This window comes from Giraffa tippelskirchi, chromosome 7, assembly GCF_054371585.1.
Source record: "Giraffa tippelskirchi isolate mGirTip1 chromosome 7, T2T-mGirTip1v1.2.pri, whole genome shotgun sequence".
In the NCBI taxonomy this organism is placed as follows: Eukaryota; Metazoa; Chordata; class Mammalia; order Artiodactyla; family Giraffidae; genus Giraffa; species Giraffa tippelskirchi.
The window spans coordinates 4292290-4436468 of NC_137281.1; the positions used below are offsets into that span (position 1 = coordinate 4292290).

At 41.7% G+C, this 144179-nt stretch overlaps 5 protein-coding genes, 1 long non-coding RNA gene and 1 pseudogene across 7 annotated transcripts in view; 6 read left to right on the forward strand and 1 right to left on the reverse strand.

Annotated features, from left to right (window-relative positions):
* Nucleotides 1-3385, forward strand: part of LOC145515095 (uncharacterized) — a 21438-nt gene extending 18053 nt beyond the window's left edge. The window contains exon 7 of the mRNA XM_081514627.1: nucleotides 145-3385. Within this exon, the coding sequence (XP_081370753.1) occupies nucleotides 145-2363 (2219 nt within the window). The 3' untranslated portion in view covers nucleotides 2364-3385. The remainder of the gene's footprint in view (nucleotides 1-144) is intronic.
* Nucleotides 3386-9082: 5697 nt separating this feature from the next.
* On the reverse strand, nucleotides 9083-10953 carry LOC145515203 (uncharacterized). The gene is made up of 2 exons (XR_014060749.1): nucleotides 10870-10953; nucleotides 9083-10364 (listed from the first exon to the last, which is right to left on the reverse strand). It is a non-coding gene; the product is annotated as an uncharacterized LOC145515203 (long non-coding RNA).
* Nucleotides 10954-10979: 26 nt separating this feature from the next.
* LOC145515086 (uncharacterized) lies at nucleotides 10980-37744 on the forward strand. The gene is given in 9 exon segments (XM_081514601.1): nucleotides 10980-11026; nucleotides 11638-11721; nucleotides 15127-15908; nucleotides 16455-16620; nucleotides 21277-21407; nucleotides 29403-29529; nucleotides 30023-30115; nucleotides 34842-37654; nucleotides 37657-37744. Coding segments are annotated over 5 exon segments (3075 nt in total). The 5' UTR covers nucleotides 10980-11026; nucleotides 11638-11721; nucleotides 15127-15908; nucleotides 16455-16620; nucleotides 21277-21392; the 3' UTR covers nucleotides 37684-37744.
* A 10968-nt stretch (nucleotides 37745-48712) lies between these two features.
* LOC145515091 (uncharacterized) lies at nucleotides 48713-70059 on the forward strand. The gene is given in 8 exon segments (XM_081514615.1): nucleotides 48713-48770; nucleotides 49245-49460; nucleotides 52085-52211; nucleotides 54460-54593; nucleotides 61418-61544; nucleotides 62037-62129; nucleotides 66970-69008; nucleotides 69011-70059. Coding segments are annotated over 7 exon segments (2652 nt in total). The 5' UTR covers nucleotides 48713-48770; nucleotides 49245-49445; the 3' UTR covers nucleotides 69128-70059.
* Nucleotides 70060-75701: 5642 nt separating this feature from the next.
* Nucleotides 75702-77141, forward strand: LOC145515170 (phosphatidylethanolamine-binding protein 1 pseudogene; annotated as a pseudogene). The gene has a single exon (XR_014060718.1). The product of XR_014060718.1 is annotated as a phosphatidylethanolamine-binding protein 1 pseudogene (transcript).
* A 1199-nt stretch (nucleotides 77142-78340) lies between these two features.
* On the forward strand, nucleotides 78341-118856 carry LOC145515106 (uncharacterized). The gene is made up of 7 exons (XM_081514694.1): nucleotides 78341-78382; nucleotides 78994-79077; nucleotides 81915-82041; nucleotides 82833-82958; nucleotides 83149-86369; nucleotides 116676-117595; nucleotides 117681-118856. The coding sequence occupies exons 5-7, from the start codon at nucleotides 85441-85443 to the stop codon at nucleotides 117860-117862; spliced, it is 2031 nt and encodes a 676-aa protein (XP_081370820.1). The 5' UTR covers nucleotides 78341-78382; nucleotides 78994-79077; nucleotides 81915-82041; nucleotides 82833-82958; nucleotides 83149-85440; the 3' UTR covers nucleotides 117863-118856.
* LOC145515176 (KRAB domain-containing protein 5-like) lies at nucleotides 97635-112202 on the forward strand. The gene is made up of 4 exons (XM_081514944.1): nucleotides 97635-97676; nucleotides 98140-98355; nucleotides 110945-111071; nucleotides 111576-112202. The coding sequence occupies exons 2-4, from the start codon at nucleotides 98341-98343 to the stop codon at nucleotides 111683-111685; spliced, it is 252 nt and encodes an 83-aa protein (XP_081371070.1). The 5' UTR covers nucleotides 97635-97676; nucleotides 98140-98340; the 3' UTR covers nucleotides 111686-112202.
* Nucleotides 118857-144179: the final 25323 nt, after the last annotated feature.

Genomic DNA, 144179 nt, shown 5'->3' on the forward strand with positions numbered 1-144179 from the left:
ACATCTGCCTAATCCTCTACTATCTTGATCCTTCTGTCTCTATTTTATTTTTAAACTAGCCAATGGGCATCAATTTTCTCTAAATCTTTAAAGATATTCACTGAGAAAAGCAGGTAAAATTACTTGCTCTTTGGTATCTTTCAGCTTTGTCTCCACAAGACACCCAGGATTTGATGCCGAACAATCCAGCATTAGAAGATGTATTCTCAAAATCAAACCTAGGAACATATCACACATTTCACCTCAGAAACTTAAATTTAATGAAAGACTGGGAATATACTGGAGTATATGAAAGACGGAGAGGATGTTTATATGGACATAAGGAAATGGAGACAGTTACAGATAATGGTAACATTACTGCAAAAAGAAATGAACACCATGAGTCAAATTGGGAAAAACACCAATTTCAGTCTTCAACATCTGCTGAGAAGTGTAAGTGTTTAAGGAAAGATGTCCATCCTTTTTTGAAACGTACATGTTCTCTGAAAGGAAATGTGGAAAATCTGGAAGGTAATCTAGTCTCTACTGCAAATACTCATTCAGACAATTCTGAACGTAGGTTTCGACGAAACATACATTCAAGCATGTCTGAACACGTACAATTTAATAGTGAGGGGGAAAACTCACAATCTAATCAATTTGAGGGATCCATGAGTAGGGGGTCATTATTCTTCCCCCAACAGGTATATTCTCTCCATTCCAAGATGTATGTTAATGATAATGGAAGAGATGTAATCCAACCATCATTGTTCAATAGATATTGTGATATGGTTAATACACAAGAGCTTTCCATGTGTAATAAAATGAGTCAGATCTTAAATAACAGCTCCAGCTCCAATAATTACAAGACTATTTATGGTGGAGTGAGAAGGTATTCAGACAATGAAACTAGGTATACTGTTGTGGGAGACTCAAACCTTATGAAACATCAGGGACCCGAATCTTCAAACAAGGAATCTAAAAGTAATAAATGTAGAAATAGCTTTTATCAAATGTCAGTTTTTTCTTTAGATAAGAGTACTTGTACTGAATATGGTAAAGTTTCTAATCAGTCTTCAAAACTTATTCAACAACAGACTGTTCAGAATCCACAGAAAGAAAACAAGTGTAAGATATGTGGGAAAGTCTTTAGTAAGTCATCCAATCTAAGTAAACATAGAAAATTTCATACAGGAAGGAAACCTTTCAAATGTACAGAATGTTCCAAAGCGTTTAACCTTCACGCACTTCTTACTAAACATCAGAGAATTCACACTGGAGAGAAACCTTATAAATGTACAGAATGTAGCAAAGCCTTTATCGGTTATGCACAGCTAACCTATCATCAGCGAATTCATACTGGAGAGAAACCTTATAAATGTACAGAATGTAGCAAAGCCGTTGTCGGTTACTCACAGCTATCCTATCATCAGCGAATTCATACTGGAGAGAAACCTTATAAATGTACAGAATGTAGCAAAGCCTTTATCACTTACTCACAGCTAACCTATCATCAGCGAATTCATACTGGAGAGAAGCCTTATAAATGTAAAGAATGTAACAAAGCCTTTATTCGGTGCTCATATCTTACCAAACATCAGCGAATTCATTCTGGGGAGAGACCTTATAAATGTAAAGAATGTAACAAAGCCTTTATTTGTTGCACACATCTTGCTCAACATCAGCGAATTCATACTGGAGAGAAGCCTTATAAATGCAAAGAATGTAACAAAGCCTTTATTCAATACTCAACTCTTATCCAGCATCAGGTAATTCATACTGGAGAGAGACCTTATAAATGTCAGGAATGTGGCAAAGCCTTCCTCCGTTGCTCACTTCTTACTCAACATCAGCGAATTCATTCTGGAGAGAAACTTTATTATTGTACAGAGTGTGGCCGAACCTTTCTTTATCATTCAGAGTTAATTGTACATCATCGAATCCATACTGGGGAGAAACCATACAAGTGTAAAGAATGTGGGAAAGCATATATTACGAGTTCAGCCCTTACTCAACATCACCAAATTCATACCGGGGATAGATGTTATAAATGTACAGAATGTGGCAAGGCCTTTATATACAATTCTATTCTTACTAAACATCGGCGAATCCATACTGGGGAGAGACCGTATAAATGTACAGAATGTGGCAAAGCGTTTAATAGAAACTCAATTCTTACTGCACATTTGCGAATTCATACTGGAGAGAAACCTTATAAATGTACAGAATGCGGCAAAGCCTTTGGTTGCAACTCAACGCTTACTCAACATTGGCGAATTCATACTGGAGAGAGACCTTATAAATGCACAGAATGTGGCAAAGCCTTTAGTCGTAGTGGCCATCTCACTAGACATCTGAGAACACACACTGGAGGGAAACCCTAGTAATGGAACAAGTGATGGAAGAGGTTTTCCCTAAACATACATCAGAAAACAAGAGTTTATACAAGAAGCCTATGGAAATGATGTAACAAATATGTAGAAAGGTATTTAATCAAAAGTTAAATCGAAATAAATATCAGAGATTTCATGCTAAAAGGCATTTCATCAATTTTGTTTTCAGAAGTTTCTCTGAAGGAGAATGAGTGTAGGGAGTACTCCATAGTTAAAACACATAGAAAATGGATGTATTAGCATGAATCGTGAGATAAAGGTTGATGGTTAGAAAGTTGTAATTCTTAGCAATGTATGTATGCTTGTTTATAATGACATGATTTGAGATTCTTTGAAGGGAATGTAATTCAGCACTCAAGTAATCCATACTATGCTTTCTTTCTAGTGTGTTTGCAAACATACGTTTTTGATGCTTTATTAAAGATTAGCCTTTTTATATTGTGCTGCAACCATTTCTATCTATTGTCCATTAGAAGATGAAGGATACCATAATGTAAAATGTACAATGAACATCTAAATAGAGGTGTTTGGCATTGATGTGAACTATCTGGAGGTTGCCATGATGTAAGTGATCATTTAATCTTTCCATGTATTAAAGTAAGACAGAAGTTGGTTGTCAGGTTCCAATAGTAATATCCTTGATTTGTAAGAGGAACACAATGACAGTTCACTGCAATATTGATGTATATCTTTAGAATATCAAAACAAGTCATGATTATTACTTGACAATGGTGAAATAAAAACAGTGATAACCTAGAAATGTATTAGAAACTCTTCCTGCAAAGGCATGGAATTAGTGTATATCATTCCTGCTAAGTGTTTCCTAGGCTTTGTTTGGTAAGCCGTATAAATTACAAATCTCACATCATTATATCAAAAAATGAGTATCTTTCTCTGTACTTTTGATCTGTATTTACTCATGGTATATACCGTGGATTGTAAAAGGTTTTATCTCAACTATGTGTGAAATTAATATATGGTTATTAATAAACATGAATGGTTTTAGTGTCTCAGTTGATTGTAATGAATTAAATGTTAACCCACCACCAACAGCAATCTCGCCCACCTCATTTAATGTTGTAGTGAAGAGACCACAATGAACTATTCCTAGCAAAGAGAGATGGCATATGTGGAAATTAGTTTACTCACTGGCTTTAAATTTCTCATAACTTCAGATATAGTCCATCATTTCTATGTTGTATCTCCTCTCTCATTTTGTAACTGCTTGGACATTGTGAAGGTTCTAATAAGAAGGATCATACAGAGTACTGTTGACAGTTTCCCTAAACTGCTCCATGCTGTTGCTGCCTCAGCATCTGTCTGGGGAGCAGGCGGCCTGCAGGTCCCTGAACTCACACCAGCCAGTCCTGTGAGCACCTGCCCTAGATGACCATCCACCTTGAGATCAGCAGTCTCGCTGAACCCCAGGGTCTACTGCACAGGCCCCCCTTCAATCACACTGAGAGAGTCAATGTCTAGGCAGGTTGATAAGTCCGGGGGTCCCCAAGGAGAGAGGGGTCTGGAATTCTCAAGGAAGAAGGAAGGACAAACGGTTTTTTTCCTCTTTATTCCTTATGATTATATAACAAATTATCCTGCTTGAGGACACTCTCTGGGAAAAACCTTCTGGCTAATCCTATTATCTTAAAATGTAAATTATGGGAGTGGGTCTAGTGATGTCTTTGCAACCTCCAGACATTCTTTTGATTCAGTGTAATAACTAATTGAAAGTATATAACTCCAACACTAGCATCGAGGGCACTCTTCCCGCCCCTTTCTGATATCTATGTGAGAAGCTTTCCTGATCTCTTTTATGCTTTAATAAAACTTCATTACACAAAAGCTCTGAGCAATCAAGCCTCATTTCTGGCCACAGATTGAATTCTTCTCCTCCGGAGGCCGAGAATCCCGGCGTCTCTCCTGGTTGAGCAGCAATGTTTAACACCCTCACAGAGCTCACCAGAATCCTTGTCGTGGTTTGAATTCAGCAATCCACACTCTGCCTTCGGAGCCCAGACACTTCACCCAGGGTAACTTCTAAAGCCTGAACTGCAAGTACTGGTGTTTTCTCGACCTGATTCTAGCTTTGACCTCTCTCAGAAATTCCTGCCTTAAATCCTCCCCTACAGAGAGGTCTTAGGTGTGGTGAGTGTGAGGCTTTGAGCTCAGAAACAAATTGTTAACAAATTTGTTAACAAATTCTAGATTATATAAAGAAATCAGTTTAAAAATTTCTAATTAGAATATAGGTGTTTTACAATTTTGTACTACTGTACCGCAAAGAGAATCAATTATACCTATCAATCGGTTTACTTCAGTCGCTCAGTCATGCCCAACTCTTTGGGACCCCATGGACTAAAGCACACCATGCTTCCCTGTCGATCACCAACTCCTAGAGCCTGCTCAAACTCATGTCCATCCAGTCAGTGATGCCATCCAACCATCTAATCCTCTGTCATCCCCTTCTCCTCCTGCTCTCAGTCTTACCCAGCATCAGAATGTTTTCCAATGCATCAGCTCTTCACATCAGATGCTCAAAGTATTGGAGCTTCAGGTTCAACATCAGTCCTTCCAAGGAATACTCAGGATTGATTTCCTTTAGAATGGAGTGGTGTGATCTCCTTGCAGTCTAAGAGACTCTCAACAGTCTTCTCCAACACCACAGTTCAAAAGCATCAATTCTTTGACACTCAGCCTTTTTTATGGTTCAACACTCACATCCATACATGACTACTGGAAAAACCTTAGCTTGGACATTAGCAGACAGACATTTGTCTGCAAAGTAATGTCTCTATTTTTTACTATGCTGTCTACATTGCTCATAGCTTTCCTTCCAAGGAGTAAGCGTTTTCTACTTACATGGTTGAAGTCAACATCTGCAGTGATTTTGGAGCCCAAGAAAATAAAGTCTGTCACTGTTTTGATTGTTTTCCCATCTATTTCGCTTGAAGTGATGGGACCAGATGCCATGATCTTAGTTTTCTAAATGCTGAGTTTCCAGCCAACTTTTTCACTCCTCTCTTTCAGTTTCATCAACAGACTCTTCAGTTCCTCTTTGCTTTCTGCCATTAGGGTGGTGTCATCTGTGTACCTGAGGTTATTGATATTTCTCCCTGCAGTCTTGATTCCAGTTTGGCTTCCTCAAGCCCGGCGTTTCCCATGATGAAAAGTGAAAGTGAAAGTCACTCAGTTCTGACCAACTTTGTGACTCTATGGACTATACAATCCAATGAATTCTTTAGGCCAGAATACTGGACTGGGTAGCCATTCCCTTCTCCAGGGGATCTTCCCAACCCAGGGACCGAACCAAGGTCTCCTGCATGATGCACTGTGCATATAAGTTAAATAAGCAGGGTGACAATAGGCAGTCTTGATATATTCCTTTCCCAGTTTGGAACAAATCTGTTGTAAAATGTAAAGTACTGTTTCTTCTTGACTTGCATACAGATTTCTCAGGAGCCGTGTAAGGTAGTCTGGTATTCCCATCTTGTTAAGAATTTTCCACACTTTGTTTTGATCCACACTGTCAAAGGCTGTGGCTTAGTTAATAAAGCATAAGTAGTTGTTTTTCTGGAACTCTCTTGCTTTTTCTATGATTCAATGGATGTTGGCAATTTAATCTCTGGTTGATCTGACTTTTCTAAATTCAACTTGAACATCTGGAAGTTCTCGGTTCACATACGGTTGAAGCCACGCTTGCAGAATTTTGACCCTTACTTTGGTAGTATGTGAAATGAGTGCAATTGTGCAGTAGTTTGCTCATTCTTTGGCATTGCCTTTCTTTGGGATTGGAATGAAAACTGACCTTTCCCAGTCCTGTGGCCACTGCTGAGTTTTCCAAATTAGCTGGCATATTGAGTGCACCACTATAGCAACATCATCTTTTAGGACTTGAAACAGCTCAGTGAAATTCTATCACCTCCACTAGCGTTATTCATAGTGATCCTTCCTATGGCCCACTTGAGTTCAGACTGCAGGATGTCTGTCTCTAGGTGAGTGAGCACACCATCCTGGTTATACTGGTCATTATGATCTTTTTAATATATATCTCTGTGTATTCTTCCCCCTTTTTCTTAATATTTTCCACTTCTGTTAGGTCCATACCATTTCTGTCCTTTATTGTGCCCATTTTTGTATGAAAAATTCCCTTGGTTTATCAATTTTCTTGAAGAGATCTCCAGTCTTCCCCATTCTATTGATTTCCGTCCCACGTTGGTCTCCACAGAGGTATGAGTAGACTTCCCTGTGTTTCAACCATATTTTTTAAAGGCGCTCTTCTTATTTAATTTCTTAAGAATTAGCACTTTATTAGGTTTATCTTATTTGTAATCCACTTCCTTGGACACTGTCTTATGTGTCCTCACTTTCTGATTACTTTTCTGTCACTATCAATTATGATTTTTAGATTGAAACATCTAATAGAACATTCTCAGAAACATGTATGAAAAGAAGTCGATTAAAGGATTATCAGGCACCTAGGATTTGTGAAACACATCTGGTGTCTCCACTTAAGGCAACTAAAAGCAAGAAGTAATCATTAGACTGCCTATCTCCTCTTCATTTAGCGCTTCTTGTAGGGTTTGATGTTGCTTCTCTCTGTATAACCTATTTCTTTGCCATCTCATTTTGTCCAGTTTTCTGTCTGTGATCTCTGTTTTGAAGGCTACAGATACCTAGTTAGTCTTCCTTCTGGTTTTAGGAACTTGGTGGGTGAGGTTGGTCCACAGGTTTGTGCCCTTATCCCCTTGATCTGGGCGTTGATTGCGTTCCTATGACCAGAGCCGGCCCTGCATATTGAGGGGAACTTCCACATTGCTCTGTGGTTTTCACTGCCCTCTCTGTGGGGATGCCTGCTCCCTGGTTGGTGGAATAGAGCCCCAGCTCTGTTTCGTAGCTGTGTTTCTGATCTGTGGTGCGGGGCTGGTGGGACTGGAGCACACCCCCGGGGAGAGACGCCGCCGAGTGTGGCTCCTCTCAGCATGTTCCCCTCGGGGTGTGCTCTGTGTGTCCCTTTCAGGCTCCAGCAAGCTCTTGTGAGGTCCTATTATTGGCACTGCTCTGGGTCCCAACTTAAGCCTGGCTCACCCTGCTTATTTAACTCGTATGCAGAGCTCCTCATGAGAAATGCTGGACAGGATGAAGCACAAGGTAGAATCAGGATTGCTGGGAGAAATACCAATAATGTCAGATATGCAGATGACACGACCCTTAGGGCAGAAAGCGAAGAAGAGCTAAAGAGCCTCTTGATGAAACTGAAAGAGGAGAGTGAAAAAGTTGGCTTAAAACTCAATATTCAGAAAACTAAGATCGTGGCATCTGGTCCCAACACTTCATGGCAAATAGATGGGAAACAATGGAAACAGTGACAGACTTTATTTTTTGGGGTTCCAAAATCACTGTAGATGGTGACTGCAGCCATATAATTTAAGGACGTTTATTCATTGGAAGAAAAGTTATGACCATCCTAGACAGCATATTAAAAAGTAGAGATATTACTTTACCACAAACGTCCATGTAGTCAAAGGTATGGTTTTTCCACTAGTCATGTATGGATGTTAGAGTTGGAGTACAAAGAAAGCTGAGCCACAACAAATTGATACTTTTTAACTGTGTTGTTGGAGAAGACTCTTAGAGTCCCTTGGCCAGCAAGGAGATCCAACCAGTCCATCCTAAAGGAAATCAGTCCTGAATATTCATTGGAAGGACTGAGGCTGAAGTTGAAACTCCAATATTTTGGCCACCTGATGCAAAGAAGTGACATTGTAAAAGACCCTGATACTGGGAAAGGTTGAAGACAGGAGCAGAAAGGGACAACAGAGGATGAGATGGTTGGATGGCATCACTGACTCAATGGAGATGAGTTTGAGTCAAGTCCGGGAGTTGGCGATGGACAGGGAGGCCTGGAATGCTGCAGTCCGTGGGGTCCCAAAGAGTCGGACACGAAGTGGGAGTGAACTGAACTGAACTGAATCACTCAGATGATCTGTTGGGAGGAAACCTAGTAATTGTAACCAGAGACCTGCTTACAACAGGGCAGCTGGCTTTTCTCTTAGGAAGTCGGTGCAGAAAGAAAGAGGGAGACCAGAACCCACATTGTCATTTATAACATAACCACAGAAATGATATACTGTTACTCCTACCAGAATCTGTTGATACACAGATTCATTTCAGTTCAGTTCAGTCGCTCAGTCGTGTATGACTATTTGCGAACCCATGAACAGCAGCAAACGAGGCCTCTCTGTCCATCACAACTCCCGGAGTCCACCCAAACCCATGTCCATTGAGTCGGTGATGCCATCCAACCATGTCATCCTACATCGTTCCCTTCTCTTCCTGCCCTCAATCTTCCCGAGCATCAGGGTCTTTTCAAATGAGTCAGCTCTTCGCACCAGGTGCCCAAAGTATTGGAGTTTCAGCTTCAACATCAGTCCTTCCAATGAATATTCAGGACTGATTTCCTTTAGGATGGACTGGTTGGATTCCTTGAAAAACTGGAAGTGGAACTGCCATATGAGCCACAATTCCACTGCTGGGCATACACACTGAGGAAGCCACAATTCAAAGAGACATGTGTACCCCAATGTTCATCGCAGCACTGTTTCTAATAGCCAGGACATGGAAGCAACCTAGATGTCCATCAGCAGATGAATGGATAAGAAAGGTGTGGTACATATACACAATGGAATATTACTCAGCCATTGAAAAGAATACATTTGAATCAATTCTAATGAGGTGGATTAAACTGGACCCTCTTATACAGAGTGAAGTAAGCCAGAAAGAAAAGCACCAATATAGTATACTAACACATATATATGGAACTTAGAAAGACCATATCGATAACACTGTATACGAGATAGGAAAAGAGACACAGATGTATAGAACAGTCTTTTGACTCTGTGGGAGAGGGTGAGGGCAGGGTGATATGTGAGAATGGCATTGAAACATGTAAATTATCACATGTGAAAAGAATCGCCAGTCCAGGTTTGATTCATGATACAGGGTGCTCGGAGCTGGTGCAGTGGGATGACCCAGAGGGATGGGATGGGGAGGGAGGTGGGAGGGGGGTTCAGGATGGGGAACACATGTACTCCCATGGTGGATTCATGTCAATGTATGATAAAACCATACAATCAGTCAGTTCAGTTCAGTCGCTCAGTCGTGTCCAACTCTTTCCGACCCCATGAATTGAAGCACGCCAGGCCTCTCTGTCCATCACCAACTCCCAGAGTCTACCCAAACCCATGTCCATCGAGTCAGTGATGCCATCTAACCATCTCATCCTCTGTCATCCCCTTCTCCTCCTGCCCCCAATCCTACCCAGCATTAGGGTCTTTTCCAATGAGTCAACCCTTCGCATGAGGTGGCCAAAGTATTGGAGTTGCAGCTTCAACATCAGACCTTCCAATGAACACCTAGGATTGATCTCTTTTAGGATGGATTAATTGGATCTCCATGCAGTCCAAGGGACTCTCAAGAGTCTTCTCCTACATCACAGTTCAAAAGCATCAATTCTGCTGCGCTCAGCTTTCTTCACCGTCCAACTTTCACATCCACACATGACCACTGGAAAAACCATAGCCTTGACTAGACGGACCTTTGTTGGCAAGGTAATGTCTCTGCTTTTAAATATGCTATCTAGGTTGGCCATAACCTTCCTTCCAAGGAGTAAGCGTCTTTTAATTTCATGGCTGGAATCACCATCAGCAGTGATTCTGGAGCCCAAAAAAATAAAGTCTGACACTGTTTCCACTGTTTTCCCATCTATTTCCCATGAAGTGATGGGAGCAGATGCCATGATCTTAGTTTTTTGAATGTTGAGCTTTAAGCCAACTTTTTCACTCCCCTCTTTCACCTTCATCAAGAGGCTGTATAGTTCTTCACTTTCTGCCATAAGGGTGTTGTCATCCGCATATCTGAGGTTATTGATATTTCTCCCGGCAATTTTGATTCCAGCTTGTGTTTCTTCCAGCCCAGCGTTTCTCATGATGTACTCTGCATATAAGTTAAATAAGCAGGGTGACAATATACAGCCTTGACCAATACAATATTGTAAAGTAAAAAATAAAAATAAATCATCAACAACAAAAAATAAAAAATAAACTGCTAAAAAAACCAAAACCAAAACAAACAAAAAAAAACTTGAGGACACAATGAATAGCAGGTTCATTGTTAACAAGGCTAAAATAATGTTAATTGGTAATAGTGATGCTGTGAGTCCTAATTAATCTATGTGTTAAGGTACAGATTTATATATAATGAATGGATACATTACAGAAATTTAAAACAGCAATTTGAAAGCAATAAAAACAGTTAAAGGGACTTGAAATTTTTGTGTTTAACAGTATTTTTTCAAAAATAAAGCAATTTTTTGCATTAACAAAAAAAATGACAGAGAAAGGAAGGACAGCCCAACATAAGGACCAACAGACCCCAAACTGACAGGGGCGGGGTTGAGGGGAAGCAAGGCTCTGTCCCCACTGGCCCCGCCCCTTCGTACCTGCGTTTCTGGCCTCGTCCGACCCTCTGCCCTGACGTCTCCTCTCGTTGGACGCGGCGTAGTGCGCTCACCTTCCTCTGTACCGGATCTTCCGCCAGCGCCTGCGCAGTATCCTGCAGACCCGGAATTGAGTTTAAACGAGCGCGAGAGAGCGCTGGTGAGTTTGTTTGTATGTTTTTTTGTTTACAACCTGGATTTCGTAGTCCCACAGCCTGTTGTCCTTCACACGTGGGTTTCGGGGTCTCTGTGGACGTTCAGACTACCGTCCCCATTTCCCCGTCCCCACTGTGTCCTCGCATCGCCGTGAGAAGTTCTGAAGTCCGTTAGCTTAGCTGCCGTGTCCCTGGGGCCCACGTCCGCCTCTTGTTAACATCGTTCTAGAGTCCATGTCCTTCTCTGGCAGTTCTGCCTTCTAACTTGTAGAGACCGCTCCTTAAAGTCCTGCATTGCCCAACCGCTAGGTCCCTGATCCACGAAGAGGTGAAGGAGGCTCTATTGTGTATGGAGTTTGGTCAGGATCTCGCCTATGGTTTGAACGGGAGGGTCAGCCTAGAACGTGTGATTTTCAGAGGAAGGGCCGCGAGTTCTGAAGAGAAGAATAAAACTGAAAACACCTCGTTTGAATCTGTGTTCTAGAATCCCTGCTGTGTCGGTGGTCCTGGAGGATTGTGTTTTGTACCTGTTGAGATCCTCCCTCTGTGTGGGGCTGTGTTACAGGGTCCTCGGTGTGTTTCTCTAAGTATTGAACAGCCTATTTTCAACATTCAGGGGTCACCCCCCAAGACTGATCTTACCTGCTAAGGAAGCCCAGAGGAAGGGGAAAGCAAGGAGTCAGAAATGACTCGTTCCGAGGTAAGAGGCATAGTCCTTTTGTTTGTTTGTTCTGTCTCTTTCCTGAAATGCTCTTTTTTTTGGACTTGATAAGCTCCTTAACTTCTGAACGGGTTTGTTTGAACTGACCCATAGTCATCATCCCAAGGGACCCATTTCCCTCCTGGCCTATCGGTGTGACAGAAAACAGTATTGGCAGCCAAAGAAGCTCACTGAAGCTTTTAAGTCCCGAGTTTTTATTGAGGTTTAGCTACATAGGCGTGGTGGATAACAGCTCCAGCATTCTCCCCTCCTAAGAGGTTGGGCTAATAAGCCCACCTGGCTCAAAGCCCCATACCTCTAGTCACTTCGTTGTTCTGTGAAATGAGCAGCCTCACAACCTGAGTCATTCCCTTATTAAACTAGGGGCTCACATAAGTCATCTTGTTATAAATTATGAGGGCCCACGGGGAGTAATAAAGCCACTGCAGTCACTAAGGAAATTCCAACAGTGAAAAAACTTAGATTCCAAGAGTAAAAGCAAACTTCCAGAACCTTTGGACCAAAGCCTGCTAAATTCTGTTTTGCTTTTTAAATTCTAATATTTATTTAGTTTTGGCTCTGCTGGGATTTTGCTGATGCACTTGGGCTTTCTCTGTTGTGATGAGGAGGGTTACTATCTTGTTGTGGAACTCTGGCTCTAAGGCAGGGGTTCAGTCGTTTTCTTAGTGACTAGCAGGCTCTGGAGCAGGTGGGCTTCAGTAGTTGTGGCACACTTGCTTAGTTGCTTCAAGGCATTGGGATCTACCCCTACCGGGGATGGAACCCGTGTCCCCTGCATTGACAGGCAGATTTCTCACCACTGGACCATCAGGCAGCTCCCTAAATTCTTTATTACACAACGCTGAAACCTAAATCTTTCCTTTATGCCCTGTGATATTTTTTGCCCCTCTGATTTTTGATGTTGCTTTGGAATACCTCACCTGTCGCATGCTTACAAAATATTATGTTGCGTTTCATCCTATTCTTTTATTGTTCAATACAATATCCAAGTCTTTTTAGGTGAGCTTCTTTGGCTACCTTGTAGCTATTTTGCTTCATTTATTTTAAAATTTCAACTAATCTATACAGTGATAGCTTCATCTGTCATTTGGCAGGTTCCCTCTATTTAGGCTTTTCTGTTTTATATTCAAAATTATGTTAGCTTTCCTAGATACAGCTGAGGCTTACATTTCATGTATCCATGTTTGTTTTGAGTTTGAATTGTTCTGAATTTGCAGTCACTGAAGTCTTTATGTCACTACATCTTCCAAGTAAAACTTGTGATTTTCAGACTTAAATGTGCTTCTGCAAAGTTTTACAGTTTCTTCACATAGGTTTGGAAATGTGTTCTAAATAGGTGTCATGGTATATTTGCTAATAAAATGTAGACTGTTCCTCATATTGTGTTTTTAATTACTGTTACTAAAGAGGAAAAATTGTTTTCAGTGTACCCAGTTGACTCAGCGGTGAACAACGTGCCTGCCAGTGCAGGAGCCTAGGTTTGATCCCTGGGTTGGGAAGGTCCCCTCGAGAAGGAAATGGCAACCGATTCCAGCATTCTTGCCTGGGAAATCCCATGGACGGAGGAGCCTGGAGGGCTACAGCCCATGGGGTCACAAAGAGTTGGACGTGATTGATGTGACTTAGAACACATTCATGCACAATTAGAAATAGTTGTTTCACCATAAACGCTAATATACACGAGTTAAAAAAAAGGTAGATTAAAAATGTTTCTTCCAAAAACTGTGTTATTCACAGAAGATCGCTTTTACCTGAAGTGTGTTATGTGCATGTGTGTATGCAAGGAAAACCTAGGGTATATATTAAAGACATCATCATTTCAGGAATATTTTTATTTATTCTCACCTTTGAAAATTGTTCTTACATATTTTCCATGGTTGCTTTTCTCCATCACAGTGTGAACTAAGAGTCTCCTCTTGGCTTCTGACAAACTGCATTCATTCGTTGCTCTTCAATTTCTTAGGGGCCCTAGGAAAACTCTGCCCATTTCTTGTAGCTCTATGACAGTCCTTTTAACGTTTCCTTCCATCTCTAGACAGAAATGTGTCAGTGGAGGGGTAGACAAACTGCCAAACTTCTAGGAATACTGGGGACAAGTTTTTGTTCTCTGATTTATAATTTCCTATCCACTGGGAGCAACACATAGGACCTTCTTAAGAAATTTCAAATTCAAGTAATTTTTCACTGCAGAAAGCAAAACCTCGTGGAAATGAAAGAATGCACATCTCAGGTTGACTTCAAAGTTTCTCTTTTCCTTATATGATCTCATATTACATATCTTGAGTGTATTTGCCCAATTCTAACATGCTAAAATACTTTATTGTATTCTGTTACCCGGAGAAGGCAATGGCACCCCACTCCAGTATTCTTGCCTGGAGAATCCCAGGGATGACGTAGCCTGGTGGGCTGCCGTCTATGGGGTCGCACAGAGTCGGACACAACTGAAGCGACTTAGCAGCAGCAGCAGCATTCTATTACCTCACAGAATTTTAAAATACATTGACATAAAATCTTAGTACGTTTTCCAGTATGTTATTAATGGTTGATTCAAATTATGACAATTTTTACATTATATAAAGAAATCTTTATTAAAAGTTCTAATTGGAATATAGCTGTTTTACAATTTTGTACTCCTATACAACAAAGAGAATCAATTATACATATCAGTCAGTTCAGTTCAGTCACTCAGTCGAGTCTCAGTCTTCAATCCATGGTCTGCAGCAAGCCAGGCTTCCCTGTCCATCACCCAACTCCCAGAGCATGCTAAAACTCATGTCCATCGAGTCAGTAATGGCATCCAACCATCTCATCCTCTGTCGTCCCCTTCTCCTCCCATCTTCAGTCTTTCCCAGCATCAGGGTCTTTCTCAGTGGGTCAGTTCTTTGCATCAGGTGGCGAAAGTATCTGAGCTTCAGCTTCAGCATGTCCTTCCAATGAATATTCAGGACTGACTTCCTTTAGGATGAAGTGATGTGATCTTCTTACAGTCCAAGGAACTCTCAAGAGTCTTCTCCAACACCACAGTTCAAAAGCATCAATTCTTCGGCACTCAGCTTTCTTCATGGTCCAACTCTCACATCCATACATGACTACTGGAAAATCCATAGCTTTGACTAGACGGACCTTTGTCAGCAAAGTAATGTTTCTGCTTTTTAATATGCTACCTAGGTTGGTCAGTGATAGCTTTTCTTCCAAGGAGCAAGGGTCTTTTACTTTCATGGCTGTAGTCACCATCTGCAGTGATCTTGGAACCCAAAAAAATAAAATCTCTCACTGTTTCCACTGTTTCTCCCGCCGTTTGCCATGAAACAATCTGACCGGTGCCATGATGTTCGTTTTTTGAATGTTGAGTTTGAAGCCAGCTTTTTCTCCCTCTTCTTTCAGTTTCATCGACTCCTCAGTTCCTCTTCACTTTCTGCTCTAAAGATGGTGTCATCTGTATATCTGAGATTATGGATATTTCTCCCTGAAATCTTGTTTCCAATTTGTGCTTCATCCAACCCAGTATGTCACATGATGTACTGTGCATATAAGGTATATAGCAAGGTGACAATATATAGCCTTGACGTACTCCTTTCCCTATTTGGAATCAGTCTGTTGTAACACGTCCAATTCTAACTGTTGCTTCTTGACATGTATACAGATTTCTCAGGAAGCAGGTAAGGTAGTCTGCCTACGGGCAGTTCCTGTTGTTGCCTTACTGGTTCCAGAGGCAACAAAGCTGACTTTGGGCTTAGATTTGATCGTAAAATTCCCGCATGAGGTCAACACTCTTCTACAAGGGGACCCCCATAAACAGCTGTTGACATCCCGGATAGCTCAGTACCAGAAACTGTTATGTGAGAACCCCCATGTTACTACTGAGCCCTGTCAGGCCCTGAATCCGGCCACTCGCCTTCCCGTGGGAGACGGTGGGCCCTCACATGATTGCAAGGAAAGCCTAGAAGAAGTTTATGCCAGCAGACCTGACTTGAGAGACCAGCCAATCCTGGAGCCATACTGGGTCCTGCACAGGAATGTCACCAGCCTGGTGAAACAAGGACGACTGTCGGGATATGCAGCAGTCATGGAAGAAACCGTCGTTGAAGCTAGCTCTCTGCCATCACACTGGTCTGCTCAATGGGTCAAACTATGTGCTCTAATCCGGACCCTCCAGCTGTCAAAAGGTAAGAAGACAGACATTTACACAGACTCCAGGTATGCTTTTGCCACTTTACATGTACTTGGGGCTTTATATAAAGAGAGAGGTCTTCTGACAGCCAACAGAAAGGACATTAAAAATAAAGAAGAAATCCTGACCCTATTAGGTGCTGTTTGGGAACCAGAAGGCGTTGCAGTCATACACGGCCGAGAATATCAAAAAGAGGATACCCCCCAGGCTTGGGGAAGCAGACTGGCAGATAAGACCGCTAAACAAGAAGCCAAGGGTTTGCGGGTGACAGCTGAAGCCCCTATTAAAGCTCTCGTACTGGTGGAGCTGCCTGAGCTAACATGGGAGTCCACTGAAGCCTAAAACCAACAGCCAAAGTGGAAGGGGGCCATCAGGACTGAAAAGGGGTGGTGGGAATTGCCAAGTGGCAAATTATGGTGCCGGAGGAGCTGGCACCCACACTGGTAAGCCAAACACACCAAGCATCCCACCTAGGACATGATAAACTGGAAGAGCTAATTCAAAAATATTTCTTGATTCCCCACCTCTCTTCCCTATGCAGGACAGAACCTCAGAACTGCTCGGCATGCTCACAGGTTAATGCTGCTTCGCGGCACAGACGAAAACCTCCGGGGATTCAGCTGAAAGGCACGCTGCCCTTTGAACACCTGGAAGCGGACTTCACTGAAATCAGATCTCACCGACACTGCCCTTACCTGCTGATCGTGGTATGTACGTTCTCGGGATGGATAGAAGTGTTTCCTACCCGGACTGAAAGAGCATCAGAAGTAGCCCCTTGCCTGCTTAGGGAAATAGTTCCCAGATTTGGATTTCCTACCAGCATTGGATCAGACAATGGCCCAGCTTTCATAGCTGACAACTTTAAACATTAAATGGAAACTGCACACTGCATATAGGCCCCAGAGTTCTGGGATGGTGGAACGAACCAACCAGACACTTAAAGAGACACTCTCCAAATGGATCATAGAGACTGACTGCTCCTCGGTGTACTTGCTTCCGATGGCTCTGCCCAGATTCAGGATGACCGCATGGTCCTATGGCTATTCTCTGTACGAAATTGTGTACGGGAGTCCCCCTCCCATAATAAAACAGGTGTCAACAAATTTGCCTCAGGTAGAGGGGATGAGATTTCACAGCAGATGAAACAACTGGGTAAGGTGATAAATCAGATAACTAGGTTTGTACAAGAAAGGGTGCTGTTCTCCCTGGGGGAACAGATTCATGAGTTTACACTTGGCGACCAAGTATGGGTCAAAGATTGGAAACATGATTTACTAGCCCCTCAGTGGAAGGGCCTTTATACTGTTATTCTAACTACCCCTACTGCAGTTATAGTTGCAGGTATTGCCCCTTAGATACATCATAGGAGGGTGAAGAGAGCATACTACCAAGACCCAAAAGTGCTGTGTGGACTGTGCAGAGGGACCCCACTGACCCTCAAGAGACTAAGATCATCCTTAAGAAGAAAAAAAAATTCCCGGAGAAGCCCCTTGAGGATGAAGCCGCGTGATCAATTCCTGCTGCTTGGCCTCATCAACATGTACCTTCTTCCTTCGGGGACTTTCACAACACCTCCAGCTCTTGGGTATGTGGGGCTGTGCCTCTGTCTGTGATCGATGGACTTTCCTGGAGGGTGTCATCGCTCCGCCAAGGAGATTTTTAAACCACTCTGCTCTTTCCTGGGACAACAAAAAGAGACTTTCCTTTTTCTTGTCAATCATAATCTCTCCCTGCGCTCTTGGTCTAAGCCAGACCTACAGTCAATAGACTCAGGTCATGGAGTTACATATTACGTAAACACCAGTTTCATAGAAGTAACTAAAGCGGTAATCCAAAAGAGAATTGTTTTGGACATGGTCACAGCTGCCCAAGGAGGGACCTGTGCTATCATTAAGGTTGAATGTTGTATATATATTCCTGCTTTAGATGTCATGAAAAACCATGTAAAAGCAATGTGAAATGAAAACATTCCTTTCTGGACCTTGGTACTATCTTGGGTGAAGGGTGATTGGTGGAAAACTATATTTACCATTGTTATGGTTACCATTGTTATAGCTGCTTTGTGGACCGTGCATTTTACAATGTAGTATGGACTTTGTAACCCAGAGGTTGGTGTCGTTCTCCCAAATTGGCAGTTGGAGAGCCAGGGTGCAATATATCCCTGTGAATGATGCTGATACTATCAGTTAAGAGAGCCAAGAGTGGGGAAGGAAGGAGGATACAGCAGGCTCTGACTGGAAAGCAGGGCTGCATCCTGGGCCGGACTGCGGCCTTTGAGCTGTCTGAGCAGTATCTATGGAAACCACATACCTCCTGGAAAGCCAGGACCCCAGAAGGAAGAGCCCCAGGGCTCTCCGAAGCCTAAAAGAATGCCCTAATTATCTGTGTAACTGAATAGAATCATACACTCTATTATGCTTATTGGGGTATGACCACAGGCCTATTGATAACTGTTAACTGTTATCTCCCTAGGCTTAAGGCATATGATCGCAGGTTAACTTCGATTGCATCTGTCTTTTTCCTTTATTCAGACTAGTTTCAGGGAACCTTTATACACTTAGGGTATATAAGGCTTTCACAAAAACTGGTCGGGGTCCTTGGCTAAGAGGAGATTCTGCCTTGGGCCCGCTGGTGTAATAAGCTGCACTCCACTATCTGAGTTGTTTTCTGGGTGGTTTTGTTTCCCAGAACGCGTGGCTACAACACACAGACGACATTGAGAGAGTAGCCACATCTAGTGGCCTTACAGGACCAACTAGATTCCTTGGCTTAGGTGGTTTTAAGGAATAGGAGAGGGCTAGACCTACTGACAGCTGAAAAGGCAGGCCTCTGCCTCTTCTTGAATGAAGAATTCTGCTTTTATGTAAACCAATTAAAAATAGTTAAAGACATGGCCCAACAGCTAAGGGAATGAATCATGAAAAGGAGAGAGGAAGTAGCAAATTCCTGGGGTAATTGGAACAATATGTGGAGCTGGGCATCATGGCTTCTCCCTTTAACCAGTCCTCTCTTCGTGTTCTTTGTGGTGCTTTTGTTTGGCCGTTGTATTCTCAAGGTATTACCCCGTTCATCACCTCTTGAATTGAATCCATAAAGTTATAAATGTTAATAGATCAATATATTCCCATATCTGGTCCTATCACTTCATGGGAAATAGATGGGGAAACAGTGGAAACAGTGTCAGACTTTATCTTTTGGGCTCCAGAATCACTGCTGATGGTGATTGCAGCCATGAAATTAAAAGACACTTACTCCTTGGAAGGAAGGTTATGGCCAACCTAGATAGCATATTTAAAAGCAGAGACATTTCTTTGCCAACAAAAGTCCGTCTAGTCAAGGCTATGGTTTTTCCAGTGGTCATGTATGGATGTGAGAGTTGGATGGTGAAGAAAGCTGAGCGCCGCAGAAGTGATGCTTTTGAACTGTGGTGTTGGAGAAGATTCTTGAGAGTCCCTTGGACAGCAAGGAGATCCAATCAATCCATCCTAAAAGAGATCAATCCTAGGTGTTCATTGGAGGGTCTGATGTTGAAGTTGCAACTCCAATACTTTGGCCACCTCATGCGAAGGGTTGACTCATTGGAAAAGACCCTAATGCTGGGTAGAATTGGGGGCAGGAGTTGAAGGGGACGACAGAGGATGAGATGGTTGGATGGCATCACCAACTCGATGGACATGGGTTTGGGTAGACTCCATGGAGTTGGTGATGGACAGAGAGGCCTGGCATGCTGCAATTCATGGGGTCGCAAAGAGTCAGACATGACTCAGCTGAACTGAACTGAACTGAACTGAAACGTCGGGGAGCTCTGAATGTCGTATCAAGCATGAGATGATGCTTTCTACACTGAGTGGTAGAAGCATCCAGAGGGAGCAATGAAGAGGAAAATGTCACATTTTTCCATAACCTCCTGCTCCTTCTGCCTCTGTAGCTCAGCTTGCTCTTTGCAAAGTCTTGATCACGTAGGTCTGAAAAAGTGGGGACTCCCAATACTAGGAACTGGAATTTATCTCACTCACCCTTGTCCTGCTCTTTGCAATTGCCCTAGCCCCTGCAAACCTGAAAACTCTCTTAATCATGCCTGTCTGTGTATAAAAACTCTGTAACCCCTTTGTTTGGGGCTCAGAGCTTGGAGTGTGAAGTCCTCTGGGCCCGCCGGCATCATAAACCTGAGTTCTCCACCTCTCCGAGTGTAATGCTTGTTCTCTGCAACAATGGAAAGGCCTTCAGACTCCTGGTCTCTGAAGTTTGACCTCCCTCGCCTGCAGACAGGTGGTCACAGTGCAAATCATTTTGTGCAAACCTGTGTCCCCAGGCTGCAGAGGGTAGTGAAGAAAACCTAAGTACTCAGGGTAGCCTGTTCCAAAGTGGTACTAGTGGTAAAGAACCGCTTGGCAATGCAGGAGACACCGAGAGATGTGAGTTCAATTTCTGGGTCAGGTAGATCCCCTGGAGGAGGGCATGGCGACCCAGTTTCGTGTTCTTCCCTGGAGACTCCCCTTTGACAGAGGAACCAGGCGGGCTACAATCCATGTGGTGGCAAAGAGTCGGACACTACTGAGCGACTTAGCACGCTAAATGCAAGGCATCTTTGGGCTTTTGTTCTTGGGGTGCTTTCCTGGTGGCTCAGAAGGTAAAACGTCTGCCTGCAATGCAGGAGACCTGAGTCCGATCCCTGGGTCAGGAAGATCCCCTGGAGAGGGAAATGACAATCCACTGCAGTATGCTTGCCTGGAAAATTCCAAGGAGAGAGGAGCCTGGTAGGGTACAGTCCGTGGGGTCGCAAAGAGTCGGACAGGACTGAGCGACTTCACTTCTTTTCTTTCTTTATGAGAGCAAAGCTTTGCAGTAATCCTAGGCCCCCAGGTGATTCCCACCAAGCAAGCATTCCCCAACACCCCTCCCCCAAGGGCACAGGCAGAGCCAGTGTAGGGCTACACCCATCCTAGAAAGGGCCCCTCCCCAGGCAATCAGCCCACCATCCTTTGTTTCTAGAATTTTCTGCCCTAATCATCAGCTCCAGAGAGGTCTAAAGTGTGCAGAGTGTGAGGCTGCACCTCAGGGTTCCTAAATGCGGGTCTTCCTCTTGTGATGTTTCAAAAAGCCTCAAAATGTGTGTCAGCTAGGTCAGTAGTCCGTCCATTATCTCCTGAGAATTGTACTGTGACCTGTAATGCAAAAAGAAAGGAGAACTCTCAGGGGTGGTCTGCAAAGAGAATGCACAAAAGGTAAGCACCAAACACAGAATGTGATTAGCATGTCAGATTATGCTTGATTGCCGCCTGCCGATCAGGAACGGAGGAAGCCAGAAAAGGCTCAGAAAAGGGCTGGAGAAACAAGAACCTTTTTTCTTCTTTTCTCTGCAGCAGTTGGAGGTTAAAGGGCTGTGTGGATGCCTTTGAAGGTATTTTCTCAACCTGTAGATGCGAGTTTGTGACATAACATCCCGCGAGAAGACCCAGAGCAGCAGGAAGAAGAGGAAATGGCAGCTTCTCGGGTAAATCTCCTGTCCTGGGTTGGGAATGTGTCTGCTTTTCCTCCTTAAATGCCGGGACTGAGAACCTGCCAACCTTTACTTCTCTGATTCTAAGTTTTCTCCCTGGGGGGTTTGTTGTCTACTTCTTATTGTTTCCTTTTGTTCTTATAATAGCAAAGAGCAGCTCTTTAGACTAACTTCTCTGTTAAATCCCAGAGCCTGTTATCCATTGTCTGTATCCCGGCTTTCTCTAGAGCATGATGAATTCTCAGCATGAATTAGTGACGTTCAGTTGTTGACTATATGCCCTTTGTGCGAGATCAACATGGGGAGGCACTGTTACCAGAGATTCCCACTGGGATGTGGTCTGGTGTCAGGATCATAGGGAAGGAGGGGAAATGGCGTGATGAGTTTACATATGGAAGCAGCTTCAGCTCCTTAGAACAGGAATTACAGATTGTCCTTCTAAATAGAGTGAACTCAGTGGTTCACAGTTCTTCAGAAAAGTTTCAGAAATAAAAACGTTGCAAAGACTGCTATATATCGATAAGTGAGACTAACTACTTAAATGTAGTATTAGGTTGCAAATCAGGAAAGACATATATGCAGTGAAATTTGCATACAACACAGTTTAAAAATATTTATTTAGTTGGCTGCACCGGGTCTTCTTGTGGCAGGTAGGATCTTCAGTCATCCTTGTAGTTTTCAGGTTCTTTGGTTGTGACATGTAAACCCTTAGCTACAGCATGTGGGATTTAATTTGCTGATCAGGGAAAGAACTAGAGCTCCATGCATTGGGAGCTCAGGGTCTTAGTCACTGGATCATCACGAAATCCCCAAACTAACATTTTTTAATGATAGATTCAGATCATAGTTTCCATAATAGTGCCAAAATACCCATGCAGTGATAATGCTTTCTTCCAGGTACGTCTTACCCCATGACTCCTGTTCACTGGTTTAGGTGTTTCTGTGAGATTCCCATGCTCTGAATTTGTTTTTTTCGATTGGACTTGAACAAGTGTCTTGGAAAGAAAAAGTGAGGGATGTACCTAAACTATCACAATTAATGGAGTATATTCACATCTTCTTACTTTCTTTCTGCTCTGGAAAATGAACACTCACTTGTGTTCAGCAGAGATACTGGGTGTGGGGAGTAGGCATTTTCATCCCAAGCTCAGGTCTGAATCTTTCCAGTACACTCCATGCTCACATCACAGAGTCTCCTCACATTTTGTATTTTCCAAAATGTTTACAAGAATCTTATTGGTCCTAATCTATGCTGGAGTGTATTAAAATTTAAAATACAGCTCAGTACAAATAAAGAATATCATCCTCAAACATTATGCACATTTTTAATCCATTCAAAATTACCTGAGTTTAGTGACGTGAAACTTTTTCCCTCTTACCCTTGAAGAGTATAGAGCCCCATTTGAGTGTGTGTCTGTACTCAATGGAGATGAGTTTGAGTAGGCTCTGGGAGTTGGTGATGGACAGGGAGTCCTGGCGTGCTGTAGTCCTGTTTCTCAGGAGTGGGAAGGACCAAGCTTCCCCGACTCCTGCAAATTCATTGGATGACTGCCACTTAGAAAGGCTTCCAGACTATCCTATTAGACCTGTTAAAATCTGTAAAACAGTTCAAGTTCCAACTTAAGTATGAATACTTACCTTACTATTCTATTTCATTGCTGTTCAAAATCGTCATTCATCGAGCAGAATTTTCAACATTACTAACTCAAATAACCTTGCTAAAAAAGTGGCACTGTTATAGCCATGCGTTCCAGAAAACAAGCTCACTCAGAAGGATGATGCAGATAGTGAAGTGCAGTTTATTACACCGGCGGGCCCAAGGCAGAGTCTCCTCTTAGCCAAGGACCCCGAGCAGCATTTGTGAAAATATTTTATACCCCATGTGTATGTGTCTGAACCCACCACCCCATTTCCTTGTGACTTATATAAACAAAGGCAAGATAAATACAATCACAATAACCCCATCATTCATGTGTTATGTGTTCAAACAGTCAATAATCAAGAAGCCTGAGGTTACATTCCAAACAGTCAATAATCAATAAGCCCGAGATTACAGATAAAAATTTATGAATCAGTGTATGTTTTCTCTTAGGTGATGAGTAACCTTGATACAACCTTCAAGATTCCCCTGTCCAGAGGGGGTCTTATCCTTCTATTGTCGTTTCCACAGGCACTGAGCACAGAGTTCAGAGTCCGTTAGAGAGGTGGCCAAGCATGATCAGCACGAACAGGCCTAAGATGGAGTCCAGGCCCCATGAATTCCTTCTTCATTCCCCCCTCTTGATGCTCCTAGTTTTCGTAATGAGCATCATTCATTGAGATATAGTGTACTTTAGCCCTCTGGCCACCCACATGAGAGAACGCTATCAACCACTGGGTTACAAAGTTCACAAGACATTGTAAGAAGCAGGGCCCACAAAGCAGTATGATTAGAACTATTATGACAACAGTAACAATAGTTTTCCACCAATCTCCCTTTACCCAGGACAGGATCGAAGTCCAAAAGGAAATATTTTCATCAGACATGACTTTCATTTGATTTTGCATATCGTCCAAGGCAATAGATACATTTTTAGACAGGTCAGGAATGTATACACAACATTCGACTTTAATTATGGCGCAAGTCCCTCCCTGGGCTGCTGTGAGTATGTCTAATGCCATCCCATTTTGAATTACTGCCCTCCTCATCTGAATTTGTTCTTCTTTCAAGGCTTGAATGGCTTTTGTACTGTCTAAGAGGGCCTGTTTAGTGAAATTAGTTAAGGCCTCCACCTTAATCATGGTATCCGTTGTCCCTGCAGAGGGTACAAACAAGGCAGCAAGATAGTCATACCATTGGAACACAGATCTTGTCCATCTTGCATGCAGATAGGGCAGGTTTACTGGAGGTTGGTGTAGGCTAGGCTTAATACTGCCATGGGCAAAAGCAAATCTCAGTGTGCAACGCCCTACCCAGTTAACTGGTAACCATTGCCATAAGTTAAGCCCACAGAGCCACTGGGTCCCATTGGGGGCTACCCAACGGATTCCAGGATTATATTTCCAGTCAGAACTGGGCCACTGAACCTACTGATTGGAGTGATAGGTAACTTCTATGATTTGTTTACATTGTTCAGGAGACAAATAACCCATATATTTTAATTCTTTTGGGTCTAGGTGGCGGTCTCCAAATCCAACTTTGTGTTCTTTTTGTTCCCAGCAAATAGGAGTGGGAACAATCAACTGTCCTTTCTCAGGAGTCATCCAGAAATATTCATCCCAGACCTGGTAGTATTGCTCAAGTTACCGGGAGGCCTGTCCCCCTTTTGTAAAGGAGCCCTTCTCTTTTTTATTTTTCACATATGAGGTATAAGCTCTTGTTACCTCCATAAGACTAGTGTTCATATTAAATGTAACCCCATGTCCCTGGCCCATTGATGGCCTTTTCTTACACCAGGAGAGCAAAGAAAGGTTATGATTGGTGAGAGAAAGGAAAGTTCCCTTTTGTTGTTCCAAGAAGGAGCACAGTGGTATAAAGTCTCCATAACGAAGTGGTGACACCCACCAGGGCAGTCCATCCATAACTGACAGTGGCATAGCCCCACATACCCAACAGTCGGAGGAGTTGTGGAAGTCCGCATAGGAAAGTGCCCATGAGATGAAGACGTTGTCCTGTGCAGGAACAGTGGTCAGGTTCAGAACTGCGTTGGTGAGGCCGAGTAGCAGGAGTCGTTTACCCAGCTCCATCCTAGAGAGGGCTCGTCCTGGACCTCGTTTCTTTTTTTTTTTTTTTTTTAGAATGATCTTGGTTTCCCATGGGTCGGTGGGGTCCTTCTGGGTGGTCCACTCGGCATCTTCCGGGTCAGCGTGGTATGCCTTCTCTCTGGTGTGATGGATCCAAGGGGCAATGCCTGCAACTTTAACTGCGGTAGGGGTTGTTAAAACAACAGTGTAAGGACCTTTCCACTGGGGGGCCAGTGAGTCATGTTTCCAGTCTTTCACCCATACCTGGTCCCCTGGTATAAACTCATGCATCTGCTCCCCCAAGGGGAATGGTATTCTTTCTTGCACAAACTTAGTTACTTGATTAATTACCTTACCTAGTTGTTCCATCTGCTGTGATATCCCGTCTCCCCTTAGTTGAAGTATATCAGTTGTTACCTGTCTTATTATGGGAGGAGGCCTCCCATACACAATTTCATAGGGAGAGTAGCCGTGGGACCGTGGGGTCATCCTGAGCTTGAGCAAGGCCATGGGAAGTAAATCTACCCAGGAACAGTCAGTTTCTATAATCCATTTAGAAAGTGTCTCCTTTAGTGTCTGGTTAGTTCGTTCTACCATTCTGGAGCTCTGAGGCCGGTAGGCGGTGTGTAACTTCCATTTTATATTCATGGCTTTACTTATTTGTTGTATCAGATCTGATATGAAGGCTGGGCCGTTATCTGATCCTATGCTAGTGGGGATCCAAATCGGGGAACTATTTTCCTAAGCAGGCTCCAAGCTACTTTTGATGCTCTCTCAGTTCAGGTGGGGAAGGCCTCCACCCATCCCGAGAATGTACATACCAGGACCAACAGGTAGCGAAAATGGCGATATGGTTTCATCTCAGTGAAGTCCACTTCCAGATATTCAAAAGGAAGAGTACCTTTTAATTGGATACCTGGAGGTTTTGGTCTGCACCCTGGAGCAGCGTTAATCTGAGAGCAGGCGTTGCAATTTTGGGATTCCGTTCTACATAGAGAGGAGAGGCGAGGAACCAGAAAATACCTTCGGATCAATTCCTCTAATTTGTCATGTCCCAGGTGAGTCATGCGATGAGCTTGGCTCACCAGAGAGGGAGCCATCTTTTCAGGCACTAGTAGCTTACCATCCGGTAGTTCCCACCATCCTTTTTCTGTCTTGGTGGCTCCCTCTGCTTCAGCTAGTTGGTTTTGAGCCTCAGTGTATGTTGGGGACTCTAGGGCCAGCTCGGGTAGGTCAGCTAGGACAAAAGTTCTCATGGGGATTTCCCCGGATTCCTTTTTGTCCTCAGCTGCTCGTCTTTATACCTTTTTTTGTATTTCTTCTCTATTTTTGTGTCCCTACTCCGGAACACCTTATCTGCTATTTCAATCAGCTGAGAGCTAGACATGGGTATAACCCCCTCCGTCTTTTGAAGCTTTCGTTTTATGTCAGAACATGCTTGCGAGATAAATGCCGAATTGATAACAATCTGGGAGCCCGTAGCTTCTGGGTCTATGGGTGTATAGAGTCTACAGGCCTCACAAAGTCTCTCGTAAAATTCAGAAGGTGACTCGTTTCCCTTCTGAACTACTCCGGCCGGTATAGACATGTCCATCGGCTTTCGGGCTCCCCTTCTAAGTCCTTGTACAATCGCCGTTTGGCATCTGTCTAAATGAATTTTTCCCTCCTCTGTATTGTAGTCCCAATTAGGTCTGTCAGTGGGGAAGGCTTGCTCTATCCACCTTTCTGGGTTAGCAGTGCCCTCAGGGATCATCTCCTGTAACCATTTTCTTGCCTCAGTGTTGATCCTGTATCTCTCTTCTGTACTGAAGAGAGATGCTAGTAATTGCATTATATCGTCCCCGGTTGGTCGATGAGTGTGGAAAATAGTCTCCATCAGTCTAGTCATGCCCTGGGGTTCCACCGAGTAAGAAGGGGTGTGTTTTTGCCAGTTCAGTATATCTGTTGATGAAAAGGGTTGATAGTAATAGGTTACAGGAGCTTGGTGATAATTACCGTCCTCCCCTATCATTGGGGGTTGCTGAACTTCTCTCAGGGGCATCTGCAAGGGTATTCTTCCCCCTGGCTCTTTGGCAGAATGGAGCCTTTGTTTAATCCCAGTGGTTCCTCCCCCTTGTCCGGGAGTACTTACCGGGAGTGGAGGGTAGAGTTTAGGGAATGTAGAGGCGGCATCCGGGGTGGTAGAGTCTGGTGGGCTCATTGTCCCTCCACCTGAGGCTGGAGCCTGCCGAGTGGGCGGCTCTACAACCTGTGGAGCTGTTGGGACTGCTGAGGAGTCCAGGAGGCTTACCTGTCTTGGGCTGGTTCCTCCGGTTGGGCCTCCAGTGGCCGTGGTGATACTAGTTGGCGGGACCATCATCCAATACGTCTGTGGGGGAAGTTCATCTCTTTCAGGGTCCTGTAAAATTTCCTCCTCGTCCTTGGTTACCTTTTGGGCCATCAAGATTTTTCCTTCCCTGCCATGAGCATAAAAACGGGCCCATTTGGGGGGGTCTTGGGCTATTCCCAGCCAAGAGTCTATGTACGGGAACTGATCGAGGTGTCCGGGCTTTCCCGTAACTATAGCATAGACTGCCTTTATGAGATTTAAGTCCAGAGTTCCCTCTGGTGGCCAGCCAACTCCCATGGAAGGCCATTCGACTTCACAAAGGGTACGGAGCCGGCCGGGTGTCATTTTCTTCCCATAGTCTCCATCAAACCCTTTCTTAAAATTCTTAATCATATTCTCCAGTACAGTGGCCTTGGATCCACTTCCTCCCATTTTCTTACCTCTGGATTTCCCTGTCCCAGGGCCTTCCCGAGAAGCCAATCTACGTGTTTCCACTGGTAGGGGAGATGATGGGTCACACAGAAGGTGGGTACCTCCTGGGGGAGGGCAGAATACGAGCACACGGAATTCAATATCTCCTTTCTACAACCCTGTGGCGACCATTCGGCACGTTCCCTAAGACGACGTGGACACACCTCCTAACTAGCTTTCTTAAACCCTAAGTTCCCTTTCTTTATCCCTGGCACGGCCGTCGACCCGAGTGCTGAGTAGCTATTGTCACCAACCTAAACCAGTTTCCTATGTGTCTCCCTTCTGGGCCCTCCCAGGGGGGTGATCAGGCCCCCTCTTCCACCCTACTGGGTGGGTTCCTCCGCACTTGAGCGCTCAGTTCCCTTGCTGCCGTTCACTACCTGCCAAAGTGAAGAAACCAGGCGTTGAAAGGCCGAGTTCTTCCAGAGGGGCGAGGTGCCTTCCCCCCTCTAGGAGATTCAAGCTACAAAGCCTCGGGGTGGCCTCAAACGAGACCTGTCTCCTCAAAGTGAGGAGCTTCCCAGCCAGTGCACCAAATGTTATAGCCACGCGTTCCGGGAAACAAGCTCACTCAGAAGGACGATGCAGATAGTGAAGTGCAGTTTATTACACCGGCGGGCCCAAGGCAGAGTCTCCTCTTAGCCAAGGACCCCGAGCAGCATTTGTGAAAATCTTTTATACCCCATGTGTACGTGTCTGAACCCACCACCCGATTTCCTTGTGACTTACATAAACAAAGGCAAGATAAATACAATCACAATAACCCCATCATTCATGTGTTATGTGTTCAAACAGTCAATAATCAATAAGCCCGAGGTTACATTCCAAACAGTCAATAATCAATAAGCCCGAGATTACAGATAAAAATTTATGACCTGTCCGGAGGTAGGGGAATCAGTGTATGTTTTCTCTTAGGTGATGAGTAACCTGGATACAACCTTCCAGATTCCCCTGTCCGGAGGGGGTCTTATCCTTCTACTGTCGTTTCCACAGGCACTAAGCACAGAGTTCAGAGTCCATTAGAGAGGTGGCGGAACATGATCAGCACGAACAGGCCTAAGATGGAGTCCAGGCCCCATGAATTCCTTCTTCAGCACTTTGGCCCCACTTCAGAACTCTTGGCTCAGAATACACTTAAAAAATTTTTTTTCCTATTTCGTTGATAAACAATTTATCCTATGTCACATGAGTAGAACACTGAAAAATAAATATGCTAATGTCGCTCTGATGATTTTATACTTTCTCTTTCAGATGAGAATAGTTTCTCTAATGACTTGTGGATCATAACTCATCCTCTTTTCTTCTCGTTAGAAATTGAGTAGAAAGTATTGCTGTGTAAAAAATATATCCTGTAATACCAGCCAAGCTGCTAAATCATGACCAGGTCTCTGAACTTGCTGTTTTCATCTTGGGTCACATTAGGAAGTCTTCCCACGGCCACATGGCATCTGTACTTTGTATTTCAGGGACGGCTGACATTCCAGGATGTGGCCATAGACTTCACTCAAGAGGAGTGGGAATGCCTGGACCTCGGTCAGCGGGAATTGTACAGGGACGTGATGTTAGAGAACTACAGGAACCTGGCCTCCTTGGGTGAGGATAAGTGCCTTCCAGAATCCCTTATCTACCCACTGGGTTTTGGTTCCATCATTTAAAGAATGTCTTCTGAAATTTTCTGCTTCCCACAGTAGTTTCAGATCTCTGCTTTCTAGGGGAAATGGGTATTTGTGAGTTTAGAAAGAAAGGCTTCATGATGATTCGTTATGCTGGTAAGCTTTTTCTTCCTGTATGTACTCCGCCTCCTTCATTCTAGGTTACTGATAATTGCGTAAGTGTTGTGGTATTAAATAGTTGCACCCTCTCTTAATTTCACATTGACACAACTTACTTTTGCCTTAGTACTACTTGACCAGAATCTCAGGATCTGATTTTTAGGTGTTTGTTAGTATTCTGTAGTGGCTTTCAATAAAGTATTTCGGGAAATCATTTCCTAGAACAAAATATGTTCTCGTCTAAACTGAATACATTTTGGATTCGATACTGATGGATCTCTAACAACACAGATATTCCTTTCTCTGATCAACAGGGCTTGTATCTAAGCTGGACCTGGTCTCCTTTCTGGAGCAACTGAAGGATCCCACGAATATAAGGAGAATGGAGACAACAGCCATTTACCCAGGTAGGTATGAATGGATGGAGATGATGACTCAGATGAGAGGTCCATCCTTCTCACTCAGATGAGAGGAACTCATCCTTCGTAACATGGTTTCGGAAGATTTGCTTCCATGGAAATTGTTTTCGAAAACCTGGGTTTGTGTCTGCTACTGTCACAGAAATGTATCACCTGCCCCATTCTGTCCCTTAAATCATTCATGAATTCATCTCCAGTGATCACTTTTCTCCATCACAGTGTCAACTAAAAGTCTCCTCTTGGCTTGTGACAAACTGCATTCATTCGTTGCTCTTCAATTTCTTGGGGGCCCTAGGAAAACTGCCCATTTCTGAGTAACTATATGACACTCCTTGTAAAGTTTCTTTCTACTTCTAGACAGAAATGTGTGAGAGGAGTGGTAGACAAACTGCCAAACTTCTAGGAATACTGGGGACAGGTTTTTGTTCTCTGGTTTATAATTTCCTATCCACTGGGAGCAACACATAGGACCTTCTAAAGAAATTTCAAATTCAAGTAATTTTTCACCACAGAAAGCAAAACCTCGTGGAAATGAAAGAATGCACATCTCAGGTTGACTTCAAAGTTTTTCTTTTAATTATATGACCTCATATTAAATATCTTAAGTGTATTTGCCCGAATTCTAACTTGCTAAAATACTTTATTATATTCTATTACCTCAAAGAATTTTAAAATAAATTGACATGAAAGTTTAGCACATTTTCTACTATATTATTAATGGCTGATTCAAACTATGACAATTTTTAGGTTATATAAAGAAATCTTTTTTAAAAGTTCTAATTGGAATATAGCTGTTTTCCAATTTTGAACTCCAGTACAGCAAAGAGAATCAATTATACCTAGCAGTCAGTTCAGTTCAGTTGCTCAGTTGAGTCTGACTCTGTGATCCATGGTCTGCAGCAAGCCAGGCTTCCCTTTCCATCACCAACTCCCAGAGCCTGCTCAAACTCATGTCTATCCAGTCAGTGATGCCATCCAACCATCTCATCCTCTGTCGTCCCCTTCTCCTCCCATCTTCAGTCTTTCCCAGCATCAGGGTCTTTTTCAGTTAGTCAGTTCTTCATACCGGGTGGCCAAAGTCTCAGAGCTTCAGCATCAGTCCTTCCAATGAATATTCAGGACGACTGATTTCCTTTAGGATGAAGTGGTGTGATCTTGCAGTCCAAGGGACTCTCAAGAGTCTTCTCCAACACCACAGTTCAAAAGCATGAATTCTTCGACGCTCAGATTTCTTCATGGTCCTACTCTCACATCCATACACGACTACTGGAAAAACCAAGCTTTGACTAGATGGACCCTTGACAGCAAAGTAATGTTTCTGCTTTTCAGTATGCTGCCTAGGTTTGTCATAGCTTTTCTTCCAAGGAGCAAGCATCTTTTACTTTCATGGCTCTAGTCACCATCTGCACTGATTTTGGAGCCCCAAAAAACTTAGTCTCTCACTGTTTCCACTGTTTCTCCCGCCGTTTGCCATGAATCGATGTGACTGGTGCCATGATCTTTATTTTTTGAATGTTGAGTTTGAAGCCAGCTTTTTCGACCTCTTCGTTCAGTTTCATCAAGAGACTCCTCAGTTCCTCTTTACTTTCTGCTATAAGGGTGGTATCATCTGTATATCTGAGATTACAGATATTTCTCCCTGAAATCTTGATTCCAATTTGTGCTTCATCTAACCTGGTATGTCACATGATGTAATGTGCATATAAGTTAAATAACCAAGGTGACAATATACAGCCTTGACGTACTCCTTTCCCAATTTGGAATCAGTCTGTTGTCACATGTCCAGTTCTAACTGTTGCTTCTTGACATGCATACAGATTGCTCAGGAGGCAGGTAAGGTAGTCTGGTGTTCCCATCTCTTTAAGAATTTTCCACAGTTTCTTGTGATCCACGCAATCAAAGGTTGTGGTGTAGTCAATAAAGCAGATGTAGTTGTTTTTCCAGAACTCTCTTGCTTTTTACATGATCCAAGGGATGTTGGCAATTTGATCTCTGGTTCCTGTGCCATGTATAAGTCCAACTTGAACACCTGGAAGCTCTCGGCTCAGGTACTGTTAAACACTCGCTAGGAAAAAATTTTGAGCCTTTGCTATTGTTTGAAATGAGGGAAATTGTGTAGTAGTTTGAGCATTTTTTGGCATTGCCTTTCTTTTTGATTGGAATGAAAACTGACCTTTTCCGGTCCTGTGGCCACTGCTGAGTTTTCCAAATTTGCTGGCTTATCGAGTGCAGAACTTCAGCATTATCATCTTTTAGGACTTGAAATAGGTCAGCTGGAGTTCCATCACCTGCACTAGCTTTGTTGGTAGTCATGCCTTCTAAGGCTAACTTGATTTTGGACGCCAGGACGTCCAAACCTAGTAACTTCTGTTACTAGGTGAGTGATCACACCATCGTGGTTATCTCGGTCATTAAGGGTTTTTTTGTATAGTTCTTCCATGTATTCTTGCCAACTTTTCTTGATATCTTCTGTTTTTTTTAGGTCCATTCAATTTCTCTCCTTTATTGTTCTCATCTTTGCATGAAATATTCCCGGTACCTCTCATTTTCTTCAAGAGATCTCTAGCCTTTACCACTTTATTGATTTCCTTCCCATGTAGGTCACCACAGAGCAAGGAGTAGAGTTCCCTCTTTCAATCATAGTTTTAAAGACTCTCTTCTTATTTAATTTCTTAAATCAAGTACTTTATTATGTTTATCTTATTTGTATTCAGCTTCCTCTGACACTGTCCTATGTGTCCTCAGTTTCTGATTCATCCTTGTCACTATCATTTGTAATTTTTAGATTGAAACATCTAATAGACCATTCTCAGAAACATGTGTGGCAAGAAGAGGATTAAAGAATTATTAGGCACCTAGAATTTTTGAAAATGTTTAGTGTCTTCACTTAAGATGACTAGAAGCAAGAAGTAATCATTAGATTGCCTAACTCCTCTTCATTTAGTGGTCCTTGTAGGTTTTATCTTGCTTCTTCCTGTAGAACCTATTTCTTTGCCATCTCATTTTGTCCAGCTTTCTGTTTGTGGTCTCTGTTTTGAAGGCTACAGGAAACTAGTTAGACTTCCTTCTGGTGTCTGCCCCTTGGTGGGTGAGGTTGATCCAGAGGTTTCTGCCCTTATCCTCTTGATCTGTGCTTTGATTGCTGTTAACTGTGATCAGAGCCTGCCGTAGATATTCAGGGCTGTTTTCCCATTATTCTGTGGTTGTTACTGCCCTCTCTCTGGTGGTGCCTGCTCCCTGCATGGTGCAATAGAGCCCCCAGATCTGATTCTTAGCTGTGATTCTGTTCTGTGGTGCGAGGCTGGTGGGACTGGAGGACACCCACTGGGAGAGAAGTCTCTGAGTATTACTCCTCTGGGGATGTTCACCTCGGGACCTGCTCTGGTGCCCCCCTCATGCGTTCTGCGCACTCTCATGTGATGTAGTGTTGTCACTGCTCTTGGCCCACCTTCACCATGGGCCTGATGGCACATGGCCTTGGTGTCTCTCAGATGTTGTTTTCACAAGGTCACCAGCATAGATTCAGAGAAGTCAGGTCCTGGGATTGCATTCAACGTGGAGCTGGACCCACTGTGGTGCTCCGGGGCAGCTCAGGCTCTGTCCTGGCCCCGGCCGCTTGTGTAGGAGCCCACAAAGTGTACAGCTGCTAAAGCTACACCTGCCATGACTGGGAGAGCCCTGGTCGTTGATTCACATGCTCTGTAGGGTCTGAGGTTACAAAGATGGTCGTGGGTGTAAGACATGGCTTGTGTTGCTGCAAGGAGAGGTTTCCGTTTTTCTTCCTTATCCCTGGGGTTCAGCTGTGCTTTCAGCTCTATCTGTGCTTGTGGCCAGCTCACAGGTGTCTGCTCCTGAGACTGCCCCAGAGCCCAGGGGTCTGCTGATTGTGGAGGAGGCCGATGGGGGAGGCCGTGGCTGGGGATCAAAAGACCTACGTGGGTGGAGTTCTTCGTAGTCCTGCTGAGGAGGGGCTGGCATAAGGGACAAGCGATGCAATGGGCTCCTTCTTTGGCCATCACTCACCAAGGGCACTGTGCTCTATGGTGGTTCAGGCTTCACCTCAAGCATTCCCGTTTGCAGAGCTCTTCCCACACTCCCATCCGTTCAGGATGTTTCCTCATAGCCAAAAGCAGTCCTCTGCCTTGGTCTGCTCTCCAGACCCCACATTCCAGCACCCAGCCCTTGCCTGCATTGGTGGACATGCCTCTCAGGCTGAATGTGGCGGGCTGGGGTCAGCAGCCTGTGTGCAGCTCTCACTCTGTCCTGCTGCCACACGCTGGTTGCCGTGTTCTCTTCCCACAGAGAATGAGGCTCTCCTTCTCCACACTGAGCTCCCCCAGTGAGGGGCTTCCCCGGATATGGAGACCTCTCCTCACTTTCATCTCCCCGCAGGGGTGCAGGCCCCAACCCACTTCCTCTCCTCTTCCTGTTCCTTCTTTCATTTGTCCTACCTGGCTCAGCAGGAATCTTTCTTGTCCTTTCAGATTTCCAAGGGCCTCTGCTAGTGTTCAGCCGGGCTCTGTGAGAATTGTTCCATTTCTCATTCATTTGTGGAGAAGAGATGATCTCCACATCCGCCTAAGCCTCTGGCATCTTGATTCTTCTGTCCCTATCTTATTTTTAAACTAGCCAATGGTCATCAATTTTCTCTAAATCTTTAAAGATATTCAGTGAGAAAAGCAGGTAAAATTACTTGCTATTTGGTATCTTTCAGCTTTGTCTCCAAAAGACACCCAGGATTTGATGCCAAAGAATCCAGCATTAGAAGATGTATTCCCAAAAGTAAACCTAGGAATATATCAAACATTTCACCTGAGAAACTTAAGTTTAATGAAAGACTGGGAATATACGAGAATATATGAAAGACAGAGAGGATGTTTTTATGGACATAAAGAAATGGAGACAGTTACACATAATGCTAACATTAGTGCAAAAAGAAATGAAAAGCATGAGTCAAACTGGGAAAAACACCAACTTCAGTCTTCAATATCTGCCGAGAAGTGTAAGTGTTTAAGAAAAGATTTCCATCCTTCTATGGAACATACATGTTCTCTGAAAGGAAATGTGGAAATCCTGGAAGGTAATCTAGTTTCTACTGCAAATACTCATTCAGACAATTCTGAATGTAGGCTTGGACTAAACATACATTCAAGCATATCTGAACACCTACAATTTAACAATGAGTGGGAAAACTCACAATCTAATCAATTTGAGGGGGTAATCAATCTAAGCATGAGCAGGGGGTCATTATTGTTCCCCCAACAGATATTTTCGCTCCATCCCAAGATGCATAATGTTGATGATAATGGAAGAGACGTAATTCAGCCATCATTGTTGAAAACATATTATGATGTGGTCAGTACACAACAGCGCTCCATGTGTGATAAAATGAGTCAGACCTTAAGTAAGAGCTCCAGCTTCAATAATTACAAGAGTATTTATGGTGAAGTAAGAGGGTGTTCAGGCAATGAAACTGGGTGTATGGTTGAAGGAGACTCAAACCTTTTGAAACATCAGGGACCCGAGTCTTCAAACAAGGAATCTAAAAGTAATAAATGTAGAAATACCTTTTATCAAATGTCAGGTTTTTCTCTAGATAAGAGTACTTGTACTGAAGAGAGGACTGGTACTGAATATGGTAAGACTTCTAATCAGTCTTCAGAACTTTTACAACAGCACACTGTTCAGAATCCACAGAAAGAAAGCAAGTGTAAGATATGTGGGAAAGCCTTTAGTAAGTCATCCAATCTAAGTAAACATAGGAAAATTCATAAAGGAAGGAAACTTTTCAAATGTACAGAATGTAGCAAAGCGTTTAACCGTTGCTCAGTTCTCACTCAACATCAGCGAATTCACACTGAAGAGAAACATTATAAATGTACAGAATGTGGCAAAGCCTTTACTTACAACTCAAATCATATTCAATATCGGCGAATTCATACTGGAGAGAAACATTATAAATGTATGGAATGTAGCGAAGCCTTTATCGGTTACTCACATCTAACCTATCATCAGCAAATCCGTACTGGAGAGAAGCCTTATAAATGTAAAGTATGTAACAAAGCCTTTATTTGGTGCTCACATCTTACCCAACGTCAGCGAATTCATTCTGGAGAGAAACCTTATTATTGTACAGACTGTGGCCAAACCTTTATTTGTCATTCAGAGTTAATTGTACATCATCGAATCCATACTGGAGAGAAAGCATACAAATGTAAAGAATGTGGCAAAGCCTTTATTACGAGTTCGGCCCTTACTCAACATCACCGAATTCATACCGGTGATAGACGTTATAAATGTACAGAATGTGGCAAGGCCTTTATTAAGGCTTCTAGTCTTACGGAACATCAGCGAGTGCATACTGGAGAGAGACCGTATAAATGTACAGAATGTAGCAAAGCCTTTCGTCTTCGCTCCTTTCTTACCCGACATCAGCGAATTCATTCTGGGGAGAGACCTTATAAATGTAAAGAATGTAACAAGGCCTTTATTCAGTGGTCACATCTTACTAAACATCAGCGAATTCATACTGGGGAGAAACCATATAAATGTAAAGAATGTAACAAAACCTTTATCCAATGCTCACATCTTACCCAACATCAGCGAATTCATACTGGGGCGAGACCTTATACATGTAAAGAATGTGGCAAAGCCTTTATCCGTTGCTCACTTCTTACTCAACATCAGCGAATTCATTCTGGAGGCAAAGCTTATCATTGTACAGAGTGTGGCCAAACCTTTATTTTTCATTCAGAGTTAATTGTACATCATCGAATCCACACTGGGGAGAAACCATACAAATGTAAAGAATGTGGCAAAGCCTTTATTACGAGTTCGGCCCTTACTCAACATCACCGAATTCATACCGGTGATAGACATTATAAATGTACAGAATGTGGCAAGGCCTTTATTAAGGGTTCTAGTCTTATTGAACATCAGCGAACGCATACTGGAGACAGACCGTATAAATGTACTCAATGTGGCAAAGCCTTTGGTGACACCTCAACACTTAGTAAACATCGGCGAATTCATACTGGAGAGAGACCTTATGAATGTAAAGAATGTAACAAAGCCTTTCATCTTCGCTCAATTCTTACTCGACATCAGCGAATTCATTCTGGGGAGAGACCTTATAAATGTAAAGAATGTAACAAAGCCTTTATTCAGTGGTCACATCTTACTCAACATCAGCGAATTCATACTGGGGAGAAGCCTTATAAATGTAAAGAATGTAACAAAACCTTTATCCAATGTTCACATCTTACCCACCATCAGCAAATTCATACTGGAGAGAGACCTTATAAATGTAAAGAATGTGGCAAAGCCTTTATTACAAGTTCGGACCTTTCTTACCATCACCGAATTCATACCGGGGATAGACGTTATAAATGTACAGAATGTGGCAAGGCCTTTATTAAGGGTTCTACTCTTACTAAACATCAGAGAATGCATACTGGGGAGAGACCATATAAATGTACTGAATGTGGCAAAGCTTTTGGTAGCAATTCAACGCTTACCCAACATCGGCGAATTCATACTGGAGAGAGACCGTATAAATGTACAGAATGTGGCAATGCCTTTCGTCATAGTAGTAATCTCACTAAACATCTGAGAACACACACTAGAGAGAAACCCTAGTAATGGAAGAACTGATGGAAGAGGTTTGCCCTAAGCATGCATCAGAAAAGACAAGAGTTTACACAAAAAATCTATAGAAATATTATAACAAATATATAGAAAGGTATTTAATCCAAAGTTAAGTTGAAATATCAGAGATTGCATACTAGAAAGCATTTCATAAATTTTGTTTTCAGAAGTTTCTCTGAAGCAGAATGACTGTAGGGAATACTCCATAGTTAAAACCATAGAAAATGGATATATTACTATGAATTGTGAGATGAAGGTTGATGGTTAGAAAGTTACAATTCTTAGCAATGTATGTATGCTTGTTAATAATGACGTGATTTGAGATTCTCTGAAGGAAATGTAATTCGGCACTCAAGTAACCCATACTATGCTTTGTTTCTAGTGTGTTTGCAAACATAGGTTTTTGATGGTTTATTAAAGATTAGCCTTTTTATATTGTGTTGCAACCATTTCTATCTATTCTCCACTAGAAGGTGAAGGATACCATAATGTAAAATGTACAATAAACATGTAAATGGAGGTGTTTGGCATGGATGTGAACTATCTGGAGGTTGCCATGATGTAAGTGATCATTTAATCTTTCCATGTATTAAAGTAAGACAGAAGTTGGTTGTCAGGTTTCAATAATAATATCCTTAATTTGTAAGAAGAACCCAATGACAGTTCACTGCAATATTGATGTATCTTTATAATAATCAACACTGGTCATGATTATTACTTCACAATGTTGAAATAAAGACAATGATAACCTAGAAACATATTAGAAACCCTTCCTGGAAAAGGCATGGAATTAGTGTATATCGTGCTTGCTAAGTGCTTCCTAGGCTTTGTTTGGTAAGCCGTAAAAGTCACAAATCTGACATCATTATATCAAAAAATGAATATCTTTCTCCGTGCTTTTCATCTGTATTTAATCATGGATCATACCGTGGATTATAAAAGGTTCTATTTCAGCTATGTGTGAAATTCATACATGCTTATTAATAAAAGTGAATGGCTTTCCGTGTTTCCATTGATTGTGATGAATGAAATGTTAACCCACCACCAACAGCAACCTCACGCACCTTATTTAAGGTTGTAGTGAAGAGACCACAATGACGTATTGGTAGCACAGAGAGATGGCATATGTAGAAGTTACTCTACTCACTGGCTTTAAATTTCTCATAGCTTCAGATACATCCCACTATTTCTACGTTTTATCTCCTCTTCCATTTTGTAACTCCTTGGACACTGTGATGGTTGTAATGAGAAAGATTATACAGAGTATTGTTTCAGAGCTTACCTGAACTGCTCCATGCTGTTGCTGCCTCAGCATCTGTCTGGGGAGCAGGCGGCCTGCAGGTCCCTGAACTCACACCAGCCAGTCCTGTGAGCACCTGCCCTAGATGATCATCCACCTTGAGATCAGCAGTCTTGCTGAACCCCAGGGTCTACTGCACAGGCCCCCCTTCAGTCACACTGAGAGAGTCAATTTCTAGGCAGGTTGATAAGTCCGGGTGTCCCCAAGGACAGATGAGTCTGGAATTCTCAAGGAGGAAGACGAAGAAACTTTTTTTATTTTCCTCTACATTCCTTAGGATTATGAAACAAATTATCCTGCTTTTCAGACAGTCTGGAAAAAAAACCTGGCTAATCCTGTTGTCTTAAAATGAAAATTATGCGAGTGGGTCCAGTGAGGTCTTTACACCCTCCAGACATTCTTTTGATTCACTGTAATAACTAATTAAAAGTATATAACTCTTCTGCTAACACAAGCGAGGGGGCACTCTTTCTGCCTCCTTCTGCTGACTATGTCAGAAGAATTCTGTATCTCTTTTATGCTTTAATAAAACTTAATTACACAAAAGCTCAGTGATCAAGCCTCATTTCTGGCCCCAGGTCGAATTCTTCTCCTCAGGAGGCCAATAACCCAGGCATCTTTTGTGCTTGAGCAGCAACCTTTCAACATCCTCACAGTGCTCACCAGAATCCTTGTCTTGGTTTGAATGGATTAATATACACTCAGCCTAGGGAGCCCGAGGTACTTCACTCAGGGTAACTTATAAAAGCTGAACTGCAAGTACTCCTGTTTTCTCTGCCTGATTTCAGCTTTGACCTCTCTCAGAAATTCCTGCCCTAAATCCTCCCCTACAGAGAGGTCTTAGGTGTGGTGAGTGTGAGGCTTTGAGCTCAGGACTCCTGAACATTGGTTTTGGGGGAAGAAACATCAGAAAAAAATGGGATTTGCTAATGACTCCTTTCATGGCCCCACTGAAGACCTGCAGATTCATAACTTTTTGGAATAGGGACCTGACCACCAGGGATTTGTATTGATTGAAATGGTTGAGAAAGAATCTTTAGCCAAGTGGTTTCCATCTGGTTTCCCATCTGGATCATGGGACCAGTGTCAGGAAATGACCTCACTGATGCCCTCCCAACAGAGTTCTATGTTGGTCCTGTGGGAGCACCAGTGTGATGTGTAGGAAGCTCTCCAGGGGATTCTAAGGAGAGGCCCAGGTTAAGGATGTGGCTCCTGGTCCTTGTGTGAGAGCTGAGTCCCCGCATCAGTCCAGCAGAGGCCGCAGGATTGGTCTAGCTGGATTTTGACCAGGGAAGTCAGTCAGCTCACATCGTCTGTGTGAGCAGAGTGTTAGGAGCTCTCTATGGGGAGAGAACAATCAAGAAATTAGTTCACAGGCTGGTATCCAGGTAGGAATTGATTGTTCCTGAATCTCTCTTGAGACAGAGGACAGGAGAGGTCGGTTTTCTCAGCTTTTCCAGGTCCTTCTCTCTGTAGGAGCGGTGGTTGCAGGTTAAAGAGCTGTGTTGATGCCCTCAAAGGTATTTTCTCAAAACTCAGAAGTGCGTTTGCAGCGTAGCATCCCCAGAGAAGACAGAGCAGGAGGAAGAAGAGGAGAGAATGGCAGCTTCTCAGGTAAATGTTCTGTCCTGGGTCTGGGGCTGTGTCTGCTTTTCTTACTGAAGTGCCCGAAGAAGAATCTGCAAGCCTTTAGCTCTCCGCTCCTAATTTTTCTTCCTGGGCGTTTGTTATCTTAGTTTTTCCCATTTCTTCTTATAATAGTGAAGACCTGCCTTTAGACCACTTCCTTGTGTCCCAGAGCCTTTTCTCCGTTGTCTGCACCCTCACTTTCTATGGAGCATGATGAATTCTCAACATGAATCGCCAATTTCAACTGTTGAAAAAAAATTTTTTGTGTGAGAGATCAGCATGGGGTGTCACTCCTATCCTAAATCCCACTGGGATGTGGTTTGGTGTTGGGATTTTAGGGACGTTGGGAAATGCAGTGATGAGCTAGCACCTGGAAACAATTTAGATATTTAGAACAGTTTGAAAATGCCATTATACATAGAATCAATTCTCTTTTCTCCATGGGATTTTCCAGGCAAGAATTCTGCAGTGGGTTGCCATTTCCTCGTCCCGGGGTCTCTATTCACCCCGAGACTGTAGTTGCATCTTCAGCATTGGCAGGCAGATTCTTTACCACTGAGCCAGCTGGGAAGCCCACTGAATCAACTCAGTGGTCCAGAGTTTTTCAGAAAACTTTCAATGGGCATTGTACAGGGACGTAATATTAGAGAACTATAGGAACCTGGCCTGCTTGGGTGAGGACAGCTTCCTTCCAGAATCCCATATCCATCATTTCTAGAATGTTTCTGAAAATTTCTGCTTCCCACAATAGTTTGAAATCTCTCCTTTCTAGGGGAAATGGGTAGGTATGAGTTTAGAAAGAAAGGCCTCAGGATAATTCATTATGCCGGTGACCTTTTCCTTCCTTGATGTGCTCTGCCTCCTGTGAGAGTCAGTTCCTAGGCAGGTTAATAAGAAGTCTGGAGTCCCCAAGGAGGAGGGGGGTCTGGGACTCTTGAATAGGAGATAGGGGTCTGGAATTCTCGAGGAGGAAAGGACAAATACCTTTTTTTCCCTCTACAATCCTTGGTCTTAGACACATAAAATGACTTTTTTCTGTGCCTTAGACATATGACTTTTTCTTTAAGCCCAGAACTGATGATTAAACAACAAACAACTCGGTTTAAACTCTGTACTAGGGATTATATAACAACAACGTATCCTGCTTGAGGACAGTTTCTCCTTCCTGAAAACCTTCTGACTAATCCTGATATCTTAGAATTTATACTATTGGAGTGGGTCTGCGTCGGTTCAGGTCAGTCACTCAGTCCTGTGTGACTATTTGCGACCCCATGGACCGCAGCACACCAGGCCTCCCTGTCCATCACCAACACCCGGAGTTTACTCAAACTCATGTGCATTGAGTCAGTGATGCCACCCAACCGTCTCATCCTCTGTCGTCCCCTTCTCCTCCCGCCTTCAATCTTTCCCAGCATCAGGGTCTTTTCACATGAGTCAGCTCTTCGCAACACCTGCCCAAAGTATTGGAGTTTTATTTTCAGCATCAGTCCTTCCAGTGAATATTCAGAACTGATTTCCTGTAGGATGAACTGGTTGGATCTCCTTACATTTCAAGGGACTTCCAAACGTCTTCTCCAACACCACAGTTCAAAAGCATCAATTCTTCGGCGCTCAGCTTTCTTTCTAGTCCAACTCTCACATCCATACAGGACTACTGCAAAAACCGTATCTTTGACTAGATGAACCTTTGTTAGCAAAGTAATGTCTCTGCTTTTTAATACGGTATCTAGTTTGTTCTTAACTTTTCTTCCAAGGAGCAAGCGTCTTTTAATTTCATGGCTACAGTCACCATCTGCAGTGATTTTGAAGCCCCGCAAAAATAAACTGTATCACTGCTTAGATTGTTTCCTCGTCTATTTGCCAAGAAGTGATGGGACCAGATGCCATGATCTTAGTTTCTGAATGTTGAGTTTTAAGCCAACTTTTTCACTCTCCTCTTTCCATTTCTTTTTGTTATTTTCTAGAAAGAAGAACTTTTATTTATATTGAGTTGAGCTCTTCTTCCAAGAAAAAAAAGAGCAACTCTTATCTGTATTATTTCCTGATTTGTTTTGTTAATTGAAGTATACTTGATGTACAATGTTATATTAGTTTCAGGTATATACCATAGTGAGTCAGTATTTTTAAAGATTATACTCCATTAAAAGTAATCACAAGATAATGTGTGCAATTACCTATGCTATACAATATATACTTGTTACTTATCTATTTTATACATAGTAGTTTTTAAATTTATTTATTTTAATTGGAGGCTAATTAGTTTACAATATTGTAGTGGTTTCCACTTCCAGTTTCATCAAGAGGGTCTTTAGTCCTTCTTCGCTTTCTGCCATAAGGATTGTGTCATCTGCATATCTGAGGTTATGGATATTTCTCCTGGCAATCTTGAGTCCAGCTTGTTCTTCATCCAGCCCAGCATTTTTCATGATGTACTGTGCATAAAAGTTAAATAAGCAGGGTGAAAATATACAGCCTTGAGTACTCCCTTCCCGATTTGGAAACAGTCTGTTGTCCCATGTCCAGTTCTTACTGTTGCTTCTTGACCTGTATACAGATTTCTCAGGAGGCAGATGAAATGGTCTGATGTTCCCATCTCCTGAAGAATTTTCCACAGTTTGTTGTGATCCACATGGTCAAAGGCTTTGGCATAGTCAATAAAGGGGTCTGGGTGTGCTAGGATCTTTCTATTGTTAAGTTCAAATCCTGTTATCCTCAAGCATAAATTGTGGGAGTGGGTCTGCTAACATTTTTACAACCTTGAGTCATTCTTTTTATTTATTGTAATTACTGATTTAAAAAGTATATAGCTCGATTGCTTAGAGTAGCAAGGGGGGCACTCTCTGCTCCCTTCTGATGTCTATGTCAGAAGCTTCTCTATCCCTTTTTCACTTTAATAAAACTCTGCTACACAAAAGCTCTTGAGTGATCAAGCCTGGTGCCTGGTCCCTGGTCCTGAAGTTAAATCTTCTTGTTTGAAGATAATGAATCTGACCCCCTTCACTGTAAGCTATCACTTCATTCTAGGTTAGTGGTAATTGTATAAGCTCTGTAGTTCAATAGTTGCACCTTTTCTTAATTTCACAGTTTCACACTTATTTTCCATCATAGTACTTTACCAGTATCTCAGGATCTGATGTTATGTGTTTGTTAGTGTTATATAGGTGATTTGAATGAAGAATTTGGGGAAATCATTTCCCAGGCTGTATTAACATTCTCCCATGTGTTCTTGTCTCAACTGAATACATATTGGATCGGACACTGATGAAACTCTGACAACACAAATATTCCTTTCTCTGATGAACAGGTCTTGTGGTCACTAAGCTGGACCTGATCACCTTTCTGGAGCAATTGAAGGATCCCAGGAGTATAAGGAGAATGGAGACAACCGCCATATATCCAGGTATGAATGGATGGATGGAGATGATGACTCATGACAGGTCCAAGGGGCAGTGAGGAAGTCATGCTTCGTCAGGTGGTTTTGGAAGATCATCTTCAGTGGAAATCATTTTGGAAAACCTGGTTTTGTGTCCACTGCTGTGATAGAAATGTATCACCTGCCCCATTCTGTCTCTTAAATCATTCATGAATTCATCTCCAGTGATTACTTTTCTTCATCACAGCGTGAACTAAAAGTCTCCTCTTGGCTTGTGACAAACTGCATTCATTGGTTGCTCTTCCATTGCTTGGGAGTCCTAGGAAAACTGTGCCCATTTTGAGTAACTGTATGACAGTGCCTTTAAAGTTTCTTGTTGTTCCATGTCCAGTACTGTTTCTTCTTGACTTGCATACACATTTCTCAGGAGATGGGTGAGGTGGTCTGGTATTCCCATCTTGTTATGAATTTTCCACACTTTGCTTTGATCCACACCGTCAAAGGTGGTGGCGTAGTCAATAATGCATAAGTAGATGTTTTTCTGGAACTCTCTTGCTTTTTCTATGATGCAACGGATGTTGTCAATTTAAACTCTGGTTCCTCTGACTTTTCTAAATCCAGCTTGAACATCTAGAAGTTCTTGGTTCACATACAGTTGAAGCCACGCTTGGAGAATTTAGAACCTTACTTTGGTAGTATGTGAAATGAGTGCAATTGTGTGGTAGTTTGATCTTGCTTTGGCATTGGTTTTCTTTGGGATTGGAATGAAAACTGACCTTTTCCCGTCCTGTGGCTACTGCTGAGTTTTCCAAATTAGCTGTCATATTGTGTGCAGACTTTAGCAACATCATGTTTTAGGACTTGAAACAGCTCAACTGGAATTCTATCACCTCCACTAACTTTATTCATAGTGATCCTTCCTATGGCCCACTTGACTTCAGACTTCAAGATGTCTGTCTCTAGGTGAGTTATCACACCATCCTGGTTATATTGGTCATTAAGATCTTTTTTATATATATCTTCTGTGTATTCTTCTCCCTTTTTATTAATATTTTCCACTTCTGTTAGGTCCATACCATTTCTGTCTTTTATTGTGCTAATCTTTCTATGAAAATTTTACTTGGTATATCAATTTTCTTGAAGAAATCGCCAGTCTTCCCCATTCTATTGATTTCCGTCCCACTTTGGTCTCCACATAGCTATGAGTAGACTTCCCTGTGTTTCAGCCATATTTTTTAAAGGCTCTCTTCTTATTTAATTTCTTAAGAACTGGCATTTTATTAAGTTTATCTTATTTGTAATCCACTTCCTTGGACATGGTCTTATGTGTCCTCAATTTCTGATTAATTTTCTGTCACTATCATTTATGATTTTTAGATGGAAACATCTAATTGAACATTTTCAGAAACATATGTTAAAAGAAGTGAATTAAAGAATTATCAGGCCCCTAGGATTTGAAAAACGTCTGGTGTCTCCACTTAAGACGACTAAAAGCAAAAAGTAATCATTAGACTGTCTATCTCCTCTTCATTTAGTGCTTCTTGTAGGGTTTGATGTTGCTTTTCTCTATGTAACCTATTTCTTGGTCATCTCATTCTGTCCAGTTTTCTGTCTGTGATCTCGGTTTTGAAGGCTACATGTACCTAGTTAGTCTTCCTTCTGGTTTTAGGAACTTGGTGGGGAAGGTTTGTCCAGAGGTTCGTGCCCTTATCCCCTTGATCTGGGCGTTGATTGCGTTCCTATGACCAGAGCCGGCCCTGGATATTGAGGGGAACTTCCACATTGCTCTGTGGTTTTCACTGCCCTCTCTGTGGGGATGCCTGCTCCCTGGTTGGTGGAATAGAGCCCCAGCTCTGTTTCATAGCTGTGTTTCTGATCTGTGGTGCGGGGCTGGTGGGACTGGAGCACACCCCCGGGGAGAGACGCCGCCGAGTGTGGCTCCTCTCAGAATGTTCCCCTCGGGGTGTGCTCTGTGTGTCCCTTTCAGGCTCCAGCAAGCTCTTGTGAGGTCCTGTTATTGGCACTGCTCTTGGCCCCACCTTAAGCCTGGGTCACCCTGCTTATTTAACTCCTATGCAGAGTACCTCATGAGAAATGCTGGACAGGATGAAGCACAAGCTGGAATCAGGATTGCTGGGAGAAATACCAATAATCTCAGATATGCAGATGACACGACCCTTAGGGCAGAAAGCGAAGAAGAGCTAAAGAGCCTCTTGATGAAACTGAAAGAGGAGAGTGAAAAAGTTGGCTTAAAACTCAATATTCAGAAAACTAAGATCATGGCATCTGGTCCCAACACTTCATGGCAAATAGATGGGAAACAATGGAAACAGTGACAGACTTTATTTTGGGGGGTTCCAAAATCACTGTAGATGGTGACCTCAGCCATGTAATTTGACGACATTTATTCCTTGGAAGAAAATTTATGACCAACCTAGACAGCACATTAAAAAGCAGAGATATTACTTGGCCAACTAAGGTCCATGTAGACAAAGGTATGGTTTTCCAGTAATTATGTATCAATGTGCGAGTTGGACTATAAAGAAAGGTGAGTGCCGAAGAATTGATGCTTTTTAACTGTGTTGTTGGAGAAGACTCTTAGAGTCCCTTGGCCAGCAAGGAGATCCAACCAGTCCATCCTAAAGGAAATCAGTCCTGAATATTCATTGGAAGGACTGATGCTGAAGCTGAAACTGCAATATTTTGGCCACCTGATGCGAAGAAGTGACATTGGGAAAGACCCTGATACTCGGAAAGGTTGAAGAGAGGAGCAAAAGAGGACATCAGAGGAAGAGATGGTTGGATGGCATCACCACCTCAATGGAGGTAAGTTGGAGTCAACTCTGGTAGTTGGCGATGGACAGGGAGTCCTGGAGTGCTGCAGTCTGTGGGATCCCAAAGAGTTGGACACGACTGAGCGACTGAACTGAACTGAACTGAATCACTCAGATGATACGTTGGGAGGAAACCTCAGTAATTGTAACCAGAGACCTGCTTACAACAGGGCAGCTGGCTTTTCTCTTAGGAAGTCGGTCCAGAAAGAAAGCGGGAGACCGGAACCCACACTGTCGTTTACAACATAACCACAGAAATAACATACTGTTACTTCTGGCAGAATCTGTTGATACACAGTTTCAGTTCAGTTCAGTCGCTCAGGTGACCCCATGAATAGCAGCACGTGAGGCCTCCCTGTCCATCACCAACTCCCGGAGTCTACCCAAACCCATATCCATCGAGTCGTTGATGCTATCCAACCATCTCATCCTCCACTCTTCCCTTCTCCTCCTGCCCTCAATCTTTCCCAGCATCAGGGTCTTTTCAAATGAGTCAGCTCTTCCCATCAGGTGCCCAAAGTATTGGAGTTTCAGCTTCAACATCACTCCTTCCACGGAATATTCAGGACTGATTTCCTTTAGAATGGACTGTTTGGATTCCTTAAATAACTGGAAATCAATCTGCCATATGACCCAGCAATTCCACTGCTGGGCATACACACTGAGGAAACCAGAATTCAAGGAGACATGTGTACCCCAATGTTCATCACAGCACTGTTTCTCAGAGCCAGGACATGGAAGCAACCTAGGTGTCCAGCAGCAGACGAATGGATAAGAAAGGTGAGGTACATATACACAATGGAATATTACTCAGCCTTTGAAAAGAATACATTTGAATCAATTCTAATGAGGTGGATGAAACTGGAGCCTATTATACAGAGTGAAGTAAGGCAGAAAGAAAAACACCAATACAGTATACTAACGCATATATGTGGAATTGAGAAAGACGGTAACAATAACCCTGTATGCGAGACAGCAAAAGAGACACAGATGTATAGAACAGTCTTTTGGACTCTGTGGGAGAAGGCGAGAGCGGGATGATATGTGAGAATGGCACTGAAATATGTAAATTATCATATGTGAAAAGAATCGCCAGTCCAGGTTCGATGCATGATACAGGGTGCTCGGGGCTCGTTCAGTGGGATGACCCAGAGGGATGGGATGGGGAGGGAGGTGGTAGGGGGTTCAGGATGGGGAAGACATGTACACCCATGGCGGATTCATGTCAATGTATGTCGAAACAAATACAATATTGTAAAGTAAAAAATTTTAAAAAATCAAAAACAATAAAAGATAAAAAATAAACTGCTAAAAAAAACCAAGTCGAAAACAAACAAAAAAAACCCTTGAGGACAGAATGAACAGCAGGTTCATTCTTAACAGGGTCAAAATTATGTTAATTAGTAATAGTGATGCTGTGAGTCCTAATTAATATATGTGTTAAGGTATAGATATATATATGTATTGAATGGATATATTCCACAAATTTAAGACAGTCATTTGAAACCAGTAAAAACAGTTAAAGGGACTTGAAATTTTTCTCTTTAATACTATTTTTTCAACAATAAAGGAATTTTTTGTCTTTAAAAAAAAAAAAGGCAGAGAAAAGAAGTTGGATAGAAGAACCAACGGATGCAAAAGTGACAGGGGGTGGCCGTGAGGGGAGGCCAGGCGTCGTTCCTCCTGGCCCCGCCCCTTGGTACCTGCGTTTCCGGCCTGGTCCCACCCTCTGCCCTGACGTCGCCTGTCGACGAACGCGGCGTAGCGCGCTCAAGTTCCTCTGTACCGGATCTTCCGCCCGCGCGTGCGCAGTATCATGAAGACCCGGAATTGAGTTTAAATGAGCGGCAGAGAGTTCTTGTGAGTTTGTTTGTAGGTTTGTTTGTTTACAAACTGGATTTCGTAGTCCCACAGCCTGTTGTCCTTCACACGTGGGTTTCGAGGTCTCTGTGGACGTTCAAACTACCGTCCCCATTTCCCCGTCCCCAGTGTGTCCTCGCATCGCCGTGAGAAGTTCTGAAGTCCGTTAGCTTAGCTGCCGTGTCCCTGGGGCCCACGTCCGCTTCCTGTTAATATCGTTCTAGAGTCCATGTCCTTCTCTGGCAGTTCTGCCTTCTAACTTGTAGAGACCGCCGCTTAAAGTCCTGCATTGCCCAACCGCTAGGTCCCTGATCCACGAAGAGGTGAAGGAGGCTCTATTGTGTATGGAGTTTGGTCAGGGTCTCGCCTATGGTTTGAAGGGGAGGGTCAGCCTAGAACGTGTGGTTTTCAGAGGAAGGGCCGCGAGTTCTGAAGAATAAAACTGAAAACACCTCGTTTGATTCTGTGTTCCAGAATCCCTGCTGTGTCCGTGGCCGTAGGGGATTGTGTTTTGTAGCTGTTGAGATCCTCCCTCTGTGTGGGGCTGTGTTACAGGGTCCTCGGTGTGTTTCTGTCAGTATTGAACAGCCTATTTTCAACATTGAGGGGTCACTTCCCAAGACTGATCTTACCGGAGAAGGAAGCCCAGAGGAAGAGGAAAGCAAGGAGTCAGAAATGACTCGTTCCGAGGTAAGAGGCATAGTCCTTTTGTTTGTTCTGTCTCTCTTTCCTAAAATGCTGTTTCTTTGGACTTGATAATCTCCTTAACTTCTGAACGGGTTTGTTTGAAATGATCCATAGTCATCATCCCAAGGAACCCATTTCCCTCCTGGCCTATCGGTGTAACAGAAAACAGAGTATTGGCAGCCAAAGAAGCTCACTGAAGCTTTTAAGTCCCGAGTTTTTATTGAGGTTTAGCTACATAGGCATGGTTGATAACAGCTCCAGCATTCTCCCCTCCTTAGAGGTTGGGCTAATAAGCCCACCTGGCTCAAAGCCCCATACCTCTAGTCACTTCGTTGGTCTTTGTGAAATGACCAGCCTCACAACCTGAGTCACCCCTTAGTAAACTAGGGGCCCACGTAAGTCATCTTGTTAGCATAAATTATGAGGGCCCACGGAGAGTAATAAAGCCACTGCAGTCACTAAGGAAATTCCAAGAGTGAAAAAACTTAGATTCCAAGAGTGAAAGCGAACTTCCAGAACCTTTGGACCAAAGCCTGCTAAATTCTCTTTTTCTTTTTAAATTGTAACATTTATTTCATTTTGGCTCTGCTGGGATTTTGCTGATGGTCTTGGGCTTTCTCTGTTGTGATTAGGAGGAGACTTGTGGAGCTCTGGCTCTAAGGCAGGGGTTCAGTGATTGCCTTAATAACTGGCAGGCTCTGGAGCAGGTGGGCTTCAGTAGTTGTGGCACACTAGCTCAGTTCCTTCAAGGCATTGGGATCTTCCCTGACCAGGCATGGAACCCATGTCTCTGAATAGACAGGCAGATTTCTCACCACTGGACCATCAGGCAAGTCCCTAAATTCTTTATTACACAACGGTGAAACCTAAATCTTTCCTTTATGCCCTGTGATATTTTTTCCCTCTCTGATTTTAGATGTTGCTTTGGAATACCTCACCTGTTGCATGATTACAAAATATTATGTTGCGTTGCCTCCTACTCTTTTATTGTTCAAAACAATGTCCAAGTCTCTCTTTGGGTGAGCTTCTTTGGCTACCTTGTAGCTATTTTGCTTCATTTATTTTAAAATTTCAAATAGTTTCTTCACATAGGTCTGGAAATGTGTTGTAAATAGGTGTCATGGTATATTTGCTAACAAAATGTAGACTCTTTCTCATATTGTGTTTTTAATTACTGTTACTAAAGAGGAAAAATTGTTTTCAGTGTACCCAGTTGGCTCAGTGGTAAACAATCTGCCTGCCAGTGCAGGAGACCTGGGTTTGATCCCTGAGTTAGGAAGTCCCCTGGAGAAGGAAACGGCAACCCACTCCAGTATTCTTGCATGGGAAATCCCATGGTCAGAGGAGCCTGGAGGGCTACAGCCCATGGGTCACAAAGAGTTGAACATGATTTAGAACACATTCCTGCACTTAGAACACAATTAGACATAGTTGTTTTACCATAAATGCTAAAATACTCGAGTTTAAAAAAAAAAAAGATAGATTAAAAATGTTTCTTACAAAAGATGTGTTATTCACAGAAGATTGCTTTTACCTTATGTGTGTTTATGTGAATGCGTGTATGCAAGCAAAACCTAGGGTATATATTAAAGACATCATCATTTGAGGAATATTTTTATTTATTTATTTATTTTTATTTATTCTCACCTTTGAAAATTGTTCTCACATATTTTCCATGGCCTTAGATTGTTTCATTTTATGAAATGAATATATAGTTCCATTTAAATATATATATGCATGAAAATGTTCATATGATTTGAGCAATTAATTTTCTTGTTTTTTGTATTCTTCACAATTAGAGAAACTTCTATGAACTTTCATTAGAGTTGTCCCTATGTATTTGTCTGTGTTTTATTACTTAAAGTCTAGAGTACATAAAGTGAAGTAAATTTAATCTATTTAAGGAATGTTTGCTAAATCTATTTGCTAAAAGGTGGGGCAACAACATTATTGATTTTAAATTATTTCTGTTTCACATCCAATACTGTTTAAAAACTCTCAGAAAGATATATAATATAGTCTACATAGGTAAAATGATTGTTGCTGCAGAGGATGCTGTCCTAGTAGATCTGTAAAATTTGTAAAACACTCGAAGTTCAAAACTAAGTATGAATGCTTACCTTAGGATTGTATTTCCTTACTGTTCAAAATGGTCATTCATGACGCAGAATTACAAGATTGCTACTTAAAAAAAGCTTGTTAAAAATACTAAGAAGAAAAAATAAGGTTGCTAAAATAAATGGCACATTTGTCTCACTTAAGAACTCTTGGATCAGTGTGTGCTTTTTAAAAACATTACCTGTTTCTTTAATAGGCAGTTCATCCTGTGTTATACGAATACGACACTCAAAAATAAATATGCCATTGTTGATCTGATTCTTTTATCATTTCTCTTCCTATCAGAATAGTTTGTGAAAATAGTTATCTGAAATGATTTGTGGCCCATAGCTCATTTCTTCTTGGGTTAGAAATATGGTGAAAATATTACCGTGTAAAAGTCAGAGTATGGTATAACAACAGACCCTCTCCTGTATCGAAACCAGTTCTGTGTGAACTTGCTGTTGTCGTCTTTGGGCACATTAGGAAGTCTTCTCACAGTCACATGGCATATGTACTTTGTATTTCAGGGACAGCTCATGTTCCAGGATGTGACCATAGATTTCACTCAAGAGGAGTGGGAATGCCTGGACCTCAGTCAGCGGGCGTTGTACAGGGACATGATGTTAGAGAACTATAGGAACTTGGCCACGTTGGGTGAGGATAACTTTTTTCCAGAATCCCTTATCTACTGTCAGGGTTTTGTTTCCTGTATTTCTAGAATGTCTCTTGGAATCTTCTACTTCTTATAATAGCATTTCAGATCCCTGATTTCTATGGGAAAATGGGAATTTCTGAGTTTAGAAAGAAGACTTCATGATGATTTATTATGATTCTACTTTATTTCTCCCTTGATGTAATCTGCCTGCTTCCTCTAAGTTAGTGCTAATTCTGTGAGGTCTGTGCTACAAAATGGCACTACCTTCCTCTTCAAATCAAATTTCCACTACTTACTTTTGCCTTGTAGTTCGTGACCAGAATCTCAGAATTTGATTTTTTTTTTTTTTTGTTCTGTGATCCTCCATTCAAGGAACACACAGGCATTTATTTTTTCAAAGTGGAAGTAGCTCCCTCCCCCACCCCTGACCTTATCATATAAGAAACATACTGCTGAGTCGCGTCAGTCGTGTCCGAGTCTGTGCGACCCCATAGATAGCAGCCCACCAGGCTCCGCCGTCCCTGGGATTCTCCAGGCAAGAACACCGGAGTGGGTTGCCATTTCCTTCTCCATCAGAATTTGATTTTTATGTAGTAAGTGTTGTATGCTGCTGCTGCTGCTAAGTTGCTTCAGTCGTGACTGACTTTGTGTGACCCCATAGATAGCAGCCCACCAGGCTCCCCCGTCCCTGGGATTCTCCAGGCAAGAACACTGAAGTGGGTTGCCATTTCCTTCTGCAGTGTATGAAAGTGTAAAGTGAAAGTGAAGTCGCTCAATCGGGTCCGACTCTCAGAGACCGCATGGACTTTAGCCTATCAGGCTCCCCTGTCCATGGGATTCTTCTGGCAAGAATACTGAAGTGGTTTACCGTTTCCATCTCCCTAGTGTTGTATCGGTGCTTTCAATAAAGTATTTGAGGAAATCATTTTCTAGGCTGTCTTAACATTCTATCATGCATTCTCTCCCCACCTAGATACATACTAGATTGGAAAGTGGTGAATCTCTGTCAATGACTGTGGACATTGAGCTATATGCCCAGTATCTATGGAAACGACATATCAACCGGAAAACCAGGCCCGCGGTTGGAAGACCCCAGGGCTCTCCGTTGCCTAAAAGAATACCCTAATTATCTGTGTAACGGAATAGAATCATACATTCTGTTGTGCTTATTGGGGTATGACCACAGGTCTATTGATAATTGTCCACTGTTAACTAACTAGGCTTAAGGCATATGATCAGGGATTAACTTTGATTGTATCTTTCTTTTTCCTTTGTTCAGACTAGTTTCAGGCAACCTTATACACTTAGGGTACATAAGGCTTTCACAAAAACTGGTCAGGGTCCTTGGCTAACAGACTCTGCCTGGTGCCCACCAGTGTAATGAACTGCACTCCACTATCTGCATTGTCCTTCTGAGTGAGTTTGTTTCCCAGAATGCTTGGGTACAACACACAGACGACATTGAGAGAGTAGCCACATCTAGTGGCCTTACAGGACCAAGTAGATTTCTTGGCTGAGGTGGTTCTATTCAAAGTGGCACTAGTGATAAAGATCCGCTTGGCAATGCAGGAGACACTAAGAGATGTGAGTTTAATTCCTGGGTGAGGGAGATCCCCTGGAGGAGGGCATGACAACCCATTCCAGGATTCTTCCCTAGAGACTCCCCACTGACAGAGGAGCCAGGTGGGCTACTGCACATGGGGAGGCAAAGAGTCCGGCTTAGCATGCTAAAGGCAAGGCATCTTTGTGATTCCCACAGAGCATGCATTCCCCACCACCCCTCCCCCAAGGGCACAGGCAGAGGCAGTGGAGGGCCACACTCATCCTAGAGAGAGCCCCTCCCCAGCCAATCCGCCCAACTCCTTTGTTTCTAGGGATTTCCCACCCTAATCCTCAGCTCCAGGGAGGTCTCAGGTGTTCGGAGTGTGAGGCTGCAGCTCAGGGCTCCTAAATGCAGGTCTTCCTCTTGTGATGTTTCAAAAACCCTCAAAGTGTGTGCCAGCTCGGTCTGTAGTCCGGTCCATTATCTCCTGAGAACTGTACTGTGACCTGTAATACAAAAAGAAAGGAGAACTCTCAGGGGTGGTCTGCAAGGAGAATGCACCAAAGCTAAGCACCAAACAGAACGTGATTAGCATGTCAGATTATGCTTGATTGCCGCCTGCCGATCAGGAACAGAGGAAGCCAAAAAAAGGCTCAGAAAAGGGCTGGAGAAACAAGAACCTTTTTTTATTCTTTTCTCTGCAGCAGTTGCAGGTGAAAGGGCTGTGTGGATGCCTTTGAAGGTGTTTTCTCTACCTGTGGATGCGAGTTTGCGACATAACATCCCCAGAGAAGACGCAGAGCAGCAGGAAGAAGAGAAGGAAATGGCAGCTTCTCAGGTAAATGTCCTGTCCCGGGTCTGGGAATGTGTCTGCTTTTCCTCCTGAAATGCCTGGACTGAGAACCTGCAAACCTTTACTTCTCTGATTCTAAGTTTTCTCCCTGGGGGCTTTGTTGTTATCCATTTATTTTCTCCTTTTGTTCTTATAATAGCAAAGAGCAGCTCTTTAACTTCTCCGTTGAATCTCAGAGGCTGTTATCCATTATCTGTATCCCGGCTTTCTCTAGAGCATGATGAATTCTCAGCTTGAATTAGTGACGTTCAGTTGTTGACTATATGCCCTTTGTGCGAGATGAGCACGGGGAGGCACTGGTACCAGAGATTCCCACTGGGATGTGGTCTGGTGTCAGGACCATAGGGAAGGAGGGGAAATGGCGTGATGAGTTTACATGTGGATGCAGCTTCAGCTCCTTAGAACAGGAGTTACAGATTGTCCTTCTAAACAGAGTGAACTCAGTGGTCCACAGTTCTTCAGAAAAGTTTCAGAAATAGAAACGTTGCAGAGACTGCTCTATATGGATAAGTGAGACTAACTACTTACATGTAGTATTAGGCTGCAGATCAGGGAAGGCATATATGCAGTGAAATTTGCTTACAACACACTTTTAAAACATTTATTTAGTTGACTGCACTGGGTCTTCGTTGTGGCAGTTAGGATCTTCAGTCATCCTTGTAGTTTTCAGGTTCTTTGGTTGTGAGCTGTAAACTCTTAGCTACAGCATGTGGGATCTAGTTTTCTGATCAAAGAGCCAGAGCTCCATGCATTGGGAGCTCAGGGTCTTAGTCACTGGATCATCATGAAGTCCCCAAACTAACATTTTTTAATGATAGATTCAGGTCATAGTTTCCATAATAGTGCCAAAATACCCATGCAGTACTAATGCATTCTTCCAGGTACGTCTTACCCCATGACTCCTGTTCACTGGTTTATGTGTTTCTGTGAGATTTCCATGCTCTGAGTTTGTTTTTTTCGATTTGCCTTCAACAAGTGTCTTCGAAAGAAAAAGTGAGGGATATACCTCAACTATCACAATTAACGGAGTAACTTCATGTCTTCCTACTTTGTGCTCTAAATGAACACTGACATGTGTTCAGCAGAGATACTGGGTTTCAGAAGTGGGGGTTTTCATCCCAAGCCTAGGTCTGATCTTTTCCAGTACACTCCATGCTCATATCACAGAGTCTCATCATAGTTTTGTGTTTTCCAAAATGTTTACAAGAATCTTATTAGTCCTAATCTCTGCTCAACTGTGTTAAAATTTAAAATACAGCTCAGTGCAAATAAACAATATCATCCTCAAACATTATGGACATTTTTAATCCATTCAAAATTACCTCAGTTTACTGACATGAAACTTTTTTTCTCTTACTCTTGTTGAGTATATAGCCCCATTTGAGGGTGTGTCTGTACTCAGTGGAGATGAGTTTGAGTAGGCTCTGAGAGTTAGTGATGGACAGGGAGGTCTGGCGTTCTGTGGTCCATGGGGTCGCGAATAGTCGGACAGGACTGAGCGACTGAACTGAACTCGAATGTATGTATGAATGAAAATATTAACATGACTTGATCAATTTTTTTCTTCTTCTTCTTCTTTTTTTTTTTTGGTTAGTTTTTTTGAAGAACTTCTGTGGAAGGGCATGACTACCCACCCCAGTATTCCTGCTTGGGAATTACTTAGAGGAACTTGGCAAGTTAGAGTCCATGGGGTCACAAAGAACTGGACATGACTGAGTGACTTAAACTCTTCTCGTCTTTAATATTCTTTACAGTTACAGAAACTTCTATCACCTTTTCTTAGCGTTGTCTCAGTGAATCTGGTCTGTGTTTTATTAGTTAAAACCTGAAGTACATAAACTGAAGTAAAGTTTAAGCTCTGCCAGTTAATGACTGTTTGTTAATATTTGCCAAAAGGTATAAGAGTAACATTACTGATACTCAGTTATTTCTAGCTAAGCTTACCTCTCAGGTGGGGAGGGAACCAGGCTCTCCCCCCCCCCCCATCCTGAACATCCTAAAGAATTCCCTTCTGACTACTCCTGTTTCTCAGGGCTGGGAAGGACCACTCTTCCCCCACTCCTGCAAATTCCCTTAACCCTTCAGATTCTTATGGGACAAAGACCTCACTTCCCACCAGAGGGACAGTCCAAGATTTTTATCAGCTGAAATGCCCCTGATGTCAGAGTCAGTTTGAGCACTGTTTGGTCTATATTTCAGCTATAAAACTAAGACTACAGCAAGGAAAGATAATTTTTTGACACAGGATGGCCGTGATATTCTTTAGACTCTGGAGAAAACTGGTTAAAATGAGATTTTCTCTCCGTTGGAACCTGGGCAACCGGTTCTTTTTGCATATGCATTTAAAAACAACTAGCTTGTTAAAAGGCCTGCCTAGGGAAAAGCTTGAAGTTAACCCTGTACTAGTTCTTGAAATACACTGCCCACTTTGCCTGAGACCTCACTCAGCCTTGGGGAAATGAGAACTTCAAGCCAAAGAAACAAACAAAGGATCAAAGAGAGGTTTTAAATCTCAGGCAGAAATCTATGAGTTCTCTGTCTGTCTGTCTGGATGTATGTATGTCTCAGTGTGGGTCAATTTTTTTTTTTATAATACCTGAAGTTGTAAATGAGTTCTAATTTAATTGGCCTAAACAAAAGGAAGCACATAGAAACAGACAATTCTAGCTACAAGAGAAACTACGCTACATGAATTTCAGATTCACGTGAACTGTGAATTATTCCATATTTAATATCTAGTGTTAATGTTTGTTTGCTAATCTAATATAGATAGGTCGAAGAGTCATTAAGCATAGTATTTTCATTGTGCCTAGGTTTATTATCAGTTCAATATTGTTATATTGTTATATCTGTTACAAGTTTGTCAACCAGGAAAGTACCTCTTGGTGGGAAAAAAAAACTTCAAAGAAAATGTAAAAGAGATATGAGCTTTCAGATAAACTCTATTAAGAATAATTATACTTTAGAAATGTCTGTCTAAACCAGTATCTAGATTGTGGTAACCTGAATTTCTAGGGCTCTGTTAAACTATGTGATGGAATTTTATTGAACAGCTGGGTCATTTTCAAATAAAATAAGATTCTGAAACATTCATTACTGAGGACTAACATCCTCTTACAGGGAAACTAGAGGTTTTGGACTATTCATGAATAATGCTTGATGCCATCCTGAGATGTTCTCTAGAATTTTTTTTAGAAATTATCATTTGTATTTATGTTCACCAATCTATAGAATGCTTAAGTTCTTGGTTGCTTAAGGAAAGTAGCATGTGTATTTTCAGAAAGAAGCTATGAGGAATGAAATTACATTTTATGAAGGGATAAGGAAGTAGGTCTGACTTACGGTGGCTGTTTCAGGATGGGAGAACAAAGTAATGGGTACAGAAAGTGATAAGAAGGTTTTATGGAAAGTGGACCCCAAGGGAAGGAAGAGTTTTGTGCGTAAATACAAGTTTTCTTGAGATGTTGAACTGCCTTTGATAATGGATTTTAAGTTTCTTCACCTCTGACGTGATCTGTTCCATGTTTACCTTTGAAATCTTCTTTGTTACTTTGGCTAAATGAATATATTGTTTCCCAGTGATCTATATGATATTTTCTGACTGAGTGTTATAATCCCTTTTGATGTTAGTCAACAAAACTTCCTAAATGACTTGACTTCTAGCCGGCTTTGGAATGCTTCAGAGGGCCCCTCCGACATCCCAGGGAGATATTAAACTACCTAGGTTCATTGGCCATGTTAAATTACATGGGAAGTACAGTTGAAGGGGTGATAAATCTTCTCAGATGATGCTGTATGGTTGGTGTTACTAATAGAGATATCCTAAAATTATGCGGAGGTCATATAGATCTGATATGCCCTAATAAAATGTGGTCAACTATAATTCTAGTTATCCTGTTAAAGTGTTACAAGTCACAACAATGACCAGGCTACACTGTCAATTGCACTTTAATCAGAATACTGGTACTTCAAGATGTATGGAAAAGATTTTTCTAAGGTTAACTGATAAACAAATTTTGTTTGTTTCTTATCTGGTCTGCTACTACTAGACTGAAATTTAATCTCTATATTAATAGAAGAAAGTTTTCTTAGATTGCAGCTTTCAATAAGACATTATGAATTTCTTTGCCTTTAAGTGATTTATATTCATTTTTAAAATCTTTTGTTACTTTGGTAAAGTAAATAAGCATTATTGAAGATTCTGGTACATGTAGACAAAGCTGATTCTTCTTCTACAAAAATAACCCCTCACTGTTGGACTTTGCTATCCTGATGTCTTTAAAACATGGCCATAGTCTGCTCCTAAATCGAGGAATTAAAAATGAGTGAACAATAGCTGTAAATCAAAGAGTCAGGGTTATGGGAAATCCAAGATGGCAGCCTGGCTTTCCACGGCTCCCTGACAAACCTCCTTTTTATTTGATGGGTTAAACCCTTCCCTGGTACAGGGTTAATGTCCTCATAATGAAAAAATTATGTTTCACTGAATATTAACTTTTGTTCATTGTTAAACTAAGTTTCTAGTTTTGTTAATTAAAGTCTAGTGTTTACTAAAACTCACTTCTGAGATAGTTCCTTGTTAGGTTATATTTCTAAAAGATTCAATTAAGTTATTAAAAAGGACACTCTAAGCTTGTTTCTAAAGCTAATCTCAGTAAGCAATCTTCAGATAAAGAGTAGATGCTCCATGATGTCCAACCAGGAGATTAACACCAGGCTTTAGTCATTGAACAAATCAAGTCAGATGACCTGGGGTACACTGGGCTCTACCTAATGAAAGTTCTTGACTTATCATTCTTACTTACGACCTTACTGATAACTTAATAATAACTTACTAATAACTTCTAGCTATAGCTATATTATTTTCTATGTCGCTTGTTTCAGAAGATTATTTCTTACGTTACTCGTGTGTGACTGAGCCTGTGATAAAAAGCTGCTATGCAGTTCCCTATGACATCAGTGATTGTAATAATGTAACTCTAGATATGGGAAGAAGCAAGCAGAGGGAATATTTTCCTGGACCAAGAGTCTAGTAAGACAGGTATGGTCCAGAGATTTTGCTACTCACAAGGCCTGCTCTAGAAACAGCACATTGAGTGGCCTATCAATGGACCTTCCCTAGACCTGGGAATGAGCCTTCCCAGTGCCACAGGACACAATGGCCAAGAAATGCCCCCAAAGCATGGTCAAATATGTGGCTATGAAGGGACCCTGCTGACTGGACTCTGCCAGCTGTCTCTACAAAGATTACATCATGACCACTGCAAGCTGCTGACCTTCCACAGCCCCCGAAGGAGTTCAGAGATCAGAAATAAGGCACTCTGTCCTCTGGGAAAAGTCCAGAAGAACTGACCTTCCGATAGTCAGCTGTTTTCAGGTAAAGATTTTATGAGCCCAAATTCTTGCTGCTTCTCGTACCTAGAGAAACACTAACGTCACGAACCGATGTCCGGGCCTGGTTCTCCTGGCTAGCCCCTGAGAAGCTTTTCTACTTCTCTTAATCTTCGGGCCATGTACCTTTAACTTTCTTGTTAAGTTTGTTTCTTCTAAAATACAACACATTTCCAAGTGGTCGTACAAGAACATTCCCTGACCAACACCTAGACAATGGTGAAACATGTCACCTTATCATTCCACGGACTCTCATCTCCCTCCATAAATGCACCTGGACAGAGTGGGCAAAGGGAACCCAGAGCCCCAGGGTGCCTCCGCTCAGCCTGAAGAAGCCAGAGCGGTCATCGCCCCTTTTCCCTTGAAATTGGATTCCCAAATGTGTGACAAGTGAAATGAGTAGATAGTTAGACATGAACAGGATGTCAACAGGGGCCAAAGAATTGGCCCTAAAAATAAAGAGAGGGAGGTATGTGGTGACCCAGGGACAAAAAAGTAGAGAAAACCAAGGAGGGTTTGGAATGCAGGAATGGAAAGTCAAGGCCCCTTAGCATCTTTCCCTCCCCCATGTTGTGACTACTGATGGATTTCAGGTCCTCCTGAGCAGTATAAACTGTGCTCTCTCATCCCCCATAATGAAAAAGTATCTTTCTTACTCTTCCCCCACCCAGTATATGTGCCCCATCCATTCAGCAAATGATCCACAAGACCCTTATCTCCCACTTCTTGTATCCTGGCTATGAAAGTGGACTAAGGAATCCTGTTCAACATCCATTCTCCCTTGAGCTGGCCTGCTGTTCTAACAGTGTCTTCAATTCTAATAAACTTTATTTCCCTCTCATTTTGTCTCATGTCTGGAAATTCTTTTCCAACCCAGACCACAAGAAAGGTTACTATCCTATTAGACCTGTTAAAATCTGTACAACAAAGTTCAAACTTAAGTACAATTTCTTTCCTTACTATTCTATTTAATTGCTGTTCAAAATGGTCATTCATCGAGCAGAATTTTCAACATTGCTAACTCATAACCTTGCTAAAAATGTGGCACTTTGGCCACACTTCAGAACTGTTGGCTCAGAATATGCTTTAAAAAAAAAAAATTCCTGTTTCTTTGATAAACAACTTATCCTATGTCACACGAGTAGAACAGTGAAAACTAAATATGCTAATGTTGCCCTGATGATTGTATAATTTCTCTTTCAGATGAGAATAGTTTCTCTAATGGCTTGTGGATCATAACTCATCCTCTTTTCTTTACATTAGAAATTGGTTAGAAAGTATTACTGTGTAAAAAATATAGTTTTCAATACCAGCCAAGCCACTAAATCTCGAGAAGGTGTCTGAACTTGCCGTTTTCATCTTGGGTCACATCAGGAAGTCTTCCCACGGCCACATGGCATCTGTACTTTGTGTTTCAGGGACGGCTGACGTTCCAGGATGTGGCCATAGACTTCACTCAAGAGGAGTGGGAGTGCCTGGACCTCGGTCAGCGGGAAACGTACAGGGACGTGATGGTAGAGAACTACGGGAACCTGGCCTCCTTGGGTGAGGATAACTGCCTTCCAGAATCCCTTATCTACCCACTTAGTTTTTGTTCCTTCATTTCTAGAATGTCGTCTGAAATTTTGTGCTTCCCACAGTAGTTTCAGATCTCTGCTTTCTAGGGGAAGATGTGTATTTGTGAGTTTAGAAAGAAAGGCTTCATGATGATGTGTTATGCTCGTGACGTTTTTCTTCCTTGATGTACTCTGCCTCCTTAGTTCTGGGTTAGTGCTAATTGTATAAGTTCTGTGGTATTAAATAGTTGTACCCTCTCTTAATTTCATATTCACACTACCTACTTTTGCCTTAGTACTACTTGACCAGAATCTCAAGATCTGATTGTTAGGTGTTTGTTAGTATTGTATAGCTGCTTTGAATAAAGTATTTCGGGAAATCATTTTCTAGAACAAAATGTGTTCTCGTCTCACATAGATACATATTGGGTTTGATACTGATGTATCTAACAACACAAATATTCCGTTCTCTGATCAACAGGTCTTGTCTCCAAGCTGGACCTCGTCGCCTTTCTGGAGCAATTGAAGGATCCCAGGAATATGAGGAGAATGGAGACAACAGCCATTTACCCAGGTAGGTATGAATGGATGGAGATGATGACTCAGATGAGAGGTCCAAGGAGCAGCCAGGAACTCATCCTTCATCACATCGTTTTGGAAGATTTGCTTCAATGGAAATGGTTTTTGAAAACCTGGGTTTGTGTCTGCTACTGTCATAGAAATGTATCACCTGTCCCATTCTGTCTCTTAAATCAGTCATGAATTCATCTCCAGTGATCACTTTTCTCCATCACAGTGTGAATTAAAAGTCTCCTCTTGGCTTGTGGCAAACTGCATTCATTCTTTGCTCTTTGGTTTCTTAGGGGCCCTAGGAAAACTGCCCGTTTATGATTAACTATATGACACTCCTTTTAAAATTTCTTCCTACCTCTAGACAGAAATGTGTGAGTGGAATGGTAGACAAACTGCCAAACTTCTAGGAATACTGGGGACAGGTTTTTGTTCTCTGGTTTATAATTTCCTGTCCCCTGGGAGTGACACATAGAACCTTCTAAAGAAATTTCAAATTCAAGTAATTTTTCATTGCAGAAAGCAAAACTTCCTGAAATTGAAAGATGCACATTTCAGATTGACTTCAAAGTTTCTCTTTTCCTTATATGATCTCATATTAAATATCTTAAGTGTATTTGCCCCAATATAACATGCTAAAATACTTTATTACATTCTATTACCTCATACAATTTTAAAATATATTGACAGAAAATCTTAGCACATTTTCCACAATAGTATTAATGATTGAATCAAACTATGACAGTTTTTAGATTATATAAAGAAATCTTTATTAAAAGTTCTAATTGGAATATACCTGTTTTATAATTTTGTACTCGTATACAGCAAAGACGGAGAAGGCAATGGCACCCCACTCCAATATTCTTGCCTGGAGAATCCCAAAGACGGCGGAGCCTGCTGGGCTGCCGTCTATGGGGTCACACAGAGTCGGACACGACTGAAGCGACTTAGCAGCAGCAGCAGCATACAGCAAAGAGAATCAATTATACATGGCAGTCAGTTCAGTCGCTTAGTCGAGTCTGACTCTGCAACCCCATGATCTGCAGCAAGCCAGGCTTCCCTGGCCATCACCAACTCCCAGAGCATGCTCAAACTCATGTCCATCAAGTCAGTGATGCCATCCAACCATCACATCCTCTCTTGTTCCCTTCTCTTCCCATCTTCAATCTTTCCCAGCATCAGAATATTTTTCAGTGGGTCAGTTCTTTGCATCAAGTGGCCAAAGTATCGGAGCTTCAGCTTTAGCATCAGTCCTTCCAATGAATATTCAGGACTGGTTTCCTTTAGGATGGAGTAGTGTGATCTTCTTGCAGTCCAAGGGACTCTCAAGAGTCTTCTCCAACACCACAGTTCAAAAGCATCCATTCTTCTGCGCTCAGCTTTCTTCATGGTCCAACTCTCACATCCATGCATGACCACTGGAAAAACCATACCTTTGACTAGACTGACCTTTGTCAGCAAAGTAATGTTCCTGCTTTTTAATATGCTGCCTAGCTTGCTCATAGCTTTTCTTCCAAGAAGTAAACATCTTTTACTTTCATGGCTGTAGTCACCATCTGCAGTGATTTTGGAACACAAAAAAATAAAGCCTCTCACTGTTTCCACTGTTTCTCCCGCTGTTTGCCATGAAACGATCTGACTGGTGCCATGATCTTTGTTTTTTTGAACAATTGAGTTTGAAGCCAGCTTTTTCAACCTCTTGTTTCAGTTTCATCAAGAGACTCCTCAGTTCCTCTTTGCTTTCTGTTATAAGGGTGGTGTCATCTGTATATCTGAGATTATGGCTATTTCTCCCTTAAATCTTGATTCCAATTTGTGCTTCATTCAGCCCGCTATGTCACATCAGGTACTGTGCATATAAGATAAATAAGCAGGGTGACAATATACAGCTTTGACGTATTCCTTTCCCAATTTAGAATCAGTCCATTGTCACATGTCCAGTTCTCAACTGTTGCTTCTTGACATGCATACAGGTTCCTCAGGAGGCAGGTAAGGTAGTCTAGTTTCTCATCCCTTTAAGAATTGTCCACAGTTTCTTGTGATCCACACAATCAAAGGCTGTGGTGTAGTCAATAAAGCAAATGTAGTTGTTGTTACGGAACTCTCTTGCTTTTTATATGTTCCAAGAGATATTGGCAATTTGATCTCTGGTTCCTCTGCCGTTTCTAAATTCAGCTTGAACATCTGGAAGCTCTTGGTTCACCTACTGTTAAAGCCTGTCTTGGAGAATTTTGAGCCTTTGCTATTGTTTGAAATGAGGGAAATTGTGTAGCAGTTTGAGCGTTCTTTGGCATTGCCTTTCTTTGTGATTGGAATGAAAACTGACTTTTTCCCATCCTGAGGCCACTGCTGAGTTTTCCAAATTTGCTGGCTTATCAAATGCAGGACTTTAGTGTTATCCTCTTTCAGGACTTGAAATAGGTCAGCTGGACTTCCATCACCTATACTAGCTTTGTTGGTAGTCATGCCTCCTAAGGCCAACTTAACTTTGGACACCAGGATGTCTGTTAGTAGGTGAGTGATCACACCATCAGGGTTATCTCGGTCATTAAGATCTTTTTCGTATAGTTCTTCCAAGTATTCTCGCCAACTTCTCTTAATATCTTCTGCTTCTTTTAGGTCCATCCCGTTTCTGTCCTTTATTGTTCCCATCTTGGCATGGAATATTCCCAGTACCTCTACTTTTCTTCAAGAAATCTCTAGTCTTTATCATTGTATTGATTTCCTTCCCATTTAGGTCTCCACAGAGCAAGGAGTAGAGTTCCGTCTTTCAATCATAGTTTAAAGTCTGTCTTCTTATTTAATTCCTGAAAACGAGTACTTTACTAGATTTATCTTATTTGTATTCTGCTTCCTCGGACATTGTCCTATGTGACCTCAGTTTCTGATTCCTTCTGTGTCACTATCACTTATGATTTTTAGACAGAATCATCTATTAGAACATTCTCAGAAACATTTGTGGCAAGAAGTGGATAAAAGAACTATTTAGGCATCTAGGATTTGTGAAAGTGTTTAGTGTCTCCACTTAGATGACTAGAAGCAAGAAGTAATCATTAGATTGCCTATCACCTCTTCATTGAGTGGTCGTTGTAGGTTTTTATCTTGCTTCTTCCTCTAGACCCTATTTCTTTGCCATCTCATTTTGTCCAGCATTCTGTCTGTGGTCTCTGTTTTGAAGGCTACAGGAACCTACTTAGACTTCCTTCTGGTGTCTGCCCCTTGGTGGGTGAGGTTTGTCCAGAGGTTTCTGCCCTTATCCTCTTGATCTGTGCTTTGATTGCTGCTAACTGTGACCAGAGCTTGCCGTGGATATTCAGGGTTGCTTCCCCATTGTTGTGTGGTTCTTACTTACCTCTCTCTGTGGTGCCTGCTTGCTGCTTGGTCGAATAGACCCCCAGATCTGATCCTTAGCTGTGATTCTGATTTGTGGTGCGAGGATGATGGGACTTTAGCACACCCACTGGGAGAGAAGTGGCTGGGTGTTACTTCTCTGGGGATGTTTTCCTCGGGGTGTGCTCTGGTGCCCCCTATCATGCCTTTTGCAAGCTCTCATGTGATGCTAGTGTTGGCACTGCTCTTGGCCCCACCTTAACCGTGGGCGTGATAGCTATGTCCCTGGTCTCTGAGATGTTGTTTTCACAAGGTCACCACATAGATTCGGAGAAGTCAGGTCCTGGGATTGCATTCAACGTGGAGCTGGACCCGCTGTGGTGCTCCGGGGCAGCTCAGGCTCTGTCCTGGCCCCGCCCCCTTGTGTAGGAGCCCACAAAGTGTACAGCTGCTAAAGCTACACCTGCCATGACTGGGAGAGCCCTGTCGTTGACTCACATGCTCTGTAGGGGCTGAGGTTGCAAAGCTGGTCATGGGTGTAAGACCATGGCTTGTGTTGCTGCAAGGAGAGGTTTCCACTTTTCTTCTTATCCCTGGGGTTCAGCTGTGCTTTCAGCTCCGTCTGTGCATGTGGCCAACTCACAGGTGTCTGCTCCTGAGACTGCCCCAGAGCCCAGGAGTCTGCTGATTGTGGAGGAGGCCAATGGAGGAGGCCGTGGCTGGGGGATCAAAAGACGTATGTGGGTGGAGTTCTCCGTAGTCCTGCCGAGGAGGGGCTGGCATAAGGGACAAGGGATGCAATGGGCTCCTTCTGTGGCCATCACTCACCAATGGCACTCTGCTCTATGCTGGTTCAGGCGACACCTCAAGCATTTGCGTTTGCAGAGCTCTTCCCACTCTCCCATCCCTTCAGGATGTCTCCTCATAACCAACAGCAGTCCCCTGCCTGGGTCTGCCCTCCAGGCCCCACATTCCAGCACTCAGCCCTTGTCTGCAGTGGTGGACGTGCCTCTCAGGCTGGGTGGACAGGGCTGGGGTCAGCACCCTGTGTACAGGTCACATCCTGTCCTGCACACTGGTTGCCGTGGTCTCTTCCATAGAGAATGAGGCTCTCCTTTTGTCCAAACTGAGCTCCCCCAGTGAGGGGCTTCCCCGGATATGGAGACCTCTCCTCACTTTCATCTCCCCGCAGGGGTGCAGGCCCCATCCCACTTCCTCTCCTCTTCCTGTTCCTTCTTTCCTTTGTCCTCCCTGGCTCAGCAGGAATCTTTCTTGTCCTTTCAGATTTCCAAGGGCCTCTGCTAGTGTTCAGCCTGGCTCTGTGAGAATTGTTCCATTTCTCATTCATTTGTGGAGGAGAGATGATCTCCACATCTGCCTAATCCTCTACCATCTTGATCCTTCTGTCTCTATTTTATTTTTAAACTAGCTAATGGTCATCAATTTTCTCTAAATCTTTCACGATATTCACTGAGAAAAGCAGGTAAAATTACTTGCCATTTGGTATCTTTCAGCTTTCTCTCCACAAGACACCCAGTATTTGATGCTGAAGAATCCAGCATTAGAAGATGTATTCTCAAAAGCAAACCTAGGAACATATCAAACATTTCACCTCAGAAACTTAAATTTAATGAAAGACTGGGAATATACTAGAGTATATGAAAGGCGGAGAGGATGTTTATATGGAGATAAGGAAATGGAGACAGTTACAGATAATGGTAACATTACTGCAAAAAGAAATGAACACCATGAGTCAAACTGGGAAAAACACCAATTTCAGTCTTCAACATCTGCTGAGAAGTGTAAGTGTTTAAGGAAAGATGTCCATCCTTTTTTGAAACATACAAGTTCTCTGAAAGGAAATGTGGAAAATCTGGAAGGTAATGTAGTCTCTACTGCAAACACTCATTCAGACAATTCTGAACGTAGGCTTCGACAAAATATGCATTCAAGCATGTCTGAACACGTACAATTTAATAGTGAAGGGGAAAACTCACAATCTAATCAATTTGAGGGATCCGTGAGCAGGGGATCATTATTCTTCCCCCAACAGGCATATTCTCTCCATTCCGAGATGTATAATGTTAACGATAATGGAAGAGACGTAATCCAACCATCATTGTTTAATACATATTGTGATATGGTTAATACACAACAGCTTTCCATGTGTAATAAAATGAGTCAGATCTTAAATAACAGCTCCAGCTCCAATAATTACAAGAGTATTTATGGTGGAGTGAGAAGGTATTCAGGCAATGAAACTGGGTATACCGTTGTGGGAGACTCAAACCTTATGAAACATCAGGAAGCCGAATCTTCAAACAAGGAATCTAAAAGTAATAAATGTAGAAATACCTTTTATCAAATGTCAGGTTTTTCTTTAGATAAGAGTACTTGTACTGAAGAGAGGACTTGTACTGAATATGGTAAAATTTCTAATCAGTCTTCAAAATTTATTCAACAGCAGACTGTTCAGAATCCACAGAAAGAAAACAAGTGTAAGATATGTGGGAAAGTCTTTAATAAGTCATCCCATCTAAGTAAACATAGGAAATTTCATACAGGAAGGAAAGCTTTCAAATGTACAGATTGTTCCAAAGCGTTTAACCTTCGCTCACTTCTTACTAAACATCAGAGAATTCACACTGGAGAGAAACCTTATAAATGTACAGAATGTAGCAAAGCCTTTTTCGATTACTCACAACTAACGTATCATCAGCGAATTCATACTGGAGAGAAACCTTATAAATGTACAGAATGTAGCAAAGCCTTTATCAGTTACTCACAGCTAACCTATCATCAGCGAATTCATACTGGGGAGAAGCCGTATAAATGTAAAGAATGTAACAAAGCCTTTATTCGGTGCTCATATCTTACCAAACATCAGCGAATTCATTCTGGGGAGAGACCCTATAAATGTAAAGAATGTGGCAAAGCCTTTATTCAGTGCTCTCAGCTTACTCAACATCAGCGAATTCATACTGGAGAGAAGCCTTATAAATGCAAAGAATGTAACAAAGCCTTTATTCAATACTCAACCCTTACCAAGCATCAGGCAATTCATACTGGAGAGAGACCTTATAAATGTCAGGAATGTGGCAAAGCGTTTGTCCGTTGCTCACTTCTTACTCAACATCAGCGAATTCATTCTGGAGAGAAACTTTATTATTGTACAGAGTGTGGCCGAACCTTTCTTTATCATTCAGAGTTAATTGTACATCATCGAATCCATACTGGGGAGAAACCATACAAATGTAAAGAATGTGGCAAAGCCTTTATTACTAGTTCGGCCGTTTCTCAACATCACCGAATTCATACCGGGGATAGATGTTATAAATGTACAGAATGTGGCAAGGCCTTTATGTACAATTCTGTTCTTACTAAACATCGGCGAATCCATACTGGGGAGAGACCGTATAAATGTACAGACTGTGGCAAAGCGTTTAATACGAACTCAATTCTTACTGCACATTTGCGAATTCATACTGGAGAGAAACCTTATAAATGCACAGAATGCGGCAAAGCCTTTGGTAGTAGTGCTAATCTCACTAGACATCTGAGAACACACACTGGAGAGAAACCCTAGTAATGGAACGAGTGATGGAAGAGGTTTGCCCTAAACATACATCAGAAAACAAGAGTTTATACAAGAAGCCTATGGAAATGATGTAACAAATATGTAGAAAGGTATTTAATCAAAAGTTAAATCGAAATAAATATCAGAGATTTCATGCTAAAAGGCATTTCATCAATTTTGTTTTCAGAAGTTTCTCTGAAGCAGAATGACTGTAGGGAGTACTGCATAGTTAAAACACATAGAAAATGGATGTATTAGCATGAATCGTGAGATGAAGGTTGATGGTTAGAAAGTTGCATTTCTTAGCAATGTATGTATGCTTGTTAATAATGACGTGATTTGAGATTCTTTGAAGGGAATGTAATTCAGCACTCAAGTAATCCATACTATGCTTTGTTTCTAGTGTGTTTGCAAACATACGTTTTTGATGCTTTATTAAAGATTAGCCTTTTTATATTGTGCTGCAACCATTTCTATCTATTGTCCATTAGAAGATGAAGGATACCATAATGTAAAATGTACAATGAACATCTAAATGGAGGTGATTGGCATTGATGTGAACTATCTGGAGATTGCCATGATGTAAGTGATCATTTAATCTTTCCATGTATTAAAGTAAGACAGAAGTTGGTTGTCAGGATCCAATAGTAATATCCTTAATTTGTAAGAGGAACACAATGACAGTTCACTGCAATATTGATGTATCTTTAGAACATCAAAACAAGTCATGATTATTACTTGACAATGGTGAAATAAAAACAGTGATAACCTAGAAATGTATTAGAAACTCTTCCTGCAAAGGCATGGAATTAGTGTATATCATTCCTGCTAAGTGTTTCCTAGGCTTTGTTTGGTAAGCCATATAACTTACAAATCTCACATCATTATATCAAAAAATGAATATCTTTCTCTGTACTTTTGATCTGTATTTACTCATGGATCGTACCGTGGATTGTAAAAGGATTTATTTCAACTATGTGTGAAATTAATATATGGTTATTAATAAATGTGAATGGCTTTTAGTGTTTCGGTTGATTGTAATGAATGAAATGTTAACCCACCACCAACAGCAATCTCGCCCACCTCATTTAAGGTTGTAGTGAAGAGGCCACAATGAACTATTGGTAGCACAGAGAGATGGCATATGTGGAAATTAGTTTACTCACTGGCTTTAAATTTCTCATAAATTCAGATATAGTCCATCATTTCTATGTTGTATCTCCTCTCTCATTTTGTAACTGCTTGGACATTGTGAAGGTTCTAATAAGAAGGATCATACAGAGTACTGTTGACAGTTTCCCTAAACTGCTCCATGCTGTTGCTGCCTCAGCATCTGTCTGGGGAGCAGGCAGCCTACAGGTCCCTGAACTCACACCAGCCAGTCCTGTGAGCTGCCCCAGATGCCCATCACCTGCCCTAGATGACCATCCACCTTGAGATCAGCAGTCTCGCTGAACCCCAGGGTCTACTGCACAGGCCCCCCTTCAATCACACTGAGAGAGTCAATGTCTAGGCAGGTTGATAAGTCTAGGAGTCCCCAAGGAGAGAGGGGTCTGGAATTCTCAAGGAAGAAGGAAGGACAAACGGTTTTTTTCCTCTTTATTCCTTATGATTATATAACAAATTATCCTCCTTGAGGACACTCTCTGGGAAAAACCTTCTGGCTAATCCTATTATCTTAAAATGTAAATTATGGGAGTGGGTCTAGTGATGTCTTTGCAACCTCCAGACATTCTTTTGATTCAGTGTAATAACTAATTGAAAGTATATAACTCCAACACTAGCATCGGGGGCACTCTTCCTGCCCCTTTCTGATATCTATGTGAGAAGCTTTCCTGATCTCTTTTATGCTTTAATAAAACTTCATTACACAAAAGCTCTGAGCAATCAAGCCTCATTTCTGGCCACAGATTGAATTCTTCTCCGGAGGCCGAGAATCCCGGCGTCTCTCCTGGTTGAGCAGCAACGTTTAACACCCTCACAGAGCTCACCAGAATCCTTGTCGTGGTTTGAATTCAGCAATCCACACTCTGCCTTCGGAGCCCAGACACTTCACCCAGGGTAACTTCTAAAGCCTGAACTGCAAGTACTGGTGTTTTCTCGACCTGATTCTAGCTTTGACCTCTCTCAGAAATTCCTGCCTTAAATCCTCCCCTACAGAGAGGTCTTAGGTGTGGTGAGTGTGAGGCTTTGAGCTCAGAAACAAATTGTTAACAAATTTGTTAACAAATTCTAGATTATATAAAGAAATCAGTTTAAAAATTTCTAATTAGAATATAGGTGTTTTACAATTTTGTACTACTGTACCGCAAAGAGAATCAATTATACCTATCAGTCAGTTCAGTTCAGTCACTCAGTCATGTCCAACTCTTTGGGACCCCATGGACTAAAGCACACCATGCTTCCCTTCCATCACCAACTCCCAGAGCCTGCTCAAACTCATGTCCATCCAGTCAGTGATGCCATCCAACCATCTAATCCTCTGTCATCCCCTTCTCCTCCTGCTCTCAGTCTAACCCAGCATCAGAATGTTTTCCAATGCATCAGCTCTTCACATCAGATGCTCAAAGTATTGGAGCTTCAGGTTCAACATCAGTCCTTCCAAGGAATACTCAGGATTGATTTCCTTTAGAATGGAGTGGTGTGATCTCCTTGCAGTCTAAGAGACTCTCAACAGTCTTCTCCAACACCACAGTTCAAAAGCATCAATTCTTTGACACTCAGCCTTTTTTATGGTTCAACACTCACATCCATACATGACTACTGGAAAAACCTTAGCCTGGACATTAGCAGACAGACATTTGTCTGCAAAGTAATGTCTCTATTTTTTACTATGCTGTCTACATTGCTCATAGCTTTCCTTCCAAGGAGTAAGCGTTTTCTACTTACATGGTTGAAGTCAACATCTGCAGTGATTTTGGAGCCCAAGAAAATAAAGTCTGTCACTGTTTTGATTGTTTTCCCATCTATTTCGCATGAAGTGATGGGACCAGATGCCATGATCTTAGTATTCTAAATGCTGAGTTTCAAGCCAACTTTTTCACTCCTCTCTTTCAGTTTCATCAACAGACTCTTCAGTTCCTCTTTGCTTTCTGCCATTAGGGTGGTGTCATCTGTGTACCTGAGGTTATTGATATTTCTCCCTGCAGTCTTGATTCCAGTTTGGCTTCCTCAAGCCCGGCGTTTCCCATGATGAAAAGTGAAAGTGAAAGTCACTCAGTTCTGACCAACTTTGTGACCCTATGGACTATACAATCCAATGAATTCTTTAGGCCAGAATACTGGACTGGGTAGCCATTCCCTTCTCCAGGGGATCTTCCCAACCCAGGGACCAAACCAAGGTCTCCTGCATGATGTACTGTGCATATAAGTTAAATAAGCAGGGTGACAATAGGCAGTCTTGACATATTCCTTTCCCAGTTTGGAACAAATCCGTTGTAAAATGTAAAGTACTGTTTCTTCTTGACTTGCATACAGATTTCTCAGGAGCCGTGTAAGGTAGTCTGGTATTCCCATCTTGTTAAGAATTTTCCACACTTTGTTTTGATCCACACTGTCAAAGGCTGTGGCTTAGTTAATAAAGCATAAGTAGTTGTTTTTCTGGGACTCTCTTGCTTTTTCTATGATTCAATGGATGTTGGCAATTTAATCTCTGGTTGATCTGACTTTTCTAAATTCAACTTGAACATCTGGAAGTTCTCGGTTCACATACGGTTGAAGCCACGCTTGGAGAATTTTGACCCTTACTTTGGTAGTATGTGAAATGAGTGCAATTGTGCGGTAGTTTGCTCACTCTTTGGCATTGCCTTTCTTTGGGATTGGAATGAAAACTGACCTTTCCCAGTCCTGTGGCCACTGCTGAGTTTTCCAAATTAGGTGGCATATTGAGTGCACCACTATAGCAACATCATCTTTTAGGACTTGAAACAGCTCAGTGGAATTCTATCACCTCCACTAGCGTTATTCATAGTGATCCTTCCTATGGCCCACTTGAGTTCAGACTGCAGGATGTCTGTCTCTAGGTGAGTGAGCACACCATCCTGGTTATATTGGTCATTATGGTCTTTTTAATATATATCTCTGTGTATTCTTCCCCCTTTTTCTTAATATTTTCCACTTCTGTTAGGTCCATACCATTTCTGTCCTTTATTGTGCCCATCTTTGTATGAAAAATTCCCTTGGTATATCAATTTTCTTGAAGAGCTCTCCAGTCTTCCCCATTGTATTGATTTCCGCTCCGCTTTGGTCTCCACAGAGCTATGAGTAGACTTCCCTGTGTTTCAACCATATTTTTTGAAGGCCCTCTTCTTGTTTAATTTCTTAAGAACAGGCACTTTATTAAGTTTATCTTATTTGTAATCCACTTCCTCGGACACCGTCTTATGTGTCCTCAATTTCTGATTAATTTTCTGTCACTATCATTTATCATTTTTAGATTGAAACATCTAATTGAACATTCTCAGAAACATATGTTAAAAGAAGTGAATTAAAGAATTATCAGGGGCCTAGGATTTGTGAAAAATGTCTGGTGTCTCCACTTAAGACGACTAAAAGCAAGAAATAATCATTAGATTGCCTATCTCCTCTTCATTTAGCGCTTCTTGTAGGGTTTGATGTTGCTTCTCTCTGTATAACCTATTTCTTTGCCATCTCATTCTGTCCAGTTTTCTGTCTGTGATCTCTGTTTTGAAGGCTACAGGTACCTAGTTAGTCTTCTTTCAGGTTTTAGGAACTTGGTGGGTGAGGGTGGTCCAGAGATTTGTGCCCTTATCCCCTTGATCTGGGCGTTGATTGCATTCCTATGACCAGAGCCGGCCCTGGATATTGAGGGGAACTTCCCCATTGCTCTGTGGTTTTCACTGCCCTCTCTGTGGGGATGCCTGCTCCCTGGTTGGTGGAATAGAGCCCCAGCTCTGTTTCGTAGGTGTGTTTCTGATCTGTGGTGCGGGGCTGGTGGGACTGGAGCACACCCCCGGGGAGAGACGCCGCCGAGTGTGGCTCCTCTCAGCATGTTCCCCTCGGGGTGTGCTCTGTGTGTCCCTTTCAGGCTCCAGCAAGCTCTTGTGAGGTCCTATTATTGGCACTGCTATTGGCCCCACCTTAAGCCTGGGTCACCCTGCTTATTTAGCTCATATGCAGAGTTCCTCATGAGAAATGCTGGACTGGGGGAAGCACAAGCTGGAATCAGGATTGCTGGGAGAAATACCAATAATCTCAAATATGCAGATGACACGACCCTTATGGCAGGAAGCGAAGAAGAGCTAAAGAGCCTCTTGATGAAACTGAAAGAGGAGAATGAAAAAGTTGGCTTAAAACTCAATATTCAGAATACTAAGATCATGGAATCTGGTCCCAACACTTCATGGCAAATAGATGGGAAACAATGGAAACAGTGATGGACTTTATTTATGGGGGTTCCAAAATCACTGTAGATGGTGACTGCAGCCATGTAATTTAAAGACATTTATTCCTTGGAAGAAAAGTTATGACCAACCTAGACAGCATATTTAAAAACAGAGATATTACTTGGCCAACAAAGGTCCATGTAGACAAAGGTATGGTTTCCCAGTAATCATGTATTGATGGGCGAGTTGGAATATAAAGAAAGCTGAGTGCCGAAGAATTGATGCTTTTTAACTGTGTTGTTGGAGAAGACTCTTAGAGTCACTTGGCCAGCAAGGAGATCCAACCAGTGCATCCTAAAGGAAATCAGTCCTGAATATTCATTGGAAGGACTGATGCTGAAGCTGAAACTGGAATATTTTGGCCACCTGATGCAAAGAAGTGTCATTGGAAAAGACTCTGATACTGGGAAAGGTTGAAGACAGGAGCAGAAGGGGACAACAGAGGATGAGATGGTTGGATGGCATCACTGACTCAATGGAGATGCGTTTGAGTCAAGTCTGGGAGTTGGTGATGGACAGGGAAGCCTGGCATGCTGCAGTCCGTGGGGACATGACTGAGCGACTGAACTGAACTGAACTGAACTGAATCTCTCAGATGATCCGTTGTGAAGAGACCTCAGTAATTGTAACCAGAGACCTGCTTACAAGAGGGCAGCTGGCTTTTCTCTTAGCAAGTGGGTTCAGAAAGAAAGAGGGAGACCGGAACCCACATTGTCATTTACAACATAACCACAGAAATTACATACCGTTACTCCTGGCAGATTCTGTTGATACACAGATTCAGTTCAGTTCAGCCACTCAGTCGACCCCATGAAAAGCAGCACGTGAGGCCTCCCTGTCCATCACCAACTCCCGGAGTCCACCCAAATCCATATCCATCGAGTCATTGATGCTATCCAACCATCTCATCCTCCACTCTTCCGTTCTCCTCCTGCCCTCAATCTTTCCCAGCATCAGGGTCTTTTCAAATGAATCAGCTCTTCCCATCAGGTGCCCAAAGTATTGGAGTTTCAGCTTCAACATCACTCCTTCCACGGAATATTCAGGACTGATTTCCTTTAGAATGGACTGTTTGGATTCCTTAAATAACTGGAAATCAATCTGCCATATGACCCAGCAATTCCACTGCTGGGCATACACACTGAGGAATCCAGAATTCAAAGAGACATGTGTACCCCAATGTTCATCACAGCACTGTTTCTAAGAGCCAGGACACGGAAGCAACCTAGATGTCCATCAGCAGACGAATGGATAAGAAAGGTGTGGGAGTTACGTCGGTACAGTGTGCTGCAGACTCCTGTGAGTCCGTGCTCCTACCCTGCGTGAATCCACAAGCCGCTTTCTCTGCTGTCTCACCGCTCGGCTCCGCGATGCCGGTGGACCTCAGCAAGTGGTCCGGGCCTTTGAGCCTGCAGGATGTGGATGAGCAGCCGCAGCACCCGCTGTATGTCAAATACGGCGGGGTGGAGGTTGACGAACTGGGCAAGGTGCTGACACCCACCCAGGTTAAGAACCGGCCCACCAGCATTACATGGGATGGCCTTGATCCAGGTAAATTGTACACCTTGGTCTTGACAGATCCGGATGCTCCCAGCAGGAAGGACCCCAAATACAGGGAATGGCATCATTTCCTGGTGGTCAACATGAAGGGCAACGACATCAGCAGTGGCACGGTTGTCTCCGATTATGTGGGCTCTGGGCCTCCCAAGAGCTCAGGCCTGCACCGATACGTCTGGCTGGTTTATGAGCAGGAAAGACCACTGAAGTGTGACGAGCCCATTCTCAGCAACCGATCTGGAGACCACCGTGGCAAATTCAAGGTGGCCTCTTTCCGCAAAAAGTACGAGCTTGGGACCCCAGTGGCCGGCACATGTTACCAGGCCGAATGGGATGATTATGTGCCCAAGCTCTACGAGCAGCTGTCTGGGAAGTAGAGGAGATGGAGACAGTCCCAGAGTTCCCAAACAGTGTTTCAGTTTAGTGATGCATGTAGATTTTCCCCCATCTCTCTGCCCAAGCCCTGACCGGTCAGATTTAGATTTAGGGTGACTTTTCTTTCCTTCTGCCTGTCTTGTATAATTTTAGGGGGTTATGTTTTGATCCAATTTGAACTCTGTTTTGGTGGGGGATTCTTTGGTACTGTGATGCGGTTTATAAAAATGTTAATACAAGAACAACAACCCAGACTTTAAAGAAGAAAAAAAATTCTGGTAAAAAGACCAGGTCTGCAGTATTAGAACAGAGCTTCAAAGAATCTTTAAGGGAGGTTGAAAACAAAAAAGAGATTGATTGCCTCTGCCTTTGTGAGCCTGAGCACAGAATTGTGTGTGAAGGCACCTACTGGCACGTGTTTTTATGGCTCTGTCTCACCAAGACAACCAAGGGCCGGCATGTCCACTAACCCCTAACGTCTCAGGCTGGTTACTGCGTGTCAGTGTCCCACTGTGGCTCCTTTAAAGAGCAATACTGGAAAAAGCTCCAGAGAAGAAGTTGCTTTGCTGTTAAAGCCTGGCCATCTAAATGAGCAGCAGGGTTGGGTAAGAGGTTATCAGAAATCTGAAAGTCTGTGCTTGTTAAATTGATCACTCTTTGGTGTGAAAAAGAAAGCTGGTCTGGAGTTGGTGAATATTGTGTTAATTTTGCTGTTTGCTTATAGTTTAATAAAAATAAAACACCGTGTAGATGAAAAAAAAAAAAAAAGAAAGGTGTGGTACATATACACAATGAAATATTACTCAGCCATTGAAAAGAATACATTTCAATCCGTTCTAATGAGGTGGATGAGACTGGAGCCTATTATACAGAGTGAAGTAAGCCAGAAAGAAAAACACCAATACAGTGTACTAACGCATATATATGGAATTGAGAAAGACGGTAACAATAACCCTGCATGCGAGACAGCAAAAGAGACACAGATGTATAGAACAGTCTTTTATACTCTGTGAGAGAGGGCGAGGGTGGGATGATATGTGAGAATGACATTGAAACATGTAAGTTATCATACGTAAAAAGAATCGCCAGTCCATGTTCGATGCATGATACAGGGTGCTCGGGGCTGGTACAGTGGGATGACCCAGAGGGATGGGATGGGGAGGAAGGTCGGAGGGGGGTTCAGGATGGGGAACACATGTACACCCATGGGGGATTCATGTCAATGTATGACAAAACCAATACAATATTGTAAAGTAAAAAATAAAAAATCATAAATCAAAAACAGCAAAAAATAAATAAAGAATAAACTGCTAAAAAAAAACAAAACGAAAAGAAAACAAACAAACAAAAACCTTGAGGACAGAATGAATAGCAGGTTCATTCTTAACAGGGCCAAAATTATTTTAATTAGTAATAGTGATGCTGTGAGTCCTAATTAATATATGTGTTAAGGTGCAGATATATATGGAGAAGGCAATGGCACCCCACTCCAGTACTCTTGCCTGTAAAATCCCATGGACGGAGGAGCCTGGTAGGCTACAGTCCATGGGGTCGCTAGGAGTCGGACACGACTGAAGCGACTTAGCAGCAGCAGCAGCAGCAGATATATATATGTATTGAATGGATATATTCCACAAATTTAAGACAGTCATTTGAAAGCAATAAAAACAGTTAAAGGGACTTGAAAATTTTGTCTTTAACAGTATTTTTTCAAAAATAAAGGAATTTTTTGTATTAAAAAAAAAAAGGCAGAGAAAGGAAGCACAGCTGGACAGAAAAACCAACAGATGCAAAACTGACAGGGGCGGGGATGAGGGGCAGCAAGGCGTCGTCCCCACCGGCCCCGCCCCTTCGTACCTGCGTTTCCGCCTCGTCGCACCCTCTCCCCTGTAGTCGCCTCTCGTTGGACGCGGCGCAGCGCGCTCACCTTCCTGTGTACCGGATCTTCCGCCTGCGCGTGCGCAGTATCTTGAAGACCCGGAATTGAGTTTAAATGAGCGGCAGAGAGTTCTCGTGAGTTTGTTTGTACGTTTGTTTGTTTACAAACTGGATTTCGTAGTCCCACAGCCTGTTGTCCTTCACACGTGGGTTTCGGGGTCTCTGTGGACGTTCAAACTACCGTCCCCATTTCCCCGTCCCCAGTGTGTCCTCGCATCGCCGTGAGAAGTTCTGAAGTCCGTTAGCTTAGCTGCCGGGTCCCTGGGGCCCACGTACGCCTCCAGTTAACATGGTTCTAGAGTCCATGTCCTTCTCTGGCAGTTCTGCCTTCTAACTTGTAGAGACCGCTCCTTAACGTCCTGTATTGCCCAACCCCTAGGTCCCTGATCCACGAAGAGGTGAAGGAGGCTCTATTGTGTATGGAGTTTGGTCAGGGTCTCGCCTATGGTTTGAAGGGGAGGGTCAGCCTAGAACGTGTGGTTTTCACAGGGAGGGCCGCGAGTTCCGCAGAGAAGAATAAAACTGAAAACACCTCGTTTGATTCTGTGTTCCAGACTCCCTGCTGTGTCGGTGGCCGTAGGGGATTGTGTTTTGTACCTGTTGAGATTCTCCCTCTGTGTGGGGCTGTGTTACAGGTACCTCGGTGTGTTTCTCTAAGTATTGAACAGGCTATTTTCAACTTTCAGGGGTCACTGCCCAAGACTGATCTTACTGGAGAAGGAAGCCCAGAGGAAGAGAAAAGCAAGGAGTCAGAAATGACTCGTTCCGAGGTAAGAGGCATAGTCCTTTTGTTTGTTTGTTCTGTCTCTCTTTCCTGAAATGCTCTTTTTTTTGGACTTGATAAGCTCCTTAACGCCTGAACTGGTTTGTTTGAACTGACCCGTAGTCATCATCCCAAGGGACCCATTTCCCTCCTGGCATATCGGTGTGACAGAAAACAGAGTATTGCCAGCCAAAGAAGCTCACTGAAGCTTTTAAGTCCCGAGTTTTTATTGAGGTTTAGCTACATAGGCGTGGTTGATAACAGCTCCAGCATTCTCCCCTCCTTAGAGGTTGGGCTAATAAGCCCACCTGGCTCAAAGCCCCATACCTCTAGTCACTTCGTTGGTCTTTGTGAAATGACCAGCCTCACAACCTGAGTCACCCCTTATTAAACTAGGGGCCCACATAAGTCATCTTGTTAGCATAAATTATGAGGGCCCACGGAGAGTAATAAAGCCACTGCAGTCACTAAGGAAATTCCAAGAGTGAAAAAACTTAGATTCCAAGAGTAAAAGCAAACTTCCAGAAACTGTGGCCTAAAGCCTGCTATATCCTCTTTTTGTTTTTAAATTTTAATATTTATTTCGTTTTGGCTCTGCTGGGATTTTGCTGATGGTCTTGGGCTTTCTCTGTTGTGATTAGGAGACTTGTTGTTGAGCTCTGGCTCTAAGGCAGGGATTCAGTGATTGCCTTAATAACTGGCAGGCTCTGGAGCAGATGCGCTTCAGTAGTTGTGGCACACTAACTCAGTTCCTTCAAGACATTGGGATCTTCCCTGACCAGGGATGGAACCCATGTCTCTGCATAGACAGGCAGATTTCTCACCACTGGACCATCAGGCAAGTCCCTAAATTCTTTATTACACAACGCTGAAACCTAAATCTTTCCTTTAATGCCCTGTGATATTTTTCCCCCTCTGATTTTAGATGTTGCTTTGGAATACCTCACCTGTTGCATGATTACAAAATATTATGTTGCGTTGCATCCTACTCTTTTATTGTTCAAAATAATATCCAAGTTTCTCTTTAGGTGAGCTCCTAAGGCTACCTTGTAGCTATTTTGCTTCATTTATTTTAAAATTTCAACTAATCTATACAGTGATAGCTTCATCTGTCATTTGGCAGGTTCCCTCTATTTAGGCTTTTTTGTTTTCTATATTCACAATTATGTTAGCTTTCCTAGATACAGCTGAGACTTACATTTGATATATCCATGTTTGTTTTGAGTTTGAATGGTTCTGAATTTGCAGTCACTGAAGTCTTTATGTCATTACATCTTCCAAGAAAAACTTTTGATTTTCAGACTTTATTTGCTTCAGTAAAGTTTTATAGTTTCTTCACATAGGTCTGGAAATGTGTTCTAAATAGGTGTCATGGTATATTTACTAATAAAATGTAGACTGTTTCTCATATTGTGTTTTTAATTACTGTTACTAAAGAGGAAAAATTGTTTTCAGTGTACTCAGTTGGCTCAGCAGTAAAGAATCTGCCTGCCAGTGCAGGAGACCTGGGTTTGACCCCTGGGTTGGGAAGGCCCCTGGAGAAGGAAATGGCAACCCACTCCAGTATTCTTGCCTGGGAAATCCCATGGACCGAGGATCCTGGAGGGCTACAGCCTATGGGGTCACAAAGAGTTGGACATGATTGATGTGACTTAGAATGCATTCATGCAGAATTAGAAATAGTTATTTTACCATAAATGCTAAAATACACATGAGTGTAAAAAAAAAAGGTAGATTAAAAATGTTTCTTCCAAAAGATATGTTATTCACAGAAGATTGCTTTTACCTTATGTGTGTTTATGTGCATGTGTGTATGCAAGCAAAACCTAGAGTATATATTAAAGACATCATTTCATGAATACTTTTATTTATTCTCACCTTTGAAAATTGTTCTTACATATTTTCCATGACCTTAGATTGTTTCATTTTATGAAATGAATATATAGTTCCATTTTAATATATATATGCATGAAAATGTTCATATGATTTGATCAATTATTTTTCTTGTTTTTTTTGTATTCTTCACAATTAGAGAAACTTCTATGAACTTTCATTAGAGTTGTCCCTATGTATTTTTCTGTGTTTTATTACTTAAAGTCTAGAGTACATAAAGTGAAGTAAATTTAAGCTATTTAAGGAATGTTTGCTAAATGTTTGCAAAAAGTTGGGGCAACAACATTATTGATTTTAAATTATTTTGTTGCACATCCACAACTCTGTAAAAACTCTCAGAAAGATATATAGTATATCCTAAATAGTTAAAATGATTGTTGCTGCTGAGGATGCTATCGTAGTAGATCTGTAAAATTTGTAAAACACTTGAAGTTCAAAACTAAGTATGAATGCTTACCTTAGTATCGTATTTCCTTAGTGTTCAAAATGGTCATTCATGAAGTAGAATTTCAACATTACTAATTCAAAGAAGCTTGTTAAAAATACTAAGAAGAAAAAACAAGGTTGTTCAAATAAATGGCACATTTGTCCCACTCAAGAACTCTTGGATCAGAGTATGCTTTTTAAAAATATTACCTGTTTCCTTAATAGGCAATTCATCTTGTGTTATATGAATACAACACTGAAAAATAAATATGCCATTGTTTATCTGATTCTTTTATCATTTCTCTTCCAGATCAGAATTGTTTCTGAAATGATTTGTGGGCCATAGCTCATTTCTTCTTGGGTTAGAAATATGGTGAAAATATTACCGTGTAAAAGTCAAAGTATAGTATAACACCAGACCCTCCCCTTTATCGAAACCAGTTCTGTGTGAGCTTGCTGTTGTCGTCTTTGGGCACCTTAGGAAGTCTTCTCACAGTCACATGGCATCTGTACTTTGTATTTCAGGGATAGCTGATGTTCCAGGACGTGACCATAGATTTCACTCAATAGGAGTGGGAATGCCTGGACCTCGGTCAGCGGGCGTTGTACAGGGACGTGATGTTAGAGAACTATAGTAACTTGGCCACGTTGGGTGAGTGTAACTTCTTTCCAGAATCCCTTATCTACTGTCAGGATTTTGCTTACTGCATTTCTAGAATGTCTCTTGGAATCTTCTACTTCTTCTAATAGCATTTCAGATCCCTGATTTCTATGGGAAAATGGGAATTTCTGAGTTTAGAAAGAAGACTTCATGATGATTTATTATGATTCTACTTTATTTCTCCCTTGATGTAATCTGCCTGCTTCGTCTACGTTAGTGCTAATTCTCTGAGTTCTGTGCTACAAAATGGTGCTACCTTCCTCTTCAAATCAAATTTCCACTACTTACTTTTGCCTTGTAGTTCGTGACCAGAATCTCAGAATTTGATTTTTATGGAGTAAGTGTTGTATGCTGCTGCTGCTGCTAAGTTGCTTCAGTCGTGACTGACTTTGTGCGACCCCATAGATAGCAGCCCACCAGGCTTCCCCGTCCCTGGGATTCTCCAGGCAAGAACACTGGAGTGGGTTGCCATTTCCTTCTCCAGTGCATGAAAGTGAAAAGCGTAAGTGAAGTTGCTCAGTCACGTCCGACTCTCCGCAACCCCATAGAGTTTAGCCTACCAGCCTGCTCTGTCCATGGGATTCTCCTGGCAAGAATACTGGAGTGGGTTGCCATTTCCTCCTCCCTAGTGTTGTATAGGTGCTTCCAATAAAGTATTTGAGGAAATCATTTTCTAGGCTGTCTTTACATTCTATCATGCATTCTCTCCTCACCTAGATACATACTAGATTGGAAAGTGATGAATCTCTGGCAAAACAAATATTCCTTTCTCTGATGAACAGGTCTTGTAGTCTAAACCATACCTTGTCACTTTTCTGGAGCAAATGAAGGAGCCCTGGAGTATAAGGAGAATGAAGACAGTGGCCGTATACCTATATATATGTGAAAGGATGGAGCCGATGACTCAGGTGAGAGGTCCAAGTATCAGTGAGGAAGTCATTCTTTGTCATGTGGTTTGGGAAGATCTGCTTCATTGGAAATGATTTTGGAGAAGTCTGGATTTATTTCTGTTGCTGTCATAGATAGCTGTCACCTTCCTCATTCTGTCTGTTAAACCATCATGAATTTTTCTCTGTTGATTACCTTTCTCTTTCACAGTGAGAACTAAAATGCCCTTCTTGGATTGTGACAACTTGAATGAATTGGTTGCTGTTTCACTTCTTGGAGGCCCTAATAAAACTGTGCACATTTCTGAGTATCTGTGATGCTCCTTTTAAAGTTTGTTTCTACCTCTAGACAGAAGTGTGTGGTTATAGACAAACTGCAAAGGTTCTAGGAGTACCAGGAACAGATTTTTGTTTTTTTGATTTATAATTCCTAAAACACTTGAAGCTACAGATATGACTTGACAAATTTTAGACTCAAGTCACTTCTTTGCTGTATAAAGCAAAACCTCCCTAAAATGGGCTTCCCTGGTGGCTGAGAGGTAAAGCATCTGCCTGCATTGCAGGAGACCTGTCTTTAATCCCTGCGTCCTGGAAGATCCCCTGGAGAAGGGAATGGCAACCCACTCCAGTATTCTTTCCTGGAAAATTCCATTGAGAGAGGAGCCTGGAAGTCTGCAGTCCATGAGGTCACAATCAGTTGGATGTGACTGAGGGACTAACACTTTCACTTTCTTTTCCCTAAAATGGGAGAATGCAAATCTCAGGGTTACTTCCAAGTTTCACTTTTCTTTATATGAACTCATGTTAAATATCTTAAGTGCATTTGCCCTAATTCTTCAATGCTAAAATACTTTAATATATTCAGTTAACTCAAAGAGTTTTCAAATAAATTCTCATGAGATCCTAGAAGATTCTCCACCATATTTTTAATTGTTGTTTCTCACTCTTAAGATTTTTAGATTATATGAAGACATCTTTTTTAAAAGTTCTGATTGAAATACAACTGTTTTACAATGTTGGTTGTCCTGCTGTACATCACAGAGAATCAGTCATATGTATATATATTGACTCTTAGATTTCCTTGCAGTTAGGACTCCACACAGCATTGGTAGACTTCCTTAGGTTCTCACCATGTTTTTAAAGTCTCATTTCTTAAGTACTGCTGCATTATTAAGGTTGTCTTGTTTGTTATCAGCTTCCCCTGACGTTATCCTATATGTGCAGAGCTCCTCCCTCCCTGCCATTCCCACAGGACACCTGCTCACAGCCCACAGCAGTGCTCTGCCGGGGTCTGCTCTCCACACCCCACATTGCAGCAGCCAGCCCTCGTCTGCAGCGGTGGACACCCTCTCAGGCTGGGTGGGCAGGGCTGGGGTCAGCAGCCTGTGTACAGGCCTCACTCTGTCCTGCTGCCACAGGCTGTTGCCATGTTCTCTTTCCACAGAGAATGAGGCACCCCTTCTGTCTCAGCTGGGCTCCCCCAGTGAGGGCCTTCCCTGGATGTGGAGGCTCTGCTCTCTTCAGATGCCCCCAAGGTTGCAGGTCCCACTCCACCTCCTTTCCTGTTTCTTTTCCTTCTTCTTTCTCTTGTCCTGCCTGTCCAAGCAGGAATCTCCCTTGACCTTTTCATTGTCCACGGCCCTCTGCTCGTGTTCACCAGGGGCTCTGTGAAAATTCTTCCATTTCTGATGTGTCCTTGTTGTGTTTGTGGAGAGAGGTGAACTCTGTCTCTGCCTGATTCTCTGGCATCTTGAATCTTCTGTCTCTTATTTTATTTTTAAACAAGCGAAGGATTCATCACTTTGCTCTAAATCGTTAAGGATATTCACTGAGAATAGTAGGTAAAATAACTTGTTATTTGGTATCTTTCACCTTTGTCTCTTGAAGACACCTAGGATTTGATGCCAAAGAATCCAGGGTTAGAAGATGTATTCCCAAAAGCAAACCTAGGAAAATATGAAAGATTTCACCTCAGAAATTTACATTTAATGAACTGGGAACATACGAGGGCATATGAAAGACAGAGAGGATGTTTATATGGACATAAAGAAACTGAGACAGTTACACATAAGGCAAACATTACTGCAAAAAAAAAACGAGCAATACAAGTCAAATTGGGGAGAACACCAACTTCAGTCTTCAACATCTGATGAGAACTGTACATTTTTAAGAAAAGATTTCCATCCTTTTTTGAAACATACATGTTCTCTGAAAGGAAACATGGAAAGCCTGGAAGGTAATCTAGTCTCTACTACAAATACTCATTCAAACAATACTCAATATAGCCTTAGATTAAACAAACATTCAAGCATGTCTGAACACTGGAAATTTAAAAATGAGGGGGAAAACTCAAAATACAATCAATTTGAGGGCTCCGTGAGCAGGAGGTCATTATTCTTCCACCAACAGATATTTTCTCCCCATGCCAAAATTTGTAATGTTGATAATAATGGAAGAGACATAACAACCATCATTGTTCAATATATCCCATGATACGGTTAATATGGAAGAACTTTTGATGTGTAATAAAATGAGTCAACCCTTAAGTAAGAGCTCCAGCCCCAATAATTGCAAGAGTATTTATGATGGAGTGAGAGGGTATTCAGGCAATAAAACTGGGTATAAGGTTGAAGGAGACTCAAACCTTATGAAACATCAGGGACCCGAATCTTCACACAGGGATTCTAAAAGTAATAAATGTAGAAATAGCTTTTATCAGATGTCAGATCTTTCTCTATATAAGAGTACTCATACTGGAGAGAAGACTTATAATTGTAGTGAATATGATTACATTTCTAATCAGTCTTCAGAACTTGTTCAACAGCAGACTATTCAGAATTCACAGAAAGAAAACACGTGTAAGATATGTGGGAAAGTGTTTAGTAAGTCATCCAATCTAAGTAGACATAGGAAAATTCATACAGGAAGGAAACCTTTCAAATGTACAGAATGTAGCAAAGCATTTATCCATCGCTCACATGTTACTCAACATCAGCGAATTCATACTGGGGAGAGACCTTATCATTGTACAGAATGTGGTCAAACCTTTATTCGGAGTTCAACTTTAACTGCACATATTCGAATCCATACTAGGGAGAAACCATACAAATATAAAGAATGTGGCAAAACCTTTATTACAAGTTCAAATCTTACTCAACATCACCGAATTCATATGGGGGAGAGATGTTATAAATGTACGGAATGTGGCAAGGCCTTTATTAACAGTTCTTGTCTTACTAAACATCAGCAAGTCCATACTGGGGAGAGACTGTATAAATGCACCAAATGTGGCAAAGCCCTTAATGGGAAGTCAATTCTTACTACACATTTGCGAGTTCATACTGGAGAGAAACCTTATAAATGTACAGAATGTGGCAAAGCCTTTAGTCATAGTGGTCATCTCACTAAACATCTCAGAACACATGCTGGAGAGTGATGGAACAAGTGATGGAAGAGGTTTGCCCTAAACATACATCAGAAAACAAGAGTTTATACAAGAAACCTATGGAAATGTTGTAACAAATACGTAGAAATGTATTTAATCAAAGATCAAATTGAAATAAATATCAGAGACTGCATACTAGAAAGCATTTCATCAATCCTCTTTTCTAAATTTTCTCTGAAGGAGAATTACTGTAGAGAGCAATCCATAGTTTAAAAACATAGAAAATGGATATATTAGCCAGGATCATGAGATGAAGGTTGATGGTTAGAAAGCTACACTTATTAGCAATGTTTCTTTGTTTACAATGACTTGATTTGAGATTAGTTGAAAAGCAAAATGAATGTAATTCAATCCTCAAATAATCCAAACTACGCTTTGTTTCTAGTGTGAATGAAAACAGGGTTTTGACGGTTTATGCTTCAAAGATTAGCCTTTTTATGTTGTGTTGCAACCATTTCTATCTATTCTCCATTAGAAGATGAAGGATACCGTAACGTCAAGTGTACAATGAACATCTAAATGGAGGTGTTTGTCACTGATATGAAATATCCTGGGAGGTTGCTGTGATATAAATGATCATGGAATCTTTCCATGTATTAAAGTAAGACAGAAGTTGGTTCTATATTTTTTTAATATTTATTTATTTATTTGGCTGCATCAGATCTTAGTTGCACCATGTGGGATCTAGTTCCCTGACAGAGATCGAACCCAGACCCCCTGCACTGGGAATGTGGAGTCTTAGCCACTGGACCACCAGGGAACTTCTCCAAAAGTTGGTTCTAAATTTTCAATAGTTGTATCACTTGAATTGTAAGAACACAATCACAGTTCACTACAATATTGATGTATCTTTATAATATCAACATAAGTGAAGCATATTACTTGAGAATGTTGAAATAAAGACAGCTTCTGTGATAACCTAGAAATGTATTAGAAACCCTTTCCAGAAAAGGCATGTAATTAGTGTATTTCTTGTTTACTAAGTGTTTCCTAGGCTTTGTTTTGTAAGTCATAAAAATAATGATCCTCACATCCTTTTGTTAGAAAAATGAGTATCTTTCTCTGTACTTTTAATCTGATTTAATCATGGATCGTACTGTGGATTGTAAAATGTTTAATTTCAGCCTTGTGTGAAATTAATACATGGTTATTAATAAAAGTGAATGGTTTCTAGTGTTTCAGTTGATTGTGATGAATGAAGTGTTAAGACTGTGATCATCAGTCTCGCTGAACCCCAGGGTCTACTGCGCAGTTCAGTTCAGTCGCTCAGTCGTGTCCGACTCTTTGCACAGGCCCCCCTTCAATGACACCCTCACGGAGCTCACCAGAATCCTACTCCTCTTGGTCTGAAGGGACCCATCCACCCTCAGTCTGCAGAGCCCAGAGCCTTTCACCCAGGGTTGCTTATAAGCCTGAGCGTCATGTACTGGCACTTCCTGTGCCTGGTTCTAGCCTTGACCTCCCACAGGGTCCCTCAAGGCTCGCTGTGAATTCTCTCATAACCTCACCGGCTTCAATTTTCCTTTCTTCTGTTGAACTACGACTTTCCATGGGATCATTTTAGCAAATGTAAATTTAACAAAGTCACATGAAGAATAATTAAAAATCTTGATTGCAAAATTCTGAACTAAGATGGATAAAATTTTACCCCATGTAAAATTCTCAGCACATGTCTCTTGTCTAGGCTTAAAGGAACTGTTTTCTCATGCCTTTGACATACACTGAATGCAATATATAAATATCTGAAGGTACATACATTAGCAGTGAGAAAACTAATATAGAATGTGCACCTGTAGGTGTATTAGTGCATATTTATTTAAAGTATTTGAGAATGATAAAAAATTATAATTTCAGCATTGCAGATGATTTACCCAGAGCTTACAGATTTGTCAACTAATCTGTTTTGTCCACTTTTCATGGAATTTATTTCCTTACGTGTCAGGAGGTTACGTTTGTTAAGGAACTTCCACACTGTCACCCCTAGTGGCTGCACCAGCTTCCATTCCCTTCAGTCATGTAGGAGGTTCCCTGATCTCCATAGCCTCTTCAGCCTTTATTATATCATTAGTGGGCGTTTTGATAATGGTTATTCTGACTGGAATGACGTGATACCTCATTGTAGTTCTGTTTTCCATTTCTTAGTAATTAGTGATGCTGAGTGTCGTTCATTTGCCTCTTGCCCATCTAAATGTCTTCTTTAGTGATATGGGGTCTTGGGCCAATTTTTGACTGAGTTATTTTTGTCTCTGTTTTTTTTTAAATTTTTAATTTTTTGTCTGTTGCTGTGTGCAGGCTTCCTCTAGTTGTGGTGCATGGGCTTCTCATTGCAGTGGCTTTTTTTGTGAAGCACGGCTCTACGTGTCAGTAGTTGCAGCATGCAGGCTCAGTAGTTGTGGCGCACAGGCTAAGTTGCCCTGCAGCATGTAGAATATTCCTGGGCCAGGGTTTAAACCCATGTCCTCTGCACTTGCTGGAAGATTCGTATCCACTGGGCAATTGTTTTACAATTTTTTCTAAAAACAGGGAATTTTTTTTTTCTTTTGAGATGTATATATTTTTTGTTTTTGAGTTTTTTTATCTTTTAAAAATTTTTCAATTGAAGGATAATTGCTTTACAGAATTTTGTTGTTTTCTGTCAAACATCAACAAGAATCAGCCATAGGTACACCCATGTCCCCTCCCTTCTGAGCCTCCCTTCCATCTCCCTCTCCATCCCACCCTTCTAGATTGTTACATTGTCAACCAGCCATAAGTGTTGAGGCAGTCTGAGTGCGGGTTGGGAAAGAATTTCCAGACACAGGGCATTTCAGAAAGGAGTGAGTTTATTAAAAACAAAGAGCAGAGATAAAGCAGGCACTGCGAGGGCAATGGGCCTATATCTGGACAGACCAGGGGATGCTGACAGTTTCCATGGGCTAATAGCCAATTTTTACAGCCTCAAAGCAAAATTCCTGCTGGATGGTTGACGTTAGGTGATTGGTTGGGGCACTATAGGGTGCTTACTGGAGTGGGCATCTTTGCCCAACTCGGAGTCAGGAAGCTTGGTAGTGACTATCAGTGGGCTTTAAAAAAGGTTACAAAGGGGCTCAGTCAGCTTTGAAAGTGTCCTTGATTCTGAGCTCCACTTCTGTCTTCTTGGTGCAAGGCTTCGTATCTGTGGCCTTGGGGCAGCATGCCACAAATAACAGTAGCCATGATCTATATTCTCTGTGTTGATTGTGTTGTTCCACTTGGCAGTCATATAAAGTGGAACCAAAATACTGAGAATCATGCTGAAGATCCAGCAGAGGATACTGAAGGTGCCCACATATTTGGGAGCTTTTCTCTTAAGCTCTGCCCACCTGGAGTCACTGGGAATGATGATCACCTGAAAGACACTCAAGAGGAAGATGGTGCCAGTGGACACATCTCTGCTGATTCTTTGAATGTAAAAAGCAAGTTTGCATCCAAATCTCATTGATGAAATGTTTCAACCCAAAAGCTGCCAGTGTTTCAAGAATTCCTTTCAAATGAACAACTAAGAGGGTGGCTAGAGTCACGTGCTTGAGAATCCAATCTGTGGACTGACATTTGCCTCCTGCGAAATAAAGGGAGAGAAAACGGTAAACAAGACAGAAACTCCCTGTAATCCCTGCCGTAGTCTGCAATAAAAACATCTCTCCTATTGCCACATTCTTGGGGGCCATTCTGTCAAATCCCAGGAACTCATAATCTTCTGAGCCAGAGAATCCTGCGTGAGAAGATGAGGCAGAACTCTGTACCATATCAACTGGAATTGATACTCTTAAGTATTCTTTATTTACCTTAGATCCCACTGAAAAAGAATTATGTATATTTTTTCCTGTAAAACAAGTGTCCAATATTTGAATGTGTAACAGTTAGAAAACTTAAGGGAATATCAACGAGGATTTAAAAGTCATGCCCTGGTGGTTCAATGGTAAAGATTCCACTTGCCAAGCAGGAGACCGATGTTCGATCCTTGGGTAAGGAACAAATGAGTGTAATATCAGTAAAGATACCATGATTATATTTTAAACTACACAAGATGATTTGTAAGTTCACACAGGGTAAAGATAAGAGTAAAAAAATTCTGGAAACAATATTAAAGCATATCATTTAGTTACAATAAATGAAAATTTGATAATGAAGTAGAAATAGGTGGATGTGAATTGACAATTTCAGTATAATGGTGGGAAGGAGGATAAATACTGCATTACAAAGCAGTAGTGAAAAGATGATTTTTTTTTTCAACAAATGAGTTAGAATAATGGTGACTGTCTTCCCACCTTTGTACATACCAAGTGAATCAAAGTTTTTAAAAATCTTGGTAAAACGTACATAACATGAAATTATAAAAATAAATAAAAGTCATGTCTATAATATACCTTTATATACATCAAAATTCTTGCCAGGATGAGCATTTTCATTGAACCATAAGTAGCAGTGAGTTACTGATTTGTAAAAATTTAAAGCCTTTTTATAAAAAAGGTGAAAATTAGAACTTAGTTCAGTTCAGTTCAGTTGCTTAGCTGTGACCGACTCTTTGTAACCCCATGGATTGCAGCATGCCAGGCTTCCCTGTCCATCACCAACTCCCAGAGTTTGCTCAAACTTGAGTCCACTGAGTCAGTGATGCCATCCAACCATCTCACCCTCTGTCGTCCCCTTCTCCTCCTCCCTTCAATCTTTCCCAGAGTCAGAGTCTTTTCCAATAAGTCAATTCTTCGCATCAGGTGGCCAAAAGTATTGGAGCTTCAGCTTCAGTATCAGTCTTTCCAATGAATATTCAGGACTGATTTCCTTTAGGATTGACTGTTATGATCTCCTTGCTGTCCAAGGGACTCTTGAGTCTTCTCCAACACCACAGTTGAAAAGCATCAATTCTTGAGCACTCAGTTTTCTTTATGGTCTAACTCTCATATCCATACATGACTACTGGAAAAACCATAGCTCTGACTATACAGACCTTTGTTAATAAAGTAATGACTCCAATTTTTAATATGCTGTCTAGGTTGGTTATTGTTTTTCTTCCAAGGAACGAGTGTCTTTTAATTTCATGACTGCAGTCAATATCTGTAGTGACTTTGGAGCCCAAGAAAATAAAGTCTGTCACTGTTTCCATTGTTTCTCCATCTATTTACCATGAAGTGATGGGGCTGGGTTTCGTGATCTTCATTTATTGAATGTTGAGTTTGAAGCCAGCTTTTTCACTCTCCCCTTTCACTTTCATCAAGAGACTCTTTTAGTTCCCCTTTACTTTCTGCCCTAAGGGTGGTGTCATCTGCATATCTGAGGTTATTGATATTTCCCCCAGGAATCTTTGATTCCAGTTTGTGTTTCATCTAGCTGAGCATTTCGCATGATGTACTCTGCATTTAAGTTAAATAAGCAATGTGAGAACAAACAGCCTCGATGTACTCCTTTCGAAATTTGGAACCAGTCTGTTGTTCCATCTCCATCTCTAACTGTTGCTTCTTGACCTGCATACTGATTTTTCAGGAGACAGCTAAGGTGGTCTGGCTTTCCCATCTCTTTAAGAATTTTCCACAGTTTCTTGTGATCCACACAAAGGCTTTAATGTAGTCAATGAAGCAGAAGTAGATGTTTTTATGGAACTGTCTTTCTTTTCCTATGATCCAAGGGATATTGGCAAATTGATCTTCGGTTCCTTTGCCTTTTCTAAATCCAGCTTGAACATCTGGAAGTTCTTGGTTCACATACTATTGAAGCCTGGCTTGGAGAATTTTGAGCACTACTTTGCTAGCGTGTGAGATGAGTGCAACAACTGTGCTTCAGTTTGACCATTCTTTGGCATTGCCTTTCTTTGAGATTGGAATCAAAACTGATATTTTCCAGTCCTGTGGCCAGGGCTGAGTTTTCCAAATTTGCTGGCACATTGAGTGCAGCATTTTAACAGCATCATCTTTTAGGATTTGAAATAGCTCAGCTAGAATTCCATCACCTCCACTAGCTTTGTTTGTAAGTGATGCTTAGTAAGGCTCCCTTGACGTTGCACTCCAGGATGTCTGGCTCTAGGTGAGTGATAACACCATCATGGTTATCTGGGTCATTAAAATCTTTTTTGTATTGTTCTTCTGTGTATTCTTGCCACCTCTTAATATCTTCTGCTTCTGTTAGGTCCATACCGTTTCTGTCCTTTATTGTGAACTTTACTTGATTTATAAAATAATTGTATTTAATCACAATGATATTAACATATTTTACAAAAGTAGTTATGTTTTAAAATAAAAGATATATGTATACATATATGTTTCCATGCCTTGTCATTTAATTATAAGTTTGATAGCATTTCTAAACATTTTATTTGGGTAACAAGTTTCTGTTTATCTTCAAATAGTTACTATTAAGTCAATAGGGAGTATAGATAAATTTTATGCATCTAATAAAATGTAGATACACTGAAAGAAGTAGAAAGTATTAGCCATTCAGTCATGTTCAGTCATGTCCAGTCATGTCCAACTCTTTGTGACTCCATGGACTGTAGCCCGCCAGGTTCCTGTCCATGGAATTCTCCAGGCAAGAATACTGGAATGGGTTGCCATTTCCTACTCCAGGGGATCTTCCTGACCCAGAGATTGAATATGGGTCTCCTGCATCTCAGGTAGATTCTTTACTGTCTGAACCACCAGGGACGCCCCGATTGTAGTCTAATTTAGAGACCTGCTCTATGGCAGACTTCCGTGATAGCTCAGTTCATAAAGAATCAGCCTGCAATGCAGGAGAATCCGGTTCGATTCCTGGCTTGGGAAGATCCCTTGGAGAAGGGAAAGGCTACCCCCTCCAGTATTCTGGCCTGGAGAATTTCATGGACTGTATCGTCCATGGGGTTGCAAAATGTCAGACATGACTGAGCCACTTTCACATTTCTATGACAAATTTTATTTTTTATTAAAAGCTATATAATTATATAAACATATAAATTATATATGTATAAGTATGTATAATTTATATATAAATTAAAAACTATATAAATTATACAGAGTGAAGTATGTCAGAGAGAGAAATAAATGCCATATACTAACATATATACGGAATCTAGGAAGATGGTATGAAAGAATTTATTTGCAGGGCAGCAATGGAGAAACAGATACAGAGAATAGACTTATGGACATGGGGAGAGGGGAGGAGAGGGTGAGCTATATGGAGAGAGAACACGGAAACTTACATTGCCACATGTAAAATAGGTAGCCAGTGGGAATTTGCTGAATGTCTCAGGAAACTCAAATAGGGGCTCTGTGTCAACTTACAGGGGTGCAATGGGGGAAGGAGATGGGAGGAATGTTCAAGAGAGAGGAGATATGTGTATACCTATGGCTGATTCATGTTGAGGCTTGACAGAATAAAGTTCTGTAAATCAATTAAAAAATAAAATTTTAAAATATTTTTAAAAATTTTTGACAAATTTTTTCAAATACACGCTTAAGCTCTTTACTTGCTTGGTGACAGAAATACTAATTGGTTTTTTGACAGGAATTGAATAAATATCTACCAGTCATGGAAGACTACAACCTAAACTATGATACTTAGAAACAACAATGTGTGATAAACTGGTGTGACATACAAAAGAAACACGACTAATTCCAAATCATAAACTGATCTGTTAATTAATGTGACATTAAAAGTATTAAGTGAAGTCAAGATTTCTGAACATTAATATATCACATTTAAAGAAAATGACATTTTTAAAAAGTGATTTTTATTTTGTAAAATGAAGTTATATAACTATAAATTTTGAGAATATTTTCAAATCAGAGAATATGACACACTATGCTTTTATGCCTGATAGCTGCCATCTGAAACCCATTTCTGAAGTTACTTTTGGAAAATGGTCTGACCCAAATCAGCCAACTATGGATGTTTTCAGTAGGAAACAATGTCTTTGTTAAGCACTTTATAAATTCCAGAGTTAGAGAAGGTATTTCTACTGCTTCCTGGTAGCTCAGATGGTAGAGAACCTGCCTACAATGCGGGAGACCAGGGTTCCATCCCTTGGTCGGAAAGATCCCTTGGAGAAGGAAATGGCTACCCACTCCACTATTCTTGCCTGGAGACTTCCATGGATAGATGAGCCGGGCTGGCTACAGTCCGTGGCATTGCAAAGAGTCAGACACTACTGATGGACTAAGCACAAAATTGTCAACTGTATACACTGTTTGCATAAAAGATCATTCCTATAGATTTATTTTTATTAATCATGGAGGTGCTATTGGCACACATATAGTAACCCTAAAAATGTATGATTTCTGTAAGGTATTCCATGATTTCACATATATCTCTGCAATTTCAGTCATTAGTTACATTAAACATCAGGCTTCATATCGCTTGGATTCTACAATAACAATCACTGTCACAAAAATTACACTGTGATTTCCATGGTGGTCCAGTGACTAAGACACCTCGCTCTCAATGCTAGCTGCGGTGAGGGCAGGGGTGGGGTGGGGGTCGGGGTTGGGGGGAGGTGCCTAGGTTTGACCCCTGGTCAGGGAACTAGATCCCATATGCCACAAGTAAGATCCAGTGCAGCCAAATAAATAAATATTTTTCAAAAAGAATTACACTAAGATACATTAGGAGGCATTGGGAACTGACATCTGGTAGCACCTAATCTCTCTTCAGGAGAAGGCAATGGCAGCCCACTCCAGTACTCTTGCCTGGAAAATTCCATCGACAGAAGAGCCTGGTAGGCTGCAGTCCGTGGGGTCGCGAAGAGTCGGACACGACTGCGCGACTTCACTTTCACTTTTCACTTTCATGCATTGGAGAAGGAAATGGCAACCCACTACAGTGTTCTTGCCTGGAGAATCCCAGGGACAGCGGAGCCTGGCGGGCTTCTGTCTATGGGGTCGCACAAAGTCGGACACGACTGAAGCGATGCAGCAGCAGCAGCAGCAGCAATCTCTCTTCAATAGCTCCATTTAATTTTTGAATTACTCCTCCTTCCTGTGTTGCTTTGGCCCTGGATTACTTTGACGCAGAAGACTTCCTTTTTTCTGTATGGTGACCAACCCAGACTCCCCGAAGCACCTGTTTCTTGCAGATTCTTGCCCACAGGCTGAAACAGAAAATACTCACTTGATGTCCTCACATAGCCCGGATAGTGGGTTCAGGGAGCTGGTCATGGCAAGCTGCTCCTATGACAGGGAGGGAGGCACCCAGACCCCTAGATATGGGTTTGTGATCCTGTGACCTCACGTCCCCTCAGAACTGCAATTATCTTTTCACCTGTAGCTGCGATGTGAGACAGGCTTGGGGAACTGAGAACATTTGTAAAAATCTTTATTGCTCAGTTGCTAATGATAAAACAACAATTAAAATTTTGTACCGATCAACTCCAAAGGTACTATTGAAATGCTTGAGGAAGGTTCTATTCCGTTTGGTCCCTGGAGACAGAAAGGGACTCACATGGAAGCAGTAGTGAATACTGAGGTCTAACAAGGGAAGGGAATTTCATGTGTCTGCTTGTATAGTTTGTATCCATGAGAAGTGTTTCAACCAAAACCGAGTTATTTCCTATTCTTGAGACCACTGAACTGTGCCTCCATTTAGATTATGAGTAAAGAAATGGAGCCAAAGCACCTGAGAGGGATTTTCAAGAATTTCTCCATCTGTCATTTTACAAAGGTGAAATTTTCATACCTCATTGTCTGAAAAGTTGTAGAACTTCTCAAAAAGTATCTTGAGGCAAATACCCCCCTGTTTATACAGTTAGGGTTCAATGTCTGATAGAAATTCCCGCATAATTTCCACTGTAGTCTGCAACAGTAGGTACACCTTAGTGCCAACTCCCTAGAGAATATTCTCCTAGTTCTTAGTGACCAAAGTCATATTCAGAACCAGAGGTTCCAGCAGGGAACCGTGAGATTTGACCTACTGATACTTTTATCATGAAAATCAGGATCAATATCCTCTACTTAGAATTTGTCCGCACTCACAGATACTTAAGAAACTATTTTCTTTTCATTTTTTCTGATCACACCCCAAAGCATGAGGGACCTTAGTTCCCCGGCTAGGGAAGGAACCGCAATTCTGCATCGGAAGGTGAGGTCTTAACCATTGGACTGCCAGGGAAGTTCCTAAACACGTTTTCTTTAATAAGTAATGTATTAACTTGACATACATTTTCCTTTATATTCTAATGATTAATGCTTTCTGTGTAAGAAATGATTAAATCTTCAACTCTGAGGTCGTAGCTCCCCCACCAGGGATTGAACCCACATAACCTGCAGTGGAAGCACAGTGTCTTAACCACTGGACTACCAGGGAAGTTGCTAACCTCACATTTAAAGAGAAAAGTGTACTCTCTTGGGATACAATTGTCTGTGGGCCTCTCACTGTTTTTCCTGTCTTGTGTTAGCTCTTCTCCCGATTATCCTTTCAAGGACTGGGTAAAGAAGAGGAGGTTAGGAAAGAAAGCCAACAGTGGGGGAGGGTGTTTGGGAAGCTCAATGCAGAGCAGTCGATGTGATCCACCCGCCCCATTTGCCTAGTTTCGTGCCCAGTTTTAGCACAAAAAGTCCTGCTTCTTGGAAACTTGTTCAGTCCTGGAAGAAGCAGGGCAATTAGTTGCTTCAGCAGCAGCAACAATCAACAAAGGCAATCTGTGTATCAACAGATTCTGGCAGGAGTAACGGTATGCCATTTCTGTGGTTACGTTACAATGTGGGTTCCAGTCTCCCTCTTTCTTTCTGGACTCACTTCCTAAGAGAAAAGCCAGCTGCCCTGTTGTAAGCAGGTCTCTGGTTACAATTACTGAGGCTTCCTCCCAACGGATCATCTGAGTGATTATATTCTACTTTTCGTCACTGAGGAGACACCCATCTTCACACACTCACAAAAATGGCTTCTGAATTTTCCCCGTTTTTCAACTTGCTGAAAACATCTTGGCTTCCCATGGAGGCAGCTCTCAAAATTCTTCTATTTTGCCTTAAGTTGTGTGAAACCCTAACTTAGAACAGGCAGGAAGCAGCTCTGCTCCAGAAGAAATCAAAGAGATTAAGGCATCAAAAGGCAGAGAAACGAAGCACACTTGGACAGAAGAAACAACAGACCCAAAACGGACAGGGGCAGGAGTGAGGGAAGGCAAGGCTCCGCCCCCACTGATTCCGCCCCTTCGTACCTGCGATTTCGCCCTCGTCCCACCCTCTCCCCTTACGTCGCTTCTCATTGGCCGCGGCGTAGCGCGCTCACCTTCCTCTGTACCGGATTTTCCGCCCGCGCGTGCGCAGTATCCTGCAGACCCGGAATTGAGTTTAACTGAGCGACAGAGAGTTCTGGTGAGTTTGTTTACAACCTGGATTTCGTAGTCCCACAGCCTGTTGTCCTTCACACGTGGGTTTCGGGGTCTCTGTGGACGTTCAAACTACCGTCCCCATTTCCCCGTCCCCAGTGTGTCCTCGCATCGCCGTGAGAAGTTCTGAAGTCCGTTAGCTTAGCTGCCGGGTCCCTGGGGCCCACGTCCGCCTCCTGTTAACATGGTTCTAGAGTCCATGTCCTTCTCTGGCAGTTCTGCCTTCTAACTTGTAGAGACCGCTCCTTAACGTCCTGTATTGCCCAACCCCTAGGTCCCTGATCCACGAAGAGGTGAAGGAGGCTCTATTGTGTATGGAGTTTGGTCAGGGTCTCGCCTATGGTTTGAAGGGGAGGGTCAGCCTAGAACGTGTGGTTTTCACAGGGAGGGCCGCGAGTTCCGCAGAGAAGAATAAAACTGGAAACACCTCGTTTGATTCTGTGTTCCAGACTCCCTGCTGTGTCGGTGGCCGTAGAGGATTGTGTTTTGTACCTGTTGAGATCCTCCCTCTGTGTGGGGCTGTGTTACAGGGTCCTCGGTGTGTTTCTCTAAGTATTGAACAGGCTATTTTCAACATTGAGGGGCCACTTCCCAAGACTGATCTTACCTGCGAAGGAAGCCCAGAGGAAGAGAAAAGCGAGGAGTCAGAAATGACTCGTTCCGAGGTAAGAGGCATAGTCCTTTTGTTTGTTCTGTCTCTCTTTCCTGAAATGCTGTTTCTTTGGACTTGATAAGCTTCTTAACTTCTGAACGGGTTTGTTTGAACTGACCCATAGTCATCATCCCAAGGGACCCATTTCCCTCCTGGCATATCGGTGTGACAGAAAACAGTATTTCCAGCCAAAGAAGCTCACTCAAGCTTTTAAGTCCCGAGTTTTTAGTGGGGTTTAGCTACATAGGCGTGGTTGATAACAGCTCCAGCATTCTTCCCTCCTTAGAGGTTGAGCTAATAAGCCCACCTGGCTCAAAGCCCCATACCTCTAGTCACTTCGTTGGTCTGTGAAATGACCAGCCGCACAACCTGAGTCATCCCATTATTAAACTAGGGGCCCACCTAAGCCATGTTGTTAGCATAAATTATGAGGGCCCATGGAGAGTAATAAAGCCACTGCAGTCACTAAGGAAATTCCAAGAGTGAAAAAACTTAAATTCCGAGAGTAGTTAACAGACTTTCACAACCTGGGGACCAAAGCCTGCCAAGTTCTTTTTTTTTTTTTTTCAAATTTTAGTATTTATTTAGTTTTGGCTCTGCTGGGATTTTGCTGATGCACTTGGGCTTTCTCTGTTTTGATGAGGAGGGGCTACTATCTTGTTGTGGAGCTCTGCCTCTAAGGCACGGGTTCAGTCGTTGTCTCAGTAACTGGCAGGCTCTGGAGCAGGTGGACTTCAGTAGTTGTGGCACACTAGCTTAGTTGCTCCGAGGCATTGGGACCTTCCCTGACCAGGGATGGAACCCGTATCCCCTGCATTGACAGGCAGATTTGTCACTACTGGACCACCACCAAGTCCCTAAATTCTTTATTACACAACTCTGAAACCTAAATCTTTCCTTTATGCCCTTTGATTTTTTTTTTCCCTCTGATTTTTGTTGTTACCTTGGAATACCTCACCTGTTGCATTATTAAAAAATATTTTGTTGTGTTTACCTTCTATTTTATGGTTCAAAATAATGTCTCTTTAGGTGAGCTTCTTTGGCTACCTTGTAGCTATTTTGCTTCATTTATTTTGAAGTGTTACTAGTCTATACAGTGATAACTTCATCTGTAATTTGGCAGAATTACACATTTACAGATTGTAATTACACAATTACAGAAATCTGTAGTTTCCCTCTATTTAGGTTTTTCCTTTTTTAAATTCAAAATTATGTTGGCTCTCCTAGATACAGCTGAGACTTATATTTGAAATACCCATGTTTGTTTTGAGTTTGAACTGTTCTGAATTTGCAGTCACTGAAGTCTTTATGTCACCACATGTTCCAAGTACAACTTGTGATTTTCAGACTTGATGTGCTTCAGTAAAGGTTTACAGTTTCTTCATATAGGTCTGGAAATGTGTTGTAAATAGGTGTCATGGTATATTTGCTAATAAAATGTTGACTATTTCTTATATTGTGTTTTTGATCATTGTTACCAAAGACGAAAAATTGTTTTCAGTGAACCCAGGTGGTTCAGTGGTAAAGAATCCACCTGCCAGTGCAGGAGACCTGGGTTTGATCCCCGGGTTTGGAAGGTCCCTGGGTTTGGAAGGTCCCCTGGAGAAAGAAATGGTAACCCCTCCAGTATTTTTGCCTGGGAAACCCCATGGACAGAGGAGCCTGGATGGCTACAGTTCATGGGGTCACAAAGAGTTGGACATGATTGATGTGACTTAGCACACATTCATGCACAATTTGTAAATGTTTGTTTTAGCATAAATGCTAATATACACCTGAGTTTTAAAAAAAAGGTGGATTAAAAACGTTTCTTCCAAAAGATCTGTTACTTATGGAAGTTGCTTTTCCCTTAAGTGTGTTTATGTGTGCATCTGTGTGTGCAGGCAGAAACCTAGGGTTTATATGAAAGCCATCATCATTTCAGAAATATTTTTATTTATTCTAACCTTTGAATATTGTTCTTACATATTTTCCATGGCCTTAGATTGTTTATTTTATGAAATGAATATATAGTTCCATTTTAATATATGTATGCATGAAAATGTTCATATGATTTGGTCAATTATTTTTCTTGCATTTTGTATTCTTCACAGTTAGAGAAACTTCTATGAACTTTCTTTAGAGTTATCCCTATGTATTTGTCTGTGTATTATTAGTTAAAGTTTAGAGTACATAAAGTGAAGTAAATTTAAGCTGTTTAAAGAGTGTTTACTAAATATTTGCAAAGAGGTGAAACAACAACATAATCCATTTTAAATTATTTCCGTTGCACATCCAAGACTCTGTAGAAATTCTCAGAAAGATATATAGTATATACTAAATAGTTAAAATGATTGTTGCTACTGAGGATGCTATCATATTAGAACTGTAAAATTTGTAAAACACTTGAAGTTCAAAAGTAAGTACAAATGCTTACCTTACTATTGTATTTCGTTACTATTCAAAACGGTCATTCATGGAGCAGAATTTTGAACATCACTAGTTAAAAGAAGTTTGTTAAAACACTAAGAAAAAAAATAAGGTTGTTAAAATAAATGGCACATTTCTCCCACTCAAGAACTCTTGGGTCAGAGTATGCTTTTTAAAAATATTACCTGTTTCCTTGATAGACAATTCATCCTGTGTCATACAAATACAACACTTAAAAATAAATATGCCAATGTTGTTCTGATTATTTTATCATTTCTTTTCCAGATCAGAATAGTTTCTGAAATGGTTTGTGGGTCATTTCTCATCTTTCTTGGGTTAGGAATATGGTAGAAAATACTGCTGTGTAACAGTCATATTATAGTATAACGCCAGTTCAGTTCAGTTCAGGCTCTCAGTCGTGTCTGACTCCTTGCGACCCCATGAACCACAGCCCGCCAGGCCTCCCTGTCCATCACCAACTCCCAGAGTTTACCCAAACTCATGTCCATTGAGTCGGTGATGCCATCCAACCATCTCATCCTCTGTCATCCCCTTCTCCTCCTGCCTTCAATCTTTCCCAACATCAGGGTCTTTTCCAGTGAGTCAGCTCTTCGCATCAGGTGGCCAAAATATTGGAATTTCAGCTTTAACATCAGTCCTTCCAATGAACACCCAGGACTGATCTCCTTTAGGATGGACTAGTTGGATCTCCTTGCAGTCCAAGGGACTCTCAAGAGTCTTCTCCAACACCACAGTTTGAAAGCATCAATTCTTCTGTGCTCAGCTTTCTTTATAGTCCATCCTTCACATCTGTACATGACTACTGGAAAAACCATAGCTTTGACTGGACGGACCTTGTTGGCAAAGTAATGTCTCTGCTTTTTAATATGCTGTTTAATTTGCTCATAACTTTCCTTCCAAGGAGTAAGCATCTTTTAATTTCATGGGTGCAATCACCATCTGCAGTGATTTTGGAGCCCCAAAAATAAAGTCAGCCACTGTTTACATTGTTTTCCCATCTATTTTCCATGAAGTGATGAGACCATATGCCATGATCTTAGTTTTCTGAATGTTGACTTTTAAGCCAACTTTTTCACTCACTCTCCTCATTCAGTTTCATCAAGATGCTTTTTAGTTCTTCACTTTTTGCTGTAACTCTGCTCTTCTCACAAGAGCACAAAACCAGTGATTCTCCTGGAAAACTGATGCTGCTCTTTGTAACAAATAGGTTTTGTGGTGTCTAAGCCAGACTTGGTCACCTTATTGGAGCAAAAGAAGGATCCCTGGGCTGTAAGGGAAATGGAGATAAAAGCCAGCTTGGTGTGAATGCATAGAACAGATGATTCAGGTGAGAGTTCCAAGGATCATGGATGAAGTCATTGTTTGTCATATGGTTTGGGAATATCTCTTTGTTGACTATAAGAGTTACTCTATTTCTTCTAAGGGATTCTTGTCCATAGTAGTAGATATAATAGTCATCTAATTTAAATTCTCACATTCCTGTCCATTTTAGTCCACTGATTCCTAACATGTCGATGTTCACTCTTGCCATCCTCTGTTTGACCACTTCCAATTTACCTTAATTCATGTACCTAACATTCCAGGTTCCTATGCAATATTGTTCTTTACAGCATTGGACTTTACTTTCACCACCAGACAAATCCACACCTGTGTGTTGCTTCTGCTTTGGCTCAGCCTCTTCATTCCTTTTGGAGCTATTTCTCCTCTCTTCGCCAGTAGCATATTAGCTACCTACCAAGCTGGGTAGGTGACATCCACCAGGGTCATATCTTTCTGTCTTTTCATATTGTTCTGTTCATATTGTTCGTGAAATTCTCATGCAGATGGTGACGGCAGCCATGAAAGTAAAAGACGCTTGCTCCTTGGAAGAAAATCTATGACCAGTCTAGACAGTATATTAAAAAGCAGAGACATTACTTTGCCGACAGATGTCCATCTAGTCAAAGGTATGGTTTTTCCAGTAGTCATCTATGGATGAGATTTGGACCATAAAGAAAGCTGAGTGCCAAAGAATTGATGCTTTTGAACTGTGGTGTTGGAGAAGACTCTTGAGAGTCCCTTGGAATACAAGGAGATCCAACCAGTCAATCCTAAAGGAAATCAGTCCTGAATATTCATTGGAAGGACTGATGCTGAAGCTGAAACTCCAATACTTTGGCCACCTGATGGGGAGAATTGACTCCTTGGAAAAGACCCTGATGCTGTGAAAGAGTGAAGGCAGGAGGAAAGAGGGACAACAGAGGATAAGATGGTTGGATGGCATCACCAACTCGATGGACATGAGTTTGAGCAGGCTCCAGGAGTTGGTGATGGACAGGGACACCTGGCATCCTGCAGTCCATGAGGCCAGAAAGAGCTGGACATGACTGAGCAGCTGAACTGAATTGAAGAGGTTCTTAATGTAAGAATGCTGAAGTCGTTTGCCATTCCCTTCTCCAGTGTACCATATTTTGTCTGAACTCACCATGATCCGTCTATCTTGAGTGGCCCTATATGTCATGGCTCATAGTTTTACTGAGTATTCATACTGTGGGGCAATAAGTTTTCTTGAGTTTAACAGTTTCATACTAATTTGATTGCTTTTTAATGATTACTTCATGGACAGAGGAGCCTAGCAGGCTACAGTCTATGGGGTTGCAAAGGTTGGGACACAACTGAGCAACTTTCACTTTCATTCAAATTACTTTCATTTTTGTTTTTTACTTGACTATATTTCATGAATATTAGAGACAGTGCCAGTACAATTAAGATAATGTGTTAAAATCAAATATGAATCTCCTATATATTATTTCCAATAACATTAGGTTTGTTTTAATTATTACCCATACTTTGTTCATGACTTATCTAACTTACTTGCCTTCTTGGTTAATGATCACTGTATGATTTGTTATGCCTTGGTGAGAAATTTAAAATAATTTTAAATTTACACCTGTTTTTTAATGAATTTATATTTTTGCATCATAGAAACCTTTAGTGAAGAAAGTTTTTGAAAATCTAAACAGTTCTGTCTATCTGGGGCTTCATATTTACTTACAAGAGAAAGATAAGTTTAAAGTTAGCCTGTTCACCACTTTTAATTGCAGAATCATTCATGCATATATTGCTACAAATCTCTGGAATTTTTCATCTTGAAAAATGAGCTGAATACTCATTAAACAAATCTTCCTTATTTTCTTCTTTTCCAAGCTGGTGGTAACTACCATTCCAGGTTTTTTTGTTTTTCTCCCTCTGAGGATGACTACTTTAGGTTACTCACACGTGTGACATCACATAGTGTCTTTCCCTTTGTGAGTCTCTCATCTCAGAAATATAACGATGTATTCAGGATTTATCCATGCTTTATCATGTGACAAGATCCATTTCTTTTTCAAAGCTAAATAATAACCTACAGTATGAATACGCTAAATGTTCTTCACGCATCCATATATCAAGCAGTTGGCCTGCTTCCTCTCTTTTTGGGTTTGCACACAATTCCACAACATTTCTGGGGGTGCAGATTTCTCCTTAAGATCCTCTTTGGAATACTTGTGTGTATGTATCTAGAAGAGGGATAAAAAAACCATATCAGAATTTGATGTTTACTTTTTTCAGAAATCTCCATATGCTTTTCTATAGTGGTTATACCAATCTCACTTCCATTAACAGTGCATACAGATTCCAATTTCTCTGTATCATTGCCAACATGTGTAATGTGTAGTACTTATATACGTATAAAAAGGTATATGTGTGTCAGTGTATTTACTACAAATGCGCACACACACATATGTAGAATTTTTTGACCATGGTTTTCAAGCCATGATGGTAAAATTCTGAACTAAGATTTGTAAAATTTTACCCTGTATAATTCTTAGCACATGTTTCTTGCATTGGCTTAAAGGAACTGTTTTCTCATGGCTTTGACATACACTGAATGCAATATATAAATATATGAAAGTATATATGTTATGTAATTTATGTAACATACATTGAATACAATAAATCAATGTCTGAAGGCGTAAGCACTAGCAGTGAGAAACTGAAAAGGAACATGTGAGTGTGTGTGTTTGTACACATTTACTGAAAGAATTTAGAAATGCTGGATCACAGCTGGTCGTTTCAGAATTGCAGATGATTTACTAAAAACTGCAAATCTTATAAATTTGTCAGTTAATCTATTTTGTCCACTATTCTTGGAATTCATTTCCTTAAATGTCAGGCGGTTACGTTTTTAAGGAACTTCCACACTGTCCTCCCAGGTGACTGCACTAGTTCACACTCCCGGCAGCCGTGGGGGAGGGTCCCTGATCGCCAGGGCTCTTCAGCGTTATGACATTATTAATGGGCTGTTTGCTGATTGTTATTCTGACTGGCATGAGGTGATGTATCACTGTAGTTTTGTTCTGCATGTCGTATTATTTAGCGATGGTGAACATCTTCCATTTGCCTCCTGCCCATCTAAAAGAGCAAGTTGCCCCACCCAGGCTCAGCAGTTGTGGAGCACAGGCTTAGTCTCCCCAGAGCATGTGGATTATTCCTGGACCAGGGATCAAGGCCGAGTCCCCTACGCTGTCAGGTGGATGCTTAAGCACTGAGTTATCAGTCTGTTTGTTTTTCTTTTGAGACGTATATATATATATATTTTTGGAATGTTTTGCTTTACAATGTTGTGTTAGATTCTGCTGTACAACTTCATCAATCAGCCATAGGTATATGTATACCCACTCTCTCTTGAACCTTCCTCCCATGATCTCCATCTCACCCCTCCAGCCATCACAGAGCACCGAGCTGAGCTCCCTGTGCTATACAGCAGCTTCCCTCTTGCTGCCCACGTTACACATTGTGGTGAATATATGTCAAGGCTATTCTCTCAATTGGTCCCCCTCTCATTCTCCCACTGTGTTCACACGTCTAATCTCTATATTTGTGAAAATATTGTATTAACATACATATATATATATATATATATGGAATCTAGAAAATGTTATTGATGATCCTATTTAATGAGCAGGACTAGAAGTGCAGATGTAGACAGTAAGCTTTATTATATTAAGCCTTCAAGGTGTAAAATACATGGACAATCATTCCATGCATTTTACTCTGTGAAGGAAGCCCATCTGAAAATGCTACAAGAAGTAGGATTTTTACAATATGCCCTTTTGGTGTAGGTAAATGTTCTTATGTGCTCCATTGTGTCTGAGTCTTTGGGACCCAATGGACTGTAGCCTGCCAGGTACCTCTGTCCATGAGATTTGCCAGGAAAGAACACTAGAGTGGGTGTCCGTTTCTTCTTCCAGGGAATCTTCCTTATCCAAGGATTGAACCCACATCACTCGGGTCACCTGCATTGGCAGGTGGATTCTTTATCACAGATCCACCTGAGAACCTAGTAGGAAATGTAGAAGAGATTAAAATGGTCAGTGGTGCCATGGGTTGCCAAGGAGGGGCTATGAATCTTCTGAGTTCAGGACCATGAAATCATTGTGTTAAACTGTTGTAATGGACACAAGTTATCATACATTTGCCCAGACCCATAGAGTGAACACCCCTAGAAGAGAAACATAACGTGAAACTAGAAACATTATTTAATGTCTTTGTAGATTCATCACTGGTAACAAACGTAAACACTGGTGGGGAAATAAGTAGGAAGATTGTCCACGTGTGGCAAAAATGTGTATATGGGAAATCTCTGTACCTTACTCTCAATTCTGCTGTGAAACTAAATCATCTAAGATATTGGTACTGGTGCATGCACAGTGATTGTTTTTTAGAAAGTATACTATTAGAAAAATGGATATGCTCCTATTTTTAATTTTTCCTTCGTTATCCTTTAAAGACGTGAGAAAATAGAACTCTTCAAAAAGAGCAGAGAACAAACTGTAGCAGATGATTCATAAAACCTAGAAATACAAACATGAAGTAGAGCGGCAGCATTTTTATGTGTTGAAAGTGAAGGTGAAGTTGCTCAGTCCATGTCTGATTCCTTGCGACTCCATGGACTGTAGCCCACCAGGCTCCTCCGTCCATGGGATTTTCCAGGCAAAAATACTGGAGAGGGTTGCTGTTTTCTTCTCCAGGGGATCTTTCTGACCCGGGGGTCAAACTGGGGTCTTCCACATGCAGGCGGACTCTACTGTCTGGGCCACCAGAGAATCTGTTTCATGTGTTAATTTATGGGTAAGTTCACTTATGACTTAACACTGATCATTATTTCCTTGGTTGGTCATCAGATAGCTTTTAGGGCATCATTTTGAAAGGCATCTGTCCCTGCCCATACACACTGTTAACCCAACGTCCACTGCTGCCCCTGGTTTAGTCTCAAAGAAATCTGTGATGGAAACACCTCCAGGCTCCTGGTCTTGAAGTAGCAGACCCCCCACCTCCAGAGAGGTGGTCACAGTGCAAATCATTTTGTGAAAAGCTGTGTCCCCAGGTTACAGAGGGGAGTAACAACAACAACAAAAAAACAAACTAAGGACTCAGGCCATCTTTGGTAGAATTCTGAGACCAAAGCCTGGCAGGAACCCAGGGCCCCCAGGTGATTCCCACCTACCACTCACCCCTCCCCTTCCCTCCCCTCCTCCAAGGGTGCAGGCACAGGCCACATCCATCCTAGAAAGAGCCCCTCCCCAGGGAATCAGGCTGAAGTTCTTTGTTTCTAGAAGATTCTGCCCTCAACCCTCGCTCCAGAGGTCTGGGGCAGGCAGAGGTGAGGGCTCAAGCTCAGGGCTCCTGGAAGCGGGTCTGCCTCCTGCACTCTTTCAGAAACCCTCAGACGCAGAGTCAGGTAGCCCAGAAGTTGGGTCCATTGTCCCTTGTGAATTGTTCTGGGGCCTGCTGTCTCTAAGGCGAAAAGGAAGAGAACTCTCGGGGTGGTCTGTAAATAGAGTGCGGAAACTGAGCACCAAACCCAGGATGTGATTAGCATATCAGCTTAGTCTTGATTACCCACTACAGCTCAGGAACAGAGAAAGTCAAAGAGCTCGGAAAAGGGAGAGAGAAACAAGAAAACTTTCTCTGCTTGTTCACTGCAGCAGTTGCAGGTGAAAGAGCTGTGTGGATGCCTTTAAAGGTATTTTCTCAGCATATATGTGAGTTTGGGACATAATATCTCCAAGGAAGACTCAGAGCAGGAGGAAGAAGAGAAGGAAATGGCAGCTTCTCAGGTAAATGTCCTGTCCCAGGTCTGGGGCTGTGCCTGCTTTTCCTCCTTAAATGGCTGGACTGAGAACCTGCAAACCTTTACTTCTCTGATTCTAATTTTTCTCCCTGGGGGGTTTGTTGTTATCTTCTTTTTTTCCTTTATTTCTTATAATGGTTAAGACCGGCTCTTAGACTGCTTCTCCCTTGTTTCCCACAGCCTTTTCTTCATTCTATCCTGGCTTTCTCTAGAGCATGATGAATTCTCAGGAAGAATTAGTGACTTCCTTTGTGAGAAAATGAATACGGAGGGACACTGGTATCTGAGATTCCCACTGGAATGTGGTTCAGTGTTGGGATCCTAGGGAAGAAGGGAAATGCTGTGATGAGTTTTCATGTAGATGCAATTCAGTTCTTTGGAACGGGAATGAAAAAATGCCCTTATAAATAGAATGAACTCAGCGGTCCAGAATTTCTCAGAAAATTTTCAGAAATCAAAAAAGTACCAAAGACCATCCTCTGTTTCAACAAGAAAAACTTACTATTACATGTACTATTAGGTTACAGATCATGGGAGGTATATATGCAGTGGAAATTGCATAAAACTAATATTTTTCATAATAGATTGAGATCATGGTTTTCATAATATTGCCAAAATACCTGGCAGTGATAATACATTTTTCCATGTACTTCTTACCCGATGACTTCGGATGTTCAATGGTTCAGGTACTTCTGTGAGATTCCCATGCTGTGAAGTTCTTTTTTTTTTTTTCTGTCTTCAAGAAAGGGTCTTGGAAAGAAAAAGTGAGGGATATGCGCAACTATCACAGTTAGTGGGGAAACTGTATCATCTTGGTTTCTCTTTGCTTTGAACAATGAACACTGTTGGCTAAGACAGATGCACAACTTGAGAATAGTGAGCGAAGTTTTATTTAGAGCAAAATGAGAACAGGAGCCCAGGAGACAGCACCTCAGATAACTCAGAGACTGCTCCAAGAGGCAGTGGGGGAAGGTCGCTGTATAAGATTTTAGTGAACCTGGAGTTCAGTGCAGTCAGGTGCTAACTTGACAAAAGCATTTCTGCCAGTCATGAGGAGCTGATGTCACTGTTCAGTGATTTAGTGCTTTCCTAGATATGAAGGGGCTTCCCTGATGGCTCAGATCCTAAAGAATCTGCCTGCGATGCCGGAGACCTGGGTTCGATCCATAGGTTCGGAAGATCCCCTGGAGGAGGGCGTGGCAACCCACTCTGGTATTCTTGCCTGGAGAATCCCCATAGACGGAGGAGCCTGGTGGGCTACAGTCCATATGGTCGCAAAATGTTAGATACAACTGAGTGACTAAGCCTAGTGCACACAGATATGAAGAGATGCAAGGATTGGAATGATGAAATCCATTCCTGAAAATAACTAACTCTCTTCAGACCAGTTCCACCAGACTCCCTGGAGCACAGAGTGCTTGGATCCAACCTGAAGTCCCTCAGGGGAAGTTGAGCATCAACAGTTGCAGCACCATAGGGTTCATTCTTCACAGAGGCAGATGACAAACATCCTTGCTGTTCCGTTGCTGGCAATGTTCTTGGCAAGTGCCAGTTTGTCGCTGACAGTACTCACGTGTGTTTAGTAGATATGCTGGGTGTTGGGAGTGGGGTTTCCATCACTCAAGCCCAGGCCTGATCATTTCCAGTCCACTCCATGCTCACATCACAGACAAAGTTTCATCCTATTTCTGCATTTTCCAAAATGTTTACAAGAATCCTATTAGTGGTAATCTATGTTCAGCTGTTCAGTTTTAAAATATAGCTAAATGGAAGGAATACAGACTTTTGGGAAATTAAAAAATTCAGAACCAGAGCTCCGCTTTATTTTATATTGTTGTGTATGTCTGCACCCTAGTAAATTTTTAAAAATTAGAATAATATTCTCAAATATTTATGTACATTTTTAATCAGTTAAAAATTATCCTGATTTTATTGACATGACAATTTTTCTCTTATTACTGAGTCTATAGTCCCATTGTAGTATATCTCTGCATGCATAAACATGTTAACAGGATTATATCAATTTTTTTCTTGTTCTTTTTTAAAATCCCCTGGATAAGGGAATGGCTACCCATTCCAGTATTCTTGCCTGGAGAATCCCATGGACAGAGGAGCCTGGCAGGCTACAGTCCCTGGGGTTGCAAAGAATAGGACACAACTGAGTGACTAACAATTTTCTTGCTTTTAGTAATATTTAGGAATACAGAAATTTCTGTAAACTTTCAGTAGAGTTGTCTCTGTATATTTGTCTGTGTTTTATTACAGTCTAGAGTCCATAAACTGATGTAAAATTTCAGCTCTGCTATTTAAAGAATGTTTGTTAAAATATTTTCCAAAAGACACAACAGCAACATTATTGATTTTAAATTATTTCTCTTGCACATTCAAGACTCTGAAAAACTGTCAGAAAGATATATAGTAGATGCTAAATAGTTAAAATGATTCTTGCCAGCAAGGTTACTATCCTATCAGACCTGTAAAATCTGTGGAACACTTAAAGTTCGAAGTTAAGTATGAATTCTTTCCATACTATTCTACTTCATAGCTGTTCAAAGTGGTCATTCATGAGTGAGAAGTTTCAACATTAGTAGTTCAAATAAGTTTGTTAAAAATGTGGCACATTGGGCCCACTCCAGAAAGTTTGGATCAGAATGTGGGTTTTTTTTTTTTCTTTTTTTTTCAGAATGTGGTTTTTAAAAATATTTCTGTTTTTCTTTTTTTGATAGTTTATCTTGTGTCACGTAAGTACAACACTCAAAAATAAATATGCCAATATTTATTTTATAATGCCTCTTCCTAGTCATAATACTTTCTGTAGTAGTTCATGGATCATATCTCATCCTCTATTCTTGGGGTTAAAAATACAGTGAAAATATTACTGTGTAAAAATTATATTCTTGTGTAATAGCAGCCACTCTCCTAAATGAAAACCAGGCCTCTGAACTTGCTGTTTCCATCTTGGGTCACATTAGGAAGTCTTCCCACAGCCACATGGCATCTGTACTTTGTGTTTCAGGGACAGTTAACATTCCAGGATGTGGCCATAGATTTCACTCAAGAGGAGTGGGAATGCCTGGACCTCGGTCAGCAGGAATTGTACAGGGACGTGATGTTAGAGAACTATGGGAACCTGGCCTCCTTGGGTGAGGATAACTTCCTTCCGGAATCACTTACCTACCCACTGGGTTTTGATTCCTTTATTTCTAGAATCTCTTCTGAAATTTTCTGCTTCCCACAAAAGTTTCAGATCTCTGCTTTCTAGGGGGAAATGAGTATCTGAGTTTAGAAAGAAAAGCTTCATGATGATTCGTTATGCTTGTAACCGTTTTCTTCCTTGATGTACTCTGCCTCCTTCATTCTAGGTTAGTGGTAATTGTATAAGTTCTGTGGTATTAAATAGTTGCACCCTCTCTTAATTTCACATTTACACACTTACTTTTGCCTTAGTGGTACTTGACCAAAATCTCAAGATTTGACTGTTACGTATTTGTTAGTATTCTGTAGGTGCTTTGAATAAAGTATTTGGGGAAATCGTTTTCTAGGCTGTGTTAACATTCTCCCATGCATTTGCGTCTCACCTGAATACATATAGGATTGGACACGCATAAATCTCTAAGAACACAAATATTCCTTTCTCTGATGAACAGGTCTTGTAGTCTCTGGCCTGAATCTGGTCACCTTTCTGGAGCAATTGAATGATCCCAGGAATATAAGGAGAATGGAGACAACAGCCATATACCCAGGTAGGTATGAATAGATGGAGATGATGACTCCGATGAGAGGCCCACGGAGCTGCAAGGAACTCATCCTTTGTCAGGTGGTTTTGGAAGATCTGCCTCAGTGGAAATCATTTTGGAAAACCTGGGTTTGTGTCCACTGCTGTCATAGAAATGTATCACCTGCCCCATTCTGTCTCTTAAATCAGTCATGAATTCATCTCCAGTGATTACTTTTCTCCATCACAGTGTGAACTAAAACTCTCCTCTTGGCTTGTGACAAACTGCATTCATTGGTTGCTCTTCCGTTTCTTGGGGGTCCTAGAAAAACTGTGTCCATTTCTGAGTAACTGTATGACAGCCCTTTTAAAGTTTCTTTCTATCTCTAGACAAAAATGTGTGAGTGACGTGGTAGACAAACTGCTAAACTTTTAGGAATACTGGGGACAGGTTTTTGTTTTCTCATTTCCTATTCACTGGGAGCTAGAGATAGGACCTTCTAAATTAATTTCAAACTCAAGTACTTTTTTCAGTGCAGAAAGCAAAACCTCCCAAAAATGAAAGAATGCCCATCTCAGGTTTATTCCAAGTTTCTCTTATCCTTATATGATTTCATATTAAATATCTTAAGTGTATTTGGCCCAATTCTAAAATGCTAAACTACTTTAATATATTCAATTACTTCATAGAATTTTAAAATAAATTGGCATAAAAGCTTAGCACATTTTCCACCCATATTATTAATGGTTGATTCAAACCATAAGAATATCTAGATTATATAAAGAAATCTTTTTTTAAAGTTCTGATTGGAATACAGCTGTTTTATAATTTTGTACTACTGTACACCAAAAAGAGTCAATTACACCTGTCAGTCAGTTCATTCAGTCTCTCAGTTGTGTCCCATTCTTTGCAACGCCATTGACTGCAGCACATCACCAACTTCTCTCTCCGTCACCAACACACTCCTGGAGGCTGCTCAGACTCATGTCCATCAAGTCCATGATGCCATCCAACCATCTCATCCTCTGTCATCCCCTTCTCCTGCCCTCAATTTTTCCCAGCATCAGGGTCTTATCCAGTGAGTCAGTTCTTTGCATGAGGCGGCCTAATTATTGGAGCCTCAGCATCAGTCCTTCCAATGAATGTTAAGGACTGGTTTCCTTAAGGATGTAGTAATGTGATCTCCTTGCAGTCCAAGGGACTCAGAGTCTTCTCCAGCACCTCAGTTCAAAAGCATCAGGTTTTGGGGACTTAACTTTCTTTATGGTCCAACTCTCACATCCATACATGACTACTGGAAAAACCATAGCTTTGACTAGACTAACATTTGTTGGCAAAGTAACGTCTCTACTTTTTAATATGCCGCCTAGGTTGCTCATAGTTTTCCTTCTAAGGAGCAAGCATCTTTTAATTTCATGGCTGCAGTCACAATCTGCAGTATTTTTGGAGCCCAAAAAAATAAAGTCTATCACTGTTTCCATTGTTTCTGCAACTATTGGCCAGGAAGTGATGGGACTGGATGCCATGATCTTGGTTTTTTCAATGTTGAGTTGAAGCCAGCTTTTCACTTGCCTCTTTCAGTATCATCAAGGGACTCCTCAGTTTCTCTTTGCTTTCTGCCATTTGGATGGTGTCATCTGTATATCTGACGTTGTTGATATTTCTCCCTGCATCTTGATTCCAGCTTATCCTTCTTCCAGCCCGCCATTTAGCATGATGAAATGTGAAAAGTGAAAGTGAAAGTTGCTCAGTCGTGTCTGACTCTTTGCAGCCCCACTGACTATACCATCCATGGAATTGTCTAGGCCAGAATACTGGAATGGGTAGCCTTTCCCTTCTCCAGGGAATCTTCCCAACCCAGGGATCGACCAAGGGCTCCTACATGATGTACTCTGCATATAAGTTAAATAAGCAGGGTGACTGTATACAGTCTTGACATAATCCTTTCCCAATTTGGAACCAGTCCATTGTTCCATGTCCGGTTCTAACTCTCTTTTCTTGACCTGCATACAGATTTGTCAGGAAGCAGGTAAGGTGGTCTGGTATCCCCATCTCTTGAAGAATTTTCCACAGTTTGTTGTGATCCACACAGTCTAAGGCATTGGCGTAGTCAATAAAGCCAAAGCAGATGTTTTCCTGGAACTCTCTTGCTTTTTCAGTGATCCAAGGGATGCTGACAATTTGTTCTCTGGTTCCTCTGCCTTTTCTAAATCCAGCTTGAACGTCTGAAAGTTCTCAGTTCACGTTCTGTTAGCCTTGCTTGGAGAATTTTGAGCCTTACTTTGCTAGTGTGTGAAATGAGTGCAATTGTGTGGTAATTTTAACATTTTTTGGCATTGCCTTTCTTTGAGATTAGAATAAAACCTGACCTTTTCCAATCCTGTGGCCACTGATGAGTTTTCCAAATTTGCTGGCATATTGAGTACAGCACTTTCACAGCATCATCTTTAAGATTTGAAATAGCTCAGCTGGAATTCCATCCCCTCCGCTAGTTCCACTGGTAGTGATGCTTCCTTAGGCCCACTTGATTTCAGACCCCAGGAAGTCTGCCTCTAGGTGAATGATCACACCATCCTGGTTATCATGGTCATTAAGATCTATTTTGTTTAGCTCTTCCGTGTATTCCTGACACCTTTTGTTAAGACCTTCTGCTTCTGTTAGGTCCATACCATTTCTGTCCTTTATTGTGCCCATCTTTGCATAAAATGATCCCTTGGTATCTCTAATTTTCTTGAAGAGATCTCTAGTCTTTCCCATTCTATTGATTTCCTTCCCATTTAGGTCTCCACAGAGCAATGAGTAGAATTCCCAGTGTTTCAAGTATATTTTCAAAGTCTCTCTTTCATTTAATTTCTTAAAAACTAGTACTTTATTAAGTTTATCTTACCTGTAATCAGTTTTCTCAGATATTGTCCTGTGTGTCTTCACCTTCTGATTAGTTCTCTGTCAATATCATTTATTATTTTCAGATTCAAACGTCTAATAGAACATTTTCAGAAACATGTGTGACAAGAAGTGGACTAAAGAATTATTAGGCACCTAGGATTTCTGAAAATGTTTGATGTCTCTACTTAAGAGGACTAAAAGCAAGAAGTAATCATTAGATTGCCTATCTCCTCTTTGTTTCGTGGTTCCTGTGGGTTTTAGCATGCTTCTCCCTCTGTCACACATTTCTTTGCCATCTCATTTTGTCCAGTTTTCTGTTTGTAGTCTCTGTTTTCAAGGCTACAGGCACCTAGTTTGCCATCCTTCCTGTACCTGCACCTTGGTGGGTGAGGTTGTCCGGATGTTTGTGCTCTGCTCTGGGGTGCTTCAGGCTTCCTCCACAAGCATCCCGTTTACAGAGCTCCTCCCTCACTCCCGTCCCCTCAGGATGTCTCCTCACTGCCCACCTCGGTCCTCTGCCTCGGTCTGCCATCCACACCCCACATTCCAGCACCCAGCCCTTGTCTGCAGTGGTGGACATCCTCTCCGGCTGGGTGGGCAAGACTGGGGTCAGTACCCTGTGTACAGGTCACACTCTGTCCTGTTCCCACACTCTGGTTGCCATGTTCTTTTCTCACAGAGAATGAGGCTCGCCTTCTGTCCCAACTGAGCTCCCTGGCGAGGGGCTTCCCCAGATGTGGAGACCTCTCCTCACTTTCATCTCCCCCCAGGGTTGCAGGTCCCATCCCACTTCATCTCCTCTTCCTTTTCCTTCTTCTTTCTCTTGTCCTCCCTGGCTCAGCAGGAATGTATCTTGTCCTTTTAGATTTCCAAGGGCCTCTGCTAGTGTCCAGCTGGGCTCTGTGAGAAGTGTTCCATTTCCAATGTATTCTTGATGTGTTTGTGGAGAGAGATCCTCTGGCATCTTGATCCTTCTGTCTCTATTTTATTTTTAAACTAGTGAAGGGTTCATCAATTTTTTCTAAATCTTTAAGGATATTTACAAAGAATAGTAGGCAGAATTACTTGTATTTGGTATCTTTCAGCTATGTCTCCACAAGACACCCAGGATTTGATGCCAAAGAAACTCAAGGTAGAAGATTTGTTTCCAAAAGCAAACCTAGGAATATATGAAAGATTTCACCTCAGAAACTTTAATTTAACAAAACACTGGGAATGTACAAGGGCATATGAAAGACAAAGAAGATGTTTATATGGACATAAAGAAATTGAGACAGTTACACATAATGCTAACAGTAATGCAAAAAGAAAGGAGCAGCATGAGTCAAATTGGGAAAAACACCAATTTCAGTCTTCAATATCTGCTGAGAAGTGTAAGTGTTTAAGACAAGATTTACATCATCTTTTGAAACATACATGTTCTCTGAAAGGAAACGTGCAATATTCGGAAAGTAATTTAGTCTCTACTGCAAATACTCATTCAAACAATTCTGAACGTAGGCCTCAATTAAACATACATTCAAGCATGTCTGAACATCTGAAATTTAAAAATAAGGGGCAAAACTCAAAATTTACCGAATTTGAGGGATCTGTGAGCAGGAATTCATTATTCTTCCAGCAAAAGACATTTTCTCTCCATTCCAAGATGTATAATGTTGATGATAATGGAAGAGATGTAATCCAACCATCATTGTTCAATACAGATCATGATACGGCTAATACAGAACAACTTTCCACGTGTAATAAAATGAGTCAGGCCTTAAATAAGAGCTCCAGCCTGAACAATTACAAGAGTATTCATGATGGAGTGAGAAGGTATTCAAGCAATGAAACTGGAGGTAAGGTTGAGGGAGACCCAAACCTTATGAAACATCAGGGACCTGAATCTTCACACAGGGATTCTAACAGTAATAAATGTAGAAATTCCTTTTATCAGATATCAGGTCTTTCATTGAATAAGAGTATTCATACTGGAGAGAAGACTTATAATTGTAGTGAATATGGTAAAGCTTCCAATCAGTCATCAGAACTTGTTCAACAGCATACTATTCAGAATCCACAGAAAGAAAATAAGTGTCAGATACGTGGGAAAGCCTTTAGTAACTCATCCAATCTAAGGCGACATAGGAAAGTTCGTATAGGAAGACAACCTTTCAAATGTACAGAATGTGGCAAAACATTTCTCCGTCACTCACTTCTTACTCAACATCAGATTACTCACACTGGAGAGAAACGTTATAAATGTACAGAATGTGGCAAAGCCTTTATTACGAGTTCAAATCTTAGTAAACATCACCGAATTCACATGGGGGAGACATGTTATAAATGTACAGAATGTGGCAAGACCTTTATTAACAGTTCTGCTCTTACTAAACATCAGCGAACTCACACTGGGGACAGACCGTATAAATGTACAGAATGTGGCAAAGCCTTTAATCGGAAATCAATTCTCACTACACATCTGCGAGTTCATACTGGAGAGAAACCTTATAAATGTACAGAATGTGGCAAAGCCTTTAATCGGAGCTCAACTCTTACTCATCATCAGCGAATTCATACCGGACAGAAACCTTTTAAATGTAAAGAATGTGACAAAGCCTTTATCTGTCGCTCACATCTTATTCGACATCAGCACATTCATACTGGGGAGAGACCTTATCAATGCACAGAATGTGGCAAAGCCTTTATTACGAGTTCAAATCTTAGTAAACATCACCGAATTCATAAGGGGGAGAAGCTTTATAAGTGTGCAGAATGTGGCAAGACCTTTATGAACAATTCTGCTCTTACTAGACATCAGCGAATTCATACTGGGGAGAGACCATATAAATGTACAGAATGTGGCAAAGCCTTTAATCGGAAATCAATTCTCACTACACATCTGCGAGTTCATACTGGAGAGAAACCTTATAAATGTACAGAATGTGGCAAAGCCTTTAACCGGAGCTCAACTGTTACTCATCATCAGCGAATTCATACTGCAGAGAAACGTTATAAATGTAAAGAATGTGACAAAGTCTTTATCTGTTGCTCACGGCTTACTCAACATCAGCGAATTCATACTGCAGAGAGATCTTAGTCATTGTTCGAGTGTGGCCAAGCCTTATACTTGAAGTTCAACTTTAACTGCATATCATCAAATCCATACTAGGGAGAAACCATATAAATGTACAGAATGTGGCAAAGCCTTTAATCAGAAATCAATTCTCACTTCATATCTGCGAGTTCATACTGGAGAGAAACCTTATAAATGTACAGAATGTGGCGAAGCCTTTAGTCAGAGTGGTCATCTCACTAAACAGCTGAGAGCACACACTGGAGAGAGACCCTAGTAACAGAACAAATGATGGAAGAGGTTTGTCCTAAACATACATCAGAAAACATGAGAGTTGAATACAAAAAACCTATGGAGATGATGTAACAAATATGTAGAAAAGTATTTAATCAAAATCAAATGTAAAGAAACATAAGAGACTGCATATTAGAAAGTATTTCATCAATACTTCTTTTCTGAAGTTTCTCTGAAGGAGAATTACTGTAGGGAGTACTCCATAGTTAGAACTCACAGAAAATGGATATATTAGCATGGATCGTGAGAAGAAGATTGATTGTTAGAAAGTTAGTGATTAGCAATGTATGCTTGTTTATAATGATGTGATTTGAGGTTATTTGAAAATGAATGTGATACAACTCAGATAATCCATACTATGCTTCGCTTCTAGTGTGTATGCAAACATAGGTTTCTGATGGTTTATGCTTCAAAGATTAGCCTTTTTATATTGTGTTGCAACCATTTCTATCCTCCATTAGAAGATGAAGGATACCATAATGTAAAATGGACAATGACCATCTAAGTAGAGGTGTTTGTCATTGATGTGAAATATCCCTGTAGGTTGCCATGATGTAAGTGATCACGGAATCTTTCCATGTCTTAAAGTAAGACAAAAGTTGGTTCTAAATTTTCAATAGTTATATCATTTGATTTGTAAGAACACAAAGTTCACTACAATATTGATGGATCTTTATAAACACAAGTCATGAATATTACATAACAATGTTGAAACAAAGACAGCTTCTGTGATAACCCAGAGATGTATTAGAATCCCTTCCTGGAAAAGGCATGTAATTAGTGTATATCATATTTACTAAGTGTTTCCTAGGCTTTGTTTTGTAAGCCATAAAAATCAGAACCCCCACATCATTATATCAGAAAAATGAATATCTTTTCTGTACTTTTGATGTGTATTTAACCATGGATCATACTGTGGATGTATTTCAACTGTGTGAAATTAACACATGGCTATTAATAAAAGTGAATGATTTTTAGTGTTTTGGTTGAATGTAATGAATGAAGTGTAACCCAGCACCAACATTAAACTCTCCCACCTTATTTAAGGTTGTAGTGAAGAGACCATAACAAACTATTTGGTAGCACAGAGAGATGGCATATGTGGAAATTAGTTTACTTGCTGGTTTTATACCTCTCATAACTTCATATATTTTTCATCATTTCTATGTTGTATCTCCTCTTCCGTTTTGTAACTACTCAGACATTGTGACAGTTCTAATAAGGATCATACAGAGTATTGTTGAGAGTTTACCTGCACTGCTCCATGATGTTGCTGCCTCAGCATCTGTCTGGGGAACAGGCAGCCTGCAGGTCCTTGAACTCGAACCAGCCAGTCCTGTGAGCACCTGTACTAGAAGGCCACCTTCCTCGATATCATCAGTCTTACTGAACTCCAGGTTCAACTTCACAGGCCCCCTTTAATGACACCCACACAGAGCTCACCAGAATCCTGCTTGTCGTGGTTTGAATGGAGAAATCCACACTCAGCCTGGGGAGGCCAGAGCACTTCACCCAGGGTCACGTATAAAGGCTGAACCCCAAGTACTGGTGCTTTTTCTGCCTGATTCTAGCTTTGACTCCTGAGAAACCTGCATGCAGGTCAGGAAGCAACAGTTAGAACTGGACATGGAACAACAGACTGGTTCCAAATAGGAAAAGGAGTACGTCAAGGCTGTATATTGTCACCCTGCTTATTTAACTTATATGCAGAGTACATCATGAGAAACGCTGGGCTGGAAGAAACACAAGCTGGAATCAAGATTGCTGGGAGAAATAGCAATAACCTCAGATATGCAGATGACACCACCCTTATGGCAGAAAGTGAAGAAGAACTAAAGAGCCTCTTGATGAAAGTGAAAGAGGAGAGTGAAAAAGTTGACTTAAAGCTCAACATTCAGACAACTAAGATCATGGCATCTGGTCCCATCACTTCATGGCAAATCGATGGGGAAATAGTGGAAACAGTGTCAGACTTTATTTTTGGGGCTCCAGAATCACTGCTGATGGTGATTCCAGCCATGAAATTAAAAGACGCTTACTCCTTGGAAGGAAGGTTATGACCAACCTAGATAGCATATTTAAAACAGAGACATTACTTTGCCAACAAAGGTCTGTCTAGTCAAGGCTGTGGTTTTTCCAGTGGTCATGTATGGATGTGAGAGTTGGAGGGTGAAGAACGCTGAGCACCGAAGAATTGATGCTTTTGAAGTGTGGTGTTGAAGAAGACTCTTGAGAGTCCCTTGGACTTCAAGAAGATCCAACCAGTCCATCCTAAAGGAGATCAGTCCTGTGTGTTCATTGGAAGGACTGATGTTGAAACTGAAACTCCAGTACTTTGGCCACCTCATGCAAAGAGTTGACTCATTGGAAAAGACCCTAATGCTGGGAAGGATGGGGGCAGAAGGAGAAGGGGACGACAGAGGATGAGATAGCTGGATGGCATCACCGACTCAATGGACATGGGTTTGGGTAGACTCTGGGAGTTGGTGAAGGACAGGGAGGCCTGGCGGGCTGCGGGTCATGGGGTCACAAAGAGTCGGACACGACTGAGCGACTGAACTGAGGCAAGGTATCTTTGGGAAGAATTCTGAGAGCAAAGCCTTACAGCAACCCAAGGCCCCCAGGTGATTCCCACCAAACAGTCACTCCCCATCTCCCCTCCCTAACGGGCACAGACACCAGGCCTTGGAGGGCCACACCCATCCTAGAAGGAGCCCCTCCCCAATCAGTCAGGCTGACATTCTTTGTTTCTAGAAATTCCCGCCCTAAATCCTCCCTTGTGAGGTCTCAGGAGTGCTGAGTGTGAGGCTGCAGCTCTTGGCTCATGGACCTCTTACATTGTTTCAAAAACCCTCACAGGCTGGGTCAGATAACCTGGTAGTTCTGTCCGGTATCTCTCGCGAATTGTACTGTGGCCTGCGCTCTGTAATGCAAAAAGAAAGGAGAAGAACTCTCGGGGGTGGTCTGCAAAGAGAACGCAGGAAAGGTGAGCACCAAACACAGGATGTGATTAGCATATCAGGTTAGTCTTGATTATCCACTACACACCAGGAACCAAGGAAGTAAAAAAGGAGCTCTGAAAAGGGCAAAGAGAAACAAGAAAACTATTTTTTCTCAATCATTGCAGCAATTGCAGATTCAAGAGTTGTGTGGATGCCTTTAAAGTTCTTTTCTTAACACCCAGATGTGAGTTTGTGACAAAATATCCCCAGAGGATACGCAGAGCTGGAGGAAGAAGAGGAGGAAATGGCAGCTTCTCAGGTACATGTCCTGTCCCGGGTCTGGGGCTGTGTCTGCTTTTCCTCCTGAAATGCCTGGACTGAGAACCTGCAAACCTTCAATTCTCTGCTTCTAATTTTTCTACGTAGGGTGTTTGTTGCCAGTTGCTTCTTTTCTCCAGCTTTTCTTGTATTAGAAAGGACCGGCTCTTTAGACTGTTTCTTCCTTATGTCCCAGAGCCCGTTATCCAGTGTATATATCCTGGCTTTCTATAGAGCACGATGAATTCTCAACATGAATTAGTTTCAATGTTGAACATATTCCCTTTGTGAAAGACCAACACGGGGAGGCACTGGTGTAACGGATTCCCAGGGGAATGTTGTTCTGTGTTGGGATCCTAGGAAAGTAGGGGAAATGCCATGATGAGTTTATATCTGGATGCAACTTCAGGTCTTTAGAACAGGAGCAAAAAGCAATGCCCTTGGAAATAGAATGAACTCAGTGGTCCAGAATTTTTCAGAAATAAAAAAACATAGTTGAGACTGTCCTCTTCCTCTGTGTCGATAAGAAAGACTTACTAAATAAATGTGGTATTAGGCTACATATCATGGGAGGTATATATGAGGTGAAATTTGCTTACAATTAACTTTTTTTTTTTTTTTAAATATTTATTTGGCTGCATCAGGTCTTAGTTGTGTCACATGGGACTTTTCGTTGCAGTGCAGGTTCAGTTGCTCTGCAGCATGTGGGACCCTAGTTCCCTGACCAGGGATCAAACCTGTGTCCCCAGCATTGCAAGGCAGATTCTTAACCACTGGGCCACCAGGCAAGTCCCTAAAATTAACATTTTTTAATGATAGATTCAGATCATGGTTTCCATAATAGTGCCAACACACCCATGTAGTGATAATGCATTCTTCCAGGTACTTCTTACCCCGTGACTCTGACATTCACTGGTTTAGGTACTTCTGTGAGATTCCCATGCTGTGGAGCTCATGTATTTTCCTTTTGTCTTTAACAGGTGTCTTGGAAAGAAAAAGTGAGAGATGTGCCTAAACTATCACAATTAGTGGGGGAATCCCACATGCTCTTAGTTTCTCTTTGCTTTGGAAGATGACTGTGTTTAGCAGAGATGCTTGCTTTTGGGAGTGGGGGTTTTGTCACTCAAGCCCAGGTCTGATCATTTCCAAGTACACTCCATGCTCACATCACAGAGTCTCATCACATTTTTGTATTTTCCAAAATGTTTATAAGAATCTTATTAGTGCCAATCTATGTTCAACTGTATTTAACTTTACTTTAAACTATAGCTCTTTGCAAATGATATAGATTTTCAGGAAATTAAAAAATTCAGAACCAGAGCTCTACTTTATTTTACATCGTTGTGTATGTCTGTATCCTAGTTTATTTAAAGAAATAATATCATCCTCATATATTTATGTACATTTTTAATAAGTTAAAAAAATTTATTTTATTGACATGACAACTTTATTAACTATTAATAAATATACAGCCCCATTTTAGTATATATCTGTGTCCATAAACCTGTTAACATGATTTGATCGCTTTTTTCTTTCTTTTTAAGATTTCCTGGAGAAGGGAGTAGCTACCCACTCTAGTATTCTTGCCTGGAGAATCCTATGGACAGAGGAGCTATTATTTCTGTTGCACATTCAAGACTCTGTAAAAACTGTCAGAAAGATACACAGTATGTACTAAATAGTTTAAATGATTCTTGCTACCAAGGTTACTATCCTATAAGACCTGTAAAATCTATAAAAGACTTAAAGTTCAGACTCAAGTATGAATTCTTCCCTATTATTCTACTTCGTTGCTGTTCACAATGGTCATTCGTGGAGCAGGATTTGCAACATTACTAGTTCAAATAAGCTTGGTAAAAATGTGGCACATTTTCTGCACTCCAGAACTCTTGGATCAGAATCTGCTTTTTAAAAATGTTTCCTGTTTTTTGGTAGACAATTTCTCCTGGATCACACAAGTACAACACTCAAAAATAAATATGCCAGTGTTGATCTGATTACATTATAATTTCTCTTCCACATCAGAATAGGTTCTTGTGAATCATATCCTCTTTTCTTGGGGTTAAAAATATGGTAGAAAATGTTACTGTGTGATACCAGGAACTACACTAAATCAAAATCAGTTCTCTGAAATTGCTGTTTTCATTTAGTGTCACATTAGGAAGTCTTCGCTTGGCCATATAACAGTCAGTCAGTCAGTTCAGTTATTCAGTCATCAGTTGTGTCTGACTCTTTGTGACCCCAAAGTACATGGCATCTGTACTTTGTATTTCAGGGACGGCTGATGTTCCAAGACGTGACCATAGATTTCACTCAAGAGGAGTGGGAATGCCTGGATCTCGGTCAGCAGGAATTGTACAGGGACGTGATGTTAGAGAACTATGGGAACCTGGCCTCCTTGGGTGAGGATAACTTCCTTCCAGAATCCCTTATCCACCACTGGGTTTGGTTTCTGCATTTCTAGAATGTCTCCTGGAATTTTCTGCTTCCAACAATAGCTTGAGATCCCTGCTTTCTAGCAAGAAATGTGTATTTGTGAGTTTAGAAAGAAAGCCTTCATGGTGAGTCAGTATGATTCTAACCTTTTTCTTGCTTGGTGTAATCTGCCTCCTTCACTCCAGCGTACTGGTGATTGAATCAGTTCCATGGTATTAAATAGTGACACCTTCCTCTTAAAATCACATTTACACTACTTTTGCCTTGTAGTACTTGACCAGAATCTCAGGATCTGGTTTTTACGTATTTGTTAGTGTTGTAAGGGTGCTTTCAATAAGGTATTTGGGGAAATCGTTCTCTAGGCTGTGTTACCATTCACCCGTGTGTTCTCTTCTCACCCAAATACATATTGGGTTGGAAACTTATGACTCTCAGCAAAACAAATATTCCTTTCTCTGATGAACAGGTCTTGTGGGTTCTAAGCTGGACCTGGTCACCTTTCTGGAGCAAATGAAGAATCCCTGGGATGTAAGGAGAACAGACACAACAACCATATACCCAGGTAGGTGTGAATGGATGGAGCTAATGACTCAGGGGAGAGGTCCAAGGAGCAGTGAGGAAGTCAGCCTTTGTCATGTGGCTTCAGAAGATGTGCTTCAGTGGAAATGACTTTGGAGAACTCTGGGTTAATTTCTGTTGCTGTCATAGACGGACATTGCCTGGCTCATTCTGCCTCTCAATCCTTCATGAATTCAGCTCCCTGATTACTTTTCTCATTCACAGTGAGAATTCAGATTCTCCTCTTGGCTTGTGACAACTTGCACGAGTTGGCTGCTCTTTCATTTCTTCGGGGTCCTAGGAAAACTGTGTCCATTGACGAGTAAATATAGGGTGCTCTTTTTCAAGTTTGTTTCTACCTCTAGACCGAAGTGTGTGAGTGGAGTTGTAAACAAACTGCCAAAACTCTAGGCATATTGGCGACAGAATGTTTTTTCTGATTTATAATTTCCAAAACACTGGAAGCTACAAATATGACCTTATAAATTTTAACCTCAAGTCATTTCAGTGTATAAAGCAAAACCTCCGTAAAATGAGAGAATGCAAATCTCAGAGTTATTTCAGTGCTTCACTTTTCTTTATGTGAACTCATTTTAAATATCTGAAGTGTATTTGCCGCAATTCCTCAATGGTAAAATAATATATTCAATTAACGCAAAGATTTTTTAAATAAATTGGCATAATAGCTTAGAACATTTTCCACCATATTTCTAATGGTTGTTTCAAACTATTAACATTTTAGATCATATAAAGTCCTTTTATGTCCTTTAAATCCTCATTGGAGTGTAGCTGTTTTACAATGTTGTGCTCTTGTACAGCAAAGAGAATAAAGTATATGTATAAATAGCCACCATTTTTTAAATTTCCTCCAATTTAGGTCTCCACAGTGCACTGCGTAGAGTTCTCTTTGTTCCCAACATATTTTTTTTTTAATCTCACTCCTGATTTAATTGCTGAAGACTTTATTAATTTATCCTGTTTGTTATCAGTTTCCAGTGGCCCTCAGTTTCTAATTAGTTGTATGTCAATATCATTTATGATTTTTAGATGCAAACATCTAATAGAATGTGTTCCAATAAAAACACAAGTGGTAAGAAGTGGATTAAGGAATTTGAAGGCACCTAGTATTTCTGAAAATGTTTGGTGTCTCCATTTAAGACGACTTAGGGTAAAAGGTAATCATTAGACTGCATGTCTCCGCTTCATTTAGTGGTTCTTGTAACTTCTTATTTTGCCCCTTCCTCTGCACCATACTCTTTGTCCTCTCGTTTTATTACATTTTCTGTGTTTGTGGTCTCTGCCCTGAAGGCTGCAGGATCCTAGTTCCTTTTGTTTCTTGTGCCTGTCCCTTAGGGAGTCAGTTTGGTCCTGAGGTTTGTGCCCTTATCCCCTTGATGGGCACTTGATTGCTGTTAGTGTGACCCAAGCCTGCCCTGGATGTTGCAGGGAGCTTCCCCGTGGCTCTGTGGCTGGCACTGCCCTGTCTGTGGTGGGGTCTGCTCCCTGGCAGGTGGAATAGAGCCCCCAGATCTGTGTCTGTGATTCTGATCTGTGGTGGAGGCAGATGGGATTGGAGCACACCCACTGGGAGAGAAGCCGCTGAGTGTTGCTCCTCTCGGGATGTTCGCCTTGGGGAGTGCTCTGTGTGTCCCCTTCATGCATTGTGCCAGCTCTCATGTGACCCTGGTTGGCACTGCACTTGGCCCCACCTCAACCATGGGTGTGACAGCACACGGCCCTGGTGTCTCTCAGATGTTATTTTCACCAGGTCACCAGCATAGATCCCCTGAAGTCAGGGCCCAGGATTGCATTCATCATGGAGGTGGACCTGCTGTGGTGCCATGGGGGCAGCTCAGACTCTGGCCTGGCCCCAGCCCCTCGTGTACATCCCCACAAAGGCTACTGCTGCTAAAGCTACACCTCCATGACTGGGGGAGCCCTGGTTGTCCATTCAGATGCTCTGTAGGGGCGGAGCTGACAAAGTCAGTTGTGGGTGTAAAAGCATGGTTAGTGCAGCTGTGAGGAGAGGCTTCAGCTTTTCTTCCTTAACCCTGGGGCTAGCTGTGCTTTCAGCTCCTTCTGTGTGTGTGGCCCACCCACAGGCGACTGCTCCAGAGGCTGCCCCAGAGCACAGGAGTCTGCTGATGGTGGAGGAGGTGCATGGGGGGAGGCAGCGGCTGGGGGCTCAATAGAGCCCACCCGGGTGGCGGCCCTTCCTAGTGCCAGGGACGAGGGGCCAGCACGGGGAGAGGGGCTGCATTGGTGGGTCTTCGCTTTGGGCATCGCTCAGCAGTGGGGCTCTGCTCTGTGGTGGTTCAGGCTTCCTCCACAAGCATCCTGTTTACAGAACTCCTCCCTCCCTCCCATCCCCTCAGGACATCTCCTCACAGCCCACAGCAGTGCTCTGCCGGTGTCTGCTCTCCACACCCCACATTCCAGCACCCAGCCCTTGTCTGCAGCAGTGGACACCCTCTCAGGCTGGGTGGGCAGGGCTGGGGTCAGTACCCCGTGCACAGGTCTCACTCTGTCCTGCTGCCACAGACTTGCCGTGTTCTCTTCCCACAGAGAATGAGGCTCCCCTTCTGTCCCAACTGGGCTCACACGAGCCCCAGTGAGGAGCTTCCCTGGAGGTGGAGACCTCTTCTCCCTTCATTTCCCCTCAGGGTTGCAGGTCCCATCCCGCTTCCTCTCCTCTCCCTTCTCCTCCTTCTTTCTTTGGTCTACCTGGCTCAGCGGGAATCTTTCCTGTCCTTTTAGGTGTTGTAGGTCCTCTGCTAGTGTTCACAGGGGGCTCTGTGAGAATTCTTCCATTTGCAGATCTATTCTTGATGCATTTGTGGAGAGAGATGAACTCCAAGTCTGCCTAATCCTCTGGCATCTTGATCTTTGTGTCCCTATTTTCTCTAAATCTTTAAGGATATTCACTGAGAATAGGAGATAAGAAAACTTGTATTTGGTATGTTTCAGCTGTGTCTTCTCACAACACCTGTGGTTTGATGTCAAAGAATCCAAGGTTTGAAAATTTAATCCAAGAAGCAAACCTAGGACTATATGAAAGAGCTCACCTCGGAAATGAACATTTAACCAAAGACTGGGGATATACAAGGGTATGTGAAAGACTGAGAGGATGTTTATATGGACATAAAGAAATTGAGGCCGTTTCACATAATGTGGACATGACTGCCAAAAGAAATGAGCAACGTGAGTCAAATTGGGGAAAACACCCATTTCAGTCATGAACATCTGCAGAGAAGTGTATCTTTGTAAGCAATGACTTACATTATTTTTTGAAACATACATGTTCTCTGAGGGGAAATGTGGAAAATCTGGAAGGTCATCCAGTCTCTACTCCAAATGCTCGTTCAAACTACTCTGAATATAGACTTCGATTACACATACATTCAACCATGTCTGAAAAGCAGAAGTTTAAAAATGATGGGGAACACTCACAATATAATCAATTTGAGGGATCTGTGAGCAAGGGGTCATTATTCTTCCACCAACCGACAGTTTCTCTCCATTCCAAAATGTGTAATGTTGATAATAATGGAAGAGACTTAATTCAGCCATCACTGTTTGATACATATCGTGATAGGGTTAACATGAAACAAGTTTTCATGTGTAATAACACGAGTCAGGCCTTAAGTAGGAGCTCCAACCCCAATAGTTACCAGAGTATTTATGATGGAGCAAGAAACTCTTCATGCAATGAAACTGGGTATAACATTGAACAAGACCCTGATCTTATGAAACATCAGGCACGTCAATCTTCAGATAAGGATTCTAAAAGTAATAAGTGTAGGAATATCTTTTATCGAACATCAGGTCTTCCACTAAATAAGAGTACACATACTGGAGAGAAGACTTACAATTGTAGTGACTATGGTGATGTTTCTAATCAGTCTTTAGAACTTACTCAACAGCAGAGCATTCAGAATCCACAGAAAAACTGCAAGTGTTAAGAAATGTGAGAAAGTCTTTACTAACTCACTCAATCTGTGTAGACATAGGAAAATTCATACAGGATGGAAAACTTTCAAATGTACAGAATGTGGCAAAGCGTTTAATCAGAATTCAAAACTTAGTCAACATCGGCGAATCCATATTGGCAAGAAGCCTTATAAATGTAAGGAATGTTGCAAAGACTTTAGCCAGCACTCAAGTCTTACTTACCATCAGAGAGTTCATACAGCAGAGAAGTCTTTTAAATGTAAGGATTGTGGCAAAGCCTTTAGACGGTGCTCATGTCTTCATAAACATCAGGTGATTCATGCTGGAGAGAAACCTTGTAAATGTCAAGAATGTGGAAAAGCTTTCCGTCAATATGTGACTCTTACTAAGCACCAGCAAATTCATACTGGAGAGAAGTGTTATAAATGTAAGGATTGTGACAAAGACTTTACCCAGCACATTGGTCTTACTTACCATCAGATAATTCATACTGGAGGCAATCTCATAAATGTAAGGAAACCTGCAAAGGCTTTAATCAGAGCTCTCACCTCACTGGACATCAGAGAGCACGTCCTGGAGGGAAACCCTAATAATGAAATAAGTGATGGAAGCGGTTTGTCCTAAACATACAGTTCAGGAAACCCAAGACTGTTTATATAAGAAAGATATGGAATGACATAAAGAAAATATAGAAAAGTATTTATAAAAAATCAAATCTAAATATCAGGAAATGCATACTAGAAAGCATTTCATAAATCCTGTTTTCTGAAGTTCCTCTTAGGGAGAAATATTGTAGATAGTCATTCATAGTTAAAATAGATAGAAAATCGATATGTTGGTATGGACCACAAGATGAAGGGTTGATGTTTAGCAATGTACAGTTACTAGCTATGTATGTTTGTTTATATTGACATGATTTGTGATTATTTGAAAACCAAAATGAATGTAATTCAATTCTCAAATTACTCCATGCTACACTTCATTTCTAGTGTGCATGCAAACTTATGTTTTTGATGGTTGCTACCTTAGAGATGAGAGAAGCCCTTCTATCTAGGAAGAAAACATTTATATTTTTCTCCATTAGAAGATTAAGGACACAGTAATGTAACATGTACACTGAACATCTAAATGACGGTGTTAGTCATTCATTTCACACATCCCTATAAGTCACCATGATGTAAATGTTCAGGGAATAATTCCACATATTAAAGTGAAATGTACATTTTCAATAGTTATGTTATTTGCTTTTTAAGGATAATACAATGACAGTTCACTGGAATCTTGATGTATTTCATATCAACAGATGTCATGAATATTAGTTGACATGTTTCAATTAAAGACATCTCTGCTACCCTAAAAATGTACGGAAAACCCTTCCTAGAAAAGTCACGTAATTAGTGTACGTCTTGTTTCTTAAATGATTAGCCTCCCTTTTGTAACCATAGAAATCAGAGTTCTCAGATCATTGTATCAGAGGAATGAATATCATTGTTTATGCTTATAATCTGTATTTTAATCAAAGTTACATAGTGGAGTGTAAAAGGTTTTATTCTGTGTGTGATAATCATACGTGTTAATAAAACTGAATGGTTTCTTGTGTAAAAGTTGGTGTGTAATGAATGAAGTGTTAGCCTACCAATTTAAGGTTGCAGGAAAGAATACCTAACAAGAAACTTTGGTAGCATAGAAGGATGACGTCTGTAACAATTAGTTTCCTTACTGCCCTTAAGTCTCAGACCATTTGATCATGTATTTCCCATCATTTCTCCATTGTACTTTTCCCCCTCTCTATAACTGCTGGGACATTGTGATGGTTCTAATAAGGGTCATACAGAGTATTGTTTGAGAGCTTCCCTGAACTGCTCCACGCTTTTGCTGCCTCAGCATCTGTCTGGGGAGCAGGCAGCCTGCAGGTCCCTGAACTCACACCAGCCAGTCCTGTGAGCACCTCCACTAGATGACCCCCTTCCTTGAGATCAGCAGTCTCGCTGAACCCCAGGGCCTACTGCACAGGCCCCCCTTCAATGACGCCCTCACAGCGCTCACCAGAATCCTGCTCCTCTGGTTTCAATGGACACATCCATACTCAGCCTGGGGAGCCCACAGCACTTCACCCAGGGCCACTTAGAAAGGCCTGAACTCCAAGTACTGCCTCTTTCTCTGCCCTGTTCTAGCCTTGACCTCACTCAGGGCTTGCTGTGAATTCTCTCAGGACCTAGAGTCATAAACTCACCTGCTTCAGTTATCCTTTGTTCTTCTGTTGAGCTAAGTAAGACTTTCATGGGCTCATTTGAGCAAATGTAAATTTAACATTTGTCACAAGAAGAATAATTAAAAGCCATGATGGTAAAATTCTGAACTAAGATTTGTAAAATTTTACCCTGTATAATTCTTAGCACATGTTTCTTGCCTTGGCTTAAAGGAACTGTTTTCTCATGGCTTTGACATACACTGAATGCAATATATAAATATCTGAAAGTATATATGTTATATAATTTATGTAGCATACATTGAATACAATAAATCAATATCTGAAGGCATAAACGCTAGCAGTGAGAAACTGAAAAGGAACATGTGAGTGTGTGTGTTTGTACACATTTACTGAAAGAATTTAGAAATGCTGGATCACAGCTGGTCGTTTCAGAATTGCAGATGATTTACTAAAAACTGCACATCTTATAAATTTGTCAGTTAATCTGTTTTGTCCACTTTTCTTGGAATTCATTTCCTTAAATGTCAGGCGGTTACGTCTTTAAGGAACTTCCACACTGTCCTCCCAGGTGACTGCACTAGTTCACACTCCCGGCAGCCGTGGGGGAGGGTCCCTGATCGCCAGGGCTCTTCAGCGTTATGACATTATTAATGGGCTGTTTGCTGATTGTTATTCTGACTGGCATGAGGTGATGTATCACTGTAGTTTTGTTCTGCATGTCGTATTATTTAGCGATGGTGAACATCTTCCATTTGCCTCCTGCCCATCTAAAAGAGCAAGTTGCCCCACCCAGGCTCAGCAGTTGTGGAGCACAGGCTTAGTCTCCCCAGAGCATGTGGATTATTCCTGGACCAGGGATCAAGGCCGAGTCCCCTACGCTGTCAGGTGGATGCTTAAGCACTGAGTTATCAGTCTGTTTGTTTTTCTTTTGAGACGTATATATATATATATATATAGGAATGTTTTGCTCCCTGTGCTATACAGTAGCTTCCCTCTTGCTGCCCACGTTACACATTGTGGTGAATATATGTCAAGGCTGTTCTCTCAATTGGTCCCCCTCTCATGCTCCCGCTGTGTTCACACATCTAATCTCTATATTTGTGAAAATACTGTATTAACATACATATATATATATATGGAATCTAGAAAATGTTATTGATGATCCTATTTAATGAGCAGGACTAGAAGTGCAGATGTAGATAGTAAGCTTTATTATATTAAGCCTTCAAAGTGTAAAATACATGCACAGTCATTCCATGCATTTTACTCTGTGAAGGAAGCCCATCTGAAAATGCTACAAGAAGTAGGATTTTTACAATATGGCCTTTTGGTGTAGGTAAATGTTCTTATGTGCTCCATTGTGTCTGAGTCTTTGGGACCCAATGGACTGTATCCTGCCAGGTACCTCTGTCCATGAGATTTGCCAGGAAAGAACACTGGAGTGGGTGGCCATTTCTTCTTCCAGGGAATCTTCCTGGTGGATTCTGTACCACGGAGACACCTGAGAATCTAGTAGGAAATGTAGAAGAGATTAAAATGGTCAGTGGTGCCATGGGTTGCCAAGGAGGGGCTATGAATCCTCTGAGTTCAGGACCATGAAATCATTGTGTTAAACTGTTGTAATGGACACAAGATATTCTACATTTGCCCAGACCCATAGAGTCAGTCAGTTCAGTCGCTCAGTCCTGTCTGACTCTTTGTGACCCCATGGACTGCAGCACCCCAGGCCTCCCTGTCCATTGCCAACTCCCGGAGTTGACTCAAACTAATGTCTATTGAGTCGATGATGCCATCCAACCATCTCATCCTCTGTCGTCCCCTTCTCCTCCCGCCTTCAATCTTCCCCAGCATCAGGGTCTTTTCCAATGAGTCAGTTCTTTGCATCACGTGCCCAAAGTATTGGAGTTTCAGCTTCAACATCAGTCCTTCCAATGAATATTCAGGACTGATTTCCTTTAGGATGAACTGTTTGGATCTCCTTGCAGTCCAACGGACTCTCGAGAGTCTTCTCCAACACCACGGTTCAAAAGCATCAATTCTTCGGCACTCAGCTTTCTTTATAGTCCAACTCTCACATCCATACATGACCACTGGAAAAACCATAGCTTTGACTAGAAGGACCTTTGATGGCAAAGTAATGTCTGCTTTTTAATTTGCTGTCTAGGTTGGTCATAACTTTACTTCCAAGAAGTAAACGTCTTTTTATTTCATGGCTGCAGTCACCATCTGCAGTGATTTTGGAGCCCCCCAAAATAAAATCTGCCACTGCTTCCACTGTTTCCCCATCTATTTGCCATGAAGTGATGGGACCAGATGCCATGATCTTAGTTTTCTGAATGTTGAGCTTTAAGCCAACTTTTTCACTTTCCTCTTTCACTCTCATCAAGAGGCTCTTTAGTTCTTCAATTTCTGCCATAAGGGTGGTGTCATCTGCATACCTGAGGTTATTGATATTTCTCCCAGCAATCTTGATTCCAGCTTGTGCTTCCTCCAGCCCAGCGTTTCTCATGATGTACTCTGCATATAAGTTAAATAAGCAGGGTGACAATATATAGCCTTGATGTACTCCTTTTCCTGTTTGAAACCAGTCTGTTGTTCCATGTCCAGTTCTAACTGTTTCTTCCTGATCTGCACACGGATTTCTCAAGAGGCAGGTCAGGTGGTCTGGTATTCCCATCTCTTTCAGAATTTTCCACAGTTTATTGTGATCCACACAGTCAGGCTTTGGCATAGTCAATAAAGCAGAAATAGATGTTTTTCTGGAACTCTCTTGCTTTTTTGATGATCCAGCGGATGTTGGCAATTTGATCTCTGGTTCCTCTGCCTTTTCTAAAACCAGCTTGAACATCTGGAAGTTCACGGTTCATGTATTGTTGAAGCCTAGCTTGGAGAATTTTGAGCATTATTTTACTAGCGTGTGAGATGAGTGAAATTGTGTGGTAGTTTGAGCATTCTTTGGCATTGCCTTTCTTTGGTATTGGAATGAAAACTGACCTTTTCCAGTCCTGTGGCCACTGCTGAGTTTTCCAAATTTGCTGACATATAGAGTGCAGCACTTTCACAGCATCATCTTTTAGGACTTGAAATAGCTCAACTGGAATTCCATCACCTCCACTAGCTTTGTTTGTAGTGATGCTTCCTAAGGCCCACTTGACTTCACATTCCAGGATGTCTGTTCACATCCCTAAAAGAGAAACATAAGGTGAAACTAGAAACTTTACTTAATGTCTATGTCGATTCATCAGTGCTAACAAACGTACCTTCAGGTGGGGCAAGATAAGTAGGGAGATTGTCCATGTGTGGGAACCAGATGTATATGGGAAGTCTCTGTACCTTACTCTCAATTCTGCTGTGAAACTGAATCACCTAAGATATTGGTACTGGTACATGCATGCTGAATATTTTTTACAATATATGCTATTAGAAAAATGGATATGCTCCTATCTTTAATTTTTCCTTAGTCAGTTATCCTTTAAAGACGTGAGAAAATAGAACTCTTCAAAAAGAGCAGAGAACAAACTGTAGCAGATGATTCATAAAACCTAGAAATACAAGCATGAAGTAGAGCAGCAGCATTTTTATGTGTTGAAAGTGAAGGTGAAGTCGCTCAGTCCATGTCTGATTCCTCGCGACTCCATGGACTGTAACCGGCCAGGCTCCTCCGTCCATCAATTTTCCAGGCAAGAATACTGGAGAGGGTTGCTGTTTTCTTCTCCAGGGGATCTTTCTGACCTGGGGGTCAAACTGGGGTCTTCCACATGCAGGCAGACTCTACTGTCTGGGCCACCAGAGAATCTGTTTCATGTGTTAATTTATGGGTAAGTTCACTTATGACTTAACACTGATCATTATTTCCTTGGTTGATCATCAGATAGCTTTTAGGGCATCATTTTGAAAGGCATCTGTCCCTGCCCATACACACTGTTAACCCTATGTCCATTGCTGCCCCTGGTTTATTTTCAAAGAAAGCTGGGATGGAAACACCTCCAGGCCCCTGGTCTCTGCAGTAGGAGGCCCCCCACCTGCAGAAAGATGGTCACAGTGCAAATCATTTTGTGAAAAGCTGTGTCCCCAGGTTACAGAGGAGAGTAAAAACAACAACAAAAAAACTAAGGACTCAGGCCATCTTTTGGTAGAATTCTGAGAAGAAAGCCTTGCAGGAACCCAGGGACCCCAGGTGATTCCCACCAAACACTCATCCCTCCCCTTCCCTCCCCTAAGGGCACAGGCAACAGCCCACACCCATCCTTGAAAGAGGAAATCAGGCTGACATTCTTTATTTCCAGAAGATCCTGCCCTCGACCCTCCAGAGTCCTGGGGCAGGCAGAGCTGAGGGCTCAAGCTCAGGGCTCCTGGAAGCGGGTCTGCCTGCTGCATAGTTTTAAAAGTCCTCAGAGGCAGAGGCAGGTTGCTCGGAATTTGGGTCCATTGTCTCTTGTGAATTGTTCTGGGGCCTGCTCTCTCTAATGCAAAAAGGAAGAGAACCACTAGCCGGGGTGGTCTGCAAAGAGAGTGGGGGAAAGTGAGCACCGAACCCAGGACGTAATTAGCATATCAGCTTAGTCTTGATTACCCACTACAGCTCAGGAACAGAGAAAATCAAAGAAGAGCTCGGAAAAGGGAGAGACAAACAAGAAAACTTTCTCTTCTGTTTCACTGCAGCAGTTGCAGGTGAAGGAGATGTGTGGATGCTGTTTTCTCAATACGTAGATGGGTGTTTGCTGCATAACATCCCCAGAAAAGACACAGCAGCAGGAAGAAGAGGAGGAAATGGCAGCTTCTCAGGTAAATGTCCTGTCCCGGGTCTGGGAATGTATCTGCTTGTCCTCCTGAAATGCCTGGACTGCAAACCTTTAGTTCTCTGATTCCAGTTTTTCTCCCTGAGGGGTTTGTTGTTATCAAGTTCTTCTTTTTTCTTTTTTTCTTATAATAGTGAAGACCAGCTCTTAAGCTGCTTCTCCCTTGGGTCCCACAGCCTTTTCTTCATTCTATCCTGGCTTTCTCTAGAGCATGATGAATTCTCAACATGAATTAGTGACTTTCAACTGGTGAATATATTCCCTTTGTGAGAGATGAACATGGATATCTGAGATTCTACTGGAATGTGGTTCGGTGTTGGGATCCTCGGGAAGTAGGGGAAATACCGTGATGAAATACCGTGATGAGTTTACATGTGGATGCAATTCAGTTCTTTAGAACAGAAGTAAAAAAATGCCCTTATAAGTAGAATGAACTCAGCGTCCAGAATTTTTCAGAAAATTTTCAGAAATGAAAAAAGTACCAGAGACTATCCTCTGTACTGATAAGAAAAACTTACTATTAAATGTACTATTAGTTTACAGATCATGGCAGGTATATATGCAGTGGAATTAATTGGCATAAAACCGATATTTTTCATAGTAGATTGAGATCATGGTTTTCATAATATTGCTAAAATACTTGGCAGTGATAACACATTTTTCCATGTGCTTCTTACTCCACGGCCTCAGATGTTCACTGGTCAGGTGCTTCTGTGAGAGCCAGTGCGTTTTTTTTTTTTTTTTTCTGTCTTCAAAAAGGGTCTTGGAAAGAAAAACTGAGGGATATGCATAACTATCACAGTTAATGAGGAAACTCTTCACCATCTTAGTTTCACTTTGCTTTGAACAATAAACTCTGTTGGCTAAAACAGATGCACAACTTGAGAATTGTGAGTGAAGTTTTATTTAGGGCAAGAAAGACAGCAGCCCAGGAGACAGCACCTCAGATAACTCTGAGAGACTGCTCTAAAGAGACAGTGGGGAAGGTCAGTATATAAGATTTTAGTGAAGGGGGAGTTCACTGCAGTCAAGCGCTTACTTTGCAAAAGCTTTTCTGCCAGTCATGAGGAGCTGATGTCACCGTTCAGTGATTTAGTGCTTTTCTAGATAAGAAGGGGCTTCCCTGATGGCTCAGATGGTAAAGAATCTGCCTGCGATGCTGAAGACCTTGGTTTGATCCATGGGTTAGGAAGATCCCCTGGAAGAGGGCATGGCAACCCACTCTGGTATTCTTGCCTGGAGAATCCCCACAGACAGAGTAGTGACCAAGCCCAGCACACACAGATATGAAGAGATGCAAGGATTGGGATCGTGAAAGCAGTTCCTGAAAAAGATTCTAACTCTCTAAAGACCTGTTCCACCAGATTCCCTGGAGCACAGAGTGTCTCAGTGCAGCCTGGACTCCCTCAGGGGAGGGTGAAGTCAACATTTGCAGCATCATAGGGCTCGTTCTCCCCAGAGGCAGAGGGCAAGCGCCCTTGGTGCTGGTGTTCAGTCGCTGGCAATGCTCTTGGAAGTGCCGGTTTGTAGTTGACAACACTCACGTGTGTTTAGTAGAGATGCTGGGTTTTGAGAGTGGGGGATTTTGTCACTCAAGCCCCGGTCTTATCTTTTCCAGTACACTCCAGGCTCACATCACAGACATAGTTTCATCCTATTTCTGTATTTTCCAAAACGTGTACAAGAATCATATTAGTGCTAATCTATGTTCAACAGTGTTAAGTTATTGTTGTTGTTGTTTTTCTGTGTCAAGTTTTAAAATACAGTTCAGTGCAAATGATACAGACTTTCAGGAAATTTAAAAATTCAGAACCAGAGCTCCACTTTATTTTATATTGTTGTATATGTCTGCACCCTAGTCTATTTTTAAAAATTAAAATAATATCATCCTCAAATATTTATGTACCTTTGTAATCAGTTAGAAATTATCCTGCTGTTATTGACATGACAGTTTTTCTCTATTACTGTTACTGAGCATGTAGTCTCATTGTAGTATATGTCTGTATGCATAAACATGTTAACATGATTGCATCGATTTTTTCTTGTTTTTTTTTCTTTTTTAAGATTCCCTGGAGAAGGGAATGGTATTCTTGCCTGGAGAATCCCATGGACAGAGGAGCCTGGCAGGCTACAGTCCATTGATTTTAAATTATTTCTGTTGCACATTCAAGACACTGAAAAACTGTCAGAAAGATATATAGTATACACTAAATAGTTAAAATGATTCTTGCCACCAAGGTTATAATCCTATTAGACCTATAAAATCTGTAGAACACTTTAAGTTCAAAGTTAAGTATGAATTCTTTCCTTACTCTTCTACTTCATTGCTGTTCAAATGGTCATTCATGGAGCAGAATTTTCAACATAACTAGTGAAAATAAGCTTGTTAAAAATGTGGCACACTGAGCCCACCACAGCATGTTTGGAGCAGAATGTTTTTAAAAATATTTCCCTTTTTTTTGATAGACAGCGTATCCTGTGTCACATGAGTACAACACTCAAAATAAATATGCCAACGTTGATCTGATTATTTTATAATTCCTCTTCCAAGTCATAATAGTTTCTGTAGTAGTTCGTGGATCATATTTCATCCTCTTTTCTTGGGGCTAAAAATATGGTAGAAAATATTCAGTTCAGTTCAGTCGCTCAGTCATGTCCATGCAACCTCATGGACTGCAGCACGCCAGGCCTCCCTGTCCATCACCAACTCCCAGAGTTTACTCAAACTCATGTCCATTGAGTCGGTGATGCCATCCAACCATCTCATCCTCTGTCGTCCCCTTCTCCTCCTGCCCCCAATCTTTCCCAGCATCAGGGTCTTTTCAAATCAGTCAGTTCTTCACATCAGTTGCCCAAAGTATTGGAATTTCAGCTTCAACATCAGTCCTTCCAATGAACATTTAGGACTGATCTCCTTTAGGATGGACTGGTTGGATCTCCTTGCAGTCCAACGGACTCTCGAGAGTCTTCTCCAACACCACAGTTCAAAAGCATCAATTCTTCAGCACTCAGCTTTCTTTATAGTCCAACTCTCACATCCATACATGACCACTGGAAAAACCATAGCTTTGACTAGACGGACCTTTGTTGGCAAAGTAATGTCTCTGCTTTTTAATATGCTGTCTAGGTTGGTCATAACTCTCCTTCCAAGGAGTAAGCGTCTTTTTATTTCATGGCTGCAGTCACCATCTGCAGTGATTTTGGAGCCCCCCAAAATAAAGTCTGCCACGGCTTCCACTGTTTCCCCATCTGTCTGCCATGAAGTGATGGGACCAGATGCCATGATCTTAGTTTTCTGAATGTTCAGCTGTAAGTCAACTTTTTCACTTTCCTCTTTCACTCTCAAGAGGCTCTTTAGTTCTTCTTCACTTTCTGCCATAAGGGTGATGTCATCTGCATACCTGAGGTTATTGATATTTCTCCCAGCAATCTTGATTCCAGCTTGTGCTTCGTCCAGCCCAGCATTTCTCATGATGTACTCTGCATATAAGTTAAATAAGCAGAGTGACAATATACAGCCTTGATGTACTCCTTTTCCTATTTAAAACCAGTCTGTTGTTCCATGTCCAGTTCTAACTGTTTCTTCCTGACCTGCACACAGATTTCTCAAGAGGCAGGTCAGGTGGTCTGGTATTCCCATCTCTTTCAGAATTTTCCACAGTTTATTGTGATCCACACAGTCAAAGCCTTTGGCATGGTCAATAAAGCAGAAGTAGATGCTTTTCTGGAACTCTCTTGCTTTCCGATGATCCAGCGGATGTTGGCAATTTGATCTCTGCTTCCTCTGCCTTTTCTAAAACCAGCTTGAACATCTGGAAGTTCACGGTTCATGTATTGTTGAAGCCTGGCTTGGAGAATTTTGAGCATTACTTTGCTAGCGTGTGAGATGAGTACAGTTGTGCAGTAGTTTGAGCATTCTTTGTCAGTGCCTTTCTTAGAGATTAGAATGAAAACTGACCTTTTCCAGTCCTGTGGCCACTGCTGAGTTTTCCAAATTTGCTGTCACATTGACTGAAGCACTTTCGACTTGAAATAGCTCAACTGGAATTCCATCACCTCCACTAGCTTTGTTTGTAGTGATGCTTCCTAAGGCCCACTTGACTTACATTCCAGGATGTCTGGCTCTAGGTGAGTGATCACACCATCGTGATATCTGCGTCGTGAAGATCTTTTTTGTACAGTTCTTCTGTGTATTCTTGCCACCTCTTCTTAATATCTTCTGCTTCTGTCAGGTCCATACCATTTCTGTCCTTTATTGTGCCCATCTTTGCATGAAATGCTCCCTTGGTATCTCTAATTTTCTTGAAGAGATCTCTAGTCTTTCCCATTCTATTGTTTTCCTCTATTTCTTTGCACTGATCACTGAGGAAGGCTTTCTTATCTCATCTTGCTATTCTTCGGAATTCTGCATTCAAATGGGTATATCTTTCCTTTTCTCCTTTGCTTTTCAATTCTCTTCTTTTCACAGCTATTTATAAGGCCTCCTCAGACAGCCATTTTGCTTTTTTGCATTTCTTTTTCTTGGGGATAGTCTTGATCCCTGTCTCCTGTACAGTGTCACGAACCTCTGTCCATAGTTCATCAGGCACTCTGTCTATCAGATCTAGTCCCTTAAATCTATTTCTCATTTCCATTGTATAATTGTTGGGTATTTGATTTAGGTCATACCTGAATGGTCTAGTGGTTTTCCCTACTTTCTTCAATTTAAGTCTGAATTTGGCAATAAGGAGTTGATGATCTGAGCCACAGTCTGCTCCTGGTTTTATTTTTTGCTGACTGTATAGAGCTTCTCCTTCTTTGGCTGCAAAGAATATAATCAATCTGATTTCAGTGTTGGCCATTTGGTGATGTCCATGTGTAGAGTTTTCTCTTGTGTTGTTGGAAGAGGGTGTTTGCTATGACCAGTGTGTTCTCTTGGCAGAACTCTATTAGCCTTTGCCCTGCTTCATTCTCTACCCCAAGGTCAAATTTGCCTGTTACTCCAGGTGTTTCTTTACTTCCTACTTTTGCATTTCACTCCCCTATAATGAAAAGGACATCTTTTCGGGGTGCTAATTCTAGAAGGGTCAATGGTGGCCTGCTGCAGAGTTGGGGGCACAGACTAGCAGTGCATGCATGGGGTCTTTTGAGGGAGGTCACCATTATCTTCATTTCCTCAACCATAGTTTGGCCCCAGGTAAATAGCAGGGAGGGAACACAGCTCCACCCATCAATAGAAAACTGGATTAAACATTTACTGAGAAAAAAAAAGATTTACTGAGCATGGCTCTGCCCATTAAAACCAGTTTCCCCCAGTCTATCCCATCAGGAAGCTTCCATAAGCCTCTTATCCTTCTCCATCAGAGGGCAGACAGACTGAAAAACCACAAAAACAGAAAACTAACCAATCTAATCATTGGACCACAGCCTTATCTAACTCAATGAATATATGAGCCATGCCATGCAGGGCCACCCAAGTCATGGTGGAGAGTTCTGACAAAATGTGGTCCACTGGAGAAGGGAATTGCAAACCATTTCAGTGTTCCTGCCTAGAGAACCCCATGAACAGTATGAAATGGCAAAAAGATTGGACACTGAAAGATGAGCTCCCCAGGTTGGTAGGTGCCCAATATGCTACTGAAAGTCAGTGGAGAAATAACCCTAGAAAGAATGAAGAGACAGAGGCAAAGCAAAAACAGCACTCGGTTGTGGATGTGACTGGTGATGGAAGCAAGGTCCGATGCTGTAAAGAGCAACATTGCATAGGACCTGGAATGTTAGGTCCATGAATCAAGGCAAATTGGAAGTGATCAAACAGGAGATGGCAAGAGTGAACGTCGACATTTTAGGAATCAGCAAACTAAAATGGACTGGAATGGGTGAATTTAACTCAGATGACCATTATATCTACTACTGTGGGCAAAAATCCCTTAGAAGAAATGGAGTAGCCATGATAGTCAACAAGAGAGTCCAAAATGCAGTACTTGAATGCAGTCTCAAAAATGACAGAATGATCTCTGTTTGTTTCCAAGGCAAACCGTTCAATATCACGATAATCCAAGTCTGTGCCCCGACCAGTAATGCTGAAGAAGCTGAAGTTGAACGGTTCTATGAAGACCTATAAGACCTTCTAGAATTAACACCCCAAAAAGAAAATATTACTGTGTAAAAATTACATTCTTGTGTAATAGCAGCCACTCTCCTACATGAAAAGCAGGTCTCTGAACTTGCTGTTTCCATGATGGGTCACATTAGGAAGTCTTCCCACGGCCACATGGCATCTGTACTTTGTGTTTCAGGGACGGCTGACGTTCTGGGATGTGGCCATAGACTTCACTCAAGAGGAGTGGGAATGCCTGCACCTCAGTCAGCGGGAATTGTACAGGGACGTGATGGTAGAGAACTACGGGAACCTGGCCTCCTTGGGTGAGGATAACTTCCTTCCAGAATCGCTTATCTACCCTCAGGGTTTTGGTTCTTTCATTTCTAGAATGTCTTCTGAAATTTTCTGCTTCCCACATTTGTTTCAGATCTCTGCTTTCTAGGGGGAAATGGGTACATGTGAGTTTAGAAAGAAAGGCTTCATGATGATTCGTTATGCTTGTAACCTTTTTCTTCCTTGGTGTAATCTGCCTCCTTCTAGGTTAGTGGGAATTGTAAAAGTCCTGTGGTATTAAATAGTTGTACCTTCTCTTAATTTCACATTTCCACTACTTACTTTTACCTTAGTGGCACTTGACCAGAATCTCAGAACCTGACTTTTTTGTATTAGTTAGCATTATATAGGTACTTTCAATAAAGTATTTGGGGAAATCATTCTCTAGGGTGTATTAACATTCACCCATGCATTCTCTTCTCACCTGAATACATATTGGATGGAAACTGATGAATCTCCAGCACAACAAACATTCCGTTCTCTGATGAACAGGTCTTGTGGTCTCTAAGCCAGACCTGGTCACCTTTCTGGAGCAAATGAAGGATCCCAGGAATATAAGGAGAATGGAGACAACAGGCATATACCCAGGTAGGTATGAATGGATGGAGCCGATGACTCAGGGGAGACGTCCAGTGAGAGACCTACCTGGCAAGGAAATCTAAAACACAGTGGCTATATATATGTATAGTTGATTCTGTGAGGATCAGTGAGGAAGTCATCCTTTGTCATGTGGTTTGGGAAGATCTGCTTCAGTAGAAATGATTTTGGAGAAGTCTGGGTTTATTTCTGTTGCTGTCATAGATGGATATCACCTGCCCCATTTTGTCTCTTTAATCATTCAGGAGTTCATTTCCAGTGATTCCTTTTCTCATTCACAGTGAGAACTGAAATTCTCCCCTTAGCCTGTGACAACCTGCCTGAGTTGGCTGCTCTTTCATTTCTTGGGGGTCCTGGGAAAACTGTGCACACTTCTGAGTGACTGTATGATACTCCTTTTAAAGTTTGTTTCTACCTTTAAACAGAACTGTGTAAGTGGAGTCATAGACATACTGCCAAAGTCCTAGGAATAGTTGGGACAGATTTTTTTTTTTTCTGATTTATAGTTTCCAATCCACTGGAAACTGCAGATATGACCTTCTTCATTTCAAACTCAAGTAATGTCTTCACTGCGTAAAGCAAAGCCTCCCTAAAATGGGAAAATGAAAATCTCATGGTTACATTAAAGTTTCTCTTCTCTTTATATGAACTCATGTTAAATACCTAAGTGTATTTGTCCCAATTCCTGAATGGTAAAATACTTTAATATATTCAATTACCTCAAAGAATTTTAAAATAAATTGGCATAAGAACTTAGAGCATTTTCCATATTTGTAATGGTTGTTTCAAACTGTTAACATTTTTCGAGAATATATAGAAATCTTTTTATTAAGTTCTTAGTGGAGTGTAGCTGTTTTACAAAGTTCTGCTGCTGTACAGCAAACCGTATCAATTATACATATATATATAGCCACTCTGTTTTAGATTTCCTTCCCAGTTAGGTCTCCAAAGAGTACTGAGGAGAGTCCCATGTGTTTCCATCATATTTTTAAAGTCTCACTTCTTATTTAATTTCTTCAGAACTACTACTGTGTTAATTTATCTTGCTTGTTATGAGCTTCCCTGGACTCTGTCTTATATGTCCTCACTTGCTAGGACATTAGTTCTATGTCATATCATTTATGATTTTTAGATTCAAACATCTAAGAGAACATTCTCAAATAAAAACATAGGTGATAAGAAGTGAGTCGAAGAATTAGTAGGCACCTAGTACTTGTGAAAATGTTTGGTGTCTCCATTTAAGAGGACTTTAAGCGAAAAGTAATCATTTGATTGCCTGTCTCATCTTCACTTAGTTTTTATCTAAGCAGGTTTTTGTCTTGCTCCTTCCTCTACACCATACTTCTTTGTCCTCTCATTTTGTCACATTTTCTGGGTTCGTGGTCTCCGTTCTACAGGCTGCAGGATCCTAGTTGCTCTTGCTTGGTATGTGTCCCCTGGGGGTGAGGTTGGTCCAGAGACTTGTGCCCTTATCCCCTTGAAGGGGATTTTGATTGCTGTTACTGTGACCCGTGCCTGCCCTGGATATTGCGGCGAGCTTCCCCATGGCTCTGTGGCTGTCTCTGCCCTGTCTGTGGTGGGGTCTGCTCCCTGGCAGGTGGAATAGAGCCCCCAGATCTGTGTCTGTGATTCTGATCTGTGGTGGAGGCAGGTGGGATTGGAGCACACCCACTGGGAGGGAAGCCGCTGAGTGTGGCTCCTCTGAGGATGTTCGCCTTGAGGAGTGCTCTGTGTATCCCCTTCATGCATTGTGTGAGTCTCGTGTGACCCTGGTTGGCACTGCTCTTGGCCCCACCTCAACCATGGGCATGATGGCACATGGCCCTGGTGTCTCTCAGATGTTGTTTTCACCAGGTCACCAGCATAGATCCCCTGAACTCAGGTCCCAGAATTGCATTCATCATGGAGCTGGACCCTCTGTGGTGCCATGGGGGCAGCTCAGAGTCTGGCCTGGCACCACCCCCTCGTGTAGGAGCCCACAAAGTCTACGGCTGCTAAAGCTATACCTGCTGTGACTGGGGGAGCCCTGGTTGTCCATTCAGATGCTCTGTAGGTTACAAAGACAGTTGTGA

Coding starts and splice junctions, on each gene's coding strand:
- LOC145515176 (XM_081514944.1), top strand. Junction 111,072..111,575: donor TGGGAACCTGGCCTCCTTGG/GTGAGGATAACT, acceptor TCTGATGAACAG/GTCTTGTAGTCTCTGGCCTG.
- LOC145515106 (XM_081514694.1), top strand. CDS start 85,441: ATGGAAGAACTTTTGATGTGTAATAAAATGAGTCAACCCTTAAGTAAG. Junction 86,370..116,675: donor CTCAGAACACATGCTGGAGA/GTGATGGAACAA, acceptor TCGTATAGGAAG/ACAACCTTTCAAATGTACAG. Junction 117,596..117,680: donor ACATCAGCGAATTCATACTG/CAGAGAGATCTT, acceptor AAATCCATACTA/GGGAGAAACCATATAAATGT.